General features: G+C 41.1%; 6 protein-coding genes across 10 annotated transcripts; 2 read left to right on the top strand and 4 right to left on the bottom strand.

Annotated features, from left to right (window-relative positions):
• The first annotated feature begins 6,916 nt into the window (after positions 1–6,916).
• LOC110991575 (patched domain-containing protein 3) lies at positions 6,917–23,585 on the top strand. The gene is made up of 11 exons (XM_022256972.2): positions 6,917–7,096; positions 17,800–18,076; positions 18,190–18,407; positions 18,611–18,789; positions 20,011–20,354; positions 20,580–20,780; positions 20,884–21,021; positions 21,103–21,416; positions 21,489–21,701; positions 21,780–21,989; positions 22,071–23,585. Exons 2-11 carry the CDS (start codon positions 17,800–17,802, stop codon positions 23,157–23,159), a joined length of 3,183 nt encoding a protein of 1,060 aa, XP_022112664.2. The 5' UTR covers positions 6,917–7,096; the 3' UTR covers positions 23,160–23,585.
• LOC110991574 (telomere-associated protein RIF1) lies at positions 23,557–30,967 on the bottom strand. Of its 3 annotated transcripts, XM_022256971.2 has the most exons (12): positions 30,834–30,967; positions 30,535–30,770; positions 30,220–30,450; positions 29,834–30,078; positions 28,992–29,751; positions 28,748–28,911; positions 28,433–28,664; positions 28,157–28,355; positions 27,853–28,079; positions 24,782–27,358; positions 24,233–24,712; positions 23,557–24,153 (listed from the first exon to the last, which is right to left on the bottom strand). In XM_022256971.2, exons 2-12 carry the CDS (start codon positions 30,766–30,768, stop codon positions 23,962–23,964), a joined length of 5,541 nt encoding a protein of 1,846 aa, XP_022112663.2. In that variant the 5' UTR covers positions 30,769–30,770; positions 30,834–30,967; the 3' UTR covers positions 23,557–23,961. The 3 variants fall into 3 exon arrangements, with proteins under 3 accessions (XP_022112663.2, XP_022112662.2, XP_045485971.1); XM_022256970.2 differs by having other exon boundaries at positions 24,233–27,358; XM_045630015.1 differs by lacking the exon at positions 30,834–30,967 and having other exon boundaries at positions 24,233–27,358; positions 30,535–30,812.
• A 2,495-nt stretch (positions 30,968–33,462) lies between these two features.
• Positions 33,463–35,813, top strand: LOC110991578. Of its 2 annotated transcripts, none has more exons than XM_022256978.2 (3): positions 33,463–34,089; positions 34,258–34,441; positions 35,561–35,813. In XM_022256978.2, the coding sequence occupies exons 1-3, from the start codon at positions 33,741–33,743 to the stop codon at positions 35,721–35,723; spliced, it is 696 nt and encodes a 231-aa protein (XP_022112670.2). In that variant the 5' UTR covers positions 33,463–33,740; the 3' UTR covers positions 35,724–35,813. The 2 variants fall into 2 exon arrangements, with proteins under 2 accessions (XP_022112670.2, XP_022112669.2); XM_022256977.2 differs by having other exon boundaries at positions 34,255–34,441.
• A 1,472-nt stretch (positions 35,814–37,285) lies between these two features.
• LOC110991560 lies at positions 37,286–39,533 on the bottom strand. The gene is made up of 6 exons (XM_022256940.2): positions 39,268–39,533; positions 38,912–39,151; positions 38,479–38,581; positions 38,239–38,345; positions 38,045–38,158; positions 37,286–37,552 (listed from the first exon to the last, which is right to left on the bottom strand). Exons 1-6 carry the CDS (start codon positions 39,349–39,351, stop codon positions 37,286–37,288), a joined length of 915 nt encoding a protein of 304 aa, XP_022112632.2. The 5' UTR covers positions 39,352–39,533.
• A 480-nt stretch (positions 39,534–40,013) lies between these two features.
• On the bottom strand, positions 40,014–41,650 carry LOC110991583 (heat shock 70 kDa protein 14). Its single transcript, XM_022256985.2, has one exon. It carries the CDS (start codon positions 41,466–41,468, stop codon positions 40,047–40,049), a length of 1,422 nt encoding a protein of 473 aa, XP_022112677.1. The 5' UTR covers positions 41,469–41,650; the 3' UTR covers positions 40,014–40,046.
• Positions 41,651–55,773: 14,123 nt separating this feature from the next.
• On the bottom strand, positions 55,774–65,045 carry LOC110991599 (G-protein coupled receptor dmsr-1). 2 transcript variants are annotated; one of them, XR_002600134.2, is made up of 6 exons: positions 64,870–65,045; positions 60,276–61,135; positions 59,781–59,964; positions 57,744–57,910; positions 56,550–56,624; positions 55,774–56,231 (listed from the first exon to the last, which is right to left on the bottom strand). XR_002600134.2 is itself a non-coding variant. In XM_022257030.2 (5 exons), exons 2-5 carry the CDS (start codon positions 61,035–61,037, stop codon positions 56,220–56,222), a joined length of 1,125 nt encoding a protein of 374 aa, XP_022112722.1. In that variant the 5' UTR covers positions 61,038–61,135; positions 64,870–65,045; the 3' UTR covers positions 55,774–56,219. The 2 variants fall into 2 exon arrangements, 1 of the variants encoding a protein (XP_022112722.1); XM_022257030.2 differs by lacking the exon at positions 56,550–56,624.
• Positions 65,046–110,653: the final 45,608 nt, after the last annotated feature.

Below are 110,653 nucleotides of genomic sequence, written 5' to 3'. Positions count from 1 at the left end.
CGGCACACGCCATATAACAATGGAACGTAATCTCAAACAAACATACAAAGTACTTAATTACTACTCTATTAGACGAATTCAATAGACCAGATGCGTCGACAACCTTCAGAGCTTCATTTATTTAGCTTTGAGTTTCGAGAATCCCTATACATATCTATACATAGATAGCCTAGACTATTCCAGTACAATCTTCCGCATCTTTAATCAGCATTTCACTTTCTCTTATCCTTTAGATCCTCACAGTGCAGTAATTACACTATAATGTTTACTATATTTTGCACTTAGATCACAATCTCATGTTCCGCTAATAATCTTTATCTCGGAATATATCTTATCTACTGTATGATTTATGTAAGAATAAACTATTTTCTCTACGGTTACGTCAATTTAATTAATATTAATTTCGGTTGGACAGGTACAATCCAGGTAAAGGCTACGCATTTAAAATACAAACTTATGTGTGAAATGTAAATTGTATATCATTTACGACATTAATTTGGTGTTTACATTAATGTAATATATTATGTAATGCAAAGGGCCTATTTATTAAATTCGATGGCATAATGTATGTCAGTGGGTTTCGAACAGAAGCACGCGCAGACGCAAATGCAAGAAAGTGGAGGGGATCTCCCCGTCTCTTATTTTATTTAACAAACGAAAGAGACAGGTGATCAAAAATATTTGAAACTCGAATAGTGTGCCACTGTCACTGCAATACTTACATATGTTAGATAATGGTCTACGAGTGACCTTTGTAATAGTCGATGTGTGCTCGGCTTATAGATAATAATAAAACTAGGCGGTGTTAAATGTGTACCGGAACCAAATTACATTATCAGGTAGAGTAGGTACATCGTGAAGATTAACCTGTAGTGGATTAAAGAGCGAAATCTCCAATAATTACATTCTATACTGAACTGATACGTTTATTTTTAATTAATAATGTGAAGTCTGGTTAATATAAATGAAATGATTATTCCATTGTGAGCTAATGCCCACAGACGGACGATGTTGCTGACTGGTGGGCGAAATCTATAAGTTTTAACAAAACATTGAAAATGAAGCCGAGGTCGGCTAGGACTTAGGGCCTACCGAAAGACACAGAAGTTTGTGTAACATCATGCTTTGAAGATTTCCTGAAACAAACGAAGCGCGTGTGTTTATAATACTGTTCATTACCCGTAAGGTAAATACGATAGCCGTATGAAGCAATTATGACAATGACCGGATGTCACCTTAGGCTCGCGTTGAATAATCACTTAGAACGCACTTGCCCAAGAATTACGAATGCGGATGGAGTTTATCTTAATGAACTAAGCCGTTACTGAGATAATCTTCGGTGAAATGGACTTCTGGGAATTAATTTAATAATAAAACTCATACACGAAAAGCCGACTTATAACCGCCCAATTTAGTATGTGCGGACAAATATTACATTATGTGTCTTCTGTACTTCTGCAAACGTGTCTGTCCAGTTTTTTAGACAAAGTCAGTGTCAGCGTCCAATATTTTGCAGCACAGAGATGAGAATGCCCGTTTCCTCTGTAGGTACTTTTAACTGTTTATTAATTCCATTAAATGTAAAGACTGGTTAATTCACTACTACTTCAGCTTTATTTGAGGATGAGGTGAAGAGTGTTGGTGCCGTTGCGAGATCCTTCATTATAACACAAGAAATAAACATATTATCTTTCATAAATGTGTATATTTATCGGCCCAAGAACACAACATTACACATGCAATAATCATACGCAATCTCTGGTGTTAATTGAATTATAAATATGCAAAAACACGTATAGAATATACTATTTAGCAATGCTCAGTTACTAAGAGCAAAAAAAATCAATACATTTGAAAATCAATAATATTCTTGAGGTATGTATTTCTTGGTATTCGAACCTCGGAATGGTTACTTAGAAAAAACTTAGGTTCGCACGTAAAATTACAACGCGTACAATGAGGACGCTTTGTGTTTAATTTTGGATGAAACTGTATGTTTTTACACAAGGATATATGACTTTAATTTGGAAGTCATTTTTATCTTTATTTACAGTTAGGTCTCCCATCCGATCTTTTATTGCACAATATTCCAGTTACAAGCAACGTTAAAGATGATATCCATTTCAAAATTAATTTACTTCGCAAACATTTAGGCTTTAGTTAACTGTAAAATGAGTAACGATGTAGGATCCTGCTTTGTTATGAACACGCAAGCAGGAGTTTTATTTAAACGGAACAAATATGTCATTGGACAAATAAAAATATTATTGTTCATATATAATAGGAAGGAAATTAATGAAATGAAGATTCTAAATATCTCAGCCTCACCACTACCACGTACCATTGTACCATGTGGTTCAATGGCACACGGCGGGCATGAATATGCATTAAAAATAATATGGCACATCAATAACTAAGTAAAAGGCGGTTTGGGCTACGTTCTGCCGAAACTCTGTAGCCAAGTTAACGGGCCCAGTACACGTGTCGAGGGTCCTCCAAATTGGCCATGTCCGCCTCCATTAATCATTGTGACCCTTGCAGAGGCCTATGAGATCTTGATCCGATGGAATTACGAAACATCTACTTAGATATTATAATGTATTAAGTATTAATCGCTGACATTATGCTCCAGAACTTCCCTCATCGATGATATTCATACATAAGTTCAGATAAAATATGGAGTTATATTACAGGGTTTATGTTAGGCCAGAGACGCTGCCTAACATAATGTTTTCGTCTCGTCGCGCGTCGGGAAAAAGGAAGAAACTTAAATGCTCAATGTATAGGAATTACTCAAAAAGATAACATTACCGAACACGCACGTAAGAAAGTTGATTGCTTAGATAAATCCCAACCAGTGCTTAAGTGAGTTCAGATTGAGAGAATTATGTCTAGAATGATGCAATTGTATTTACGCTCGGATGCGAATTGGGGCCGGAACACGGCGCAGACCTCGGCTTTAATGTGACACGCATAATTTTCACTTTTTATCAAAACAATGCAATTGTCACCTTTGTTAAGCAGCAATTTGTAAGATGCTTTAAGTAAAACACGGTGTTAACACGCTGAGTATTGTGTAACGACAAGTGCGCCTTTTATTGGTGCATATTCCATTAGAAGGTTCACGACGAAACACAAAGCTGCTTCTTAAGTATTTTATTTATACAATTATATCATATCTGATTATGTTAGGGGTCCTCAGATTTGCATCTATATATATATATATATATATATTGTATGTTTCGTTTATATGCTACTCACACGTCGTCAATTTTAGGTATTAGTCAGTCAGGTTTTCTTGCAATGATCTACTTCAATTCTCAAGGCAGTGTTACGGGCGCGCTTTTAAAGAATATGCCTAACTTAAGGAAAAGACTAACTATACATTTATATTTTTATGATATACGTTTGCAACGAAGTAGATATTCGTAATTGACGTTACAGTAATGTGCACAACAGTATCTCGTGCAGGAATGCACTTGATCTCATCTGGCGCAGACGCATTACAACCGCAGCGTGGAACTAATTCTAGTCGTTCGTAAGTACCGGACCCGCCCCCGATTTGTGGTTAGAACAATTCTTTTTACTTTTACCAGATATTATTATCTGCTATAAGGTTTTCAGGATGGTATTTCTTACCCTATTGTTCTATGGTTTTCGCAGTACATAGATCTTATGGGAAGCCCTTTCAAGTTATCGAAACCCTAAAGTCTGTATTGCATAGACATAGGCGTCGTAAGATCTATTTAAATTAATAGGAAAAGCCTTGTCATGAGACGACGTTGAGCCTTTATATTATATCTGATGTCTGACTGAATTGTAAATGCGTTTTTTGACACCATCCTGACGATTATTTATTCGTGTGTCTACTGACATTGTTATTTCCTTGGTGTAATTTATCCATCCTCATACCATACTGCTCAGTTTGCAAATGAAGCATTGGAATTATCTAATTAAACTCTAAATTAATCTATTGAAGGCGAAGTAACTTTCAGGTATAGAGAGAATGAACTATTATCCGAAATGGGTGCTGTGATTACATCACATGTCTCCGATGGGCGTCGGTGATGCGGCCGGAAGGAGGTCATAAGCACGACAACTAAATAACCCGGGTTACCACAGCTCGAATAAAATTTAGACCCTCCTTAATCATGTTTTGAAATATCATTTAGGAGATAATACATTATATACAATTAGTAAATAAGTATTATTAGTTAATTACGAATGTTTTTGCAAATTGGATTACTAGCACAATTGCTAGTGTCTAAGTATCGTTTAATGATCAAAGTAAATTTAATATTTCATGCCCTAATTACCTTATAATAATCAATTATGCATATCATTTACCTGATTTATATGCATACTTACCAAAGTTTGTTCATAGAAATCGAAATTAAAGCATCATGGAAATTACTTAAAAGTAAGTACACATTTGCCTTTGGTTTCATTGTCTCTATATATACACAAAATTGAAAATTATCAATTTAAATATTAAATAAGGAGGACTAGAAATAATGTTTTTTCCGTTGTTTAAATGTACCTGTGACGAGAAAAAAAAAGGCTTGTTGTTTATTGCGGTTCGTGAGTTGTATCTTCTTCTGTTGTCTACATCTAACCATTTGTTTCAGAAGTTTACGGCACGCCAGCACCACTGGCGACACTGAATAGGAAATAATAAACTTATAAAGGATGGTTTTCAACGTTGATTAATTTTCATCGTTTTCAAAGGATTTGAAGGAGTAACTACATACTACTAGAACTACAACTACTTTTACATAGTGAATAACTTTTTTTTTGAACTTTAATAAGTCCATAAGATTAAAATCGGCCAGCTTACTAAAACTTTTGTATTTGCAACGCTACCTATCAGACTATTAAGAAGCCGTAGAATTATATAAGTAATTCGACTATGTAATTCCTTCGATAAGAATGTGTTTTATTATTTTAATTATGTAGGTAATTAAAATAACTATAAATAATGTTTATTATGAATTCCGATTGCAATAAGAAAAAATTGAAAGATTTATGTACATAATTATAATTTTTTGTTACATTTATGTGTCTCATGCAATTTTTTAATCATTTTCAGTACAAATTTATTGTATAGTAAAATAGTAGTTTTACGTCGTGTATTTTTGCCTTATTTAATGTGGGTGTATGACCCTGCGTGCCGAATGTACTGTGCAATTTAATCATTTCGGCTTACAAATGTCTCTAATTCCTATCCAGCCTCAAGGACCACGATCTTTGTCTCCGGACAATTTCCCGCTAAGGTCGAGTTTTATTAGGATAATGACGAAGAATTTTTATTGCTTTTTATCTAGATTTAGTCTGGTCTTGTTTCATTTGAATGAAAATGTAAGATTGATGATTTATTTTTTAATTGTTTAGTTATATTATCAAATAAACCAACTGCGAAGAAAAATAATTGAATATACAAATTATGTTTGATAACTGGATCTCCTCAAAGAATGTTTTCCTCGAAGATTGGTCGTTGATGACTTTATTAATAATGAAACAAAACTATGTCATTTAATTTTAACGAGACTAGCTTACCTTGTACATAGTCTACTTTAAAACGGCCCATAGTGCGGTTCGACACGGGCGACGCCAACAAATTGCTTCTATATCTTATTTTTACAATTGCGTAACTAGTAAACAAAAGGTGTAAATGTTTCTCTATAAAGGTTATTTGTTTAAAATTTTCACGGTTTAAGGATTTTTCTATATCATTTTATTGTCTTGAATGGCTTCCATCTATAAGGAAATAAATTACTTAGTCAAAATAATCTCTAACAACAAGGTGTTCTTTGTTATGTGATTCCCGAAACAGTCACAGACGAACAAAAACCTTAAGCTATGTGGCGTACTTTATTAAATACTTGTATATACCTGCGTCACGAATAAATACGATTTTTATGTATTAAGTTAATTAACTTTCAGTATTTGTGTCAACTCCAAGGGCTCGTAAAAAGAAACAAAGTTACTTGAAACTTATAACCGCTACAAATGCAATCCCATTTGCGGTCTAAGACATATCGCTTACTGAACATAAAACTTGCTTTGTGTGATTGACATTATCATAAATCCGAAGGTAACATTGAAATATATTTGGAACAACTTTTTATATATAGGTATTCTAAATCGGAAATGCATTTTTTGCTCATTTAGATTCGATTTGAGCTTGACGGCCTTCGTATAGTCTTTTAACTTTAGCCAGTAGCCTGTTAGAAAAAAAAACATTAAATCAACTATACACAATGATCTTAAAAAAAATTATATAATAATAATCGACCAGTTGTGTCAGATGTGTATAAATGAAACATACACAAAAATGTTTGATGGTTGTACTGCTGATTATTGCTTTGTTAAAAATAAATATGATCGCTGTAAAAAAATGGTTTACTCATATTGTGCTAACCAGCTAAGTAGATAGCTTGGGCCACCCACGCTTAAAAGGAATCTATTACAAAGACTGACAAAATCCTCTTGATCACGCTTCCATGCCACTTATTATACAATTTACATTTCCACCCATTTAATTATATATATATTAGAAACGATGCATATAATATGTAAAATAAAATGGCGTCCAATGATAGGACTATATAATCTTAATTGTTACTCAAAACTCTAAATATTTTCACGTTTTTCTTTGCAAGAACACCCTTAAAAAGACATTTTTTTATGAGAGCATAAAAGTTTAAAATCGAGTAAATATTACAACATAAGACGAACTAAGTAGCCTTATCTATGAGGCAAGAAAACACTATTTGTTCTGAGAAGGCACTTAAGTTTATACAATAGCTCGAATCTTAATCGACGTATAAAAAGTTTAACTGTTCGGGATTAGGGTCCGTTGTGGAGGTGGTCCTTATCTCGGCGTGTAGTGGGGCAAGGCCCGCTCACCCGGCATTACGGCGACCACTTTGCGCTCTACCACGACGATAGTTCGCCGCGCTGCGCCGGCGCATCCGATCCGACCGAGCAAAATATGAATTCGATTTCAGTGCTGAAGTGACAACTGTGAAATTGTGAGTTCGATTAAGTGCTTAACGATAAAGGATTTTCGTCTGCGAAAATATAATTTATAAAGGTGAGTTATTTTTATAAAATTTGGGTCTCGTTGCGAGTAGTTTCGATTTGCGACTAAATTGCAACATTTGCGCGTCTGACAATACTTTCACGGTTATCGAGACGATATTTTTATTGACATTTAATAAATTAAGAATATGAATTTTAGTAAAATTAAGAGTCTTAATTTTTAAGATTTTAAATTAATTTCAAGACACAAATGTTTAGCTTCTCCTATTTTCTTTTATAAAATGCATTATCAATTCAGCGAAACACAAATCATACAATTTTCTGTTCGAGAGATATTTATACCATTATTTTTAGGTGTAGTAAACATATTCAAATTAGTGTTTGTGAATAATGTATAGCAAATTTTGTTTTCGCTTCGTTTATGGCAAAGCCTCGATTTATTCAGTGGTTATTAGTTACAAGAGAAAGTTTACACGCTGATGTTGTGCATTAGTCTTTCGTCATGAAATATTACCTTCACAACAATTATTGCATTCTACGAATTTAAGCCATTAACATTAATTCACACGAATTCTTCATAAGTATTTAAATTCACTGTTTCTTATAATCGTTATGTAATTTGTTACTAACGTTACTTAATATATTTAAGGTAAATAGTTTAAGCTTCTATTAGTTATCTAGACCGTTTATATAATAAAAACATATTTCCATTATTGCGGCGCAAGTATGGCACGTTTCTTAAGGTCTTCTTAATTAGGATAATTACATTAGTAAATACAAATAATTTTGTTTAAACGTCTATAATATTGCCTTTTACTTACGCGAATTGAGAGGACTTAGGAGGGAAGAATTGAATTGTAACAAAACTTTATTTATGTATTTCAAATCTGTACATAATGTTTCAGTGCGACACTTCGGTGCACACACGGTGCGGTTCTTAATACACAATAATAAATAGTTCAATGCAGAATTCAGCTTACTTGTGTATATTTAAAACTGTAAAGTTTTAAATATACACAAGTAAGCTGAATTGAACTTTTAAAATTTACCATTATTTATGTCATATTACTAACTTACATAAACTTAATTTATTTATTTCCAACACACACATATTCAGTACTTTTTTACTTACTAAAATACTAATCATTTACCGATCGTAACACATAACCACATAGTAATTGATATACCAAATAGTAATTGAGAAAATCACTAAAATAACTATCTAGTTTACGTTGAAATGTTTGATAAAATGTTTACCTACTAGTATTAAGAAAATATTGCGCAGGCAAAAGGCGTTTTAAAGTGATTAAAAAAACAGTTTCTGTCTCTCACTCGATGTAAATGCAAAACCAGTCTCAAAGTACAGACGCCAGAGTTGAGACTTGCGATGTTTACCAAAAAGTTTCCTACGATGGGAAAAAACCTGCGTAAACACGCAGGTAGATGTCGGAAGAGAGAGACACGATCGTGGCAGACAGTAAATTGATTCTTTGTGTGGACAATGGTGTCAGTATGGACGCCTATTATTCTGTCAGGTGTCCGATAGCTTCCTTTTGTGGCGGGCGAAACCTCTTAGCCAAATTGGTCACGCTAACTATAACATGGGTATTGGCATATTATCTATGGGCACCGACCTTTTAAACATGTAAAAAACGTGATACAAAAAATTTAATAGACAGAGCATATTTATCAGGTACAAAGTGAGATTTGTACATGGAGTTCAACCTGCGTTTAGTAAAGGCATTCGAAAAAGGGGTTTATTTAGTTGTAAAGTTAGAAGATCCCTATCAATTTCGTCGACTTGTTGCAAAAAGCAGACAAAGATTTTTGATATTTGTTTTAAACAGCATTAGTTACCAATGAAATTAGATTCTTTTAAAAGTAAAGTGCTACCTAACGACACGTTGTAATAAATATGGTCACATCAATAGCCATTACAATAGCCTCGTAACGGATCATGTTTCAAAAGATGTTCAATCCTCGCAGTCCGTATTTAGTAACAGAACAATACAGCTTCATTAGGACCCTCTGCACGTAATTTTGTATAATTGTGATGCTATATGATTAAAAAGTTAGGCGCATACACATCACTATATTTCGAAAACGACCTCAGTATTATATCAAGGCTACTTTGGAGAGCGGTGGCAGAAATATAACGGTCGTTTAGATATTTTATTTGTGCTATAAATGTCACAACAGTGTAAAAAACGTAAAACAATACTTTAGTAAGCATTTTTGGGAATAATAATAATTATAGGAGGATAGAGCAGATCGGGTCGCTGAGGCTGCGCGTTCAAACTCCGGCAGAGCAATCACCGTAAAGACTAGACGGCCGCTGCGAGTGTCAGGCAAAGAAAGCTACGGCGTCTCTGGTTTTTCAATTTCTGGAAATGTTTTGAAACATAACAGCAAATTAGACAATTCTGTGTGTTTCCTTAAAAACTTCTTGAACAGTGGTTTATATACAACGCACAAACAAGACCTACTAAATAAGCATAACGAATAGGTTTGCTTTTCTCTTCTATAAATGTTAATTACTGTTTTCGAGATAATACTAGTAGGTACCTAGTACTTGGCCATTAATGTTTTGCGTGCGTTTACAGATTTTTTTAAAGTTATTAAGTGAACGTTTAAACCTTGCTTTACTTCAAGGACTCAATGCAAACTTTTGAATTAAATTGACGCAATTAATCTATTGAATATTTCATAATTAATTTTAGTGTTAGTCGGAAAAGACCCGCCAAATAACTTTTCAAAGTCAATTTTGACAGCTGCGATTGAGATTATTAAAAGTTAATTATGCCCGACTGCTACGATTATAATATTTTTTTAATTTGCACTTAATATTCTTTGTAATATTTAATTTAATTTTTAACGCAATATCAGATATTTTTTTCACGAAGTCAGCTATTCTGACTGTCAATATGGACAAATTTATAATAAATCGTTCAATATACAAAAACAACAAATTTTGACGGAAGCCAATAAGAAGGAAGTAGTTACGAAACACCTTATTGACGCTGGTTTTTGAACATTGAAGGAGAACAACTTTCAGCACTTGACGTTGATGAAAAATCAGTAATTAGTCGGTACGTCCGTGTCGATATAGTTAACAACTTCCAGCAGGCCAGAGGAACACGGTGTCAGTTTTCTGATTGTAATTTCTTTTTCACTAAAACTGTATAATTTAAATAATGTATATATGTATTTTCATGCTTCAAGAAAAACCGTAGCCGGAGATGGACGTGGCGATCCCCAAATGGACAACACAAAAATGAGATCGACTATATACTATCCAACCAACCAAAACTATTCAATAACTTTGAAGTCCTGAATTTAAACTATCCGTCAGACCACCGATTAATTAGATCAACATTAAAAATAGCCAAACAAAAACAAAGTAAGACAGAGACAAATGGGCATCTTTGGGCATCTTTGGAGGAGGCCTTCACCCAATAATGGGGTTCCTACAAATTATATTATTTAAGTATACTAAAATCTAACCAAGCTAGCTAATAATACAATAAAATAATGTAATAGTAAATATTATCTAGTAGTAAATATGATATATATAGTAGCAAATATTATATAAGTAATATATTAATAACAATAAATAAAATAGTTATAGGTAAATAATTTAGAAAATAAATAAAAATAAGATGGTATTAATTTTAATTAGATAAGTAAGCGCTTGGAGATGGGCCAATGTAAAAAGTTATATTTGTAGGAAATAAAAAGGCTTTTTTATTTTTATTTATTTTATTTTATTTTATTTATATATGTATTTTAATGAAATATTTATGGGTGAACTTTTGTGTTCAATTAATTTTACCGATATCCATTTGAATATGACATAAACATAACACACAAAAGCTTGACAACACAAGAGAGCTTTTATTATTATCTTTGCCACTTTGACAGTTAAGATTACGCTAGAGAACCTTTTTCATATAACTAGTAAAACCTACAAAAGTATATTTTAAAGGCTTTAAAGGGCCTCTCGCTTTTATACTTGAAACGTTTACATCTTATTAACATTAAACGGGTTTTTTTATTACATGAGGCCTATACAATAATATTTAATTAATAATATATAATTGGAGGATCGCTAAGCCGAAGCTATATAAGCGAGCATCCAATATTATAATTAATGTACTTTGTATTTTAATTTCTATAATTTTCAACATCGCTCAATGAAATGGTATAAAAATAACAAATGGTCAAATATCGACAGAGCTCAATTTTTATTATTTTCAAACCTGTACTTTTATCTGTTTCAAAGCAACCATAAGGAAAATACACCACTTGCTGAAGCCGAGAAACCGTACACTTGCATTTGCCCTCCTCGTTAGGCGAAATTGGATATTAAATTTCGTTATTAGGATAAATTAAGCATAATTTCAGAAGTAATCATTTTAATGAAGCCGGAAGCTTCTCTCAATTTTCCACGTATTACACTACTAGCCGGTACTTCGGCCGCGCCTTATCCGCGTGAATTTTGTATCTTTGTTTAAAAAAATGCACCCATAATATAATTCTGCTTTAACTGCTACTAATTACATTTGAAGCTTTCATATTTATGAGTACTAATGTATCTAAATTAATGGTAATGTTATTTTAGTATCGGGAGTTCTTAATATAACAATTTCCCCTCCTACAAGGAGTATAAGCTATCGAGTCCGCGTTACGTCAGTATTGCAGAATCGTGGCTTGCGACAGTGGCCATTACCCCTTTAATGCTAGAAAAAATAAACTACTAGAAAGTGTTTTATTAATATAATAAACTGGCAATTCTAATAATTCTATTAATTTAATTTATTTCCTTTCTATTAGTCAAACGAAATACTATGATTTGTAATCTGTTTCTATTTTTTGTGTCTCTTCATAAGAAACTTTATAAGAAATCGGCAAATCGTAGTTTTGAGGTTTCTCACTTTATGTAGGTATATTTAGGCTGAAAAAAGATCGAATTTATACGTGCATTCATTGTTGTGTGTTTTCATTGTTTAATTTTTTCTTTAAGTCTTGATTGGTTGCAAAACAGAACTTGTCTTAAGTAACATTATTTTTTGTCATTCTCGTTAAGGGATTTCCCCTATAGTTATATGATATGCATATACGGATTATCGATACAAATAACATGCATACCTCCATGTATCTAAATGAAAACAATCTTTTTAGGAATTTAATAAAGACGAGAAGCTTGCCTGTTTTGGTCAGAATAATCGGGCAAATCTCTCTCTCCCTCTCTCAATGTCATTACTATGACTGCTTTGTGTGGGTGTTTAAGAGAATCACTTAAAACAACGTTCCGTCTAATAAACTGTCACAATAGAATAATGACGAGCGATTGGCAAAAGTAGGTTTCTTCTTGTTTCGTTTTGTGTAACTTATGTGTAATAATTACACATTATGTATAAATCTCATCACGTTTTCAAGCAATTGCTATTACAATTTAAAATGATAAATGTGTGTTAAGTTACTTCTTCGGTTTTTCATTTGCCAAATCTCCGCTACCACTTTATGAAACAGGTATTAGATAAGTTTGCCGGTTGAGGTCACTAAAAACTTACACGACGATATTCTGTGAATAATAATTATTTAATAATCGAAGCTGCAAATATTGAAGTTTATCGTACATACATACATGTAAACGTAATCGGTCACAGATCAAAATAAGGCGGACAGCAACTTTCACTGCGCCTTGAAGCAGTTATTCTCGAAAAGGATTTTAGTGTGAACAGCGAAACGAGTGAACATGCTATTCGAATGAAAAATTTCTGCAATTGCCTCCACTTTTAAAAGAAAGAAATCAGCCCATAGACTGGATGTGAATATATGTCAAGATATTTTATGACAACAATATGCGACTCGCTCTTGTTTTGTTCAGAGAAGTAATTTGCGTATCGCATTACTTCTAATCGTATAATGATAGTTCCATTATTCACACCATAATGACAATTGTGACATGTAAGAAATCAATTTATAGTGGATGTGTAACATAATTTTAACAAGTTTAAATTTTTTTTTGGATAAAATCGCTACAAAACAATTCCAATTAAGTAGTAAAAGGCTGGTAATTTCAGCTGAAATATTCTCAAACGTGTAATTAACATTCAGCATATGAAAATTGTAACTGTATTAGATGTAGGAAATGTCTTTGAGGAAAGCCCCGTAGCCTCGGCTCAGCGTTACCTTTGATATATCCTTAACATACCCTTACCCTTGGGACGACCTCCTACTCTTCTTCGGTGCCTTATTTAGCGGCATCGAGTCAGAAGCAAACTTTGACTTTATGATGTTTTCGTTGTTGTTAAGCAAGGCAGGATATGCTGTACTTACCACATGTACACGGCCTTGTTGCAACATACGGCAATATCACAAGAATTTAGAAGCAAGCAGCGTAAAGGGCTAATTCAAATACGTATGATAAACTGCTAAGAACCACACAACACACAACATCTTAAAAGCTAACAGAGCTATGCTTAGGTATGGACATTCCGTAAAGTAAGTCGAAGTACTTACTTAAAGTAATAAATGAAGAAACTTATATCTACAAGAGTATGAATTATTTTGTGGCCAGTAACAGAAATCGTCGACCTCACTTACACATTTCATGGACACGTTAATAATAATCAGCCTTAACCAAAATAAGGCAAACGTAAACTTTAGTTATGTTTCGCAAAAGAACAACTAATGATACTTTAATGTGTGGAATTATATTTACTTGACCTAAACAGTTATCTTTATGTAAATTAGTACATTAGCCATCATCCTGTATAAATATTGTTTCACTATTATCGAAGGATGTTTAAATAAGATTGTCCTTTTCATTATTGATTCGTTATGACGGCACGAACAACGAAAAAATCACATACAACTGGATTAAAGTACATTATTGCAAACTAATTAAAAATTAATTATTTCATGAACAACAGCGTCACTGCATGCAAACAACACATTTAACGTGCAAAGATAACGAATCGATAGGATTTTCGCAGATATAATATATTGTACACAATTAGCCTCACGCAAATGCGTGTAACCTTAGCACAGTATCTGGAAAATCCTCCACCTCCAGTTAACGCTATTCACCTAGAACCTTATCAATCTCATTGCGAAATTGTCGTTTATTCAAGTTTAAAGGCTGATCGACCTATGTCAAGGTTGGTGTTGACTGAGTCTTGAACTTTGCAACGCTTTTCATTTTTAAAGGTTTTTCTTGGATTCGAATCGAACTACGAACACTATTTTTTTACATCTAACAAAATTATGACAGTAACCGATAAAATTTAGAAATTAAAATTGGATATCGTCACGAACATACCATGCCATGTACGATATTTGAATTGTGGTATTGAGGATTTTAATAAAATATAACAATTGCTTCCGCAATGAATCGGTTGAGTTGATTATAGGTAATGACTAATGGTGGTCGAGTAATGGTTTCATTGTTTGACGCATAAAGTGTATAGATATTATGTCATTTTATTTTATAAAATATTTCGTGTAGTTAGAAAAATGGGGCGGTTCAGAAAACGTGAAACTTAACAAAATACAATATGCTTCACTCCTGTCGTTTACCGGGAATGTTTACATTCGCCCGGGAGCGCAAAAATAAGTTTCGATATCTCGTTTTAGGTAATGGAGGTGGAAAGGGAAAGATCAAGCCAGATGAAACAATGTTAATATTTTCTGCTGTAACTTTTAGGTGGAAAATGTCTGTGAAATATTATTATTAAGTACGACCGAACTAAGTGATGAATAGGTACGTTTTTTTTAATGTATAAACGAACGTAGAAAAAATATAGCGACGTTAACCAACTGACGAGAACCTACAATAAATGAATTAGCTCACACTGATTAGCATTCAATGATACACAAAAATAAAGAGATCAGTTATATAAGAGTTCCGTGAGACAATTGATGCGAATCGGGTCGATTGCGTTGATTTCTACTTTATACTTTTAACGATACATATGGCATTGTTAAGCCCTAGTTGGATCATTTGTGGCGATCTTCTGATTACGAGTCTGATGAATGGACAGTTATTATGTCTTCAAGTATCAATAATTTACCGCACTGGTCTAAGTACACCGGCAGTGTCATTGACCCGTTGTTTACTTTCACAAGCATGCAATTTGCTACAAGATCTAGGAAGTGTTAAAAAATCTTTAACACTTATACCTTTTGCGCCACGGGGTTCGTACGGTCCACGCCGGACGCTATTAACGGTTGAATAATATGTAAAAAAAATAATAATCACTAGTAGCACCATTGAGAAACATTTACTCACCACGCCGAATCTTAATTAAATTTCTAATTAAATAGTTATTGTTGTGCGTTAAAAAATTAACATATAGTTATAATTGTAGCATATTTAGATCATGGTTTAATCGATAATTAACAAATATTGGCGGCAAGTCTACGAGAAGAAGAGAAGGGTTCTTGACATATTAATACATCTTTTTGCGATTAAGCTGTTAGACATCTCATGCCATGTTTATTTTGCAGCTATCACTTAGTGACCAGATATCCTTGAAAACTGATCCTATAATATACTTTGATGTACCAAAGACAAACAAATGCCGGATATTTCTACTACGGGGTTGATATAAAATAGGAATACCTTAGCACAAATTTATAAATAATTAAAATTTAACAATATTACGAATACTATGCAACTTGCAAGTCTGCAATTTATAATTTATATATGTTTAGTTTCTAGTCTTAAGTTTTTATTTATTCTTTATATAATACAGTTCTATTAGGGAAACTAAGTTTCTATGTTTTTTTTACTCGTACTATTGTGCCTACTATGTAAAGTCTCTTTTAATTGGATAATAATAACATAATAGTGAATTGTAATGTTTGATAACTATAAAATGAATATAGCATAAATTTATGCAATTTCATATTAAACATATTTCAAGAGAAATAATTAAATGCATACAGTTTTAAATAAGAACAAACTATAAAGTGAAATGTTGTTGTCGGTCAAGGTATTCCACACTATTATATACGTAATATTACGTAGAAGAGATCGTCGTAATATAGAAAAACACCAAGAACCAATGTTTAGCTATCTGAAAAAAAAATTAAAAACTACTAACAGTCAGAAACAAGTCTTTGATTAATACAAAAAATCCTTGTAACCTTTTGAGGCCAACGTGTATAATACGTGATCTAAGATCTATTATAAGAACAGTACGAAATATCGTTTTCATTAAAATAATTTAGTGAATACAAAGTGTACCATAGTTGTATGAATTTATTTATTGCTCGTTCGTTAAGAAATGTTTTGGAGTATTACTGTTGTAACACGCATTAACGGTTGAAGGCAAAAATACATATACATAGCTGTTGACCATTATAATCAAACGAAATGCGCCATTTCATATTTTGTTTTAAATACTCTCCTGCCATGATTCTACAAATCACTCGAAAGTACCTGTACTATAGATATACTTTTAACATATCATACGAACAAACTAATACAAATGACATGCACAGTGAGTAATGGTGATTGTTATCACAAAAATTACTGAACCTATTATTATATTTATGCGTTTTGGTTCCATCAAGGATATATCCCCTTAATCGACTTGAACTTGACTTGTTCAAGTTTATTGCTTTTGTATCATTATCACGAAACTGCGAAATTCTTTAGTTCAAAGGCAATGTAAGAGGAACCATAAAATCATTTTAGTTTAAGGAAACTGCCACAAAAAATTATTAGAGACTGGTTTTCATCTACTATTCTAAAACACGTTATTATGAAACTTTTAAAGTTATTAAATTTTAATAGTTTTGTAAAAAGATTCCAACGCTTCGATATCATTGCACTGTGAGAAAGATTATTTACTAAGTACCTACTACTATTTTTTTTCTATTTTATTACTATTCGTAGAAAAACTCATATACTAAATATTTTGCACATTTATTAAGATATACATGTTTACAACCAATTATAATTGTTACTTGAAATAGGTCCCACCACTTCATGAATCACCAACAATAACTAATTTACTTTAATCAAAATTGTTCATTGGGCGTTATTGTGAATATATGTTATGTTATGAAGTATGATCCTGTGATCCAATTTATAGTGATTTACCTCAAGAAATAATAAATACTATAATATATACGAAGCAAGTATGACGTGAGCAGGAATTGTAATAAGAGTCAAGGCAGGCGACAAAAATTAAGGTTAAAATAATTTGAGCCACTAATTTCCACTTAAGAGGTAACAAAAAGCTTGACACATGTTATATTAATATTAAGTGTCGTTCAAAGGCTGTTTTCGTGACGTTTAAGTCTAGAGATAGGCGTTCGCAGATGAGAAATGCGAAATATGTGGTGACATAACAAGAGCAACCACATGGCTGGTGCTCATCAACTCCACTCCCTTCAACACCTATTACGTCCGGTATATAGTATAAATTAATATTTCTTTATATATATATTATCTTGTTCCTTTATGACGGGTTAAGTCTGTCGAATAGAAAGATTAGTTGTAGTTAAGTCTAGTACGATTTTACTTAACAAGAAAATATCGAAACACGTATTGGAGCACGTGAAACATGTTTTTGATTACGAAACGAGGACACGCTAGGTACCGCGGACATTGCTTCTAATACCTTCACGTAAATGCTTACTTGAATCCTTAATAGATATTAAAAACATCGCGGCAATTAAAAGCTCCGACAGAATTGAGCTTGTTACTCTTCGTAATCAATTAAGTTTTTGTTGCAGATGGGTTGCAAGTTAACGTTCGTTGACGACGTGCTGAATCGATCGTTCTACAAGCTTGGCCTCATCGTGGGGAAGCAACCAGGCTACTTTATCATCATTCCCGTTCTACTCACCCTGCTGATGGTCACAGGATATCAACGCGTGCACTATGAAATGGACCCTGAATATCTCTTCTCGCCGGTCAGCGGACAAGGGAAACTAGAGAGGCGGATAGTTGAGGAATACTTCAAAGTTAACTATTCCAGTCGGTTTAACGTCGGGAGGATCACACGGCCTGGTGAGTTATGATCGGAACAATAACTGCCCAAGTATTTACCAAACGTTTAGTTAATTTTGAAGTCGGTTTTTTAAAATATGTATTATTTTTAATTGGTGATTACCAATTTTCAGGTAGATTCGGCCGCGTTATTATCGTAGCTAAGGACAATGACAGGAACATGCTTCGAACAGAGGTTTGGAAGGAGTTACGAGAGTTGGACGACCTGGTGCAGAACATCACGGTAACCATGTCGACGGGGGAAACATTTACGTACAGAGAAGAATGCGCGCGTTGGGAGGGCCAGTGCTTCGTCAACGACATCCTTAACTTGGATAAGATTATAGGCGAGGTATGTTTTTTTATTCTTAAATATTTATGGCATCGGTAGTAGAACTTGAAATAATAGATTATTTAATTCACCTGTGTACCTACAATAAAACTTTTAAATTGGTTATTAGTAATATCTAAAGTATATCGTAACTCTACTATTTACAAAGTGAAAGAACATTACGAGCTGACTAAGTGAAGTACCTTCTATGCTTTGATTCGCAGGTAGAAGCCGGGGAACTGAACCTGACGTTTCCAATAATGTTTAACCCGGTGACGTGGGAGGCTCACGCTTTTCCTGTTTTCTTCGGAGGGTCAAAGGTTGTGGACGATACTATAGTCTCCGTACCCGCCGTGCAGCTCGTCTGGTTCGTGAGGACTGACACTAAACTGCAGGAGCAACGGTAAGTGACAACACCAAATACCCGTTGCCAAGCAATTCAACACTGTAAGAATCCGAAGAAGATTTATAAGAAGTTTAATCCAATAAAAGTAGAACCAGCCAAATTTGCTAGTAACTCTAGTCTAGTAAAAGTTATTAGTCAAAAGACAATGAATGAATATCCACTGCTATTTGTTGTGTTCCGAGAAAACTTAAACAATAGGCAGTATTGAGTAGGTTTTGACTTGTAACATACGTTCTACATATTTTTTCACGTTGCGAATAACTTGTATTAATGGTACAAGATAACAATTACAACTGACGATACACCTTTTAAACTTAATATGTGTATTCGAAATCGTAATCGTTTATTGGCATCGTATTGCCTCAGAATTTTTCACGTTACCAAACACATTAAGAAACTTTATTTATAGGCCATCTACCTACCTAGTAATCGTACGTAATCAGACTTCTGTGCCCGATTTTTAAGTTGAAAAAAGTATTGCCTAGTGTAATTGCGCCCAAAAAGAGTAAAATGCATCGGTACCACCAATATAGATATATAAATAAAGGTTGAGGTTTTTACACATCACAAGTAACATAAAATGTAACTGTATTTGTCTAGTCGATTTAAGTAAAAACAATAGACGAATTGTCTTTTTTACGTTTAGGATAAGAGGTATAGAAAACTTAGCAATATATGGAAGTTGTTATACGGTGCACAATTGTTCTGGTACCTGCGTAGAAACATTCTATTTCTACAATCGAGTTATTGTTTTCGCTTCAATGCTTCGAATGTGCTTTAAATTAATTGTAATTTATGCTGATTACCCTAAGCAATGATCTTGACATGTTTTAAAACCGTTTAGAATGCTATACATCACAATTAAACGTTTCAAGAATGCGCAAGAGCATTCCTCCAACTCGTATTGGGAAATAAGATTAAAATAATTCTTATTTTAATACTAAAAATCTCGTTTAAATACTCTCTTAAGCTGGGCAAGACTTCGTGTCTGTGTAGTATTATTATTCCAGCCTACCCTGATTTAGGGGGGGGGGGGGGTTGGGTGTAGTATAAATGAACAGTCTTTTATTTTGGTTATAATTATAATTTTGCTACTGCGTCTGCATTAAACGAAAAAAACAGTTTTCTGTTTATCTTGTGATTCTTTAAACCAAACGAAGAAACAGACAGATAGACATTGTATCTTAGTAACTTAAATTATTATTGGAATGATTTCAGAGGTGCGGCTTGGGAAGATGCGTTTTTAGATGCCGTTGGTGTGGCAGAAGACACTGGCAGATTTAAGCACATCTCAGTTGCGAGATTCGCATCACGAACACTCGACCACGAGCTCGAAAAGAACACCCGAACCGTCATACCGTTCTTCAGCTCCACATTTATCTTAATGGGAATTTTCTCTTTCGTAACTTGCATGATGGGTGACTGGGTGCGCTCTAAGCCGTGGCTGGGTCTGCTGGGAAACATTTCGGCCGTTATGGCAACAGCTGCCGCTTTCGGTTGTGCTATTTATTTGGGCATTTCATTCATCGGCATAAATTTGGCTGCACCCTTTCTAATGATTGGTAGGTTCCTGATACTTGTTTTATAATATTTTTTGCGTTGTATGTTAATATTTGGGCCTAAAATGTAATTTTCTAAACAAAAATTAACCGTATGTGAGGGACCTACAGATTTGTGCAAGTGGTTGTCTCCACACTTGAGTGATTATTATTCTGTTGAAACCTTCGGCTAATTTAGCTATTGGCCAGTGTTTATGCAACGAGCGTCATCCACATATTACTTTACAGGCATCGGCATTGACGACACCTTCGTAATGCTGGCGGCATGGCGACGCACCTCGTCGCAGCTGCCCGTGCCGGAACGTATGGCAATCATGTTGTCGGAAGCCGCCGTGTCCATAACCATCACTTCTGTCACGGATATGTTGTCGTTCTTCATTGGTGTATTTTCCCCGTTCCCATCAGTTCAGATCTTCTGCATGTATTCAGGTATTTCATAATTTTTAAATGGTTATTGCTATCTCTTCATTCGATAATTTCTCCTGTAGTCTGCTCCAATCCTATACCTTACATTACTTTATTAAATTGCAAGGTCTGGCAGTATGTTTCACGTTTGTATGGCACTTGACGTTCTTTGCTGGCTGCGTTGCAGTGTCTGGATATAGAGAGAAGCAGAACAGGCACACAATCACGTGGCTTAAGGTTCTTCCTGAATCCAGAGCTCGAAAAGGTAAAATAATAAATTTAGTTTCTTTACCATTTTATCAGTGATTCCTTAGTATTTTTTTGTAAACAATTCTAATTTTTTCAGAAGAAAGATCTTGGCTATATAGAATTTTCTGCAGTGGCGGAGTGGACTCGGCAGATCCAAGCAATCCCATCGACAACAAAGAGCACTGCATCATGTTGTTCTTCAAAACGACGATGGCGGATATACTGAATAATAATTATATGAAAGCTGTGGTTATCATCGTGTTTCTCGCGTATTTGGCTGGGGCAGGATATGGAGTAACTAACCTTAAAGAGGGCCTAGAGAGAAGAAAGTTATCTAAGAACGATTCATATTCAGTGGAATTTTTCGACCGAGAGGACCTTTATTATCGGGAATTTCCTTACAGAATACAGGCAAGTCTCACTGTGTCTGGTAGGCTTTTAAAATTATTACACAACCTGTTGTTAAAAACGCAATTCTTTTAGGTTATAATAAGTGGTAAATACAATTACTCCGATCCCATGGTCCAAAAAGAAGTTGACATCCTAACGAAGAGTTTAGAGAACACCTCTTATATATCCAACTCACTGTATACCGAGTCTTGGTTGAGGACTTTTGTGGAATATGTGGAGAGAAATAATGACTACTTAAACATTTCTATTGATACGGAGCAAGATTTCATAAAGAATCTGAAAGAGGTCAGTCGAATACACTCCGTATTGTGTACACAAAATAAGAACACGAAATGAAATTAAACTTCTGTTTCCGCTTTTCAGCTGTGGCTTTTCCCCGCAAATCCCTTTTCGTTGGACGTTAAATTTGATGAAACAGGAGAAACGATTATCGCATCGCGATTTTTGATTCAAGCTATAAATATCAGTGGGACTAATCACGAAAAGGAAATGGTTAAAGCCCTGAGAGAAGTTGTTGCACAATCTTCATTAAATGTCTCAGTATTTCATCCTTACTTCGTATTCTTTGACCAGGTATTGTATAAAAGATTTTTATTAATTGATATTAAGGCGTGCTGGAAATAACGTTATAATACTTATTTTTTTCCTTTTTAGTTCGAGCTAGTGCGCCCAACGTCCATACAGAACCTCTGCTATGGAGCTCTAATGATGATGATAACGTCTTTTATTTTTATTCCAAACATTTTATGTTCTTTGTGGGTAGCGTTCAGTATAATATCCATAGAAGTGGGAGTCGTAGGGTACATGGCACTGTGGGATATAAACCTCGACTCTATATCGATGATTAACCTAATAATGTGTATAGGATTTTCCGTTGATTTTACCGCACATATTTGTTACGCGTACATGTCATCCAAAGCGAAATATCCGAAAGAACGCGTCAGCGAATGTTTATATTCTCTTGGGTTGCCAATCGTTCAAGGCTCCTTCAGTACTATTTTAGGAGTTGTCGCCTTATTATTAGCGGACAGTTATATTTTCTCGGTATTCTTCAAAATGGTATTCATGGTGATATTTTTCGGTGCTATGCACGGATTATTCCTCTTGCCGGTGCTCCTATCTCTCTTTGGACCGGGTTCTTGTACGCGCGAGCACGACGACATCAGACTCACGAAGATCGAGAAATGCTATCCTAACCCGTACTGTTTACCTCATCCTCAATTGACTCTCAACGATCAAACCTATAGTGGAAAGAATGGGAGCCCTCACGGAATCTATAAGATTTATAGCGAAGACAAAGATCTCGGAATAGGAACGTCCGGGGAGGATACCAGCGAAAGCAGTTCCAATCAATCGCAACGTCGACAAGCAATAAACGAAGACGGTAAGAGAAAGTACGAAAACGGCTGGGCGAGGTTTAATTACGGCCAAAGCAGCAGCGAGTTTCAGCCGTCGGGAGAATTAGACATGTACGGGCAGGACGGCGAGAGAACTTGGCGAAAGCAACGATACGAAGCGAATCGCCGAGCGTTCGACAAACACAGGCGCACACCGGGACTCGGTGACGACGAAGTTGTCATGTCGCGAAAGTTGAGCGACACGAGTCCGCGGAGGGAGAACGATTACAGGGTCACGCGGACCCATTCGCACCATAACTTGCACAGGCCCCGAGCTCCGAGGCGCTCAAACTCACACCAAAATCTAGAAATCCATAACTATATAGGAGAGTTGCGTTTCCCTTGACAGAAAGCATATAATTCCTTCTTCTTGAAGCGTTTGTACGAGAACACGTTTCTTTGTGCTCAATTTGTGACCAAAGTATTATTTTTACGGGAAGATATACAATAATTCGTACCTACTAGTTAAGCGAGATATTACGTAAGGAACGATTTTATCGATCAAACTGATTTATTAAATATAAAAAAAACACTAAAACAATTGAGACTAATAACAGACTCAGCAATAGAAGTCTCGATATTAGTCTGGGTTGGATAGATTTGGATTTCGTTTGATTAATTCATTGGGTTAATAACCCAGGTAAAGGATTCGAGATGAGTCTGTTATAATTTAATTTTCAAGTGAGCGTTCTTTTAGAATTGTTTTTATTGCTAGGATAAGTTTAGGAAAAATAATAAACATGTCAATTTTATAATTTATTTCGTCAATTTGTACCTTAAGCTACCTTATCAACGTACCGGTGACGTTCGAAAGTCGACTCACATTTTAATATTTACAATAATATTATAATATTTTAAAATACAGTTGCTATATTATTCCAATATATATCTCGGTGGGTCTGTCGTAATGTCGATTTTGTAAATATATACATAATTTAAAGGTTGACATTTTGTGATAAATTTCGATGCCATGTACCTTTGACTCGTGGAGCATATAAAGGCCCGCACGAATGAGTTTAATTTGTAAAATTACCCGCATTTTCTGCCTAAACGCCGACTGAAAACTGTAAATATATTATTTTGATATTAAAATTATGAAATAAGAATATTTGTTTAATTGTCGGTCGCGCATGAATTTTCCCAAAAGTCTAAGCACCGTCGGTGATCGTCTTCAAGATGTCGCACCAAAAGGCGATGGCGTCTTTCGTCTCGAAGCTCTCTCGGAGCAAACTGACCACGAATTCTGCCATTTTCTCTTTGTCTCGCAGCAGTCCCCGGACGAAGGTCGCGCTCAAAGCATCCGGGCCTCTCTCGTCCGAGGCCATAGCGACGTCCGGATTCTGAAAATGTAAATTTTACGATGTCAAAGAAACCTTTCGGGCGCCGACCTCTTTCGTCGGAGGCGGAGACGTCACTCACCGTCTGGGACGTTAGCCCCGAGCGGGACTCGTCGTCCGTCTGAGAGGACGCCGACGCGACCTCGGGTACGTCGCTCTGAATTCCCTCGTCGGCCTTCCGCGGGTCGACTTCCGATCGGGTCCGAAGCGGCCTCTCCGGCGAGGACGGATCCGAGGCGACGATATCGACGGAGCCTTCGCATTCGGTCGATCGGTCGCCGATGTCGCTCGGGTCCGAGGTTTCGGCGGGCGGCGTCCGTCCGGAGGGCGCGTCCGAGACGTCGGACGACCCCGAGAGGATGCTCTCGACGGTTTTGGCGAGAATCTTGTCGAGCCGCCTCTGAGACGCGGGGCTCTGGCCGAGAAGGCGGACGAGCGACCCGTCCGGTCTGTCCGGCCGTCGGGACGCGCCCTGCGGGGAGCGGAGCGCGCAGGGGTCGATGTACTTCTTCACGCAGACCGACGTGGACACCGGGGGATCGTGGAAGCTGACGCGTTTCCTCTGAAAACAGACATCGCGGTCTCGATAGAGTCGAACGGACGAGTCCGGGGAGCGACGTCGGAGGCCTACCTTGCCGGCCGGGGAGGGCGTGGAGTCTTCGGCGATGACGGCGCGCTTTCTCTTCAGAATGGGGCCGCAGGGGCTGCTGTCGACGGCGGGCAACACGCGCCCCAGCCGCAGGAAGGGCTCGCCGTCGTCGGCCTCGTCGGAGCTGCCGACGTCCGCGAGCCTCTTGAGATTCCTCACCGTCGACCTCGACGTCTCGTCCGGCGACGGCACGTCCGCGTCGTCGACGCAGAGGCCCAGCATTTGCGCCGCCCTTCCGGCCGGCCGCACTCGCGGCTTCCTCCTCAGAGAAAATCCCGAGCCGGAGCCGCCCTCGCTCCCGGCCGCCTCTCCTCTGGGAGGCGACGGATGTCCCGCGTCCGGCGAGAGTTTGTCCTCCGTGAAAACTTCAGGGGAATCGACCGGATCCGCCGGTTCTCCGTTTAGCAGGACCGAAGACGTGAGATTTACGACGACGTAATCGCCGCTCGTCTCCGGCGAAGGCGTCCTCTCGCGCATCAGAGGACTCATCGTCCCGATCGGAGATATATCCAGAGTGTCGTCCAGGAAGTCCCTTCTCCTCCGCTCGTCGTCTTCGAGAGGAGAAGAGGCCTCGTCTCGCCTCTCGGAGGGTTCGGGTTCGGTCGACTGCGCCGTCGGTGGCGCGTCGACGGAAGACACGAACGGAGCGCTCGCGACTTCTGCGTCCGCGTGGCCGATGTGTTTCGTGGAATTCGACGGGCACGGTTTCTTCGATTCGTTTTCTTTTAAAGAAAACGATTCGTTAACTTCCTCTTTGATTATGTCAATCGTGAAATTCACGGGTTTAGTGTCGGCCTCGGCAGTGTCCTGCGTACTCGATTCTAAACAGTGATTAGTCTCGGACGGACCGAATCCGTCGTCGATATGTGCAATACACTGTGTATCCGCGGGTTCCGTGTCTAACGCTTCCGTCAAATCGGTCCGAGCGACGAAGACCTCGGAGTCCGCTCGTTCCGCCGAAAGGTTGGGACCGGGGACGGTAGCGTTTTCGGGTAAGTCGCTGTCGCGCTCGTCGTCGCTCAGCAACAAGGTGTCTTCGAAGCTGTCCCGGAAATCCGAAATACGTCTATCTTCGTCACGAGGAGACAACGTCGCTCTGTTCGCGCTGTTCTTCGTCGTAACGACCGAGACGGCCGGGACCGACGAGTCTTGCGAGCTCTCGATGACGTCTTGGGAGGCGGGGTCCGGGGCCGGACGACATTCCGTCGCAGCTTCGTCGTCGGTGCTTTTGGCCGGGGTCATTTTGGATTTGTTCCTCGTGGCGTAACAGCCTTGGTCGATTCGTACGATCGAAACCGTCGGTTTCACCATATCTATAGCCAGAAGTCTCTTGATGCGTGATTCCTTTGAGCCACTCTTTTTAAACGACTTTGAGCCGCTCTCCTTTGCGTTTCTCTGGTTCACAGTTTTCGGCGTGGCGACCTCTCTCTTGTCTCCGCGGGGCGCGTCCTCGGTGTCGAGCGACGGGTCTTTATCGGTGAAACCGGAAGTTTCGTCTGCCAATTTTAAACTGTCGTCGGAGCTCTTTCGCGACGGGTCAGAATTCCGTATCGAATCCGCGGAATTGGTGCTGTGGTTAGACCTTCTTGTGAATCCAAAAATCTTCGCATTGATATATTTATTTGGCGGCTTTCTTTTACGCGAGGGTCGGTCGGCCGCAATGGGCAGAGGCGACTTCGAATTGGCGACGTTGTCGTTCGAGCAGATTTGCTCTTTCGTCGAAGAGACCGACGCGGCCGAGTCGAGCGCGTTCTCAGAGTTGGGTTTCGCCACGGTGGGCGCCATGGGCGACAACTTTTCGCAGACCACCACCAGTTGGCTGACGCCGTCTTTTCTCGAACAGGATTTCTCCGCTAAATTCTTAACGTTACGAGTCACTCGATCTTTGAGAAGAACTCGTGGAGAGTTGGAGTCTTTGATCTTCGGGGTCACTTTGGCGATGTCCGAATTGTTAGGCGCGGCCGACTCTGATACGTTGGGTTTCACCACTTCGGGAACGGCCGGGTCGGTCCGCGTGACGTTGTCGGCGGCGGAGGATCCGAAGGATTTGCTGGAAGAGGTCGTTTCGGTGGGGTCGGCTTTCCACGTCCTCAGTTTGATTTCGTCTTGCGACTGAGACAAATCTTGATATAGCGCGGGAATATCTTCGCGCTTTCTCTGAAACTGTTCCTTCTGATGCTCTGTTAATTTTTTTGGATTAAATTTCCAATTGCTTTCGATCCGGACGAACGCCTCTCCGTTTTCGACCACCGTGTTCACGATGTTCACACTCTTTTTACCGTCTTTAGAGTTCGTCGACTTTCTGGTCGTCTCTTTGGCCTCGTCGTCCGGCGACATCTTCTTCACGAGCCTCTTGATCACTCTGTCTTCGTGTGAAATCAAGGAAGAAAATATGATTTTCACGGGATTCGACAGCACCGACGTCCGACCTGCCAAATGGGTCGCGACCCGTTTCATTCCTTCCTCGATGATGACGCTCAATTTCGAGTATTCGTTTAGTTTTATTAGATTGTGAATACTTTTCAAGAAACATTCCACGCGACGAAGCGAATCGGTATCCTGAAATGACAACGAAATAATGAAGCGATCGAAAGTGTTTTACGAATTGAGAAAGAGCGCAGGACATGAAATGCAGTCGTACCAATTCTTAAACTTCAAATTTATTTATTCATGTAGGTAACAATGTACACTTATGAACGTCAAAAAAAGAAATATTAAATGAATTTAATTTTACATTTACTGCCAGTTCTCAAATCAAGGGCGTAGAACGGAAGAGAAGAACGGGCAATAAACTCTCCGCCACTCTTTTTAATCGCCAAGTTTTTTTTTACACAATGTTTGTAAGGAGCTGCAACCACTACACCATGTTCCATATGACATATTGAGTAATAAAGAATAAAAAAATAAATTAATCATAATAATTATAAAAGGCTAGCAACGCACTCGCAAGCCTTCTGGCATTGAGAGTGTCCATGGGCGGCGGTATCACTCAACATCAGGTGAGCCTCCTGCCCGTTTGCCATAAATTTTGTTGTTTCTATAAAAAAACTCACTTCAGCCTTGAGGGTCGACAGGATCTTCGGCGTCACCTTCAGAGTAGTGTTCGCGACGAGCAGCAACTTTTTGACTTCGACGACGTCTTTGTGAAGCACGAACACGTCGATGAGCGCCTTCAGGCAGTCGAGCAGATGCCAATAGATCGTGGGACTGATGAGTTCGTCGCTCATCTGCTTCGACAGAATTTTCAGGGTCAAATGCTCCGGTTTCCGAAGGCTCGCTCCTGAAAATGTCGATCCAAAGATCAATTCTCTGTTCTATTCAAATGTATGTACGTTTGAATAGAACAGACCGACGAACCTCTCTCGTTTAAATCCTGCTTAATCAAGGAGACGACGCTCGTCAGCCTGAGAGGCGTGGTCGCCGATCGGTTGCCCGACAGGAACAACAACAGTTTGTCGTTGACCGAGTGAGTTATCTTCGTGTTCGATTCATTTGTTACGTTCTCCTCGTCGAGAAGGTCATAAAAAGTGATCCAAGTCGCCGAATATTTTTCTATCTGTCAAGAATAATAAGAAAATTTAAGAATTGTATCGCGATACATCGTCGCAGCGTCGTCTCTCGTTCTAAACTCACGTTTGAGATAATGTTTTGCTTGATCGGCCACATCACGAGGGCGACGATCCATTGAGAGTTTGAAAAATATCTATATTTAATCGTGGATTCCACGTAACAAGTCCACAAGAGCACTCCCGATTCCGAACTCGGAAGCGTTTCGAGTGAATTGTCCAAACCCACTCTCTCGCCGTTCCGCGTGGCGTAATCCGTGAACGCTCCTATCTTTTTCGACGTTTTGTCGACGTCACAACTGTAAAAAGGTTTCGGTGTGATTAAAAAAAAGCCTCGTCCCAAAGAGAGTCGGCTAAGGGAACGCCGAGGAAGGAACCTCACCTTAAATAAAAATTGTTATTGCAAGAATCCGCCAAGATGTCTTGAATTCTGCGGAAGACGCCGGCCTCGCCGCCCACGAGCGCTGTCGCCGTTTCCTCGTCGAGCTCAAAAAGAGCGGGAATCAATTCGTTGATGATTATTTCGGAAGTGTTGAAACAGCATTTCTAAAAATAGGGTTCACGAGTCATCGTCAAAGTCTGCCGTCCTCTGATGGATCGCTAAACGAAAACGACGTTCTCATTACCTGAAGGGATTTCGCTAAAACGTCTAACAGTTCATTGAACATTTCTTCTCTCCTGAACGTTTCGCTCGGGAGACCGCATATTTTAAGTAACAATGACTTCCAAGCACATATCAAATACCCCTTCCCTTCTTCCGATTCCAATTCCACGCAAAGGTCTAAAGCGACACTGAAGTAGTGTAACAAATTTTTGTTTTCTTTGACTAAAAGTTCTCCCGTGATGACTGCCGTCTGTAATCTTTCCAATTCGTCGGGGAAGGGGCAATCGCAGGGGCCCAGAATATTTGCGAAAGCTTGGAGGCCCGCCATCTTAGTGCGTCTGGAAAACATTCCAGGAGCCGGCTGTTGGTTCGACGGCGGCGGAGATCCAAAGCAAAACGTCAGAAACGGTTGAATGTAGTCGGTTACAAGGTCACATTTGTCATACAGTCTGACGATAAAATGCCACCAAGTGCCGAGTTTTGCAAAAGCAGTCTCCTCGAACTTGGCATTGAAAGAAAGAAGAGGAACCGCGAGAAGCTTAATTCTTCTGTTTAAAATTCTTTGACTCTGTGAAGAAAAATTATCTATAAAATAGTTCCAGCACTCGAATGCCAAACTTCTGTTCTTTGGGTTGTTTTTGAAAGCATTTTCTGCCACTTGTAACAAGGCATTGAGGGTGGAAGCCGTTATGTTAACTTTCAATAGATTGATCATAGCAATCCATAGGGGAGCCCAATGATCTCTGCCTTCATTTAATATATTGCAGATTATTGACACATATCTGAAATAAAGCGACATTGATAATATTACAGCATTTGTAAAAATGACCTTTGCCAAATATTGTCAGGACAACTATAACTCACTCTGAAGGTAGGTTTGAGAGGAAAGTCTTAAAATGTTTATTTTCAACATAGTCCTCTGGTTGAAGTTCTTTTGATAAAACCCCTAATAACTCCAGTGCTGCATTTAATCCTGAAGAGTTATCTTTTGCTATGTTAAAAATAGTTGGTATGAGGCTTGAAAACCAGGTATTTATCCCATCTCCAATAAATTTCCTTTTTTTTGCAGCAGGCAAAATTTGTAACAGTTTCAATGTTAATATTATAATCTAAAATTTTAATATTCTTGAGTATTATTTAAATATGGCAATTTTATAAATATATATATTCATTATATTGTCAAATGTTCTATCAATATCCAAAAAAACCATAAGACTTAAAAAAAAATTGCAGAGTTATCAGCATCTTACTTGTTCTACTAGTTCAACTGATGATTCCAGGCTATATTGTTCCATAACAATATAAAATTCATTGGCATATTCATCTACTGCCGTTATCAAACATTTATCAGGAAATGATAAAACAATTTCAAAACATAATGCTTTTAAAGCAGTTATTTTAACAAGACTGGCATTTGTTTTGAGATTATTCAAGACTGCTACTAATAATGCTAATAATCCTGATGAATTGTTGTGTTCCTTCTGCAAGAAAAGTTCTTAGTCAGTGTGCAAAATTAATTGCTCCTCATACTTTATAGTTACAATTGTGTTGTTTATGATACTTACGTCTACTTTCTTTAAAATACTTAATAAGATTTTTAAGCTTGAAATGGCAAATATATTTTTTTTGTTGTATTCATTTAGGCAGAGTTTTAATAGTTTTTCAAAATCTGATGAATTAAGGCGATTTTCTGCCTCTAAGTGTTTAAGTATTGCAGCATAGGTCCTCTTGTTCAGATCATAATCCCTTATACTTTCCAAGAGATCTCCGAGAGTGCTGTTGGCCTGTGTGTCTGCCATGACTAAAAAATTAAAAGTATTGTGATAACTGCAGTAAACGGTTATTAATGTAGTTTTTCTCTTACCTTAACAAGTAAAATGACATGTGTTTATTAAATAAATGTGTCAACAAAAACTGGATTAGATGAACAATTTAAAAAAATACAAATAGTACCAATAACGTTATCAATTATAAACACAATAATTCAACGCGGTAAACTTTTAGAGCTGTGTATAAACTCCGAACCATAGACTAGAGTACATAATACAGGTTATCCGTTATAGAGTCAACACTCGGCGAAACTACCTCCGTGCAGCGCAATAGCGCCACCTGGAGGTTGTTGTGCTCATATATTAAACTTAGGTAAACCAGTAGGTACACTTATGAACTTCAAAATTTAATTTAATTAAATTTACATTTACTACCAGTTCGCAAGTCAAGGGCGTAGAGCGGGCAAGAAGAACTGGCAAGAAACTTTCCGCCACTCTGTTCATTGTTATGTTCGTCACATTTCTAAAAAGCTTTATTAATTCATTTACTTTTAACGAGGGATTTGAATTAATTTAGTGATAATTCTCCAATTTCGCTTGGGAGTTTGTTGTAAAAACGAATACAATTTCCATATAGGTAAGGAGTGGTTTATCTTCCGGAGCCTGGTTGCTCGCACACTTAAATTAGTTCTATTACGCGTATTATACTGGTGAAAGTCCCCATTTTTTTTAAAAGCGTTTAAATTTTTTTGTACATACAACAAGGGTTCAAGACTATATTACTTATATTGACCGGATACTGTCATGCTGTCGTACCGACTCCTTCCGGGAAACACAACAAATACCCCGAATAGCCCGCTTCTGCAACATAAATATGGATTGAACCTCTGCAGCAGCACCCCACATTAGAATACCGTACGACATTATGCTGTGAAAGTAGCTATGGTACACAATTTTAGCCGTAACCTTATCAGTAACATGGCGGATTTTCTTTACAGCATATGCTGCAGAGCTCAGCCTATTCGAAACAGTCTCATTGTGTGGTCCCGGGAGTTTACTATCTATTGTTATGCCTAGGAAAACAGTTTTGTCAACAAAGTTTATTTCACTGTCCTTAATTTTCAGGTTACCAATATCTCGCTTTACGCTATTAGTTGTAAATCTTATACATTTTGTTTTATTCTCACTAAGCAGTAAGTTATTTACATTAAACCAGTTAACTATACAAGAGATAGAATTGTTTACATCGTCCATCATGTTTTCCTATTCACTTTAAATAAAAGTGAAGTGTCATCAGCAAACAATACCATCTCATGAACTTCGTTGACAAAAAATGGGATGTCGTTTATGTAAATCAGAAATAAGAAAGGCTCGAGCCTTGGGGGACGCCGATTGACACCTGCAAACCCGGAGAGGTGACTCCATTGATATGCACTTTTTGGCCCCTTTCCTTTAAATATGAATTCATCAGGCTGGAAGCTTTGCCATCAACGCCATAGTGTTGAAGCTTTCCAACTAGTATATTTGTATGAACACAGTCAAAGGCCTTTGACAGGTCGCAAAAGACTCTGACTCCATCATATTATGATTTTTCCCAGGCGTTAAATATGTCCGAAATCAACTTCACACCGGCATCGATTGTGGAGCGACCATTAGTAAAACCATAGTGTTTATTATGTAAGAGTTTATTTTTATTAAAATGTAAAGAAAGTTGGTCGAGCATTATATTATCAAAAACTTTGCTCAACGTGGGGAGCACTGAAACAGGTCTAAAGTTTGACGGATCAGATCACTACCTGCCACCTGCTACCTGGGTGATTGATGCTGCAGGATCACGCCAGGAGATCTTATTGAATTATTTGAAAATATCTTGTGAAGAGTCCTCAAGTAACAGTTCATCTTCAACATCGGCTAAAAAGAGTAGAGGAGAGCACAATTTGCCTTAAGTGCAATATGAATACTAATTAATTCATTTTTTTCCTACTGCATAAGATGTTTTCCGCGAGACACTGTAATTTCGTAATTTCTTTCATCAGGCAGTCGTAACTGTAAAGAAAATATATTCCATGAAATGTGAAATCGATTTGACTAAGTGAAACACGCTGTGGCAAGAGGCTCATAGCATTGCTACTCTTGCCACGTGGTAGTCGTTTGTTACCTTTAGTTGCGTTCTTAATGAGTTTTTAATCTACAAAGTCGATACACTAAAATATAACATGTTTAAAAAGGCCACCCTGTCGATGTTACTATATATCTAATTTTGCTAAGCCATTGGTATAAAGGCAAAACTTGAGACAGTAGGTATCACTTTGAGACAAGCGTGACCTCCTAACGCCTTACAAATTTTAATGAAAATGGTCACGTGGCCAAGCGTCATTCAATGTCAAGCCTATAGAAAAGATGACTTCGTCTCATGCCTCTGTAAAAAGGCGCCAAAACCAAAAAATTGCACAAGTCGGGTGCTTATTTTTATTTTTCAGCCGCAACTTGATCTTGTACAATTCGCTTTCTTTTTAAACAAAATGAACATTTAGATTTAGGCAGAACATATTTGAATATTTTGCGACCAAATATTTACCTAAATATCAAGATTATAAGTATTATATACAAGAATAAAATATCAAATAGGTAGATTCATAAAACTCGTGTAGTTAAAGAGTAAATGTAAGTTTGCTTACATTGAATCGCCTCGCTCAATAAAGTCTAAGCATTAATTTCATTTTAACGAAGGTGTCGAGGTGTGCGCACGCAAACCTCTCAAATACTTTAGCAACTCACTGCTAAGCAGTCGGCTTCGTAGTGCTATATACTTATGGTATTTGGTCGAGGTCTGTGAGTGGCGTGATACGAATAATAAAAAGTGTTAGCAAACAAACGATTTAGAATTACAATACTCCCCAAGTATGGATAGAACGTGTCTAGTGATGGAACAGTGCTCAGCTATTTTGCCAAGTATACAATAAATTATTTTAACGCTACCTATTGCGTGATAAATAATTAAAATGCCAGGACACGCCAACAGCCCATACTGGACCGCGGTCGATTTTGACAGTGAAGAAGACGATCGGTCTCCACCATCTACTAATAGAATGTATCTGGATCCATGGGACAGTGATGCTATAGCGAGAATTCCCGGAGACTCTCCAGATTCCGGTAGAGAGCAGTTCGACTCCATCGCTGGCGAACCGGTCAGTGCCAGCTTTTACTATGTCCCAACAAAAAATTATGACTCTTCGGAGGAGAAACCACAAAAACGCCCCTTTAATCCAGAGGAAATTTATGGCCGAAGAAGATCGAGATGTGTACTGCCAGAGGGTCACGATGTGCCGGTTTACACCCCAAGACCCGTGGGTAAGTATTCTTTACTAGGTAACCTGAGGACATTTTTACCTACGCTTTGTTTGTAATTGTGTGGATTATATCAGGGATGCTTCAAATTACGATCTCAAATTGTGTTTTTTAACCATTTTAAATTTCAAAGAGCCTACATCTAATACAATTTTTAAAATATCTTAGCAGAAAGAAGACGGTCCATGTACGTAGAAGAACCTCAATTCATACCTCACCCTTTGGTGTATGAAAGTATGTATGGTCCTCTCCCGGTGCCACCGCCTGGTTACGTAGCTCTGCGACCTCGAGTATCATTAACACTTCACCCTGATTATATACAAGCTAGTGGTCACAGGAGCAGAAGACAGTCAAGGTGAGGTTGTTCTACAACGAGATGTATTATTGTATTTCTTGATATACTACTCGCACTGTTTGAACTAGCTGCATTCTAATTATATATAATTATTTTTTTTTTTGAAGTTATATGAATTCCTATCGTATTTAAATTATATAATTCGAGTAAAGTAGCTACTTATTACTTAGTTAGTTAGCTAGTTAAATATCAATGCATTGTTTAGGTTTCTCGAACCACAATTTGAGTTCTTATACTAATGTGCTATATAAAATTTATAAAAAATACTTAGTATAATATATAAAAACATCTTCGCATCCCGTTCCCACAAAATGCGCACAAAAACATAATGCTATTCGTAGTGTAGAGCTGTTATTATAGGTCTTATTCCGCACACTAAATGACGCGCATTTACCATGCATCGTGTGAACGTGCGTGAGTTTTTGTTTACTACAAATGAAAGTTTAATCTGTGAGAAATGTTGTTAGTTTCTTATTAACTAAGAGAAACTCGTTCCTAGCATTGACCCTGGCAATGTCCAACACGCAAAGGAATAGGTTCAAAATTCTACAGATAACACAGAAGTATATACCTAGATACGATATCCGTGTATACGGTACGTTATACTAAAAATATGTAAATATTATATCCGTCGCTTACGTAAACCCAACAAGGTTTAGAAAGTCACATCATCGGCCTTACTTACATTCATAACACGATCATAATGCTCGCGATTTACAGCGAAGTCGCAACGAAGTAACTCGATGGATGGTTATCTAATCCGTGCTATCATATTGTATTGACATGCTCGAGAGATCACAACAATTGCGAGTAACTTAATATCTTCTGTAATTACCTTGTGGTATGTAGGTGAAACGCGAAATAAAGGTTGAATTTTACATGCGATGAGCAGAAATAGCTTCGCGTAGAACCGAATTAATTATTTCACAACATTACGAGTCACTTAACCTTCTGTGCGAAAATTTAAATAAAATACTACACAAATTATTTATTATATTTGACATCGTGAACGTTTTATAATATACTAAGCACATACTCGAACCTCGTTAAGCGATAGTCACACAAAAACGACTCTGTTTGTGTCATTAGCATTTGATAATAAATACTCTTTCCCCGCAGGATGGCAGACGCCTACGAGAGCTTACCACAGGATTATGAGGATTGGGCTCACCCGATGCCTCACGCGGCCCCTAACAATTTCCACCTTTCGAGGTACGGACATTTGCAGATCGATTACTCCTGCAGCTGGAACTCTCTGGACAGGCTCATTCGCAATCATTAAAACCATAATTCATTGTATATATTGTTCGTGTAACGATAACAACATTATATTGTCAATATTCCTAAGTTTACAATAAATATACCAAAGAAAGTGTAATGGCGAAGATTATTTTCCCATTAATAATGATTCAATAAAGTAATTAATTGATAATTAAATGATATCAATGGTAACTTGGTTAAAAATTAAATATTTATGTGTATTTGTCTGTGTATTAATAATAATAAATACAGGAATACGGGTTAGTTTTAGACAAATTTGATTAAAGTATATTCACCGTTTACTCAAAAGAAGAATTTTATACGGAATTGCAAATGAAAAAGTTATAATAATACATACTCTTCATCTACTATTGGTATAGATTTTGCTTTTCATTTAACCACACGGTTGTATGCGAGTGAGAGATATCTCGATTATCTGATATATCTCTGGCAGTAACATTATTAGTGGCCAAGATTACAATAATATACTTTCTCGTATACCTATCGAAATGAAATTTTTCAAATTATAGTTTAAGGCCTGGATACACTGGACAAAAGTCATCGCTCTCAGTATACGACCTACGAACTGATATTTATTTCAAGGGAAACGAACAACAGGTGGACCGTCTGCTAATAGTGAATGCTCTTTTAACTTCGTTTGAATTATTAAGAATAATATATTTATCAAATAATAAGAATAACTTAGCTAGCTTGATTATTATAATAATTGGGTAAAATATATAACTGAATTAAAATACCAGAACAACAAAATAAGCCACAAGAAGTAGATATGTGTGATAATAGATAACATTTAATATAGACACCAAATGGGTTCAGTGATGACCATAATATCATGTTAATATCTACGAGCGGTGTTCAATAAATAATGTTCAATACATTACAATACTTGCAGACCTTGGAAAGAAGCATATTATGGTAATAATAATTAAAAATTGGAGTCATCTTTTGTTTTTTGTTTAATACATTATTTAATTTTTTAGCGTGTTTAGTGGGCGAAGGTTTTCTTCACAAAGCTCGATTTATAACGATGGACAGTCCACGACTTGAAAGAAATTTAGGGCGATTCCTTCCGCCGGCAAGATCATGGGCACGGCATTCGTTTCCCGAGGAAAGCCATGGGATAGTAATGTCGATAACTTGCTTAGATGGCAAATTCGTTATTTTGTTTCACCGAGATAACGCCCCCGCGCAAACGGAGGAGGAATTGCGATGGCTGCCAATCACGAGGCTAGTTTTGAATTGATGGAACATCGTTAATCCAAACATAAAACATCTGAGATGCCGTACATTTGAAGATGATAACGCACTTGTCGCTGCGCTACTAAATTTTTCAAGAAATCAGCAAGTTACGCTTTTGGAAAAATGATATACAAGCGAGGATTCAGCGAGCCCAAGACGTCGGACGTATGTGTGATTGTGTGCACGTGCACCTGTCGATGCCACCGACCACGACATAAGTGCCGCAGGGTAAATGCACTGCGCAGTGAAAGTGAGGGGAATAATCGATTAATATGCACTTTATTCTGAACATAGCATTTATTAATCATGCCATGAAATGAACCTTTACATGTTCAAAAAGCCCTTCTCGGTGTACAGCTTCCTCTTCTTAATGATGTTGAACGGGCCCTTCTTCTCGTTCGGTTCGGACCCCTTCCCCGAATGTGTAGCCTGTGCCGTGAGGGGGCCGGGTGCATTGTACCCATACGTCGCATTCGTTTCGACGGAATAGGGCCGTTCCACTCTACTCTCGCGTTCTGGAGAGTATATGTTCTGAGCTACGAATTCCTTGAACTGGCTTTGTTTAACTTTCTCTTCTAGGATTTCTAATTTCTGTAATTTCAAAATTGACATAATATTGCAAACGGTCGGTGGTCGCCAACTTTGACATTTTCTTTTGTTAAAAAAACAACAATATTTTTTTCCTGCGTCACTATTAAGTTGTGGACTGACATTTCAACATTATCTATAGTAAACGACACTTAAATATTACTTTAGCGTTAATAAGCCTTCATAACATTAAAAATGTTAGAAATGTTTCTCAATCTAATGTTAATAGTGTGTTAATTAAAGAGTAATTTAAACTAGAGAGAGAAAGAGAGAGAGCGAAATTTCACAAAAATACAGCTAACGAGTCACGCCGCCTCATTTCAGGGCAATTAAATGGAATATGATTCTTAATTAGTGGGTAAACTGAAACGGGTTATTGTAATGAATTGCCTTCTGACAAAACTCACTTCGGACTTATTAGAGCGAATTCGGTTTACAATTCAAGTAATGCGTTGCGCAGTTTTTTACGTAATTACAGACGGAGCGAAGTCTCACCCTCTGATAAGCATGGAAATGGGCCCGAGAGGCTTCGGCCTCTTTCGTGGCTCGCTCCTGGAGCCGCACCTGGTGCTGGAACTTCTCCTCGTAATCCAGCACCACCGCATTCATCTATAACCGATTTTATTTTCGCTATAAAACAACATCTAACCAGTTGAATTAATAAACGAGAACATTTAAACGATACCGACTCTCTCTCGATGATCGTTTTGTATTTCTTCGATCCTGTTGCGCAATTCTTCGGCGACGAACGTCAGTTGAGCGATTCGCGTATCGAAATCTATTTGCACCTGTTGAGCTGGTTTAGAGGAAATATAAACACGTGGAAATTGGAACTATTGAACATTTATATATAATTTATATTTATAAATACTTTAAAAGCAAAAGAAGAATACTTTGACGTTGTTTCACTTTGAAGTCAAGTGCGTTACCTCTCCTGTCGTTATTCTGCGTCAAATCCTTCATTTCTTGGTCGTGTGCGGCTCGTAATCCTATTAACACTTCGTTGTGTTTCCTCGAAACATTGTCTATTTCCTGTAAACTTCTGAATCGTTTTAAACTAATTATACAGAATTGTTGGTAATTCGTTCGGAGGAAACTATAAAATTATCACAAATAGTCACAAACACCCAAAAACAAAAACACTCAAAAATGGACGGGATTAAAATTGTCTCAAATATCACCCCTATCACCTTCTACCGGGAACACGTCGAATTTCCAATAACGCTGTAAAAGCAGATAAGCTGCAGAAGCATATTTATAGGTACCTCAATATATTTTGTGTTATTATTTAAAAACTGTTTTAAGTATGACCTTACTAATAACGACGAATAAAAAACTTTATTATTCACTTTAAATACGAACCTTTTCCAATGTATCAATAATAGAATCTTTAGAAACTAATTCATCTTTAATCTTTTTCACATCACGTTTAAGATAAACCAAGTGTGAAACTGTCTTCTGCAAATTGGCAATCATTTCACGCGATGACATTAAGTGATATCGGTGAGATTTTTCTAACTCCCTTGCTTCCTTTAATTCTATTAGTAACCTTGTATTTACTTCTCTAAGATTTTTGCATTCCTCACCTTCGTTTATAAAGGTCTGTTGAATATTAAATTGTAAAATATTATTTTTTTGAACCAATTCAAATATCTACCCAAGTTCAGCGTAGACCACACAATTCTTCTTAGCATCTAGTAAAAATTGATACAGTTTACCTTTTTACATTTTGAAAAGTGCTCTAAAATATTCTGTAATCGTCCATCTAAAGATTTTTTTAATTCAGCATCATTTTCCTCCATTGTAAACAAATCATTCGAATTACTAAACCTTTTTCTCTATTTTCACAATTGAAGGTTTATTACCTGAAATGCTAAGTTTCCCGCCATATGATAAAAAAACTGACAGCTGTTCAAAATGTCAAACATGACGCATGAAATATGAATTTATAAACGATTATTAAAATTTAAAAAGTTCTTAATGGCTGACGCATTAACTGTGCAACAGTGCAGGCCAAGAAAGAGAAAAAAAAGTTATCCTATCAATTATCATAGTACTAGGCTCTGAAAAAGCGATTTTTAGAAAATTTACGTGTATAAGAGAAATAAAAAAAATGCCTGTATTTCTATATTATGACTAATAAAAAAATCATTGCAAATCTGCAGCCATTGCGATTACTAAAAAGCTATAGAGACTGGTAAATAAATCTGAAGTTTTAAGTAATACGCTTCGAGGCCAAGAATTACTTAAAGCGCCACCTAACCACCTACATTGTACATCGGTAGACGCATCAGCACTCTCACCTAGCGGCGTTTCGAGGCTATACTTGTAATATAATATCTAATGTCTTTAAAATATACAAAGACAAAGAGAGAAAACTAACTAGTACATGCCTTTAATTAATTTGTAACAGGGAGTATGAAGATTAATAATTCAATACAAGATTAAAAATAAATTGTCAGAAAATGTTTTAAAATGTATTTTATTAAATAATTTTTCATTCAACTTGTAACATAAAATTTGAATCATGAAGTACTGCTTTTAACTTAAAAGGTTTATTTAAATGTTCTATGTTGAATTCTTCTTTTGCAAATTCATCTTCCTCTGGCTTAGTATGCAAAGAAAAACTAATGTTTTTTAAATCTTTAGGTGGTTCTATATCACAAGTAAATTGTGTATACAGCGGTGTTCCATTTTTAAAAAGTTTAACAGTCTGATCTAAATATTTAAGGTAAATGTCTTGGCCTAAAAATTCAACTTCTGTATGAACATCAGTGAGAGATAAATTAGGAAAATCTAAAATCATTCCTGCTTGTTTAGCACATCCCACTGCAATAACCTCATCTGGGTTAATTCCAGACATTATTTCTGCATTTGGAAGCAAATTTGCAATTGCTGACTGCAACTTTGGAATTTTCATACTTCCACCACATAAAACAATTTTACTTATGGATTCACCATATGTCTCAATAAGTTTTTGAGCTGGTTCAATATAAGAAGAAATTTTTGATGATATTATATTTTCAAATCTTGCTCGAGAAACATTCTGACTCCAATCCACACCATCTAATAAAGACTCAATAAATACATGAGCAGAATTTAAGGTCGACAAGACATGCTTGCAATTGTCAGCGTGATGTAAAAGTTTAGCCATAGCTCTACGGCTTTCTTGAGGATCTAGTTTCCACCTTTGTTTAAATTCTTGTGCAATAAAATCTGCCAAGTCTTTAGTAAGCCACTGCCCACCCAGGTCACTTCTATAAATATTCTTTTCAATGCTTATAAAACCATTTGAGATTTTTATTATGGAGGCATCACAAGTTGAACCCCCAAGTCTGTAAACTAACACATTAATATCATTAATGGATTCTTCTATGTTATAGGCCAAGCAAGCCGCAGCTGGTTCACTTATTACTTGCAATACCTCAAAACCAGCAAGTTCAGCACATTTCACTAGTCTTTCACGACTTGATTGTGACCAATGCAGTGGAGCAGCTAAAACTAACTTTAAATCACCCTCATCTTTTACAGAATGGCTTGCAATTGTAAAAAGCTTAGCATAAATCTTTGTAGCTATACTGTCAGGACTTGAATATATCTTTGTTTCAGATGTTTCAAACTCATACACCAATTTTTCTTCATTTTGAATACGACATGAGGATGATTTTTCTACAAAATTAAGGTCTTCTTCGTTCCAATCACAGTTCATAAGCCTTTTGTTATGTTTTATAATAGATTTTGAAGTAGCTTGACCTGATTTCGCTGGTAAACCAACCTCCCACTCAGAACCATGTAAGGCTACTATAGCTGGAGTCACTCTATCGCCCGCATCGTTTGCCAATACCGATGATGTACCATTTGCTAAAGCACCCAACGATCCAGAGCTATTTCCCAAATGAATACCGTACGCTACGGCCATTATTATTTTATTTTAAAAAATCCGTATATGTAAATAGTGTACATATGCCAACAATAATATAACTTCGAACTGAAATTAGATTTATAACTATAAATAACGAACTACAAATCGTAACGTTAAATTCTTAGTGTAGTTCTACACTAACCTCAAATTTCCGCACTATAAGTCACCATAGATAACAAAAATACCCATGATAACATTGTACTTGTACTAAGTCACAGATAGAAAAAAGTGTGGGAAACTTCTTTCATGGTAGACGTCTAGGTTGGATTTTTTTTATTTTTATAGAACAGGGGGCAAACTGGCAGGAGGCTCACCTGAGACCTGTTAAGTGATACCGCCGCTCAAGGACACGCTCCAAGGACACAGAGGGATAGCGAGTGCGTTGCCGGCCTTCTGAGAATTGTTTTTTTTATAAAACAGGGGGCAAACGGGCAGGAGGCTCACCTGATGTTAAGTGATACCGCCGCCCATGGACATTCTGGATGCTAGAGGGCTCGCGAGTGCGTTGCCGGCCTTTCAAGAATTTGTACGCTCTTTTCTTGAAGGACCCTAAGTCGAATTGGTTCGGAAATACTTGAAAAACGCGCAGTTGTGGAACGGCGGACGTCGAGGTGGAATTTCATATTCTGCCTTCACGTGCGATGATGAAACTCAGCTGCAGGTATTAATCCGAACAACTTCATGGTAAATGTGGTAGAAGATGCAGAGCCCACATCCCTACGGAACGCCAAAGGATCAAGCCGCTCGGAGAGAGATTGGTCAAGTGGAAGGAGTTGGTACTGAGAAGAGAACAGTACATGTGGGGTAGAATTTGCGCTTTATATAGTTGCAAGTGGTGGCCCGGAGTGAAGTACCGTCTCGCCCTACTGAGCACACCAAGCTTTTTGGAGGTTAATTTAGCCTTACCCTCCAAGTGACCACGAAACTGAACGTCTTTCGATATATCAACGCCAAGTATTCCAATGTGGCTTTAAGAAGAGTTTTTTTGAAAAGAGGAGTAGCGACAAAGGGTGTTTTTTTAGCGGAAAACGCGCAAACTTGGGGTTAAATTGGACTAGGTTTAATCTGCCCCAGTCGGAGACTCCACTTAGCAGTTTCGACATCAGACATAAGTTGTTCCGGTACTCATCGACAACTTCCCGAGAAAAATCTGCCCGGCCAGTGTAAAGAGTCCCCTGTGTTGGCATCCGCATAGCAATGAATGTTACTAAGTTGCAACATAATATCATTGATATGGAGAAAAACAGGGTCGGGCACAGCCTTGTGGGAACCCACCGTTCATGGGTTTACGGTCGGAATATACTTCGTCGATGACGACCTTGATGCTCCAATCGGCCAGAAAGCTGGAGATCCAATCCCATAAATCACACACTGCCAAATCTGGCAGTGTGCTCTGACTTTGCCTTAGTGATTTCCCGTTTGAAGGACCTGGAGGCTGAGAGGACGGATTTAGTAATACGTCGCCTGAATTTGATGATACTGATAATGTAATATTGAGGGACTTGATTAAAACCTTTTTACGACAAATTTTGGCTTCTAAGTATAAAAAAAATTAATAGAACTTTGTGTATTGTATTGAAATTCGTTAAATGATACTTAAATATTTTACTTTTCTATTAATTATTATAATATTGAAAGCTGCGTGTATGTATTTCAAAACATGTGAACGAAACGCAGACTAGTAACACATCAGTTAAGGTTGACTAGTCTAGTCTGATATACGCATGTCAAATCTAGTCACTCACTGATAAACAAGAAAACTAACTAAGAGTATGTCAGAATAGTAGCGAAGCGAATGGAAAGTTCTAGTTCTGAAATTGAAAGATAGAGGAAATCTAGAAGAAATTAAGGACATGACAAAAATTGGAAAGGAAATGGATAAGACACACTAGACTTCACTTCACTTTTCAAGTCGAAATCTATTATTCCTATTTTTTAGTAATATATATTAATATAGATTTGTAGGTGACTAAATTAGCTGTTAACGTTATATCGTTGATATGTACATGAATAAATTGTTCTGAAAAGAACAGTTTATACGTTTTCGTTATGATACGAGTGTGTTCTGAAAAGAACAGTTTTATAGGTTTTCGTAAGATACGAGTGTGTTCTGAAAAGAACAGTTTTGTCAGCGTTATCGCATAGGCTACAAGGATATCGCTTCATAGATCAAGGATAGCGTTCGGATGTGTTCTCCTGAAATCACTTCGATATCCTTGTAGCCTTGCGAGCGACGTAAATAACAATACAAAATAAAAACCTACTTTTCATCAGCATTGCACCCATGCGAAGCTAGGGCGGCTCACTAGTAAAAGGCTTATTACACCACGCGATATTCAGACAGTCTTACTAAGATTCAGCCTAGTGTAATAAGAGTTAGCCAGTTAGCCTGTCTAATTAGACCGACCGAATGGGTTCGGCGGTGCTTACTGGCTTACTTGCTGAATATCGTGTAGTGTAATAAGACTTATCACGCTAAATCATTCAGTCAGCACTCAGCGCGCGGCAGTCGCAGAGCAAAGACGTTTGTACATGTTTGTTTTCTGTGGCCGCGTGCACCATGGCGTGTTCGCAAGAAAAAAAAGTACTTTGGAATGTTTTTTATTTTTTATAGATAAAGTTAGCCAACGCTCGACACACTGATACATTGGTAAAAACAAACATGAATCTTAAATTTAGAAAGAAGGTTCGGACAATCAATCTTATTATAGAATATCTTAGCTGCAAACGATGTGTCAATAAATTTAAATAAATTTTCTGCGATTCTCTACTGACAACATACTAAAGTGTGCCAGCCTGGTTCTGTTCTTGATTTGTACCGAGACATGCCATTTTTATTGCCATATTGAATGTATGGAGTATCTATTAAATTACATATAATAATATAAATTACTAATATAACATTTTAATAGTCATTCAAACTCGGCAGCTCCTACTCTAAGGTAGTTTCTTAAGTCACATGGCGACATCCGTCACCGACTACGTACGCTTTGCAAATGAGTAAAAATGAGTTAGCATGCGGTATTCAGTCTAGTGTAATAGCGAGCTTGCTAATTAGATTTTAAGACAGTCTTACTAAGTCAGTCTGAATATCGCATAGTGTAATAAGCCTCTAAGTTAATAATATGCGTAATGTATAAAGCTAAATGATTTTGAAAAGCTGTTAACTTTATAGCATTTTTAATTTAATAGATAAAACTGAGGAGTTTTATTATAATTACTTACCTATATGACCGATTATAATACCAACTGATAACCTAGACTTAGATAACACCTATATATAATAAATTATTACATACTAAGTACTTGTGTTTATATTTTAATTCAATCTAATAACCGTAACGGAAACTAACGGATAATCCGTAATAATTATACATTACGGATGTGTAATTATTTCGGATTATCCGTTAGTATCCGTATCCGTATCCGAAATATCATATCCATAACATCTCTAGTCAAGAATTGGTGGCAAATTGATAGGGTGGAAACCAAAAAATCCAAAACAAGAACCACAAATTTTGTCACACAAAAATTGCATTCTATACACCAAAGCTGTGCTGTGCTGGCAGTTATTCTTGTTGGTGAATGAAATCGATATATTGAATTGTATAAATGAAAAAGACTAAGTATGCATATACCTGAATTAGAGTGACAAAGTTTATTGACATTGAAGTCCTCACACACAATTAACCCTTTATTACACTCTACTAATTTACACAATATCTCACCAAATACAATTACAACATTACTCTAAACAGCTGATGGAGGACAATATTATAGACACAGAACAATGAATTATTGCTCCAGTTTTGCACAGTAAATTTCAATAGTTAGTTTTACTGATTATATCCTTTCTTTCTTTGCATTTATGTTTTTCATTAATAAGGATTAAGGCCACTATGAATTGCATTTTCTCTGCAGAACACACTACCAACCCTGTGGTTACAAAAAATAAACAGACACATTCTTTCAGCCAGTGCTCTGTTATGCACAAAAAGTCTATGTTTTGGCTATTCAAGAATAGTTTGATTTCTATGAGTCCAAGGGGGAGGCTCTAGCGGTTAGTTTGGACATAGCGAAAGCCTTCGATCGGGTGTGGCACAGAGCACTGCTCTCGAAGCTTCCAGCCTATGGGCTTCCCTAGAAATTATGCGATTGGATCTCCAGCTTTCTGGCCGATCGGAGCATCAAGATCGTCATCGACGGAGCATGTTCCGACCTTAAACCCGTGAACGCTGGGGTCCCACAAGGCTGTGTTTTATCCCCGACCCTGTTTCTTCTGCATATCAATGATATGTTGCAACTTAGCAACATTCACTGCTATGCGGATGACAGCACTGGGGACACTCTTTACACTGGCCGGGCAAGTATTTCTCGGGCAGATGTCGATGAGTACCGGAACAAACTTGTGTCTGAAGTAGAAACCCTACTACGTGGAGTCTCTGACTGGGGCAGACTAAACCTAGTCCAATTTAACCCCAAAAAGACACAAGTTTGCGCGTTTTCCGCTAAAAAAACTCCCTTTGTCGCTACTCCTCTTTTCGAAAACACTCTCCTTAAAGCCACAGCTAGCATTGGAATACTTGGCGTTGACATATCGAACGACGTTCAGTTTCGCGGTCACTTGGAGGGAAAGGCAAAATTAGCCTCCAAAAAGCTCGGTGTGCTCAGCAGGGCGAGACGGTACTTCACTCCGGGCCACCGCTTGCAACTATATAAAGCGCAAATTCGGCCCCACATGGAGTACTGTTCCCACCTTTGGGCGGGTGCTCCCCAGTACCAGCTTCTTCCACTTGACCGTATTCAACGAAGAGCGGTTCGAATCGTTGACGACCAAAATCTCTCCAAGCGGCTTGATCCTTTGGCGTTGCGTAGAGATGTAGGGTCTCTCTGCATCTTCTACCGCATTTACCATGGAGAGTGTTCAGAGGAGTTGTTCGGATTAATACCTGCAGCTGAGTTTCATCATCGGACGTCGAGGCAGAATACGAAATTCCACCCGTATCACCTCGACGTCCGCCGTTCCACAACTGCGCGTTTTTCCAGGCAGTTTTTGCCGCGCACCACCACTCTGTGGAACCAGCTGCCAACTGAAGTATTTCCGAACCAATTCGACTTAGGGTCCTTCAAGAAAAGAGCGTACGCAACGCACTCGCGAGCCCTCTGGCATTGAGGGTGTCCATGGGCGGCGGTATCACTTAACATCAGGTGAGCCTCCTGCCCGTTTGCCCCCTGTTCTATAAAAAAAAAAAATTTCTAGCTCTATTTTTCATTCCCTTATTACAATAATTTATTGGAAATCACTTTAACCACTTATACTAACTTCATTCTTGCAAGAGTTGCTCTGTTACCTTAGAGACAGCTATCTGTCTTTTTAAGAAAACAGGTAGGTAATAATATCTTCGCTTTGTGATAAAAAAAACATTTTCTGTTTGATATTTGTCATATTGTTCTTTCAGTTAAATCTGTTATTTTTGTTAGTTAAGTGCAGCCTAGCGCACCTTTAATCTCAACATACGTAATTCTTGACTTACTATTTGAATGGATTTTTAATTGGATAAGTTGTTTCCAACTCGAAATAGAATAGGATTGTTAAGAAATATTTATTTTCCTAATTCATTCAATTCCTATTCCATATTCGCACTGTGAATTTATGATGGGAGCATTTGCTCTAAATAAAACTTATCCGAAGAAAGTTCAACTCAAGTCAATTATTAGCTCCATCTAGTTCTTTTCGTTTATAAATTTCTTAATGTAATAATAATAAAAATAATATAATTTACCAATTGTCATTTAAAGTTTTTCCTTTTTTTTACACGTTATAGGGGTAGTTCTGGTTTATTTCTCGTTATACTCTACGCGAATATGTTAGTTTAACCAAAAGTATAATATATTGAGTTAGATTATTAAAAGAATAATAAATATATTGAGATCATGTTGAATGGCGGTCCTAAACAAAGTCAATAATCAATCGGTACTTGTAAAGATGAACCTATACCTACGTAATAACCAAGAACGTATTCTAACGAGGATAAGTAGCTAAGAACAAAAGGGATGAGGCAGAGAATAGGAAACAAAGCTCTTTGTCGGTATTCAACGAAAGTAAGATGTTCGCCGACTGCGCTTACACTTTCCGAACCCAGCTTTCCACTTTGAAGTTTTGATGTGAAACATCTATAGCCGCACGTAAAACTGATTTCTGGCGTGGCGACGCGTCGCCAGTCGCCACGCTATATGATATACAGTCTAAATTCAGTAGTATTTCACATTAAAAATATTTAATGAAAATAATGTTTATTCAACAAATAGTCATCGTTATCTGGAAAAAAAATCGTAATATTTTATTTTATCATTATGACATATTTACCTTTACATACTTTTACTAAAAAACTCAAACAATATCTTGTTAAGCTGTCCTATACTGATACAGAAAACATTCTTATTGTACAAAAATAGTATAGATATAAATTTGTTAAGTAAAATTAATTATTTAAATAACGTTTAGATGTAAAAGGAACAGACTGGCTGCCCACAACACAGGGAATCCTAGTGTGGGGGCCAGTGCACTCTACTTTATAGAAACATTAATGTATTTTGTGTCTAATAAAGTTCTTTCTTTCTTTCTTCTTTCTTTCTTTCACCTGGTTCCTATCACAGTCTGTTCTTTTCTGCATATTACTTTTACAAAATAATGTCGATGTTTCACATCTGCCAGTCGTCCCGTTACGGCTCACATTTTTTTTTATTGCTCGGTCGTTAATATTATGTTTTGTATATTTTGTTTATAGACACGGCACTATTCTAGGCTCTCAGGTTTATAATTTGCTATTATGACATAGATCTTTATGGACGTAATATTTTAAGGTTCGTACAAGTCATAAATTGACCGGTTAGTCATTTACATGTCAGTGGTTTACGATGTGTTGTTGACATATTTATAACGAATTCGAAGGAGCCCTTCAGTGAAAGAACTGAATAAAATTGCGTATTCACGGTTTCGTTGAAAGCCCAGCGAGTCTTCAGACCCTTTCGAGTGTTCGTTCGAGTTTTAATATCTTCATTTTTGGTATATTTATCTGTTCAAATAATTGTTCCAACCCGCTTCAAAAGTTATATGCAGAGATTTTAAAAATGTATGTACATACTTGTGTCGAAAACAGTTAATCGCTAAATCAAATAGCTTTGTCTAGGATTAAGAGGTTAGATCAACTAAAATAAACCAATTTTCTTTGTATTTATATTATTTGATAGAAATGAGGATTCGTCTAATAAATATAAGTATTATGTGATAATTTAAAGTTCAATTAAAAAAACATCACATTTTATGAACAATAAACATTCAATGGATAGTTCCCTTTGACTATTTTTCCGAGAGATGTTGCTGATTTGTGTTGCACTATTGTGCTAAACTCTAAAGGAAGGGAAATAGTATCTAGAAGTAGGACCCCGCGACCTCTCAACCCCTCAACCCCTGCCTCGCCCTACTTACCTTTTGACCTTAATTTTAATTAATATTTGCTAACAAGAAACAGAATTTTCCTACACATTGCTATAAGTTAACCGTTAAAGTGAAGTGTAGCAAAAAGGTGTAAAAAAACCTCGGAAACACCAGTAAGTTTCTAACTAAAACCTTAATATTGTATTTGTCGAGGTTGTATTTTAAAAATAACTACCTAACTCATAAATTTATTACTTCCGTATGTAAAATACTCGTCAAAGAGAATACACAAATTACATCGAGTCATTTGTTAAGACAGGCCATCCTAATTAATACAAAATCAGTCGATGTAATTTGAACAAACAAAAGCGAGTGGCGATAGAAAACGATGTTCTGAGGGTTTCTCCACTGCTCCGGTCCGGCAAACGTTAATTACCGTTCCGATTTAGAAACTCACGACAGTATAATACTTATGTGCTTATCCACTCCTTATCCTTATCGGAACGCGGTGTTTTATCGGTCCGAAGTGATCGACAGTGATGCCAACTTGTACAAATTTAGGGGAAAACAAGATGTCGAAGGGTTTTTTTCAGGGGGTGCATTTATTTAGGGGAATTTTGATTCTATACAATTTATGTTAAGCTTCGAAACCAAACAAAAAACTAAACCAAATATAAACTCCAAGTCTGGCTACAGCTTAAATATCGAAAAACAATAATTTAATCCAAACGAATATTGGCTAAATAATGTATTAAAAGAAAATAACGAAAACGCACAAAATTGTTGCCAAGAAACATTAAGAAAAACTGAATTCGAAGAAAGAAAAGTAAGAAATAAAAAATAAGAATCCTTTCATCTTAAAGTTATTATCATTCATATTATATATTCGGTCATTGATTTATATATTATTATATAAATGTGTAAAATGTACTTACATAAATAAACAGATATTTTTTACTACTTCAACGTATTTTTAATTCATATTTAAAATTATCTCTCAACCCAAGTGTACCACAAAAACTTTGGTTTTTGATCGACATGTAGGGGTAGTTGGTCCTAGGGAAAACATTCTGTAGGAGTTGGCAACCCTGGCACCGAGCAGTCGTTGGCGTTTAAAGTCAGGACTCATTGTGAAACGTAAAACCGTGGAATTTTAATAAAGCACTACGTTACGTCCGTTGCGACGGGGTGACTTATTTTTGATCTTATTACTGATCGATTATTGTCGGACCGGAGCAGTGGAGAAGCGCAATCCGGCCTACCGATATCTTTCTCATGACTCATTCCGGCTTCCGACGCCGGACCGGAGCAGTGGAGAAAGGCCCTGATGATATCTTATGTATGTCGCCGTCTGCCCTGAAACCGGAGCTTAGTTCGTAGGTCTCATTCTTCTCGGCCGTTATAACGCGCCGCGCCCGCGCACCCTTTTGCCTATTAGCTTTTACTTTTAGTCGTCGCGATTACTCGGTTATGTTTAAGGGGACGTTCAAATATTTCGCCAGCAGTATCGGGGGTAGGGGCCTTTATTTCTCTTGTTTGGTGTTTACTTCAACAGTAATAATTTTTTTATACACATTGTCTATGCTTGGAAACGAAATGCAAGTTTGACGATTCCGACGACAATTATTACTATTTTTTATGTAGGTACTATTATTTTTGAGAGCTTTTCTTACTTTTGCTGTCAAGAGGAAGGAGGGGGGAATAAATTGCTGTCCTTTTACTTACATAATACTTAAACGGCCCCTAAGGCTCAAAAATTCAATTCACCTGAAATACCTAAAGTTTATGATTTATAGAAAGAAAACCGTTAGTCTTATGATTTATTATTATTTAACAATAAAAATCTTAGTGCTTTACTAATTGGCTACTCTACAGTACGTAATAGATACGGGAAGTGATTTTGATTGATTTAAGAGTTGTTTAAGTGGATAGAAGGGAAGGAAGGTTGGGGGTGTAGCTCGAATGGCGACACTAATTCAATGAAAGATGCGAAGTGTGCCGCTGGTTGCTACTTTGCACAGTTACTAATTGAGTCTTACATTTCATCTGTGTACATTCACTTTAAACTCACCAAAATCAGTGTTTGAGATCTATGGCACCTGATTCTAATAATAAAAAACCGTTTGATGTAATTGTCAAAAACTCAACAAACAACTACTCTTTTGGGGCTTATACTTTGGCCAACTTGGGTTTTTGTATTTATCGATTACTAAGATTATCTGCTTTTTCAAATGGCTTAAAATATATAAAACTTGAAGTCAGACGGTTAAATTATTTAGTAAAGTTCTAAATTGAACTTTATAAAGAACTCTCGGTTATGTTTCGTCCTCCTTAGAGAGCCACTGAAACTTATGACCAAAATCAGCAAAAGTCGTTTTAATGGAATTATATCAACTTTGGGACTAAATTTTTGTATTTTTCACAATAAAGTTTTATTATTATTTATTTTAAGATCTAGATAAAGGTAATTTAATGACCGACTTTTTATAAAGTATTTGACTAGTAGATTATAAGAATGGCATTCTCAAAGGGCTCGTTAAGGAATTCAGATCGTGATATTGGGAAACTTGGTGTTGAACTTACAATTTGAAAAATATGTCAATATTACTTTCTTCGGGTAGTCTGAGGATATAAATACTTTTTCCCTATCAACCTGTTACTTCATCGATAAAATTTCTTAACGATGTAAAATTAGATTTTTATATAATTGGTTTATTATATAATATTTCACCGATCTTATTTTAGTAAGCCAATTAACGGTTTATAGTGAATAATCAATCTTTGTTCTAAGTCGCAAAATCGCAAATGTTTTAATTGTATACCTCTTGGTATATTGAATGGAACTTATCTTTCTTATATGTACTTGAAAGAATGATTAACTATCAATCAGCTCTCACCGCCTCTAAAACCACGAAAAGTATATGTTTTATTATGTTGTGGTTATACGTAAATTTTGTAAGTTTCTTTTATTTATTAAGAAGTCACTATTATCTTGCTAACTTCTATTATTTTCCTGTACCATTTGTTGAGCATCATGAAACCCCTAGGAAAGCTAACCAAATTCTAGGTTTCATCTTACGAATCACTTCGTCGCGAAGTCTATTCAAGATACACACAGGGATATTCATACAGAATTTCTAAAATCCTTAAATCCTTATCCATTAATAGTCCTTTTAACAGATTCGGATTCATTTGGGTTTACAATAAAAATGAGATCGGTGGACATATTCAGCAACTCAATAGAGACCTTTCGACGAGTCGTTTTTGCTAATGTTATGCTAAATTGTTCATTATTACTATTTTATTTTGCTTTGTTACATTCTTACCTAATTGCAGTTGTATACTTCTACTACTTTTGCATTTTATATATGGTAAATTTGCGGATGCTTGACGAATCCATGTTACTTCTCCGATACAAAAAGGTCAAATTGGTTAGCCCACACGTGGATTGAATTTAACACATAATATTATATTCAGCATAAGCACTTAATTGTAACTTAAACATGTGTGGTGTTTGATAATATAATTTAAAAAAAGCCTTTTATGCGGTAAGCAGTACTAGGTAGGTAAATATAACTTTTTCGAATAATTAATTCCGTTCTGAATCTAATATTTGCGAAGAATGAAATGAGACGAAAGTGCAGGGGTTTTATTGTCAACTTTGCGGACCAGAGAAATGGTTTCAGTTCAATAATATATCTAAATTGATCGTTTTATTTCATATAATCTACGGCTTATAATTATCATCCCGCCTGGGACGGGGACCGAACCCTTGTCCATTACATATGCGTCGATAAATATATTAATACACTTTCAGCCGTTATTAGCACGCGAATCGTTTCAGACGTATGTATATTAAATTGGGCATATAATATGTTTCCAAGTTAATTGAGTGATAAGAGCAACCTGTCGTGTCTAAGTACAGTTATATATTACTGTCAAGAAAAACACAAGTAGTAAAGTCAACAAGTAAAAAAACGTGAAAAATAGAGATAAAGGTCCTAAAAATATGAGCGATGGCTCATTCGATTCAGAATCACCTCTAGAAAAATGTTTTTTGAAGGACTTTGATGCAGGTAAAAAAATTAAATTGTTATTAACAAAATAAAATGAAAAAAAAAATGATATTTCGTTTTATGTTAATAACTCGAAAAATATTAACATTTAAGCAATTTTGAAGCTCGTTAAAGAGGAGGAAATTTCCAATAAAAAAGTCCTAGCTCCCAGAATTCTATCTCCATTATTTATAATTTTAATTAGACATGCGCTCGCCGCCGCTAGAGTGTTCAGCAATAAAAATTATTTATTTATAACATAAAATGTGATTTTAAAAAATTTGAAAAATCTAGTATCTTCTTAACACTTGAAAGAATCGAGCCCTGAAGAAAAAAAAGTTAAATCACCATTTTTCAAAAAAATTTTTAACTGTTAACTAACCAATTTTTTCCCAATCTCCATTGGCATAAACAGTGGGACGAAAGGTATAAATAATTGGCCTATAAATTTTAAACTTCGTGAAGCCCATGTGATATATGGAAATGTACTATAGAAACATTTTTCTAGAGGTTATTCCGAATTGATTGAGTCGTTGAATTTAATTGCTCATATTTTTAGGACCTTTATTTCTATTTTACACGTTTTTAACTTGTTGACTACACTAAAGTTCAGATAGGTGACTATACTTTGAGATTCAGCATATTGTTGCAAACTTGGGTCAAGTGGTCAGTGTTTGGATTTGTTGCTCATGCCACTTCGAAACAAAAGCTTGAAAATGTTTAGGCAGGATGAGATTTTTAGTAGGTATGTAATTCATCAATAGTCTTAAACTTATTCTATAAGAAACCAAGCCTATTGCAGAGTGATGCAGATTGAGCAATGTGATTTTACGGAGATAGTCAGGTAACAAAGTAATGTTTATACGTCTAGGTAAAGTTATCTTTTATTTCTAAATACATATTGAAATTCAAAATGTATGGTATTGAAAGCATTGTTACTTTCAACATTATTTTTATTTGAAATTGTAATCTATTTTATGCACTTAATTTAATTGTATATTACGCAGAACATGAACTGATAAGGCAATCCTATCGTGCAATCGATTTGTTTACATGACTTCAAAACATCATGAACGAGATTCTTAAAAAATAATCAAGTCAAGTAAATAGTTGAATTGTCTGAACTGTCTGTGATTGTTATTGATCACAACTGAGTAGGTACATAAGAGTAGCAAAGCTATACAAAATATAAGAATTGTTGTGGTTCTATACTTTAATGCATATTGTTTCGGTTTTGTTTTTTATTAAAAAGGAATTTATAATAACAGCTTGACTGATTGTATATAAAATATCAAGACTGATAAAAACTATGATTACTATTAAGCATTATTCATCGTACAAAAACGTGTATTTTGAGTAAATTATAACCTAACATCGTAATGTTTACGAAAGTTGTTATTATTTCTTCTTAATTTATTTGTGAGGATCACGGTATCGACGAGGCGAAACCCAAAAGAAAAATATAATGACGCGTTTCTTATAAGAAACTCTCCGTTTGAAAATCTCGAACTCGTTTGTTAAAGTACTCGTAATTAATGAACTTTTCTTAAATCTTTGCTTTTCATCAAATTATATTAAGTCAGGTAATATGGTGATAGAGTACATACTTTGTTTGCATTACTGAAGGTGGTACGAAAACCGAGTAGTGATCGTCATGTATTTACTGAGTTTTCTCTGTCTGTCAGACGGACAGGCAGGCATGTCTGTACTATCGCAATAATTGAAAAAGTAACAAACCCAATTTAACAGATCATATGCCTGCTATAAAAATTCAATTTAAGGTATCTTTTTTTAATTTTTACTCTCTTATCGTATCGACATTAATATTAGAGTCATTAATATTAGCCGTCTTTCATTTGTTTGGCAAATACAAGAATTTCATATATTAATAGAAAATGTACATTCGCTAATTAATACGAATACAAGGGCGTGTCGTGTACCACACGAACTTGTTAAACGTATTAATAAAATTTCTAGTCGGTACCTAATTTAAGGCTCGGCATATTGCTATTCGCGTTATTTAAAAGTAAAATTGAAGGCGAAATACGCGAGGACATGAAGGAAGACGCGTATTATTGTTGCTTTATCTATTTCAGAATCGAGAACGTTTTCAGTTTCATTAAACATTCTGTTCGTTTGTGGATAGAGCTAATGTAATCTAAAATATACGCATCACGATACGGGTTTGGCTAATTACGTTAACATTTATTTAAAATAAATTAATGACACAAGACAAATAGCAATGTTATCGTCTATTTAACTAATTCATTCAGACTTGGGACAAAAAGATTTAAATAATGTACATTTATTTATTTATAGGTTCTAATACATTAACTTTGGCGATGTTAGGCAAATAAAAAGTTAATTACGGGAACGGGCGTCGGGCGTTGAATACTGCAATACCCACGTCTTCATGAATTTATTAATCATTATTATATTCATAGATTTTATGACTCCGCATATAATTTAAAAAGGTGGAAACGGTGCTGACAACCTTCCAATTATTTCTAGAAATTTCCCATGGGATGACGCTACCAAATATTATCGGCTTTGTCGGATACTGCTTTATGTCGTGGTAAGCAATAATATCAAAATAAGAGCCATTGATAGTTTCACGCTACCGCTTCAGTATAACCGCTGCGCTTGCTTATGTAACAGTTATGGAACGAGGCAATTTTGTCACGTTTCTGTAAAGGGTGTATTTCACACTTTTAACGCAAAAGGCATTGCGGTTTCCACTCATTATGGAACAAGAAACTAAATATTTTAAGTAATAAATAAAACATAACTTTTATAAACTTTTAGTTTATTGAATTGTACCACCTCACAATTTATTAAATAATTTAATTAAATTGTATCTCTATCAATACAAAAATAGAAATAGTAAGTAATTTACAAACGTTAACTCAGAAAATATTTACGGCTGTATTTGTTCGAATTGACCTCTCACTGATTAAAAATTACAATGGAAACTTATAGGAAATATATATATATATGATTTGGACCCTACTTATTAACTGTAGAACACTAAAATAACATTGTTACCACTACTACTTTTACATGACTAAATTTAGTTTTCGTGTCATTACCTTGAACTTATTATATAATTGATAATTGTTTACTAATTAATATAGACACAATACAAAACGATCACTCGACGCGTAATTTAAATTCGCTCTTACCCTAATTACGCATAAACATGCTTCATTTCATTGAGGAATAGAGAAATGTGCCAAGTCACCTGTCACGAAAGTTCTACGTGAACACCTGCAAAGAAACAAAAAACGTTACAGTTAATAATAATGCGACGATGATTAGTTAGGTAAAAAGGCACGACCGCCATTTTTCTTCTTTTAAATTAGCTCTCTGAAGCTTATTGTAAACGGTTTTGCGTTACGCAATAAAGCGCGGACAAGTTTCTGACTCAAATTGTTTTTTATTTAGTTGCTTATTAATTAAGAAAACCGTGCACCGAAAAAAGTGCCTGATTATATTCCGTACAAAGATTTACATATTTTTAAAAACGTTGGTATAAATCGGAGCGAAACCCGCCTGAATCAACAAATTAATATTTCTAAAACAAACCTGTAGAACTTATATAGTACTCTCCTCCACCACCCTGCCGAGGGCGGGGATTTGTCGCTAAAGAGGTCCGGTTACCTACAACAAATTTCATTCTTTTTACAATTCTCACTACAAAATATGTGATAGGATATAGCCAACGAATAAATATTTACTTTACTTTAAATATTACAAAATCTTTTTCCAACATTTCGCAATTGATGGTTTTTACACTCGATTAGACAAAACCTAAGTTGTTTACGTGAAAAGCTTAAATATCCTAAATGCTCGGATAGTGAGGTCCAGCGGTAGGTAAGGTTTAATGTTCGGAAAGGGACGCTCCTATTCCTTTTGTCTGGAAGACCGAATCCCTAATGCATGCATAATGTAAATTTAAGGAGTTGCTCGGGAGACAAGAGTAGGAGGACCAATGTAGCTTAATGACAGACACAGTAGATCCATCCATTTCATTGTAAGGACAATTTCAAAAGCAGTAAATACTTCGACTGTTACAGGAGGCAAACGGGCAGTTTTGCTATTATATGTGTATAACTTGTGTGTGTACTTCGGTATCTAATAAACATATTTCCACATTTAATTTAAATATTCATGAAATGCCAGAAAATACTTTTTGAACAGGCGTTTTCTTTTAAAAATGAATTGCCTTTATATATTCAAGAAACGTAGAAACTTACTTATAATTTCGGAAACATCTCGAGTAACCTAAGCCGCGGGTTAATTGAGCTTATGATGGATTCATTTGAAAATAACAAAAACGAAATCAATTAAATTCTAGCTAATTGAAATTGGTCAATATGGGTTTTGTATCAAAGACGCGCACTCCATCATTTCGTTTTATTCACCCGACGTTGCCACTTGAGCTCGCTTTTATAACTCCTCTTACAGTTTAATCTTACAAGATGAAGAATGCCAAAACACGACAGTAGACAGTCACTTAATTGAATATTTGTCTTAAAGCTTTATATAATAAAGTTGTAACAAAATACAACAATCGCGAAACTATTAGTGAACTTTTTTAAATTATTTACGACTTTAGTCTCAACTTTATATCACTCCAATACATATATTTCTATAAAATCGTGTGTTTAAATTCGCATATTCAAGTAGTCATGCAATTAATACTTCTAGGAATCAAGTCTAGGGTTAGACTAGACTAGGTTAGACACTAAACTCCAAAAATATATGAAAACTTTATACCTGCGTAGTTGGTTCCTGTTTAACAGCTAGTTTCGGAGAGTCTTCGGCGGTTGACAACATACGTCGAACGAGTCTTGCGAAAGTACACCTGAACTGGCGACTCATGCTGCAGTACAGCACAAAGTTCACAGATGATGTGAACAAAGCGAGGACGTCCATTAGGTCACCTAATTAAGAAAAATATTCGTCAGTGAAATACTAAATGTTATGTAGATATTTGTATTTGTAATCGTTACGCAATAGAAATATGATAACTTACGGATGCGTATATGTGAAAAGCAACCCTTTCCTTGTTAATAAAATGAAGGGTCGTAATACAGTCGAATAGTGCGGAAAATTCCCGATTATTAATTGCATTTAGTGTCGGAGCTTCCCCCGCTTTAAGAGTATTTTAGCGGGTTCTAGGTTCGGTTGCTGCGCTGACGAGCGGCTCCGAGTGTATTTTTAAAAATGCTGGCATTTGCTAATCATTATTTTCGTAACCATCCTATCTGCCAGAGGTGTAAAATGAAGTAGATCAAATTGATCATGATCGATTTCTTGGCACATCTATTTGCTTTGTTTATTGTTGAAAGAATTTAGTAAACCGCGCTAAAAGCAAACATTCTTTTAAATTTTCAAGAATACATAAACACGTCTAATTGATTAACGGAAAAGGCGTCTCCGTTGGAATTAAGCACAAGTTGTGGAAACAATATTTATAATACGACTTTAATTTGTATTTTCTCGTCGAGTCTCCAGAGTGTGGCTGAAGCCACTGCTGAGCTGAAGGGTAAAGATGGCTTTTAATGACTTTGTTTGTTTTTCACCGGCTGCGGAATAAGCAAAACAGTGGAAATCATTTTTAATAATAAAAAACACGGTTACAAAATTTTCTGGGACGTACGACCGAATTTATCTCAATATTACGAAACCTACTTTTCCCGTTTCCTATAACAACATGATAAACTCTGATAGTGGTATATGCAGATATTTTAATATGCCACAATAATCTTGAACATGTACTATTTACTTCCCTAATCCTCATGCGCTACATTGGATTCGTCTATAGTGTATGTGTGTGTCGGACGTCGGCGGAGTAAATGAGCCGAGGGATTAGGCCTTCGGACTAAAGTAACTACACGTTGCCCTCAATCCTTACGTTTCACCTAAAAGGCGTTCTTCCCTAACGGCTCTTACTCGGCTCTTATTTGGTTTAATAATATTGTCAGACCGAATGGAAACTGGAAAGTTGTTGGATATAAGAAGGCGGTGCAATTATTAAATACTGTCTAAAAGCAATCTATATATAATAATCTATTCATTTCTGAAGACATGGAAAAACTAGCCACGGTAATAAATCGAATCATCCTGCAACGAGTCAAAACTGAAAGAATAATCTAGTAAAAGCCGTGACTGACGTACTTCAACTCAACAGAAACTGTACATGTATGTGTTTACTTTATACCGACTTAAAAATACCTTAAATTTCAAATCAATCTATTTAGTTTTGCTGTTTTGAGCTTTTGCGTACATTATTGAGATAAGTAATTTTTGTGAATGTGTTTTGCTGTGAATTTTCACAGCGACATATTATAAAAAAAATTATTTCTATTGATAAAAATTACAAATTTTCAAGACGTAACACAAAAAAATGTTGATTTCAAAGAGTGTGACGGACAGGATATTGCCAGCTCATTTCGTCCGTAAAGAAATCTTGGATTTTAGAACCATAATGTTCTAGGGAAGGTATATATTATATTATTTCGTAAGACATATTATGATTAAATTGCAACTAATAGAAGATGACAACCGTGGTAAATAAGAAAGGAACAACAATGAGTTTGACAAATCGTAAAACTTTTACAGTCCTGGTCGTTATCGTGCCTGTAGTACTTTTGAGCAAACATAAATCAAATGTTTAGCAAAATTTCTCTTTCGTAACTTGAAATTATAGTCAAGAAAAAGTAGAACATCGTAGTGGAACATTTTTAGTCATTATGTACTTGGAATAAATTGGCTTAATTTTAATCAAAATTTGTAAAAACATGGCCTTACCAAACATGCTATAACAACTTTTGAAGAAGTCAGGCGCTAAAGCACTGACTAGCCCTAATAAACCCTGCGGCACTTCCGTCGAGAGAAACAGCCCTAGGACCGCAAGCAGCATTCTAGTCGTCCTGTCTGTTCGACTCGAACGCCGCCCTGCACTCGATTCTTCTGATAAAAACTGTTTTTCTGCCTGTAAAGACAACATGGTATTGGTCCAAATTCCATTATATTATTCTAATGGTTATAATATTCTTTGCGCTTAACAATTTACATTCTAAAATCTTTAGCAAGCTAAAGTGGTACCTATATACAGACTATAAATAAAATGAATAAAAACTTTTCGTTTATGAAAAAATAAGTAAAGTTTTCAAATTAGGAAAGATTACCCAACTCAAACAAGGTCCCTTAAACATTTGAAAAGTTGTAGAAGTTACCGCGGCTCGTTTGAACATCAAATCGTTTGTCTTTATTAAGTTTATTTAGCATTAAATGAATACTTGCCTCGTTGGGCCCTACGCTCGAGCGCTTCAGTAATTTCTGTCTCCTTCTGTCTGTCGTCGTTAATTTCGATATCAGACACGTACTCAGTACCGATAACGCTATACAGGGAACGAGTTTTAGTACGACACTGTAGATCCACATAATGGCCATCACCAGTTCTTTATTCTTAGACATTTCTAAAACGTAAACGGTCCGGTTTTGCGGTAACGACAAATCCTCCGCGAACTGGGAATTGTTTTTCGCGGTCACTTCGCTCGACACTATATGCATTGCGAAATAAATAGGTAAACATAGAAAGGGACAGATCACATAGGCACTCACTATGGCGATGGACGTATTTCGCTTGCTGCACCACGTTCTGTTCCTGTGGGGGTACGCGATCGCAATATATCGCCACACGGCAAGAGTAACGGCCAGCCAGATGGAAATCGTGTGAAAAGTCTGACTGAATATGGAATGAAAATAAACAAAAACGGTCCACGCATAAGTATTTTTATTTACTTGCGGCCCGATTTTGATATTCATGTGCAACACATACGGTATGTATTCCAGCATCACTAAGAGGTCTGCCACGGCTAGACCCGTGAGGATGGAGTTGGTGGCGCTGGACATCTCCCGTCGGCTCAAAACGGTGATGTTTATGGAGTTCGTCGCAGAACCGACTATGCATATTACGATGGCGATGTAGCCGTGAAGACGGCTGTACACTTTATTGAAACTCGTCGCTCCCGGCACACAATACAGGTCGGTCTCATTAGCCATTATCGAGGCCCGTCGACTTTTCTGTCTTCAGTCATTGAGATTATTGCTACTTCCCGCGTCTAAACGCGTCGGCAGTTCTTTGAAAAACATTGTCGTCCCTGAAACAAAATATTTTAAGAATGATTTGTACCAATGTAACCGACCAGAGAAAGATATAAACGACGAAGATATCTTCAATATAGAGCCAATTAGGTCAAAGCCGTTACTTAAAAAATATTTTAAAAAGCTAAGTTAATAATAGACGCGCATGGTCCATTTCTTTTATGGGTACACAGATACCACACGAGTCTTTGGTGAACTCTTAATTCTGCAATTTAATTAAAGGATCCGCTGTCCCATCCCTTCATTTCAATTTATTATCCGAGAGGCGGCGACAGAAGATGTACATCGGCAAGCCGCAAAATTCTCGCTCCTATCGATCCGACTTCATCCCAATAATGGGCTTAGCAACGTTTTAAATTATCGATTTTAAAACGCCCAAATGTACACAACGTAATGATAACTTAACGGGTTCTAATTAAGTGTTGCCGATTTAGAAGATAGTAATTTCAGTCTAATTGACTGATTCTTACTTTATTTACTATTCAAACATTATTTTTCTTCAGTAATTTGTATAATGTTCAAAATTGTTATGATTTCTTTAACCGAGATTTAATGTCAGTGGTTTTTGGTTGTTTAACATTCATTTTACTTTTTATGCGTATAAGTTTTTTATTTTATTTCTTTCTTTCGAAACCGCGGTATTCAATTTCGTTGGTTTCGAACGCGACAACTTGTCGTACTTCTTTGTTTTTTTTTAATAATTAATTATTAGCTAATTCTCCCTTATTTGCAAAACCCAGTGCCTACTATATGCAAATCCAGCTAGGTTTTGTGTCACGACGCGCGTATAGTGTTTACTGTGACAAAAAGTTTATTTTTACTTACGTAGAGGTCAAGATTTGAAAGTTTTAACTTGAGTATTTGGATGGCGTCACAATAAGTTGAAGTTAACGCGTATGAAGCATTAATACCTGTTTACCTATATATATATTATCATTAACATTGTCTTTGTCGGGCAACCATTACGATGATAAAATTGTATTTCTCAAAGTCTAAAGAATAGAATACATGTAGGCATTTTAATGTATCTACTGCGTTATCGAGTACATTCATATAAAGAAGCAAAAATTGTCCCGTTAAAGCACAAATTGTGTTAGTCCTGAGTCCAAATACATTACACATACAACGCAAATTTATTTGCATGTTACTTATTATTGCACATATACACGTGAGAATCTCATGGACCTGCGTAGATAAAATAAAACGACGGATCGTTCGATGACACTTGGCTAGGTACGAAACAAAACAAGGTCTGCATAAATCATCTTCATGAAAACCAACGGGTAGGTACACGGGTGTGCAAAATATATATATAAATAACAATAACAATAATTCGACAGCACAGGCAAGAATCGCAATATAGCGTAATATTATGTTGGAGACAGTTTCATAAAGAAGCTAGTACAATCGTATAAAAAATGCGATATTTTATAAGTATTTATAATTGTTTTTTTTTGTATTTATTGTTCATAATAAATTAGAGAAGTGTTTAGCGTAAACGTGATTGGTAGAAGGCTTACCTAACCTAACCACTTATTTAAAAATTAAATTGGGTTTTAATAAAGTCCGCTATATAAATTTTCTTAAAAAATATTATATTATATTAATTTGCCTAAAAGGAGCCAAAATCCAGATAAAGACGAGGTCCGACTTAAAAGAGGTTTAACAAAACATTTCCTTAGGATTGTTGGCTCGAGGATTTAAAGCTTACTCATTTTTATCACCGTTAAATACATTCAAAATTTACATTTTTATATTTAACACTTAAGTATATGATCTTATATTAAAATCTTTTGGTTCATCACGATGTCACCGAACCCAAAAGAACAACCTAAACAATGAACACTTCGATAATGATCTGTTTTCTTTTAAAACCATAAAATTATTTGCAATTAATAATACTTCTTACTTCTACATAATTAGAACAAAATACATTATTGATATTATGTAATGCTTAAGTTATTCAAATCCAGGACTATCCAGGATAACTGATTTAACAACAAATACTTAAAGCATTGAAGATCACTACTTACCGATATAGGCATTTAAAAGTTTCACATTTACAAAGTTACAAGATCAACCACATAATTTGGACATTAACAAATTGCGCAATGCGAAGGACGGCGGGCAGTTAATAGCTATTTTAGTTGTTTATGTACCGAATAAAAGTCATGTATATCTAGTATGTACAAGTAGGATAATATATTCAAGATATTTCTACCTACTTGTGTACCAAATTTGTTTAAACGAATAGGTTTCAACAGATGCGTAAATTGTGTTTTGAATCGGCGGTAATTTGTAAAAAAGTTTTGAAACAAGAAATTTGAATGAATAATATTATATTGATATAAAGCTCAGAGGGTGAGAGTCCGTAATCAAGTTATCAGTGTTCCCATCACTGATAACTTGATTAAGCTTGCTGCGAAGACAAGGGATTATCGAAATATCAATGAGGGTAAAAGAGGATCTTTTCATGCTCATTACACCGTAATAAAGAAACATTTGAAACTCGCAGACGCCGAATTAGCGACTCTAACTTCTTACAATCGAGGCAAACGGTTTTAATTCTTATACATAAACTACTGCTCTAATTATTGTCCGACGAATTTACGGATAGTATTCGTCGATGTGCTTCATAACGTGGCAGTGACTTCTTACTTCTCAAAACAACGTAGCAAGTCATGCTATTAAATGTTTTTTGTATAGAGCCTATCCTACTACTACTTATATTTATATATTTTAATATATAAATATAAGTTAGTAGTCGACTGTGCTAAACCATAATATTCAAGTACGTGATCGAGATTGTGAAATCAGTCTTGACATTTCCCATATGCAGGTACAAATCTATCCAGACTGATTGTTTCATACATATTAATGAAATGGGTGATGTATTGTGCTCGTACTCAATATCCCTCGTTGATACAATTGTTGGGTGTATTTATAACAGTTCGATTTTAATAGAAATGATTGTTTTATTCTGCCTCTTGACACGACACATGGTACTATCATTGATGATTTATTAATGCTTAAGTCACCAAACTATCATAAAAGTAGTAAGTATTAGACTCATTTTATAAACAAAAAACTTATAATAAAAATATTATCATGATTCAATTCGATAACTCTGAGTTGCTTGCTTATGCCTCGCAATATTTTCCTTCTCAACGAAGAATATTGATTACTTTTGAAGTGGTGCCAAAACATAAATCCAACCTATTTCAATAACTTCTCCTTCGACGTATTTAATAAAGGCGACTTTGTTTGATGTGTGGTTATTGACAGGGATTGATTTACCAAGATAAATAGATAGTGTTCGCAGAAACTGTTGATAAAACCTAATAAGATTATTATAGCTTTTCACATTTAACTTGTGCGTCAGTTACTACATAAGTAAACAAAACCTTTATAGTTTTGTATGTAAGTATTGTTTTAAAGTGTAATTACATTATTTAGTATTGTAAAATTAAAACGCAGTAGTAGAAGTAGCACTAGACCTTGATTTTTAAATAGGTCAATTCATGAATTTATCAATAGTGTGAAAACCCATACAAATCTAGTGTTTAGTAAATAAAGCTAGGGATGAAGATTTTTGGATTTATTAAGATTTTTTTACATGCATATAATATAAAGTCAACGCAAGAGATAAATAATTTTCATAAAAATATACGAGTACCTTTTAACAGTACAATGACAGAAAGCACTTTAAATTGTTAGAGCCGCGACTTACCTCTCGTACAATGGGTAACGAGTTATTCCATTTTCCTTAAATATTTCCTTTAAATAGTTCAACATTTGAATTCCGTTTCAATAAAAGATGTTAAATTAAAGTGCATAACTTTAAAGCAATACTTTTAAGCGCGACTGAATTATTCTAACAGAAACGTGCGATACGAGCGACGACTGAGGTCGCACTGAGTCCGGAGTCGCTACATACAGACTACTCGCCTCCGGCCTCACGCGTGGGTTACACTGAATTTTCATTCGGGTCACAAATCTTGTATGTCATAGCATTTGATAACTTCTTATACTAACATTGAATACCATTAATACTTGTCTTAGCACTAAATCTCTTTTAATATACTGAACATATTAATTTAGTTACTAATTGAAATCTACCAGTTCTAAGTAAAGTCTCGTAAGAAGCTCGATAAGCACATGTAGCCTGAGGCAATTTGCATGTCGACGTAACTTCAAAGAATGTTAGGGTAGCTTATCAAAGACCGTTTCGCTCTCCCCAGAATACCAATTTAGAAATAAGATGATATGATATTATCATTTAAACAATATTTAAAAATGTAAAGAGAAATTAATCGATTGAAGATTCATTCCTAAACGAAATAAAAGGAAGATTTAATTTTTAAAGACACAGAGCAGCTGCTTGTCCCTTCACTTTAAACCACGGAATAAACTGGGTTTATAATTCGTGACGGCGCAGTACTGTAATGTCAAAGGCAGTAAGACACGGGCTGTTTGGCATTCCGCTTCCGTGATTAGGGCCATAAACACTAATGTAAGTGGATTGCTTCTGTCTGCGCTGTGTTACAGCTTTAACTTTAGCTTGATGAAAAACCTTTCCACTTTCAATAACCATGATATAGATGTATGACAAGTTCTGTTTTCAATTCGGTTCTGGTGTAAATTATGTTAAAAACAATTGTAATGATGGTAATATATTTTGTTTCAACCTGAGGCCAACTTGATATTTTCTCGAACAATAATCTTCCACTTTTTGGAAAAGGTACGTTACGTTACGTTCAAACGTTTGTGTCTCCCAAATGCCTTCCAGCCATTCAGTTATTATGAGATAACTATTTCACGGTACAGTCTATAGTTAAGCACTGTGAAGTAGTGTATTCGTTCATTATTACTTATTAGTTTACTTTACTGGACGTAACTGCTCCGAATAATATGTCCCTGATATATTATTATTAATATAGTAAAATGTAGCTTCGGTATGACACATAAGTTATTTATATTGAACATCGCAATATCAACGTTTGGAGAACACTCGTTGATTTAATTAAAAAGATTAATATAGTTGCGCTGGATGATTTAATTAAAAATTAGAAAAGTTGTCTGTTTTAAAGGAATGTAACGATGTAGTATGTTATGTATGTGGTCAGCTTTTTTCTTTTCGGCATACTTTGGCGATAAACATAAAATGGGTTTATTTGATGATCTTTCGATAAATTTCGTGACGTTCAACGGATATAAAGGTTCGATTGAGTCTAGTACCCGAGGCTTATTTTTAATTAAGGTAAAATAAAATATAACTGTATGGCCTTAATTAAAATATAATCATTTACGGAATATATTTTTATCAAAACCTTTATCGGTGTTTTGGTTTTAATATTATTCAACGACGCTTGAAGATAAGTAAAAGTGTGACTCGAGAGCTGAATATTTGAAGGGTTATTAGAAACAGTGAATTTATCGAACTTGCAAAGAAAGAGGAAAAGAGAAGAAGAACCTTCCTGTTGCACGGAATAGGAAATAATAAAAGCGCTAGATCACGTCTAAACATTATATTATAAATAAATATAGTATATGAAATATATATACTATACTTATTTATAAAATAATGGCAATCGTAAATGCAGTGGGAATTATCAATCTTAGGGGTAAATATAATATCCTCTGTTAGAAACTTGGGCATTACCTTGGATACAACCCTTTCTTAGCAAATTAACGAACTGTTTATCTTTTCTTCTTCTGATGTGATCAGAATCCCTACTATAATTTCTCTTGCAAGAGAATGATCTCTTTTACTTTCTATTCTTGATTATGCAGATGTGTGTTAACCAGATTTAACTGAGTTGCAGCTTGATAAGTTAGAGCGCTTAGAAAATGTTTGCATCAGATCCATATTTGGACTTCGTTAATTTGTCGTAAATGTTTGTGTATCTGTAGTTGTATAAGTAGTGGCCAAGTCAAGAACTTTTACGTTTGCCATCATACAAAGTTATTATATTATATTAAATTATTTAATTATTGAAAATATGTAGTTACATAAAACCTTGATGGTGACAAAATATTGAAATAAAATCATTATGCTCCTCTTTTCGAAAACACTCTACTTAAAGACACAGCCAGAACGACGTTCAGTTTCGCGGTCACTTCGAGGGAAAGGCTAAATTAGCCTCCAAAAAGCTTGGTGTGCTCAGCAAGGCGAGACGGTTCTTCACTCTAGACCACCGCTTACAACTATATAATTTTAAAAGGCCGGCAACGTACTCGCGAGCCCTCTGTCATCGAGAGTGTCCATGGGCGGCGGTATCACTTAACATCAGGTGAGCCTCCTGCCCGTTTGCCCCCTGTTCTATAAAAAAAAGAAAAAGACAAGTTTTTACATTTCTCTTTATAAATATTATTATTTATATTGTTTCCTTAGATTTTATTTTATTTTATTTTAGTTATGTTACATCTTATGTGGAGTTTCTTTTTGTTAATTAATTATGTACTTCTTGTACTTTACCTTCCGTAGGTGTTTCGTTTTTTATTACTATGTTAGGGTAGGCTGGAAGAAATCGCTTGTTGCTAACAATAAGGCCGCCCGTTGCCTAACGAAATATGTAGCCGGCTTATTTGTTATTTTATTTTTAATTTTATAATTATGTATATTATGGTAACGAAGTGTAAATAATTAAATAAATAAATATATATCTACCGCTTACTTCATTTCAATTTTTTATTCTTGTTTATTCTTTTGAAAATGACTGAGCCGGTAAATAAAAATCTTTAACTTCTACACTTAGAAGTGGTGGCGTACATCGACCCACCTTGCAATAATAATTTAAAATTGCGCTTGGTATAAATTGCGCTTGCGCAATGACGTATCAATTCTCTTATATCCAAAATTATATCTTAAAACTGTAAGTAATGTATTTTCTGACATAATATTCGTTTTATTCGACGTCATGGCTGTGATCCGGACCTACGATTTAATAACGACCCCAGGTTATCACTGATGTAATGAATACCAAACATTTATTTTCATATTATACGTACTACATAAGAACAACGCTCGATAACGACGGTAATTGCGCGTCCCTTAACCTTCGCTTATATAAGGAATTAGCATTGCAGTGATTTATAGAGATACATCCAGTGCCGGTTCTAACACTACCAGCGTCATGGGCGAGATTTATACGGCGCCCCTAACTGCAATTCAAACCCTGAAAAAAGGAAAAAGATATAATCAAATTACCATTTATATTAAAAAAAACTAATAAAATTTGACTTTTTTCGGTTTGACGGTTTTCAGCAAATTCATTCTCAATTGACAAAGTTGCCAAGTTTGTCAATCGGGATCACAATCGATATTGTCGATCGCAGATAGATTTTTATCAGCTTAAGTTTAGAAAAACTCCTCTCCCCACTAGCAACCGTTAAAAGTATAGTTAATAATATGCGCATTGTTATCCATACATTTGGATACAGTTCTTGTAAGTTGCGATCTTTGATAAAATTTAAAACAAAAACAGGGGTAACCACATTCTGATCAGGCAAAAAAGATTTCAGACCTATGAGTTCATCACACAACATACGCCCATCTATATCTTATTTAGAGTCTACAATTAATTTCAATTGGAAATCACCACAGAGTTTGACAAGGTCTGGTTTTTCCGGAATCTGTTTTATATTGTACAAAGAAGACCAATATTCCGAGTACTCGTTTAACTGTTAAAATCTTTCATTGACATTGAAAAGTTCAATCTCATTTTTTTGTCCGGAGAAGGTATAGGTTCATCGCGGGCAGTTTTACCAGCTTGACGCTTAACATTTTTTTTTAACATATCGAATTCTTGTCGTGGGTCTAAACACAGGTTTAATTTCCAGTTCTTCAGCCAGTTCCTTCGCCGTTAAAATGGCGCTTTTGAAGCCTGTATTATAATATATATTCTTCCAAGAAAGTGCACCATTTTTTCAACAGTTCTGTGCATTCACCGAGATCTGTGTCTTGACATTGGCGATATTTACTAACGATATTAATTTGAAAAATATCGTTAGTCAATACCAACACCAAACGAGCAATGGCACCATGAAGCTAAAATCTTTTAGCTGTTCGGCCAGAGTAGTAGCCTCATGAGAGACTTGAACATCAGTTTTCTATATATATATATATATAATGAAAATGGTCTTCGTTTAAGGCTCAATCACTGATCGTATCGACATGAAACTATCACCATTCGATGCGAAATTTCTAGATGGTTTATGGCTATTATTTATTTCGAATTCTAACGTTCCTTCATTTTTTTATTGCTGTTTTACTTTTATGAAAATTTATCCCGCTAATTGCAAGCGTTTACTCTTGATTCTTTTGTTTTCATGGATTTCAACGGAGTTTACTAAACTGATAATGTTCTTTTACATTCAGCTAAGCTCAAGTTTGTAAGCTCTACTTACAAACTTCCACGCATCCACCCACCAACTCCCACGCACCCCTGCACACCCATTCTCATTTTTTGATAAAAATAAAATGCCATATCTATGATCGAGTATCAATTGAGAACGGCTGGACCGATTGGGTTAATTTTTTGTTATTGTCTTCAGAATTGTCAGGAGAATGTTTATATGTAATGTACATGTAATTAGAAAATTTTAAAAAAGTCTGCTAAAACGTTAAAAATTTCGATGATAATCGAAGTATTCCAATTTCTATAGTTACTCATCACGAAATCTCGGATTCAAAGAAATTCATCCCCCAAAGGGGATTGCGGGGGCGTTAACAATGAACAAAGAAGAATAAAAAAGTCTGCTAAAACGTAAAAAATTTCGATGATAATCGAAGTATTCCAATTTCTATAGTTACTCATCACGAAATCTCGGATTTAAAGAAATTCATCTCCCAAAGGGGATTGCGGGGGCGTTAACAATGAACAATTCCCGTTTTTAAACTATAGCTCCTTTAAATTCCAAATTTGGTAGGAATTTTCTGTAAGAGATGTAGAAATAGTCTATGAACGAATTTTATGGTAGCTCACCCCACAGGGGGTTGCGGGGGTGGTTTAACAATGAAATTTTTTATTTTTTAAGCCGTAGCTCCCACAGACTTCAAATTTAGCTAGAGTCGTCTATATGTGATGCAGAAATGATTTAAGAGCGGATTTTACAACAACCCACCGCCGAAAAAGATTGCGGTAGTGGGTGTTAAAATGTGAAATTTCTATTTCCAAACTGTAACCTCTATAGACTTTAAATTTGGTAGTAATCTTTTATTTGTCATGCAGAAATCATCTCAAATAGGATTTTACGAAATTCTATTTCCAATAAGGATTGCGGGGGTGGGTGTGAGAATTAAGAAAAAGTTAAATTTATGTTTCCAAACTGTAATTTCTACAGTCTCCAAATAATTATTTTTTTACTGTTTAAATGAAAAAGTCAATTGTTTTTATTTTTTATTTTATTAATTTCATTTGTTTTTATATAACCTAATTAATTTTATGATAAAACGTCAGTTCATAAGCGGTTGAGAAGTGAAATAAAAATGTCAGACAGAGAAAGTATTGAAAATTTATGTTTGTGTGCTGACTATGTGTTTGGTTCAAAAAACTGGTCTCATGAGATAAAAGCTCAAACTTTAGGTAAGTAATGATTTGTAAAATATATTGATATATAATTAAATTGTAAATTACAAATTTTTATTAATAATTCGACATTAACTATCAAAAGAATCAAGAAAGTCTTATATTGGATGTTTCACAACAGTCCGAATCGCTTTAAGTGACAGAAGATTCCATGAAGGGATTGGTTGCTTTGAAGAATACGATAATATAAGTGAATTTTCCTTTGCAGAGATTAGAGAGGTGAATGTGCATAAGAAATAAAATAAAGTGATGATAAAGTTTAAGAGTTAATTATGAATGTAATTAAATTAAAAATATTTTTAAAAAATTAAATAATTATTTTAATTTATCTAGAAATCGTTAATTGACGGAATTTACAACGCTTTATTATACTTTCAAGAAATACGAACTTACTTTGAGAGAAAAGAACAAGAACGAATGATGCGTTTGGTTAAACAGGCTAAACAACAGCAGGAGTGGAAATTAAAAAGTAATATTCTATTTGTTGATTGAGATACTTATATAAAACATAACAAATAAATTTAATTTGAATACAAGCCCATCAGATGAAAAAAACATCGCGACGGAAACAACTGAGATAGAAGACGAAGAAGTCATAGAAGGAAGAGTAGGTGAAAAAGTGGATAAGGAGAAGAACGAAGGAACAAGGCAAAAAGGAGAAGATTGAAAAAATAAAGGAATAACAAAGATTAAAAAATAAAGAAGAAAGTTAGAAAATGTCCAGAAAATAATATTATTGATCTACATTGACGTACATTTAGCTCTAAATTTCGGTTCATTTTCCAGCTACCTTCTCTATTTTTAAAAAAATATTAATGTTTATTATTGTAATTGTAATAAGATTATTTAATATAAGTGCGGCAGTGATAGCTATGCGTATGATTCGGTTGATCACCCAATCTATGCAGCTTTTAGAGTGGTTAGTACTTTGATGGGTGATCTTCTTAAGAATACGATTGGCCTGCATGAACATCATTGTTGTTAGGTATAAGTTAAAGGCTCATTGATCACTACAATGCAGAATTTTAGTGATTAATGAAAATTTGCCTATCACCGATTGTACTGGCGTGAGTTTTCTCTGTGGTTTCCTCATGTCACTGTGTTCCGCTGAATAATGGGACACAGGGTAGATACGGTACAATAAAGCACATGTCGGTCCACAGCCGCAAAAAATATATACATACAAATAATTAAATAAATTTTGTTTGTCATTGATAAATAATTAATACCGTAATTAATTTATAAAAAAAAGTTTAATAATATATTAACACATAATATTTAATCTTCATCTTCATCTTCAATAATCATCTTATGGATTGCAAGAATTGGTAACTCTTCAACTATGAATTCGTTTGAGAAAGTGATTTGATCGAAGGCTATTCTAAATTTTGAGTCGGATAGAAATTGATCATTGATAGTTGGGAAGTGACAAACAAAATCCGCAGCATTTGAGATCGTCACAATCTATATTAATAATCAATTTTTTTATATAAATTCAAAATGGATGCGATTAAATTGAGAAGAACAAAATAACAAAATAAACGGTAGAACTTTGCTTAGATATTACTTGATTTTTGTTTATTCTTAAACTATGACGAAATGGAGCATTTTCAACTGCAAATAGATAATTATATGAACGCATTCCCGTTAAAATAAAAACGTAGTAATTTCTTCCTCCATAAGTTTGAAAACCATATATTTCTACTACATAACCACGAAAACTGAATCGATAAATGTAAATTTACGTAATGTGTCTATCGTTATCTATTTAATTATTTTTATACCTGTTATTTCTTCTATAAAAGTATCCGTCATTTGGATGAATAATAATAAATGAGGTCCTGATTAAGTTTACGACGTTATCATGGATATTCATCTTTCATAGGTTATATCAATCTGTCATTTAATAGATAGTCTTTTGTTTTATCATTTGTTTTCTATGGTTATGTTAGTCTGTTATTTAATCGATCGTCTTTTTTTAAAAACAAAAATAACATAATATAATTTTAAGGTTAGTTGAATGAAGAAGAAGTTTATAATCAGTTCATAAAGAAGATACGTATATTCATTATATTTTTAGTTATAATACTTATTTATCTTTTAATAAGATATATATTAATTTATCATTTGTAATAATAAGTGTATTTATAAATCGAATATTAAATATTTATAAATTGTGTAAAAATAGTGAAATTATGGCGAAAAAAAGAAAAGCTCAAATTGGCCGATCGACACGTACGATACGAAGAGACAAAAATAGTACGTTCACAACAATTTGTCGATAAAGCAATTGACGAAAATATTGTCAACAACAACGATATAAATAATGAAGAAATTAGAGAAAATAATATCAATGACAACAATAATAATAATAATGATTTATTATATCAATAAATTTTATTTTAAGTGAATTTGACTCTTCTTTGAAAAATATTGTAAATTTCAGAAAAAAAAAAAAATTAATAAAAAAAGCAAAATAAAATATAAATAAAAAAATTAAAAAAAAGCAAAAAAAAGTATGAATAAAAAAAATAAAAATGATAAATAAAATTTAATTTATTTCCTTTGAAAATTCGCCCAGCGAAGCGGGCGGGGACGGCTAGTCTGTATATAATTCTAAGTGATCGGTTAGAATTTTCCATCGATGAAACCAATGTGAACAACCTCTGAAGTACACCAAAAAATTCCGCTTCGTCAAAAATAACATCAACTCTCTCTAATTTAAACGTAAAAAAAGGATATATAATGGTTTTCTCGATGGTCGAGGATTCCCCGTGAAATTAAATGCATGCAGTGCAGTGCTCCGATTTGAATACTGCGTTCCATTCTAGTGTTGCCAACATAACGATTTTTTCGCCAAATTTACAAAGCCTATTTACGAGTAAGTAGGCTTCGCTCAATGTGCAAGAGAAAATAAAGCCGCGCCCCACCGTAACGCTGCTACTGGATACGTAAAAGACATAGTAAAAAATAAACGGATGATAAAATAAACATAATTAAAGACTAAAACTAAAGAGACATAACATTCTGTAAACCTTTATATAAATAGATTTTTTGAGGTAAATACGTGGTTAAAATTGCTTCCATAGTGGGCCAAGCAATTTTAATTAAATTAAATTACTCTATTGCATAGCTAAAGGATCAAAGAAACTATGTATGAGTTACGACACTCGGGGATTGTGACGTATCAAGGTTTCCACTTTTTTAACCTTTGACTTGTTCTACGTTTGACTCGACAGCGCACGTCAATTCGTCAATTTTTAGGAAACATTCGTGTAAAATTCTGACGGCGTTATATTAACATTGTATTGAAATAACAATATTTCTCATAACATAAAAATATACCTAATAACTGACCTTAAAATTTAATAATTAAAAAATATTATTAAAAGGAGTCTCTTTAGGCAAGGTTCCGAAGATACTGGCCGCGTTCCTCCTTTGAATAGCTAGACTAATTCTTTGTGCGAGGTAGCTGCCAGCTCTTCGTTCTCCTGTGATGTCGACTAACCTTTTTGATAATTCCCTAAAAAGCCTTAACGCGCTAGGATCCCACGGACCTAGGGTCTCGACACCGAATGGGACAAAATCATATTCAGAGCCTAGACCCTTGTATTTGCAGCCTTAGCTTTTACCGCACCAGCTCTGTTGTTGGTTCCATGAAGATGGGAAGGGGCCAGTATATCCGGATTGTTCGTATTATGGTAACATATATCGAATTTGAGTATGATCGTGGAAAGAAACAATTATTTACTAACCGAAAGAATATTTAAAGTGTATTTAGCCAAAAACGTACATTCTATATGCCTACACTGAGGCTTTATATAATATGTTAAAGTTTTTATTAAAAACAAAAGGATTCGTGTGCTAAACAAATCAAATCAGTCTATAATTTTATTGTTTGTTTGAAAATGTGTAGAAAATGTTTTGCTAAAATGACTACATTCATAACTTCTCTACATCTCTCGGTTATATATATATTACAACCATATATTATATACAATCATTTATACATTATGAAATATAAATCAGCTGAGGGATTTCAAACGGTCGGTAAAGCGTCTTATTCTCAATTGCTATATTAATGAGAAATGTAAAAATAAATTGAGACTAGAAAACTTTCACATCTTTCCAAAGAAAATGGTTTTGAATAAAAAACGTTCTGATACCTAATCATCTATAGCTGAATAGTATTTAATATTTGTAATATTGCTATTGATTCCTAAATCATTTCATTTATTAAATCTCATACCCATTTATGAGAGAAGCACGAGTGCTCGACTAAAATAAGGTTAGAATAAAAAATATACATAATATCACGTTTTATGTTATTTTAAATAAACTCATGGGATGTTCTATCTTGTTATAAATCACAACCAATTTTTATCTTTGTTATTTGGTTTATTTCTTCACAAGCAGCAGTAATATATTTATATTCTTATAGAAATGCTCAAGGAAAAAAAAACTGTGAAAACTTTCCCTGTGATCTTGTGCCGCGCATCTGATGCGACTCGGCCTTTGGTAAAAAAAATATATTAAAAAAAAAAAAAAAAAAAAAGAAAAAGAAAAAAAAATTATACAAAAGGAGAAAAAGGGAGGGGAAAAAAAAAAAAAAAAAAAAAAGGCTTATTACTAGTGTGGTGTCGAGAGAGTAACAGAGAGTCGCGAAAGCGGCAGTCGCTAGACGGGGCGCGGTGAAAAGGCCTAGCTGTTACCCGCCCTCGTCTCATAGCGAACAGTGGGCCCTGGTGGTTTTAGTGGGTATGGGGTCATCGTATTTTACGGCCTTGACCCCCACACTCCCCAACTTAACAACTTGCCCAGGCGCGGGCGCCCGTAATCGGGTTTCCCCAGGTAAAAAAAAAAAAAAAAGGTTAGGTTAGGTTAGGTTAGGTTAGGTTAGGTTAGGTTAGGTTAGGTTAGGTTAGGTTAGGTTCCCCCCCTCCGCGGACGAATTTACCCGCGGCTCCTAGGCTTGTCGTGCCGGGGGGGCTTAGTACCTGGAACGATTGCAGCAATGCCGTCGTAAAGGGGAAGCAAATAAGGAGGTATAGGCTGGCCTTCACTTCGAAGGCTAGTCTCTGGAGAGGGCATAAGCGCCCAGCGGAAAAGATTTCCGTGAGCCCTTAGCAAGCTGGAGAGATCATTTGATCTCAAAGGTGAAACTGAGGGACTTTTACTTATTCGACGTTCCCGATTGGTGTTCTTTGGAGTGTGCCGGAGGCGGCCAGGGAGGGGGTCTGCTTCATAGCGCTACTGCGTACTTGACTCTGGGCCTCATCTGCTCTCGACTCTTTCTTTTCTAAGAAACGTGCTAGATGCGGTGTAGCTACATGCCACGCGAACTTGCGGGGTGCAAACAATAATCTCGGGAGAACCAATATTAAATCTGGTGTTGTTGTTGTCTTCTTGGGCCAAAGTGCAGTGGAACGATGGATAGCCAGCGGAACCGGCAATTATTGGATATACCTTTTGGCGATATAGTCAGCGTATAGCGGCGAACGCTCGAATACTCTTCAGCTTGTGATTGTTCTGTGTTCAATTGAAGGAGAGGCCTTATTGGGCAACAAGAGGAAGGAAACCTTGATACAAAAATCCCCTAACGTTCGGCGCTGATGAGCGTGGCGTCGGACACCTAATCCCCTCTATGAGGAATTGAGGTCGTTGACGGGCAGGTCAATGCCTAGCGCCAAAAAACAAAAAAAAAAAACGCGTCCCCGGTTCCCTCCGGAGTGACGGCGAGGACTCGCTACAGCTCGGGCACTCGGCTGCGGTACATGGGTCTTAAAGAGGGCCACAGGGGAGCGGCCCCTGGTCAAATAAAAGCAAGCATGAGTTCGAATACACGTTTAACTACCCCAGGTGGGTTAAATCCCACCCATGGCGATGCCATGGCTCAGCCCCACCGTACTCTGGGGGGGGGCAAAACTCATGAGGAAGAGAAGGATGAGGAGAGAAGAGTGGTAGGATGTGGTGATGTGAAGGAGAATACAAGGGACGGAGGCGAGATGTCTAACCGGAGTACGCCCGTCCCACTCAAAGATTGTAGAGTTATGCTGGTGCGAACTCCACTACCCATATTGAGTCCAAATAACAGCACAGGAGACCGGGAAGTTGAGGCCATTACTGCCATAGGAAAAAATGTCGGACGACAAGTGATGGAGGCCAGCCTGGAGACGAGCTGTGAGATGCTCAGCGCTGACGTATCGTTTACCTCCATCAACTCACCACATGTACAAGGGCGACCGGCGCGATTTTTTCGTCGGAAAAGAAGGAAGGAAGAATGCAGCTCTAGCGACGCTGGAACCCCTCACTCGACGAGAAAGTCGCGGGCTGCATTAAGTAAACTCCAACGAGTAGAACGGGAGAAGAGGGTTGAAGCAGAACTACTAGAGGCGACCCCCAGTCCCCCAACAAAAACTGGAAGCACAGCGCAAACCGAACGTCACGCTGATCCAATGGTGAGGATTGAGGCCAGTCTCGCTGCAGTGGAAAAAGTCGCCCGACACTCGAGTAACCTGAAGGGCACTTTTGTCTCAGCGCTAAAACAGGCGGTAACCTCGATCCGTAGAGACGCCGAAGAGCTAGCTGACCGTACAGTCAGCGAGGAAACGAGGGCGCTCCGGAACGAAAATGAGAGACTTCGTGGACAGGTGGAAGCACTTCAAAAAGAAATGGCTGAGTTGAGAACCCTGATACAAGAGTGCTCAAGGAAACCGGTGCATAAAGAGCCATTACGGACTTCTTCACCATCTTCGCAGCTACCACAACTCTTAGCCGAGCTGGAAGGTCGTTTAATGAGGCAAATGGGCGAATGTCTTAGCGCGAGACTCGCAAACCTGGAGCCTCGATTAAATGCGGAACCGAAAATTCGGCCACCATTAGCCGCGGATCCGATTCCAATTGAGGACTCTACGACAAAGAGCATAGAAGAACACTCGATAGGGGAGAAGAGAAAATCTAGGAAAGGAAAGAAGCTGCGGGCACCTGATGCTAACAATGCAGTAAGTGCGCAGATCCCACCAACCCAGAGCAACCCAGAGGCAAACTGCGAGCAAGAGTGGATAACAGTGCAAAGTAAGCGTAAACAGGCCAAGAATACCCCAACCGCTGCCATCGTAAAGCCCGCGGCTACGACTACTCAACGGCCACGAGCAAAGCTGAGAGCCCCGAAATCCACGGCCGTTGTGCTTACAATCACCGAAAAAGAACAGACCTACGCCTCTGTATTACGGGAGGCAAAGGAAAAAATTAAACTAAGTGATTTGGGCATAGAAGCCGTCAAATTTAAGCGGGCGGCGACGGGAGCGGTGATACTAGAGCTACCCGGATCACGCAGTGGAGACAAGGCCGATGCCCTTGCTAGTAAACTGAAAGAAATCTATGCTAGCGGGGTGAGCGTGTCGAGGCCGGAGAAGTGTGCCGAGGTACGAGTGGCCGGCCTCGATGACTCTGTAACGTCGGACGATATCAAAAAGGCGATAGCGGAGATTGGGGGCTGCAACCGCGAACAAGTAATAGTGAGTGAGGTTCGGCCAGACAGAACTGGATTGTTTGGAGCCTGGGTTCGGTGTCCAATTCTTGCGGCCAAGAAAATCACCGAGGGACGACTACTCATAGGCTGGGTCGCAGCAAGGGTAACCTTACTGGAACGCAAGGAAATTAGGTGCTACCGGTGCCTTCAAAGTGGGCACGTAGCCAGCCGGTGCACGTTTGGCGCTGATCGTAGCAATCTCTGCTACCGCTGCGCACAACCAGGCCACCGGGCCGCGACTTGCGAGGGCAAACCCGTGTGCGTCCTTTGCACGGAAGCGGGCCGAAAGGCAGACCATCGGCTAGGGAGCGCTAAATGTCCGGCCCCTAGCGCCAAAGTTGCTAGAAGAGAGACGCCGCGGCACAACATGGTTCCGACCGGGTCCGCCCCACCGGACGGGGCAGCAATGCTTACAGATAAAATCGTAAATGCCTAGCACGGTACGGTTCCTCCAATGTAACCTCAACCACTGTGCCAATGCCCAGGATCTTCTGACACAAAGCATGGCACAGTGGTCCATTAATGTTGCAATGGTGTCAGAACCATATATCTCAGAGCTGAGGACCGCTTCAAATTGGATTGTGGATACGGAAGGCCTCGCAGCCGTTATACTCGACGGGGACCAGATGGCACTTGCGGGACCGCACCTAAAGGGTCGCGGGTGTGTCGCCGTCCGAGTCTCGGAGAATCTGGTAGTAATAAGCGCCTACTTTTCACCCAACAAGACACTCGCCGAGTTCGAGCGGTTTTTAGTCGAGATAGGCTCACTGGTAGATTGGGCCCGACCCCACGAGGTAATTGTCGCCGGTGACTTCAACGCAAAGTCGACTGCGTGGGGGACGCTGGATGACCGTGGACGAGGACAGGCCTTGTTACGATGGGCCGCAATGTACAATTTGACAGTATTAAATAAAGGCTCCGAGCACACGTGCGTACGCAGAGCGGGAGGCTCCATCGTTGATGTCACTTTTGCGAGTTCCTGTCTTGCTCGTCGCGTTGAAGATTGGGAGGTTATGACAAAGGTAGAAACACTGTCGGACCATAGATACATCCAATTCCGTATCCCTCCATTGTCGTCTGCTAGATCGGCTGAGCAGAGTCTCATTCCGTCTGAAATCGGCCCTAAATGGTCGCTGAGGTCGTTGGATAGAGTCGTGTTCGAAGAGGCGACAATAGTTAAGTCCTGGTGTTCCAGCCGCACTAATGCTGATATAGAAAGTGAAGTTCGGTGGCATGCAAAAGCGTTAGCAGACCTATCAGAGGCGTCAATGAGACGCGTACGAATTTTGAGGCCGAGGGATAAAGTTTACTGGTGGTCTGACGAACTAGCTGGTCTTCGATCAATCTGTGTGAGATCGCGGAGGATGTTTACGCGGTACAGGCGCCGACCGCTAGCACGTCGCAGTCAAGATGAAGAGGAACGGCTATACGTAGACTATCAAGCTGCAAAAAAGGATCTAAGGGTAGCAATAGCAAGGTCCAAAGAAAATGCTTGGAATGAGTTTCTTAACACATTGCAACAAGATCCCTGGGGTCGCCCCTTTCGACTTGTAATGAGCAAATTGCGACCCCGGGCGCCGCCACTGACGTCCACCATGCAACCTTCGCTTCTTGACTCGGTGGTATCCACCCTGTTTCCACGTGGGAATGGGCGTACACCTACCCCAGCGCATCCGTACTCGATTCCAAGCGAAGAGTCAATACGCGTGACGCCTGAAGAATTAGAAGCAGCATTGGCAAAGGTCGCCGCTAAAAACACAGCTCCAGGCCCTGATGGCATTCATGGCAAGGTGTGGGCTCTCGCCCTTAAGGACGAAGAATTGGCGTGGAGGTTCTGCAGTTTGTTGACGCAAATCATGCAGAAGGGAGAGTTTCCCTCCGCCTGGAAGACTGGGAAATTGGTGCTGCTAAAGAAGCCCGGAAAAATCGAAACATCCCCTTCTGCTTACCGCCCAATCGTATTGTTGGATGAGGGTGGCAAAATCTTGGAGCGGATCATGGCTAAAAGAATAAATAGACATCTAGAAACCATCGGACCAGATCTGCACAGTGCTCAGTTTGGCTTCCGGCGGTCGCGGTCTACTGTGGACGCAATCGCAGAGGTGCGAGAAGTCAGCGAGGAGACCACGGAGCAGGGTGGAGTTGTACTGGCGGTGTCCCTTGACATCGCCAACGCCTTCAACACCATTCCTCACGAGGCTGTTCTGCGAGGCTTAGTACATCATGGGATACCGTTATATCTCCAGAGGCTAGTAGAATCGTACCTGTGCGATCGTAAAATTGTGTTCCCGGGTAGGGATTCTTGGAGAAGCTACCGAGTCACATGTGGTGTACCTCAAGGGTCCGTTCTGGGGCCCCTGCTTTGGAATATAGGCTACAATTGCATCATTAAGACATCTCTGTCTATAGGTGTTAGGGTCATTTGTTACGCCGACGATACCTTGGTTGTGGCATCTGGCAGTTCCTACGTCGAGGCGAGCCGTCGCGTAACTGCTGGGGTAGCTCAAGTCGTAGCGCAGATAAGACACCTCGGGCTGCGTGTCGCGCTGGAGAAGTCCGAAGCGATCTGTTTTCACGGCCCGGGGCGAGCGCCTCCAGCGGGTGCGCACATCGTCGTTGCGGGAGTGTCCATCGAGGTAGGAAAATCCCTGAAATATCTGGGCCTAGTACTAGATTCCCGGTGGACGTTTAGAGCACATTTTGCGGCACTTGCCCCGAAGCTCACCGCCACTGCAATGGCTCTTAGCCGGATTATGCCAAATCTAGGCGGGCCGAGTGAGGGGTGTCGTCGACTCTACTCCGGCGTCGTCAAGTCGCAAGCTCTGTACGGGTGCCCAATATGGGCTGATAAGCTGTCCCGCAAGAACAAGCAGCTTCTGAGGCGTTATCAAAAACTAATGACGATTAAGGTTGCGCGAGCGTACCGCACGGTGTCATACGATGCCGTGTGTTTGATCGCAGGTTCCGCGCCCTGGCACCTCGAGGCTACCGCTCTGGCAGACGTCTACTGGCGCAGGGCTGATACGCGTGAAGCAGGGAGAGAACCGGACACAGAGACCATACGCTCCTGGCGCCTGGATGCCTGCCAGCGCGTGATACAAGACTGGAGAACCGACTTAGACAGGGCAGAGATGGGCGGATATACAATAAGTGCCATATTGCCCGTCCTAACCAAGTGGCTGGAGAAGAAGCGCGGCCCGTTATCCTTTCGTCTGGTGCAGGTCATAACAGGCCATGGCTGTTTTGGCAAATACCTCCACCGCATCAGACGGGAACCGACCCCTGCGTGCCACCACTGCCAAGGGGATAACGATGATGCCGCGCACACTCTAGCGGCTTGTCCGGCGTGGGCGGAGGAGAGGCGCCACCTGGTTGCGGCCTTCGGGACGGACCTGGGCTTGCCTGAAGTTATTAAGAAGGCGGTGGACGACCTTGACAAGTGGACCGTCCTAACAAGATTCTGTGGCGTGGTGATGCGGCTGAAGGAGGAAGCGGAGAGAGCCCGAGAATGTTAAAAAAAAAAAAAAAAAAAAAAAAAAAAAAAAAAAAAAAAAAAAAAAAAAAAAAAAAAAAATTATAAAAAAAATATATATATATTTAAAAAAAAAAATATATATATATATATAAATCACTAAATAAATGAAAAAAAAAAAAAAAAAAAGAAAAAAAAAAAAAAAAAAAAAAAAAAAAAAAAAAAAAAAAAGAAAGGGCTTATTACTAGTGTGGTGTCGAGAGAGTAACAGAGAGTCGCGAAAGCGGCAGTCGCTAGACGGGGCGCGGTGAAAAGGCCTAGCTGTTACCCGCCCTCGTCTAATAGCGAACAGTGGGCCCTGGTGGTTTTAGTGGGTATGGGGTCATCGTATTTTACGGCCTTGACCCCCACACTCCCCGCGCCACTTAACAACTTGCCCAGGCGCGGGCGCCCGTAATCGGGTTTCCCCAGGTAAAAAAAAAAAAAAAAAAAAAGGTTAGGTTAGGTTAGGTTAAAGGGCCTCATAGCCTAGCGGTCTTTGTATGTGGCCGCTGTGGTGAGGGGAACTGGGTTCGATTCCCGGTTCGAGGATAAGTTTTCAATTTATCCTCGGCCTTTGGTAGGGTTGTACGGTACCGGGCGAGTGCTTAAACCGTACATGGTGGGCACGGTTGAATTTCTATAGTATGCAGTGGGCAACTATGGAAAGGAGACTGTGTAGGTTTAGAACGTAGCAATACGTTCTAGGCCGAGAGTGGTAATTACAAGTGGTCTAGTAATTCAACATTCTTTTTTAAAGGGCCTCATAGCCTAGCGGTCTTTGTATGTGGCCGCTATGGTGAGGGGTACTGGGTTCGATTCCCGGTTCGAGGATAAGTTTTCAATTTATCCTCGGCCTTTGGTAGGGTTGTACGGTACCGGGCGAGTGCTTAAACCGTACATGGTGGGCATGGTTGAATTTCTATAGTATGCAGTGGGCAACTGTGGAAAGGAGACTGTGTAGGTTTAGAACGTAGCAATACGTTCTAGGCCGAGAGTGGTAATTACAAGTGGTCAAGTAATTCAACATTCTTTTTTAAGGGCCTCATAGCCTAGCGGTCTTTGTATGTGGCCGCTGTGGTGAGGGGTACTGGGTTCGATTCCCGGTTCGAGGATAAGTTTTCAATTTATCCTCGGCCTTTGGTAGGGTTGTACGGTACCAGGCGAGTGCTTAAACCGTACATGGTGGGCACGGTTGAATTTCTATAGTATGCAGTGGGCAACTATGGAAAGGAAACTGTGTAGGTTTAGAACGTAGCAATACGTTCTAGGCCGAGAGTGGTAATTACAAGTGGTCAAGTAATTCAACATTCTTTTTAAGGGCCTCATAGCCTAGCGGTCTTTGTATGTGGCCGCTGTGGTGAGGGGTACTGGGTTCGATTCCCGGTTCGAGGATAAGTTTTCAATTTATCCTCGGCCTTTGGTAGGGTTGTACGGTACCGGGCGAGTGCTTAAACCGTACATGGTGGGCACGGTTGAATTTCTATAGTATGCAGTGGGCAACTATGGAAAGGAAACTGTGTAGGTTTAGAACGTAGCAATACGTTCTAGGCCGAGAGTGGTAATTACAGTGGTCAAGTAATTCAACATTCTTTTTAAAGGGCCTCATAGCCTAGCGGTCTTTGTATGTGGCCGCTGTGGTGAGGGGTACTGGGTTCGATTCCCGGTTCGAGGATAAGTTTTCAATTTATCCTCGGCCTTTGGTAGGGTTGTACGGTACCGGGCGAGTGCTTAAACCGTACATGGTGGGCACGGTTGAATTTCTATAGTATGCAGTGGGCAACTATGGAAAGGAGACTGTGTAGGTTTAGAACGTAGCAATACGTTCTAGGCCGAGAGTGGTAATTACAAGTGGTCTAGTAATTCAACATTCTTTTTAAGGGCCTCATAGCCTAGCGGTCTTTGTATGTGGCCGCTGTGGTGAGGGGTACTGGGTTCGATTCCCGGTTCGAGGATAAGTTTTCAATTTATCCTCGGCCTTTGGTAGGGTTGTACGGTACCGGGCGAGTGCTTAAACCGTACATGGTGGGCACGGTTGAATTTCTATAGTATGCAGTGGGCAACTATGGAAAGGAAACTGTGTAGGTTTAGAACGTAGCAATACGTTCTAGGCCGAGAGTGGTAATTACAGTGGTCAAGTAATTCAACATTCTTTTTTAAGGGCCTCATAGCCTAGCGGTCTTTGTATGTGGCCGCTGTGGTGAGGGGTACTGGGTTCGATTCCCGGTTCGAGGATAAGTTTTCAATTTATCCTCGGCCTTTGGTAGGGTTGTACGGTACCGGGCGAGTGCTTAAACCGTACATGGTGGGCACGGTTGAATTTCTATAGTATGCAGTGGGCAACTATGGAAAGGAAACTGTGTAGGTTTAGAACGTAGCACTACGTTCTAGGCCGAGAGTGGTAATTACAAGTGGTCAAGTAATTCAACATTCTTTTTAAGGGCCTCATAGCCTAGCGGTCTTTGTATGTGGCCGCTGTGGTGAGGGGTACTGGGTTCGATTCCCGGTTCGAGGATAAGTTTTCAATTTATCCTCGGCCTTTGGTAGGGTTGTACGGTACCGGGCGAGTGCTTAAACCGTACATGGTGGGCACGGTTGAATTTCTATAGTATGCAGTGGGCAACTATGGAAAGGAAACTGTGTAGGTTTAGAACGTAGCAATACGTTCTAGGCCGAGAGTGGTAATTACAGTGGTCAAGTAATTCAACATTCTTTTTTGAAAGGGCCTCATAGCCTAGCGGTCTTTGTATGTGGCCGCTGTGGTGAGGGGTACTGGGTTCGATTCCCGGTTCGAGGATAAGTTTTCAATTTATCCTCGGCCTTTGGTAGGGTTGTACGGTACCGGGCGAGTGCTTAAACCGTACATGGTGGGCACGGTTGAATTTCTATAGTATGCAGTGGGCAACTATGGAAAGGAGACTGTGTAGGTTTAGAACGTAGCAATACGTTCTAGGCCGAGAGTGGTAATTACAAGTGGTCTAGTAATTCAACATTCTTTTTTAGGGCCTCATAGCCTAGTGGTCTTTGTATGTGGCCGCTATGGTGAGGGGTACTGGGTTCGATTCCCGGTTCGAGGATAAGTTTTCAATTTATTCTCGGCCTTTGGTAGGGTTGTACGGTACCGGGCGAGTGCTTAAACCGTACGTGGTGGGCATGGTTGAATTTCTATAGTATGCAGAGGGCATCTAACTATAGAAAGGAGACTGTGTAGGTTTAGAACGTAGCAATACGTTCTAGGCCGAGGATGGTAATTACAGTGGTCAGTAATTCAACATTCCTTTTTAGGGCCTCATAGCCTAGCGGTCTTTGTATGTGGCCGCTGTGGTGAGGGGTACTGGGTTCGATTCCCGGTTCGAGGATAAGTTTTCAATTTATCCTCGGCCTTTGGTAGGGTTGTACGGTACCGGGCGAGTGCTTAAACCGTACATGGTGGGCACGGTTGAATTTCTATAGTATGCAGTGGGCAACTATGGAAAGGAGACTGTGTAGGTTTAGAACGTAGCAATACGTTCTAGGCCGAGAGTGGTAATTACAAGTGGTCTAGTAATTCAACATTCTTTTTAAGGGCCTCATAGCCTAGCGGTCTTTGTATGTGGCCGCTGTGGTGAGGGGTACTGGGTTCGATTCCCGGTTCGAGGATAAGTTTTCAATTTATCCTCGGCCTTTGGTAGGGTTGTACGGTACCGGGCGAGTGCTTAAACCGTACATGGTGGGCACGGTTGAATTTCTATAGTATGCAGTGGGCAACTATGGAAAGGAAACTGTGTAGGTTTAGAACGTAGCACTACGTTCTAGGCCGAGAGTGGTAATTACAAGTGGTCAAGTAATTCAACATTCTTTTTAAAGGGCCTCATAGCCTAGCGGTCTTTGTATGTGGCCGCTGTGGTGAGGGGTACTGGGTTCGATTCCCGGTTCGAGGATAAGTTTTCAATTTATCCTCGGCCTTTGGTAGGGTTGTACGGTACCGGGCGAGTGCTTAAACCGTACATGGTGGGCACGCTTGAATTTCTATAGTATGCAGTGGGCAACTATGGAAAGGAGACTGTGTAGGTTTAGAACGTAGCAATACGTTCTAGGCCGAGAGTGGTAATTACAAGTGGTCTAGTAATTCAACATTCTTTTCAAAGGGCCTCATAGCCTAGCGGTCTTTATATGTGGCCGCTATGGTGAGGGGTACTGGGTTCGATTCCCGGTTCGAGGATAAGTTTTCAATTTATTCTCGGCCTTTGGTAGGGTTGTACGGTACCGGGCGAGTGCTTAAACCGTACGTGGTGGGCATGGTTGAATTTCTATAGTATGCAGAGGGCATCTAACTATAGAAAGGAGACTGTGTAGGTTTAGAACGTAGCAATACGTTCTAGGCCGAGGATGGTAATTACAGTGGCAGTAATTCAACATTCCTTTTTTAGTACGCGTTGAGCCTTCATAGCGACAACAGTGACTGTTTGCGCTCCGCGTCCTGAAAATCTTTTGAGGGTCTTTCCGGTGTCGGAGAATACTGTGAGGTGCATCAAAACAACCGCACAAGTGTGCTGCGTGTTTTGACATATATGTGATATTTATATATTAAATACTTTTTAATATATAATAGAAAAGAAGTGTGGGAAATTGACCCGGTGTTTTTTGTGTTTTTATGTTGTTTTTGTCGCGACGACATATTAATTTTTCATTGTGTTTGTGTTGTGTGGAGTGTCCTGCATATGTGAGTACTTTTAATTTAAAAATCGGCTCACAGAGTTGGCCGGAAATATTTTTCAAAAAGTGGAGGCGGTTTTTTAATCACAACATTTTGGCGGGAGGTTTAATCACCAATTGAGGAGTACCATCGTCTCCGCCGTGATCAGGCGGTTCGATTTCATACCTCAAAGTTGAGATTGGAAGAAAGAGGAAGGAATTATTGATGTAAGCATCATTTATAGCTACATAATATCATAAGACGCCATCTTGTTTGACAAGTAAGGTGCAAAGGTCGGCATTGTGTGGCGCCGGTCGTCTGGCGGCGGTCTGACGTCATACGATTTATCGAGCGGGCGTTTCAAGTTTTCCGAAGTGGATAGAGACAATATTGTTCTTAGTTTTAATTTTTGTATATAATTTAATTTAAGTTTAGATTTAAGTTAGAATTAAGACTGTACTATAGTATTATCTCTGTTCATAAATATATTTATTATTTATTTATATATTTTGTGGGAGTACTTTTTGTATATTTCGCAAAATGCGAAAGAGGCGGGTTAAGCCGCAGGCCTCGGACAGCGAGGAAGAAGAAATGTCCAGGGCTGGCTCAAAAGAGCGGAGGAAGCGGTCCTTCTTTAAGAACCCTACTAGGGATGGGGACGAGGATGTGTCTCCTCCTCCTAAAGGTAAGCCGCCAAAGAAAGCGGCTGCCCATAAGGAAGGAACTAAGGAGGCGGAGGAAGAGTTGCGTGCTCTCGAGGCTCGCTCTCTTCATGGAGGTGAAGATAGTGGTGCTGGAGGCCACCAGCCAGACGGGGCCTCGACAAGTACAGGTCGGGCCCCGGACGGGCCCCCGTCATCGTGGGAGGACTACGAGGACGATGTGGTCCTCCTGGGGGTGCCTGAAATAAAGGAGAGGTCGGTTTCCCGAGTCCGCAAAATCCTAGAGATTGCGGCGAAATCGGGAAACCTAAAAGGGACGTACGTCCGCGACCTGAAGGTTGCGGCCAAGGAAATTGGAGAGATCGTGGAGGATCTCGCTGATAGGTGTCTGGGGGGGGAAGAGGGCAGACGTCTACAAAGAGACAATAATCGTCTGAGGGCCCAGGTCAAGGAGCTGGGCCTGGAGCTTGCCGCCCTCAGACGCGAGTTCAACGAGCGCACTGCGCTATTTGCACAATCAAAGGGGGACAACAGGGATCCCGTCTCGGTGGATAGTCCCATCACGCCGGATGCTCTACGTCAAATGATGGAGGGTCTCTTAGACGGGATCAAGGAGAGCCTGATGGGGGAGTTGATGAGGGCTGTGGGGGGCATGCTTGATGCGAAGTTGGCGGGGATTGGGGACAGGCTGCTCCCTGAGCCTGTGTTACGCCCCCCGCTGATGGCATTAGACCGAGGCCCCCATGGGGCCTCCAAGGGCTCCTTAGGGGGTGAGGCCCAGGTGGCCTCAAATTGTCCGGGGCCACAGGGCAAGAGAGCCCACAGTGGTCCCGCAGGAGTTGGGGTCCAGAGCTCAGAAGAAAATGTCCCGGGAAATGGAGGGGTCTCTTCAGTAATGCCTCCAGCGGGTCCCAGCTGGGCGACAGTGACCGGCAAGAAGAAGAAGAAGAGTAAGGGCAAGAAGAAGTCGGACAGTCTTCCAGCTGCACCGGCTCTTCCTACCAAGGGTGGGGTAGGTCTCCCGGCAAGGCAGCCGGCGGCTATGGAGAAGCCTGTTGGGGTGCGGTCTTCCCTTGCTCCGCCGACAACTGCTGCAGTGGTTTTAACACTGCTGCAGGGAGCGGTGGAGCGGGGGGTTACCTACGCTTCTGCTCTGTCCAAGGCAAGGCAGGCCATCAGTCTGCCTGACTTGGGGATCGAGCGTATAAGCATCCGAGTAACGGCTACCGGAGCTCGGATGCTGGAGGTGCCCGGAGAAGGTAGGGAGGAGAAGGCTAACCGCCTAGCTGAAAAACTGAGAACTGCGAACCACAAGATGGCGGGAAGGACCTGCAACCCTCCAAGGCAAGGGAGGGCCCCGCATGCCCCTAAAGCGTCCGGCACCGCGGTGGAGAACGTTCCCATGGAGGTTGGTGTGGAGGTGTCAAACAAATAAAATGTCTGACAACCTCACTAGCCTCCTCCAGGGGAACCTAAGGCGCTCCGCTGCGGCTCAGGACTTGTTCTTGCAGTCGATGGCGGAGTGGGGTGTGATGGCGGCCGTTGTCACAGAGCCCTATTACGTGTCGCGGCAGAATTCGTGGGTGGGGGACCTTCGAGGTGATGCGGCTGTCATTGCTCGGCCTCATGGACCTCCTCTCTCTCTAAGAGAGAGGGGTTCCGGTTTTGTCCTGGCTGATTGGGGGGACTGGACGCTTGTTGGAGCGTATTTTTCGCCCAATGAGCGTCTGAGCCACTTCGAGGACTTCCTGGACGCCATGGGGCTGGCCGTGCAGAGGGCTCTTCCGCGCCCCCTTATCCTCATGGGAGACCTTAATGCGCGGTCTTCCACTTGGGGTGATAGGGTGTCGTGTCGGAGGGGTCCGGTTTTGGAGGAGTGGGCGGCGGAGCTGGGCCTCATTTTCCTAAATGAGGGAACCGAGCCCACCTGTGTCCGTCCGCAGGGCAGTTCAAGGGTGGACGTGACCCTAGCTTCTGCGGCAGCGGCCCGTGCGACGACGGCGTGGAGCGTGCTGGACGAAGTGGAGACCCTATCGGATCATCGATATATCCGGATGTGGGTCTCTTCCTCGATGAGGTGGGCAGTGCGGGGGCAGACTTCCCAGAACAGCTTCCCCCGTTGGGCGATTCGGCGACTTGACCGTCAGGTTGCGGAGGAGGTGGCCATTGTGGAGGGGTGGTGTGCGCCTGCTGGTGCTGGGGATGTAGACGAAGGGGTCGGTAGACTGAGTCAAAGTCTCCGAAGGGTGTCGAATGCGGCGATGCCCAAATGGAGACCGCCGAAGGGGAGAAGAGCTGTCTACTGGTGGACGTCGCATATTGGAAATCTTCGGGGCGAATGTAGCGAGGCGAGAAGGGCCTGCTACAGGAGTCGCCGGAGGAGGGGAGATAGTCCCGATGTTACGGAGGGTCTTCGCTTGATCTATAATGATCGCAAGAGGGCTCTCCGACAGGCTATTTGTGAGGCGAAGGAAAGGGCCCATCGGGAGGTGCTACGGGGGCTTGATGATGATCCATGGGGGCGTCCCTATCGATCGGCTCGTAAGAGACTGAAGGGTGCGGGGATGCCTCTCGTGGAGAGTCTGGAGCCGACTTTCCTGGAGCGGGTGGTGGCGGACCTGTTTCCTTTGCCTCCCGACACTGTCCCTCCAAGTATGACGGCGTCTATGGTAGAAGTGGCTGACGGAGAGGGTGAGATGGCTCCGGAAGTCTCTGATATAGAGATGGAGACCATTCTAGCCCGTCTCAAAGCCCGCAAGAAAGCTCCTGGCCCGGATGGTGTACATGCACGTGTACTGGCAGTGGTCCTCCCTCATATGGAGGTCTCCGTCCGGGAGCTGTACACTGCGTGTCTGCGTGGTGGACGGTTTCCGGTGGCATGGAAGACGGGACGACTGTGTCTCGTGCGCAAGGAGGGGCGCCCGGTGGACAGTTCGGCGGCTTACCGCCCTATTGTCCTCCTGGATGAAGCGGGCAAGGCGCTGGAGTGGGTAGTGGCCTCTCGATTGTGCCGGCACCTCTCTGTTGAGGGGCCGGATCTAAACGAGGCACAGTACGGCTTCCGAGCGGGAAGGTCGACGCTCGACGCACTTCGGGACCTGAGGTCTCACACCGCTGGAGTGGTAGACGGGGGAGGGAGAGCATTGGCAGTATCGTTAGATATTGCAAATGCTTTCAATAGTCTTCCCTTTGGTGTGATCAGAGAGGCCCTTGCTTTTTTCGAGGTCCCTCTGTATCTGCGCCAAATAGTGGGGGACTATTTTATGGAAAGACGGATCGTGTACTCCAATATGGAGGGCACGGTCTCCTACCACCCTGTGCGGTGTGGAGTTCCTCAGGGCTCAGTACTTGGGCCGCTTTTGTGGGACATGGCCTACGATTGGGTGTTGCGGGGCGCGCTTCTTCCGGGATTGCGCGTCTTCTGCTATGCAGACGACACCCTCGTGGTGGCCAGTGGGGCCAGTTTTGGAGAGGTGTCTCGACTCGCAACGGTCGGCACCTCCCTTGTTGTGAGACGGATAAGGGCCCTGGGCCTTAGGGTGTCTCTCGATAAGACGGACGCCCTATTGTTCCATGGCCCTAGGAATGGTCCACCTCCTGGGGCGGTCCTGATGGTGGAAGGAGTGAGGGTACCGGTGGCGGCCAAGATGAAGTATCTCGGTCTCATCTTGGATGGGCGCTGGAACTTTGAGGCCCACTTTGAGGCTCTTGGGGGGAAGCTGGTAGGGGCAGCGGGGGCGCTTGCAAAACTCCTGCCGAACATTGGGGGCCCAAAGCAGAGTGTGCGCAGGCTCTACTGCGGAATTATACGCAGTATGGCCTTGTATGGGGCCCCAATATGGGATGATCGGTTGGGGTCGAGGAACCGCACCCTTCTCAGGAGGCCGCAGCGAGTGATGGCGGTTCGGGTGGCTCGTTGCTACCGGACCGTCTCGTTCGAGGCGGCATGCCTGTTGGCGGCGACTCCTCCCTGGGAGTTAGAGGCGGTGGCCCTAGGGTCCCTGTATCGCCTCAAGTGCGAGACGAGGGCGGATGGCCGATGGGCCGAACTGGTCGGACCGGCGAGGAGGCAGGCCAGGGAGGTCATCCTTGATAGGTGGGCCCATGATCTGGCCACGCCGAGGGCGGGAGTACGCACTGTGGAGGCGATTCGCCCATGCTTACGGGAATGGGTGAATCGCCCGAGTGGAGCTGTGTCCTTTCGGATGGCGCAGATTCTGTCCGGGCATGGATGCTTTGGGCGGTTTCTGCACAGGGTGGCAGGGCGGGAAATCTATCCTATCTGCCACCACTGTGGCGCCCCAGAGGACACGGCGGAGCACACCCTGGCTGAATGAGCCACCTGGTCGAGGCAACGCCACGACCTGGTGTCGGTCATCGGGACGGACCTCTCGCTACCGAGCGTTGTTGCAGCGATGCTAGGTAGCCAAGAGGCATGGCGTGCGGTGGCTTTCTTCTGCGAGCGCGTTCTGCTGCAGAAGGAGGCTGCCGAGCGTCAGCGGGAGGTGCGTGGCGATGGCCGGAGGGGTTGTGCTCGGCGGCGGCGGGGCGGGGGCGCGGGGGCTAGACGCGGAAGCCGTCTGCCCAACAGCGTCCCGCTGCGTCGTCGCTGAGCCCGTATGCAGACATATTTGCCTAAATTCCCTGGGTTGAATGCCTAGTGCGACCCCCGGGGAATTTAATGTGGTGCCAGACGTCATTCATTCAGAGTGGATGAGGCTGGCACTGCAGGCGATATGGAGGGTTCTGGAGGAGTTTTTAGTGGGTCGGGTTTCTCCCCTCTGACTAGCAGAGGGATAAGAGTTAACCATCCCCACAGTCCCCGCGTTAGCGACTGCATACGCGCGCGGGCCTGCATCTGTGCATTTCAACCTCCATTATAAAAAAAAAAAAAAAAAAAAAGGTTAGGTTAGGTTAGGTTAGGTTAGGTTAGGTTAGGTTAGGTTAGGTTAGGTTAGGTTAGGTTAGGTTAGGTTAAGGGCCTCATAGCCTAGCGGTCTTTGTATGTGGCTGCTGTGGTGAGGGGTACTGGGTTCGATTCCCGGTTCGAGGATAAGTTTTCAATTTATCCTCGGCCTTTGGTAGGGTTGTACGGTACCGGGCGAGTGCTTAAACCGTACATGGTGGGCACGGTTGAATTTCTATAGTATGCAGTGGGCAACTATGGAAAGGAAACTGTGTAGGTTTAGAACGTAGCAATACGTTCTAGGCCGAGAGTGGTAATTACAAGTGGTCAAGTAATTCAACATTCTTTTATAAAGGGCCTCATAGCCTAGCGGTCTTTGTATGTGGCCGCTGTGGTGAGGGGTACTGGGTTCGATTCCCGGTTCGAGGATAAGTTTTCAATTTATCCTCGGCCTTTGGTAGGGTTGTACGGTACCGGGCGAGTGCTTAAACCGTACATGGTGGGCACGGTTGAATTTCTATAGTATGCAGTGGGCAACTATGGAAAGGAAACTGTGTAGGTTTAGAACGTAGCAATACGTTCTAGGCCGAGAGTGGTAATTACAAGTGGTCAAGTAATTCAACATTCTTTTTAAAAAGGGCCTCATAGCCTAGCGGTCTTTGTATGTGGCCGCTGTGGTGAGGGGTACTGGGTTCGATTCCCGGTTCGAGGATAAGTTTTCAATTTATCCTCGGCCTTTGGTAGGGTTGTACGGTACCGGGCGAGTGCTTAAACCGTACATGGTGGGCACGGTTGAATTTCTATAGTATGCAGAGGGCATGGAACTATAGAAAGGGAACTGTGTAGGTTTAGAACGTAGCAATACGTTCTAGGCCGAGAGTGGTAATTACAAGTGGTCTAGTAATTCAACATTCTTTTCACCGTGGTGGAGAACGTTCCCATGGAGGTTGGTGTGGAGGTGTCAAACAAATAAAATGTCTGACAACCTCACTAGCCTCCTCCAGGGGAACCTAAGGCGCTCCGCTGCGGCTCAGGACTTGTTCTTGCAGTCGATGGCGGAGTGGGGTGTGATGGCGGCCGTTGTCACAGAGCCCTATTACGTGTCGCGGCAGAATTCGTGGGTGGGGGACCTTCGAGGTGATGCGGCTGTCATTGCTCGGCCTCATGGACCTCCTCTCTCTCTAAGAGAGAGGGGTTCCGGTTTTGTCCTGGCTGATTGGGGGGACTGGACGCTTGTTGGAGCGTATTTTTCGCCCAATGAGCGTCTGAGCCACTTCGAGGACTTCCTGGACGCCATGGGGCTGGCCGTGCAGAGGGCTCTTCCGCGCCCCCTTATCCTCATGGGAGACCTTAATGCGCGGTCTTCCACTTGGGGTGATAGGGTGTCGTGTCGGAGGGGTCCGGTTTTGGAGGAGTGGGCGGCGGAGCTGGGCCTCGTTTTCCTAAATGAGGGAACCGAGCCCACCTGTGTCCGTCCGCAGGGCAGTTCAAGGGTGGACGTGACCCTAGCTTCTGCGGCAGCGGCCCGTGCGACGACGGCGTGGAGCGTGCTGGACGAAGTGGAGACCCTATCGGATCATCGATATATCCGGATGTGGGTCTCTACCTCGATGAGATGGGCAGTGCGGGGGCAGACTTCCCAGAACAGCTTCCCCCGTTGGGCGATTCGGCGACTTGACCGTCAGGTTGCGGAGGAGGTGGCCATTGTGGAGGGGTGGTGTGCGCCTGCTGGTGCTGGGGATGTAGACGAAGGGGTCGGTAGACTGAGTCAAAGTCTCCGAAGGGTGTCGAATGCGGCGATGCCCAAATGGAGACCGCCGAAGGGGAGAAGAGCTGTCTACTGGTGGACGTCGCATATTGGAAATCTTCGGGGCGAATGTAGCGAGGCGAGAAGGGCCTGCTACAGGAGTCGCCGGAGGAGGGGAGATAGTCCCGATGTTACGGAGGGTCTTCGCTTGATCTATAATGATCGCAAGAGGGCTCTCCGACAGGCTATTTGTGAGGCGAAGGAAAGGGCCCATCGGGAGGTGCTTCGGGGGCTTGATGATGATCCATGGGGGCGTCCCTATCGATCGGCTCGTAAGAGACTGAAGGGTGCGGGGATGCCTCTCGTGGAGAGTCTGGAGCCGACTTTCCTGGAGCGGGTGGTGGCGGACCTGTTTCCTTTGCCTCCCGACACTGTCCCTCCAAGTATGACGGCGTCTATGGTAGAAGTGGCTGACGGGGAGGGTGAGATGGCTCCGGAAGTCTCTGATATAGAGATGGAGACCATTCTAGCCCGTCTCAAAGCCCGCAAGAAAGCTCCTGGCCCGGATGGTGTACATGCACGTGTACTGGCAGTGGTCCTCCCTCATATGGAGGTCTCCGTCCGGGAGCTGTACACTGCGTGTCTGCGTGGTGGACGGTTTCCGGTGGCATGGAAGACGGGACGACTGTGTCTCGTGCGCAAGGAGGGGCGCCCGGTGGACAGTTCGGCGGCTTACCGCCCTATTGTCCTCCTGGATGAAGCGGGCAAGGCGCTGGAGTGGGTAGTGGCCTCTCGATTGTGCCGGCACCTCTCTGTTGAGGGGCCGGATCTAAACGAGGCACAGTACGGCTTCCGAGCGGGAAGGTCGACGCTCGACGCACTTCGGGACCTGAGGTCTCACACCGCTGGAGTGGTAGACGGGGGAGGGAGAGCATTGGCAGTATCGTTAGATATTGCAAATGCTTTCAATAGTCTTCCCTTTGGTGTGATCAGAGAGGCCCTTGCTTTTTTCGAGGTCCCTCTGTATCTGCGCCAAATAGTGGGGGACTATTTTATGGAAAGACGGATCGTGTACTCCAATATGGAGGGCACGGTCTCCTACCACCCTGTGCGGTGTGGAGTTCCTCAGGGCTCAGTACTTGGGCCGCTTTTGTGGGACATGGCCTACGATTGGGTGTTGCGGGGCGCGCTTCTTCCGGGATTGCGCGTCTTCTGCTATGCAGACGACACCCTCGTGGTGGCCAGTGGGGCCAGTTTTGGAGAGGTGGCTCGACTCGCAACGGTCGGCACCTCCCTTGTTGTGAGACGGATAAGGGCCCTGGGCCTTAGGGTGTCTCTCGATAAGACGGACGCCCTATTGTTCCATGGCCCTAGGAATGGTCCACCTCCTGGGGCGGTCCTGATGGTGGAAGGAGTGAGGGTACCGGTGGCGGCCAAGATGAAGTATCTCGGTCTCATCTTGGATGGGCGCTGGAACTTTGAGGCCCACTTTGAGGCTCTTGGGGGGAAGCTGGTAGGGGCAGCGGGGGCGCTTGCAAAACTCCTGCCGAACATTGGGGGCCCAAAGCAGAGTGTGCGCAGGCTCTACTGCGGAATTATACGCAGTATGGCCTTGTATGGGGCCCCAATATGGGATGATCGGTTGGGGTCGAGGAACCGCACCCTTCTCAGGAGGCCGCAGCGAGTGATGGCGGTTCGGGTGGCTCGTTGCTACCGGACCGCCTCGTTCGAGGCGGCATGCCTGTTGGCGGCGACTCCTCCCTGGGAGTTAGAGGCGGTGGCCCTAGGGTCCCTGTATCGCCTCAAGTGCGAGACGAGGGCGGATGGCCGATGGGCCGAACTGGTCGGACCGGCGAGGAGGCAGGCCAGGGAGGTCATCCTTGATAGGTGGGCCCATGATCTGGCCACGCCGAGGGCGGGAGTACGCACTGTGGAGGCGATTCGCCCATGCTTACGGGAATGGGTGAATCGCCCGAGTGGAGCTGTGTCCTTTCGGATGGCGCAGATTCTGTCCGGGCATGGATGCTTTGGGCGGTTTCTGCACAGGGTGGCAGGGCGGGAAATCTATCCTATCTGCCACCACTGTGGCGCCCCAGAGGACACGGCGGAGCACACCCTGGCTGAATGTGCCACCTGGTCGAGGCAACGCCACGACCTGGTGTCGGTCATCGGGACGGACCTCTCGCTACCGAGCGTTGTTGCAGCGATGCTAGGTAGCCAAGAGGCATGGCGTGCGGTGGCTTTCTTCTGCGAGCGCGTTCTGCTGCAGAAGGAGGCTGCCGAGCGTCAGCGGGAGGTGCGTGGCGATGGCCGGAGGGGTTGTGCTCGGCGGCGGCGGGGCGGGGGCGCGGGGGCTAGACGTGGAAGCCGTCTGGCCAACAGCGTCCCGCTGCGTCGTCGCTGAGCCCGTATGCAGACATATTTGCCTAAATTCCCTGGGTTGAATGCCTAGTGCGACCCCCGGGGAATTTAATGTGGTGCCAGACGTCATTCATTCAGAATGGATGAGGCTGGCACTGCAGGCGATATGGAGGGTTCTGGAGGAGTTTTTAGTGGGTCGGGTTTCTCCCCTCTGACTAGCAGAGGGATAAGAGTTAACCATCCCCACAGTCCCCGCGTTAGCGACTGCATACGCGCGCGGGCCTGCATCTGTGCATTTCAACCTCCATTATAAAAAAAAAAAAAAAAAGGTTAGGTTAGGTTAGGTTAGGTTAGGTTAGGTTAGGTTAGGTTAGGTTAGGTTAGGTTAGGTTAGGTTAGGTTAGGTTACCCCCCCTCCGCGGACGAATTTACCCGCGGCTCCTAGGCTTGTCGTGCCGGGGGGGCTTAGTACCTGGAACGACTGCAGCAATGCCGTCGTAAAGGGGAAGCAAATAAGGAGGTAAAGGCTGGCCTTCACTTCGAAGGCTAGTCTCTGGAGAGGGCATCAGCGCCCAGCGGAAAGATTTCCGTGAGCCCTTAGCAAGCTGGAGAGATCATTTGATCTCAAAGGTGAAACTGAGGGACTTTTACTTAATCGACGTTCCCGACTGGTGTTCTTTTGAGTGTGCCGGAGGCGGCCAGGGAAGGGGTCTGCTTCATAGCGCTACTGCGTACTTGACTCCGGGCCTCATCTGCTCTCGACTCTTTCTTTTCTAAGAAACGTGCTAGATGCGGTGTAGCTTCATGCCACGCGAACTTACGGGGTGCAAACAATAATCTCGGGAGAACCAATATTAAATCTGGTGTTGTTGTTGTGTTCTTGGGCCAAAGTGCAGTGGAACGATGGATAGCCGGCGGAACCGGCAATTATTGGATATACCTTTTGGCGATATAATCAGCGTATGGCGGCGAACGCTCGAATACTCTTCAGCTTGTGATTGTTCTGTGTTCAATTGAAGGAGAGGCCTTATTGGGCAACAAGAGGAAGGAAACCTTGATACAAAAATCCCCTAACGTTCGGCGCTGATGAGCGTGGCGTCGGACACCTAATCCCCTCTATGAGGAATTGAGGTCGTTGACGGGCAGGTCAATGCCTAGCGCCAAAAAATAAAAAAAGACGCGTCCCCGGTTCCCTCCGGAGTGACGGCGAGGACTCGCTACAGCTCGGGCACTCGGCTGCGGTACATGGGTCTTAAAGAGGGCCACAGGGGAGCGGCCCCTGGTCAAATAAAAGCAAGCATGAGTTCGAATACACGTTTAACTACCCCAGGTGGGTTAAATCCCACCCATGGCGATGCCATGGCTCAGCCCCACCGTACTCTGGGGGGGGGCAAAACTCATGAGGAAGAGAAGGATGAGGAGAGAAGAGTGGTAGGATGTGGTGATGTGAAGGAGAATACAAGGGACGGAGGCGAGATGTCTAACCGGAGTACGCCCGTCCCACTCAAAGATTGTAGAGTTATGTTGGTGCGAACTCCACTACCCATATTGAGTCCAAATAACAGCACAGGAGACCGTGAAGTTGAGGCCATTACTGCCATAGGAAAAAATGTCGGACGACAAGTGATGGAGGCCAGCCTGGAGACGAGCTGTGAGATGCTCAGCGCTGACGTATCGTTTACCTCCATCAACTCACCACATGTACAAGGGCGACCGGCGCGATTTTTTCGTCGGAAAAGAAGGAAGGAAGAATGCAGCTCTAGCGACGCTGGAACCCCTCACTCGACGAGAAAGTCGCGGGCTGCATTAAGTAAACTCCAACGAGTAGAACGGGAGAAGAGGGTTGAAGCAGAACTACTAGAGGCGACCCCCAGTCCTCCAACAAAAACTGGAAGCACAGCGCAAACCGAACGTCACGCTGATCCAAAGGTGAGGATTGAGGCCAGCCTCGCTGCAGTGGATAAAGTCGCCCGACACTCGAGTAACCTGAAGGGCACTTTTGTCTCAGCGCTAAAACAGGCGGTAACCTCGATCCGTAGAGACGCCGAAGAGCTAGCTGACCGTACAGTCAGCGAGGAAACGAGGGCGCTCCGGAGCGAAAATGAGAGACTTCGTGGACAGGTGGAAGCACTTCAAAAAGAAATGGCTGAGTTGAGAACCCTGATACAAGAGTGCTCCAGGAAACCGGTGCATAAAGAGCCATTACGGACTTCTTCACCATCTTCGCAGCTACCACAACTCTTAGCCGAGCTGGAAGGTCGTTTAATGAGACAAATGGGCGAATGTCTTAGCGCGAGACTCGCAAACCTGGAGCCTCGATTAAATGCGGAACCGAAAATTCGGCCACCATTAGCCGCGGATCCGATTCCAATTGAGGACTCTACGACAAAGAGCATAGAAGAACACTCGATAGGGGAGAAGAGAAAATCTAGGAAAGGAAAGAAGCTGCGGGCACCTGATGCTAACAATGCACCCGATGCAGTAAGTGCGCAGATCCCACCAACCCAGAGCAACCCAGAGGCAAACTGCGAGCAAGAGTGGAAAACAGTGCAAAGTAAGCGTAAACAGGCCAAGAATACCCCAACCGCTGGCATCGTAAAGCCCGCGGCTACGTCTACTCAACGGCCGCGAGCAAAGCTGAGAGCCCCGAGATCCACGGCCGTTGTGCTTACAATCACCGAAAAAGAACAGACCTACGCCTCTGTACTACGGGAGGCAAAGGAAAAAATTAAACTAAGTGATCTGGGCATAGAAGCCATCAAATTTAAGCGGGCGGCGACGGGAGCGGTGATACTAGAGCTACCCGGATCACGCAGTGGAGACAAGGCCGATGCCCTTGCCAGTAAACTGAAAGAAATCTATGCTAGCGGAGTGAGTGTGTCGAGGCCGGAGAAGTGTGCCGAGGTACGAGTGGCTGGCCTCGATGACTCTGTAACGTCGGACGATATCAAAAAGGCGATAGCGGAGATTGGGGGCTGCAACCGCGAACAAGTAATAGTGAGTGAGGTTCGGCCAGACAGAACTGGATTGTTTGGAGCCTGGGTTCGGTGTCCAATTCTTGCGGCCAAGAAAATCACCGAGGGACGACTACTAATAGGCTGGGTCACAGCAAGAGTAACCTTACTGGAACGCAAGGAAATTAGGTGCTACCGGTGCCTTCAAAGCGGGCACGTAGCGAGCCGGTGCACGTTTGGCGCTGATCGTAGCAATCTCTGCTACCGCTGCGCACAACCAGGCCACCGGGCCGCGACTTGCGAGGGCAAACCCGTGTGCGTCCTTTGCACGGAAGCGGGCCGAAAGGCAGACCATCGGCTAGGGAGCGCTAAATGTCCGGCCCCTAGCGCCAAAGTTGCTAGAAGAGAGACGCCGCGGCACAACATGGTTCCGACCGGGTCCGCCCCACCGGACGGGGAAGCAATGCTTACAGATATAATCGTAAATGCCTAGCACGGTACGGTTCCTCCAATGTAACCTCAACCACTGTGCCAATGCCCAGGATCTTCTGACACAAAGCATGGCACAGTGGTCCATTAATGTTGCAATGGTGTCAGAACCATATATCTCAGAGCTGAGGACCGCTTCAAATTGGATTGTGGATACGGAAGGCCTCGCAGCCGTTATACTCGACGGGGACCAGATGGCACTTGCGGGACCGCACCTAAAGGGTCGCGGGTGTGTCGCCGTCCGAGTCTCGGAGAATCTGGTAGTAATAAGCGCCTACTTTTCACCCAACAAGACACTCGCCGAGTTCGAGCGGTTTTTAGTCGAGATAGGCTCACTGGTAGACTGGGCCCGACCCCACGAGGTAATTGTCGCCGGTGACTTCAACGCAAAGTCGACTGCGTGGGGGACGCTGGATGACCGTGGACGAGGACAGGCCTTGTTACGATGGGCCGCAATGTACAATTTGACAGTATTAAATAAAGGCTCCGAGCACACGTGCGTACGCAGAGCGGGAGGCTCCATCGTTGATGTCACTTTTGCGAGTTCCTGTCTTGCTCGTCGCGTTGAAGATTGGGAGGTTATGACAAAGGTAGAAACACTGTCGGACCATAGATACATCCAATTCCGTATCCCTCCATTGTCGTCTGCTAGATCGGCTGAGCAGAGTCTCATTCCGTCTGAAATCGGCCCTAAATGGTCGCTGAGGTCGTTGGATAGAGTCGTGTTCGAAGAGGCGACAATAGTTAAGTCCTGGTGTTCCAGCCGCACTAATGCTGATATAGAAAGTGAAGTTCGGTGGCATGCAAAAGCGTTAGCAGACCTATCAGAGGCGTCAATGAGACGCGTACGAATCTTGAGGCCGAGGGATAAAGTTTACTGGTGGTCTGACGAACTAGCTGGTCTTCGATCAATCTGTGTGAGATCGCGGAGGATGTTTACGCGGTACAGGCGCCGACCGCTAGCACGTCGCAGTCAAGATGAAGAGGAACGGCTATACGTAGACTACCAAGCTGCAAAAAAGGATCTAAGGGTAGCAATAGCAAGGTCCAAAGAAAATGCTTGGAATGAGTTTCTTAACACGTTGCAACAAGATCCCTGGGGCCGCCCCTTTCGACTTGTAATGAGCAAATTGCGACCCCGGGCGCCGCCACTGACGTCCACCATGCAACCTTCGCTTCTTGACTCGGTGGTATCCACCCTGTTTCCACGTGGGAATGGGCGTACACCTACCCCAGCGCATCCGTACTCGATTCCAAGCGAAGAGTCAATACGCGTGACGCCTGAAGAATTAGAAGCAGCATTGGCAAAGGTCGCCGCTAAAAACACAGCTCCAGGCCCTGATGGCATTCATGGCAAGGTGTGGGCTCTCGCCCTTAAGGACGAAGAATTGGCGTGGAGGTTCTGCAGTTTGTTGACGCAAATCATGCAGAAGGGAGAGTTTCCCTCCGCCTGGAAGACTGGGAAATTAGTGCTGCTAAAGAAGCCCGGAAAAATCGAAACATCCCCTTCTGCTTACCGCCCAATCGTATTGTTGGATGAAGGTGGCAAAATCTTGGAGCGGATCATGGCTAAAAGAATAAATAGACATCTAGAAACCATCGGACCAGATCTGCACAGTGCTCAGTTTGGCTTCCGGCGGTCGCGGTCTACTGTGGACGCAATCGCAGAGGTGCGAGAAATCAGCGAGGAGACCACGGAGCAGGGTGGAGTTGTACTGGCGGTGTCCCTTGACATCGCCAACGCCTTCAACACCATTCCTCACGAGGCTGTTCTGCGAGGCTTAGTACATCATGGGATACCGTTATATCTTCAGAGGCTAGTAGAATCGTACCTGTGCGATCGTAAAATTGTGTTCCCGGGTAGGGATTCTTGGAGAAGCTACCGAGTCACATGTGGTGTACCTCAAGGGTCCGTTCTGGGGCCCCTGCTTTGGAATATAGGCTACAATTGCATCATTAAGACATCTCTGTCTATAGGTGTTAGGGTCATTTGTTACGCCGACGATACCTTGGTTGTGGCATCTGCTAGTTCCTATGTCGAGGCGAGCCGTCGCGTAACTGCTGGGGTAGCTCAAGTCGTAGCGCAGATAAGACACCTCGGGCTGCGTGTCGCGCTGGAGAAGTCCGAAGCGATCTGTTTTCACGGCCCGGGGCGAGCGCCTCCAGCGGGTGCGCACATCGTCGTTGCGGGAGTGTCCATCGAGGTAGGAAAATCCCTGAAATATCTGGGCCTAGTACTAGATTCCCGGTGGACGTTTAGAGCACATTTTGCGGCACTTGCCCCGAAGCTCACCGCCACTGCAATGGCTCTTAGCCGGATTATGCCAAATCTAGGCGGGCCGAGCGAGGGGTGTCGTCGACTCTACTCCGGCGTCGTCAAGTCGCAAGCTATGTACGGGTGCCCAATATGGGCTGATAAGCTGTCCCGCAAGAACAAGCAGCTTCTAAGGCGTTATCAAAAACTAATGACGATTAAGGTTGCGCGAGCGTACCGCACGGTGTCATACGATGCCGTGTGTTTGATCGCAGGTTCCGCGCCCTGGCACCTCGAGGCTACCGCTCTGGCAGACGTCTATTGGCGCAGGGCTGATACGCGTGAAGCAGGGAGAGAACCGGACACAGAGACCATACGCTCCTGGCGCCTGGATGCCTGCCAGCGCGTGATACAAGACTGGAGAACCAACTTAGACAGGGCAGAGATGGGCGGATATACAATAAGTGCCATATTGCCCGTCCTAACCAAGTGGCTGGAGAAGAAGCGCGGCCCGTTATCCTTTCGTCTGGTGCAGGTCATAACAGGCCATGGCTGTTTTGGCAAATACCTCCACCGCATCAGACGGGAACCGACCCCTGCGTGCCACCACTGCCAAGGGGATAACGATGATGCCGCGCACACTCTAGCGGCTTGTCCGGCGTGGGCGGAGGAGAGGCGCCACCTGGTTGCGGCCTTCGGGACGGACCTGGGCTTGCCTGAAGTTATTAAGAAGGCGGTGGACGACCTTGACAAGTGGACCGTCCTAACAAGATTCTGTGGCGTGGTGATGCGGCTGAAGGAGGAAGCGGAGAGAGCCCGAGAATGTTAAAAAAAAATAAAAAATAAAAAAAAAAAAAAAATAAAAAAAAAAAAAAAAAAAAAAAAAAAAAAAAAAAATAAAAAAAAAAAAAAAAAAAAAAAATAAAAAAAAAAAAAGAAAAAAAAAAAAAAAAAAAAAATAAAAAAAAAATTAACAAAAAAAAATACATAAGGGAGAAAAGGGAGAGGGGAAAAAAAAATTAAAAAAAAAAAAAAAAATTAAGAAAAAAAAAAAGGGCTTATTACTAGTGTGGTGTCGAGAGAGTAACAGAGAGTCGCGAAAGCGGCAGTCGCTAGACGGGGCGCGGTGAAAAGGCCTAGCTGTTACCCGCCCTCGTCTAATAGCGAACAGTGGGCCCTGGTGGTTTTAGTGGGTATGGGGTCATCGTATTTTACGGCCTTGACCCCCACACTCCCCGCGCCACTTAACAACTTGCCCAGGCGCGGGCGCCCGTAATCGGGTTTCCCCAGGTAAAAAAAAAAAAAAAAAAAAAAAAAAGGTTAGGTTAGGTTAGGTTAGGTTAGGTTAGGTTCCCCCCCTCCGCGGACGAATTTACCCGCGGCTCCTAGGCTTGTCGTGCCGGGGGGGGCTTAGTACCTGGAACGATTGCAGCAATGCCGTCGTAAAGGGGAAGCAAATAAGGAGGTATAGGCTGGCCTTCACTTCGAAGGCTAGTCTCTGGAGAGGGCATCAGCGCCCAGCGGAAAAGATTTCCGTGAGCCCTTAGCAAGCTGGAGAGATCATTTGATCTCAAAGGTGAAACTGAGGGACTTTTACTTATTCGACGTTCCCGATTGGTGTTCTTTGGAGTGTGCCGGAGGCGGCCAGGGAGGGGGTCTGCTTCATAGCGCTACTGCGTACTTGACTCTGGGTCTCATCTGCTCTCGACTCTTTCTTTTCTAAGAAACGTGCTAGATGCGGTGTAGCTACATGCCACGCGAACTTGCGGGGTGCAAACAATAATCTCGGGAGAACCAATATTAAATCTGGTGTTGTTGTTGTCTTCTTGGGCCAAAGTGCAGTGGAACGATGGATAGCCAGCGGAACCGGCAATTATTGGATATACCTTTTGGCGATATAGTCAGCGTATAGCGGCGAACGCTCGAATACTCTTCAGCTTGTGATTGTTCTATGTTCAATTGAAGGAGAGGCCTTATTGGGCAACAAGAGGAAGGAAACCTTGATACAAAAATCCCCTAACGTTCGGCGCTGATGAGCGTGGCGTCGGACACCTAATCCCCTCTATGAGGAATTGAGGTCGTTGACGGGCAGGTCAATGCCTAGCGCCAAAAAAAAAAAAAAAAAAAAAAAAAAAAAAAAAAAAACGCGTCCCCGGTTCCCTCCGGAGTGACGGCGAGGACTCGCTACAGCTCGGGCACTCGGCTGCGGTACATGGGTCTTAAAGAGGGCCACAGGGGAGCGGCCCCTGGTCAAATAAAAGCAAGCATGAGTTCGAATACACGTTTAACTACCCCAGGTGGGTTAAATCCCACCCATGGCGATGCCATGGCTCAGCCCCACCGTACTCTGGGGGGGGGCAAAACTCATGAGGAAGAGAAGGATGAGGAGAGAAGAGTGGTAGGATGTGGTGATGTGAAGGAGAATACAAGGGACGGAGGCGAGATGTCTAACCGGAGTACGCCCGTCCCACTCAAAGATTGTAGAGTTATGCTGGTGCGAACTCCACTACCCATATTGAGTCCAAATAACAGCACAGGAGACCGTGAAGTTGAGGCCATTACTGCCATAGGAAAAAATGTCGGACGACAAGTGATGGAGGCCAGCCTGGAGACGAGCTGTGAGATGCTCAGCGCTGACGTATCGTTTACCTCCATCAACTCACCACATGTACAAGGGCGACCGGCGCGATTTTTTCGTCGGAAAAGAAGGAAGGAAGAATGCAGCTCTAGCGACGCTGGTACCCCTCACTCGACGAGAAAGTCTCGGGCTGCATTAAGTAAACTCCAACGAGTAGAACGGGAGAAGAGGGTTGAAGCAGAACTACTAGAGGCGACCCCCAGTCCCCCAACAAAAACTGGAAGCACAGCGCAAACCGAACGTCACGCTGATCCAAAGGTGAGGATTGAGGCCAGTCTCGCTGCAGTGGAAAAAGTCGCCCGACACTCGAGTAACCTGAAGGGCACTTTTGTCTCAGCGCTAAAACAGGCGGTAACCTCGATCCGTAGAGACGCCGAAGAGCTAGCTGACCGTACAGTCAGCGAGGAAACGAGGGCGCTCCGGAACGAAAATGAGAGACTTCGTGGACAGGTGGAAGCACTTCAAAAAGAAATGGCTGAGTTGAGAACCCTGATACAAGAGTGCTCAAGGAAACCGGTGCATAAAGAGCCATTACGGACTTCTTCACCATCTTCGCAGCTACCACAACTCTTAGCCGAGCTGGAAGGTCGTTTAATGAGGCAAATGGGCGAATGTCTTAGCGCGAGACTCGCAAACCTGGAGCCTCGATTAAATGCGGAACCGAAAATTCGGCCACCATTAGCCGCGGATCCGATTCCAATTGAGGACTCTACGACAAAGAGCATAGAAGAACACTCGATAGGGGAGAAGAGAAAATCTAGGAAAGGAAAGAAGCTGCGGGCACCTGATGCTAACAATGCACCCGATGCAGTAAGTGCGCAGATCCCACCAACCCAGAGCAACCCAGAGGCAAACTGCGAGCAAGAGTGGATAACAGTGCAAAGTAAGCGTAAACAGGCCAAGAATACCCCAACCGCTGCCATCGTAAAGCCCGCGGCTACGACTACTCAACGGCCACGAGCAAAGCTGAGAGCCCCGAGATCCACGGCCGTTGTGCTTACAATCACCGAAAAAGAACAGACCTACGCCTCTGTATTACGGGAAGCAAAGGAAAAAATTAAACTAAGTGATTTGGGCATAGAAGCCGTCAAATTTAAGCGGGCGGCGACGGGAGCGGTGATACTAGAGCTACCCGGATCACGCAGTGGAGACAAGGCCGATGCCCTTGCTAGTAAGCTGAAAGAAATCTATGCTAGCGGGGTGAGCGTGTCGAGGCCGGAGAAGTGTGCCGAGGTACGAGTGGCCGGCCTCGATGACTCTGTAACGTCGGACGATATCAAAAAGGCGATAGCGGAGATTGGGGGCTGCAACCGCGAACAAGTAATAGTGAGTGAGGTTCGGCCAGACAGAACTGGATTGTTTGGAGCCTGGGTTCGGTGTCCAATTCTTGCAGCCAAGAAAATCACCGAGGGACGACTACTCATAGGCTGGGTCGCAGCAAGGGTAACCTTACTGGAACGCAAGGAAATTAGGTGCTACCGGTGCCTTCAAAGTGGGCACGTAGCCAGCCGGTGCACGTTTGGCGCTGATCGTAGCAATCTCTGCTACCGCTGCGCACAACCAGGCCACCGGGCCGCGACTTGCGAGGGCAAACCCGTGTGCGTCCTTTGCACGGAAGCGGGCCGAAAGGCAGACCATCGGCTAGGGAGCGCTAAATGTCCGGCCCCTAGCGCCAAAGTTGCTAGAAGAGAGACGCCGCGGCACAACATGGTTCCGACCGGGTCCGCCCCACCGGACGGGGCAGCAATGCTTACAGATAAAATCGTAAATGCCTAGCACGGTACGGTTCCTCCAATGTAACCTCAACCACTGTGCCAATGCCCAGGATCTTCTGACACAAAGCATGGCACAGTGGTCCATTAATGTTGCAATGGTGTCAGAACCATATATCTCAGAGCTGAGGACCGCTTCAAATTGGATTGTGGATACGGAAGGCCTCGCAGCCGTTATACTCGACGGGGACCAGATGGCACTTGCGGGACCGCACCTAAAGGGTCGCGGGTGTGTCGCCGTCCGAGTCTCGGAGAATCTGGTAGTAATAAGCGCCTACTTTTCACCCAATAAGACACTCGCCGAGTTCGAGCGGTTTTTAGTCGAGATAGGCTCACTGGTAGATTGGGCCCGACCCCACGAGGTAATTGTCGCCGGTGACTTCAACGCAAAGTCGACTGCGTGGGGGACGCTGGATGACCGTGGACGAGGACAGGCCTTGTTACGATGGGCCGCAATGTACAATTTGACAGTATTAAATAAAGGCTCCGAGCACACGTGCGTACGCAGAGCGGGAGGCTCTATCGTTGATGTCACTTTTGCGAGTTCCTGTCTTGCTCGTCGCGTTGAAGATTGGGAGGTTATGACAAAGGTAGAAACACTGTCGGACCATAGATACATCCAATTCCGTATCCCTCCATTGTCGTCTGCTAGATCGGCTGAGCAGAGTCTCATTCCGTCTGAAATCGGCCCTAAATGGTCGCTGAGGTCGTTGGATAGAGGTCGTGTTCGAAGAGGCGACAATAGTTAAGTCCTGGTGTTCCAGCCGCACTATGCTGATATAGAAAGTGAAGTTCGGTGGCATGCAAAAGCGTTAGCAGACCTATCAGAGGCGTCAATGAGACGCGTACGAATTTTGAGGCCGAGGGATAAAGTTTACTGGTGGTCTGACGAACTAGCTGGTCTTCGATCAATCTGTGTGAGATCGCGGAGGATGTTTACGCGGTACAGGCGCCGACCGCTAGCACGTCGCAGTCAAGATGAAGAGGAACGGCTATACGTAGACTATCAAGCTGCAAAAAAGGATCTAAGGGTAGCAATAGCAAGGTCCAAAGAAAATGCTTGGAATGAGTTTCTTAACACGTTGCAACAAGATCCCTGGGGTCGCCCCTTTCGACTTGTAATGAGCAAATTGCGACCCCGGGCGCCGCCACTGACGTCCACCATGCAACCTTCGCTTCTTGACTCGGTGGTATCCACCCTGTTTCCACGTGGGAATGGGCGTACACCTACCCCAGCGCATCCGTACTCGATTCCAAGCGAAGAGTCAATACGCGTGACGCCTGAAGAATTAGAAGCAGCATTGGCAAAGGTCGCCGCTAAAAACACAGCTCCAGCCCTGATGGCATTCATGGCAAGGTGTGGGCTCTCGCCCTTAAGGACGAAGAATTGGCGTGGAGGTTCTGCAGTTTGTTGACGCAAATCATGCAGAAGGGAGAGTTTCCCTCCGCCTGGAAGACTGGGAAATTAGTGCTGCTAAAGAGCCCGGAAAAATCGAAACATCCCCTTCTGCTTACCGCCCAATCGTATTGTTGGATGAGGGCGGCAAAATCTTGGAGCGGATCATGGCTAAAAGAATAAATAGACATCTAGAAACCATCGGACCAGATCTGCACAGTGCTCAGTTTGGCTTCCGGCGGTCGCGGTCTACTGTGGACGCAATCGCAGAGGTGCGAGAATCAGCGAGGAGACCACGGAGCAGGGTGGAGTTGTACTGGCGGTGTCCCTTGACATCGCCAACGCCTTCAACACCATTCCTCACGAGGCTGTTCTGCTAGGCTTAGTACATCATGGGATACCGTTATATCTCCAGAGGCTAGTAGAATCGTACCTGTGCGATCGTAAAATTGTGTTCCCGGGTAGGGATTCTTGGAGAAGCTACCGAGTCACATGTGGTGTACCTCAAGGGTCCGTTCTGGGGCCCCTGCTTTGGAATATAGGCTACAATTGCATCATTAAGACATCTCTGTCTATAGGTGTTAGGGGTCATTTTGTTACGCCGACGATACCTTGGTTGTGGCATCTGGCAGTTCCTACGTCGAGGCGAGCCGTCGCGTAACTGCTGGGGTAGCTCAAGTCGTAGCGCAGATAAGACACCTCGGGCTGCGTGTCGCGCTGGAGAAGTCCGAAGCGATCTGTTTTCACGGCCCGGGGCGAGCGCCTCCAGCGGGTGCGCACATCGTCGTTGCGGGAGTGTCCATCGAGGTAGGAAAATCCCTGAAATATCTGGCCTAGTACTAGATTCCCGGTGGACGTTTAGAGCACATTTTGCGGCACTTGCCCCGAAGCTCACCGCCACTGCAATGGCTCTTAGCCGGATTATGCCAAATCTAGGCGGGCCGAGCGAGGGGTGTCGTCGACTCTACTCCGGCGTCGTCAAGTCGCAAGCTATGTACGGGTGCCCAATATGGGCTGATAAGCTGTCCCGCAAGAACAAGCAGCTTCTGAGGCGTTATCAAAAACTAATGACGATTAAGGTTGCGCGAGCGTACCGCACGGTGTCATACGATGCCGTGTGTTTGATCGCAGGTTCCGCGCCCTGGCACCTCGAGGCTACCGCTCTGGCAGACGTCTATTGGCGCAGGGCTGATACGCGTGAAGCAGGGAGAGAACCGGACACAGAGACCATACGCTCCTGGCGCCTGGATGCCTGCCAGCGCGTGATACAAGACTGGAGAACCAACTTAGACAGGGCAGAGATGGGCGGATATACAATAAGTGCCATATTGCCCGTCCTAACCAAGTGGCTGGAGAAGAAGCGCGGCCCGTTATCCTTTCGTCTGGTGCAGGTCATAACAGGCCATGGCTGTTTTGGCAAATACCTCCACCGCATCAGACGGGAACCGACCCCTGCGTGCCACCACTGCCAAGGGGATAACGATGATGCCGCGCACACTCTAGCGGCTTGTCCGGCGTGGGCGGAGGAGAGGCGCCACCTGGTTGCGGCCTTCGGGACGGACCTGGGCTTGCCTGAAGTTATTAAGAAGGCGGTGGACGACCTTGACAAGTGGACCGTCCTAACAAGATTCTGTGGCGTGGTGATGCGGCTGAAGGAGGAAGCGGAGAGAGCCCGAGAATGTTAAAAAAAAAAAAATAAAAATAAAAAAAAAAAAAAATAATAATAATAATAAAAATAAAAAAAAAAAAAATAAGAAAAAATTAAAAAAAAAAAAAAAAAAAAAAAAAAAAAATAAATAAATAAATAAATCAATTAAAAAAAAAAAAAAAATATTTAAAAAAAAAAAAAAAAAAAAAAAAAAAAAAAAAAAAAGGGCTTATTACTAGTGTGGTGTCGAGAGAGTAACAGAGAGTCGCGGAAAGCGGCAGTCCGCTAGACGGGGCGCGGTGAAAAGGCCTAGCTGTTACCCGCCCTCGTCTAATAGCGAACAGTGGGCCCTGGTGGTTTTAGTGGGTATGGGGTCATCGTATTTTACGGCCTTGACCCCCACACTCCCCGCGCCACTTAACAACTTGCCCAGGCGCGGGCGCCCGTAATCGGTTTCCCCAGGTAAAAAAAAAAAAAAAGGTTAGGTTAGGTTAGGTTAGGTTAGGTTAGGTTAGGTTAGGTTGTAGGTTAGGTTAGGTTAGGTTAGGTTAGGTTAGGTTAGGTTAGGTTAGGTTAGGTTAGGTTAGGTTAGGTTAGGTTAGGTTAGGTTTTTTTTTTTTTTTTTTGTTTTTAAGCACCTAATAGGCCTACCTCCCCCGGCTAATTTATCGCCGGGGCCGTTGGCTAAGCTAAACTTCCTTCCTTTCTCGCATCCGTCCTCTTAATAATTTACAACACAGTAGTAATTTTTATTAGGTTTTGCACAGATCAAGATTCAATTACAACTTTATTTCTTTACAATATTTCAACTTATCTAATTTTCTTCTCATTTCTATCCTGAGACGTGGCCCGCGAGGCGGGCGGCCTTTACTTCTCCGTAAGTATCATCATAATACCCATTAGCAAGTGGGCGCCGGCCCGCCTCGCGGTCCCCGCCCCGGCCTTCTTTCATTAATTTCCTTTCTGTAATTTTTGAACTACAGTCCTCCAGCTGCGATCCGTTGCAAGTCAGCGTGTCGGGCAGTCCCCCAAGATTGATTGCCACGCCTGTAATCCGCTCCAGGTCGCACCTGGAGGAGTCAAAGATGAGGCATTCTCTAATTAGGTGTGTATAGATGGCCAGGGCAACCTCCGGGTTCGCCGTAATAGCTACGCAGCAGGTATTCACAGCGAGTCCTTCGGCACCCGGGACCTTCCTCGGTTTGGATCTTCCAGCGGCACTGATGAGCTCCGCCCTTGTTATTGGCACTTCATCAGGGCTTTTACCCCGTGAGCTGCAAGTCTTTTCCTCTTCCGCTCTCCTTAATATTTGGTTGATGTCATCATCGAACTCAAGATTTTTAGGCGGGAGGAATTTCTGTGTCAGCAGCTGCACCGGTT

This window comes from Pieris rapae, chromosome 11 (assembly GCF_905147795.1).
Source record: "Pieris rapae chromosome 11, ilPieRapa1.1, whole genome shotgun sequence".
Classification (NCBI taxonomy): Eukaryota; Metazoa; Arthropoda; class Insecta; order Lepidoptera; family Pieridae; genus Pieris; species Pieris rapae.
Note: the sequence above shows the minus strand (reverse complement) of the source record. Positions and strands in the feature narration are given on the sequence as shown.

Bases quoted from the DNA above. Each gene is read 5' to 3' on its own strand.
- LOC110991575 (XM_022256972.2), top strand. From the start codon at position 17,800: ATGGGTTGCAAGTTAACGTTCGTTGACGACGTGCTGAATCGATCGTTC. The intron at 20,355-20,579 runs GTAGGTTCCTGA...ATTACTTTACAG, and splicing joins TGCACCCTTTCTAATGATTG to GCATCGGCATTGACGACACC. The intron at 21,990-22,070 runs GTATTGTATAAA...TTTCCTTTTTAG, and splicing joins ACTTCGTATTCTTTGACCAG to TTCGAGCTAGTGCGCCCAAC.
- LOC110991574 (XM_022256970.2), bottom strand. From the start codon at position 30,768: ATGGCAGACACACAGGCCAACAGCACTCTCGGAGATCTCTTGGAAAGT. The intron at 28,665-28,747 runs GTGAGGTTCCTT...ACCTTTTTACAG, and splicing joins AATAACAATTTTTATTTAAG to TTGTGACGTCGACAAAACGT. The intron at 28,080-28,156 runs GTTCGTCGGTCT...CGACATTTTCAG, and splicing joins GCAGGATTTAAACGAGAGAG to GAGCGAGCCTTCGGAAACCG.
- LOC110991578 (XM_022256977.2), top strand. From the start codon at position 33,741: ATGCCAGGACACGCCAACAGCCCATACTGGACCGCGGTCGATTTTGAC. The intron at 34,090-34,254 runs GTAAGTATTCTT...AAAATATCTTAG, and splicing joins TTACACCCCAAGACCCGTGG to CAGAAAGAAGACGGTCCATG. The intron at 34,442-35,560 runs GTGAGGTTGTTC...CTTTCCCCGCAG, and splicing joins AGGAGCAGAAGACAGTCAAG to GATGGCAGACGCCTACGAGA.
- LOC110991560 (XM_022256940.2), bottom strand. From the start codon at position 39,351: ATGGAGGAAAATGATGCTGAATTAAAAAAATCTTTAGATGGACGATTA. The intron at 38,582-38,911 runs GTTCGTATTTAA...AGAAGTTTACAG, and splicing joins TTATTGATACATTGGAAAAG to GAAATAGACAATGTTTCGAG. The intron at 38,346-38,478 runs GTAACGCACTTG...CCTCTAAACCAG, and splicing joins GCAGAATAACGACAGGAGAG to CTCAACAGGTGCAAATAGAT.
- LOC110991583 (XM_022256985.2), bottom strand. From the start codon at position 41,468: ATGGCCGTAGCGTACGGTATTCATTTGGGAAATAGCTCTGGATCGTTG.
- LOC110991599 (XM_022257030.2), bottom strand. From the start codon at position 61,037: ATGGCTAATGAGACCGACCTGTATTGTGTGCCGGGAGCGACGAGTTTC. The intron at 59,965-60,275 runs GCAAGTATTCAT...TTGTCTTTACAG, and splicing joins CGAGCGTAGGGCCCAACGAG to GCAGAAAAACAGTTTTTATC. The intron at 57,911-59,780 runs GTAAGGCCATGT...TTTCTTAATTAG, and splicing joins AAGTTGTTATAGCATGTTTG to GTGACCTAATGGACGTCCTC.